The sequence below is a fragment of the Momordica charantia genome (assembly GCF_013281855.1).
Source record: "Momordica charantia cultivar OHB3-1 chromosome 9 unlocalized genomic scaffold, Mcharantia_2.0 BLBB01000009.1, whole genome shotgun sequence".
Taxonomy (NCBI): domain Eukaryota; kingdom Viridiplantae; phylum Streptophyta; class Magnoliopsida; order Cucurbitales; family Cucurbitaceae; genus Momordica; species Momordica charantia.
The window spans coordinates 11,283,705-11,427,883 of record NW_028275167.1 but is presented as its reverse complement, the minus strand read 5'-3'; the positions used below and the strand labels follow the sequence as shown (position 1 = coordinate 11,427,883).

Sequence of the window (144,179 nt, the reverse complement as noted above, 5' to 3'; positions counted from 1 at the left end):
CTGTTTCCCCGTCTTGTTCGTTTCGCTACTGCATTTATTTGCCCCAGCATCTGTTAATATAATATTTCTCTCTTGGAATTTCTTTTTGTGTTTTATAGTATTTTACTTAGTTTAATTATACAAACATAGATTATATTTTATTTGTATTTTTTTGGTATTCTTAAGTGCATGCTTAAAGTAAGATCCTTAGTCCATATGGATTTCAATGTTGTTTATACTACAATCAGCAAGAATATAGTGTACACTTGGACTTGCATTCACCTAGGTTGTGGGAACACAACAACCGTATCGCTGAATCTTGCAAACTGTCATCGTACGACTCTAATCTTAACATCATGTGCTAGATATGGAGAAAAATAGCGACCATCTCCTCGACATCCACATATTGAGTCGCTGTCAACTCCCTCGTTGTCCTAAGCAAGGTACATAGTATAGCGAAACATCTCCTTTCCATCCTCGTACTTTCTCGACATGATAAATCGTCCTCATGAATAAGTCGGAAGAAATTCAGTTGTCTAATTTGATGTCTAAAGTGTGGTGACCTATTCTTTATCCTCTTTTGGCTTTTAGTATGGTATCTATGACTACAAGGAACTGACGTTGTGTAGTGCATATGGCAGTTAATATTGTAATCAACTCATGGGGTTCTATGTCCATGTCCATGTCCATTACTAATCATTTTCGTTAAGGTCCTTAAACAAAAGGATTTGATTCATGAGCCTCACAAATGTCTAGTTAAACTACTTCCTACATACACTACAAGTACTCCAAGTATAAACCCTATTCTAACAATACCATAACATAAAATCTTCCTTTATATCCTCTTACGTGGTGAGTAATTCTTGTGGGTTGGGCGATAAAACCATGATTAGTAGGTCCTAAGTCAATCAATTGGTCAACTATGACTGCATTGTAGGCATACTCAGCTTCTTCTAGTGTCAAATATGACTTGTACACTGCCTCAGTGAGGCCACTAACTTGTCTATTACACTCATACCATGTCCTGTAAGTTCCAGGTCTACGACCGACAAATACAACATAGAACTTCATTTTTCTCATATCCTTAATATATAGAATAAAATAGTTTACATCTACCGATCTAAAAAAACTGTAATCTTATCATTGCTTCCCGTAACATTCTCAAAATAAGTTGTCATTCATTATTTAATCATGGTTACCATGGTCACTGATTAATTAGAATCATATTTTTGGTAAGCATTTTACGACCATTTTAAAATTGATTGCTACTTATTATTTCAAAACGTTATCAAAATTATGAATAGAATTGTCCATATTTATGACACCACTTTTCCAATCATAGGTAATCTTACTTTAGAAAATAAAAAATGCAACCATTTTAAAATAATTTGGATTCATTATTTTAAAATATTATTATGGTTATAAATTATAATATAAAATATTATCTACTTTTCAATTATTATATTAGGATCAAATATTCTGAATCATATTAAGCAAAACAAAAAACAAAAAAACAAAAAAACAAAAATTGTCAACTTAGAGGCATATTTTAGTAAAAGTATTTTACAACCATTTTTAGTGCAACCATTGCAACTTAAGACATATTTTAGTAAAACCATTTCGCAACCATTTCGAAATAATCTGATTTTTAAAAAATATTATCATGGTTATAAATTAGTATTATAATATATTATATAACTTTCGTTGATTATATTGGGGTGACATATTCTAAAACTTATTAATCGAGAAAAAAAAATTGCATACTTAGACATATTTTAGTAAAAGCATTTTATAACCATTTTAAAATCAATTGTCACTTATTATTTATAAACATTATCAAAATTATGAATATAATAATCTAACTTTATAAAACTATTGTACAAAATAATTGTCATTGATTGAGTTCAAATGTTCTAGAACATATACCTAGCAATCTAATCTTAACAAAAACACTGTACATCCATTTACAAATATTATTATCATTAATTATTGGAAAATATTATCAATGTTATACGTATGAGAATATAATTTAATGAACCACTAGTTTTAGCATAAGCTATTCACAACCATTCTTTAAAAAGAAAAAAGAAAAAGAAAAAACAATCTTAGCATTCATTACATGTCGGGAATACTTGGTGTTGGTATCTCATTCATTTCATTTTAAAAGGAAATCTGAATTTAAGACCAAGCGATTACAAATATATATTTCTCTTATTTTTGGGAAAGATATGTAAATAAGACAATAAAATTGGCATAATAAATTAAAATATAGTAATGTCCAATGCAAATGTGAGCTAAAGTTGAACCATAATACAATAAGTTAAAAACAAACGTTTCAATTTACAATCGTAATCATAAATGAGTAATGAGTTCGAACAACATATAAAACTAATAACCATAAAATACGACATGTACACATAGCAAAACACTAACGAATGAGCCAATACTTAAATGTAGATTGGGAAATCTAACATTACGTAAATGCGAAGATTTGAGGCCAAGATGTGTAGAGATAGCGTAGTGAATGGTCTCATGAACTGCAAGGAACATGAACAATATATAGTAGGTGAGTGGGGGCATGAAAAAATATATAAAAAGAGAGGAAAGTACCGTAGGAAGGTATGAACAGTGTGAAATGAATGCTACTAAATCGGAAATGGTTGTAATAAGAAAGTAATAAGAACAAGAATAAGGGAAAAAAAAATAAAGTGAGAATAAATAAGTTAGTTCATGCAATAATAAAAGTAAAATATCAAAAATAGAAGCAAAATTTTGAAGTTTGGCCTCAATTTCGAACCGTTGCTCATACATTTAAATAAAAACTAGTATGAGATCCAATATCAAGTACTCAGACAATGTAATATTCCAAATCAAAAAGATACATTATAGTTCACCATAAACAAGGATAAGGACTGACATACCACAAAGCAAAGATACATCGCAATAACAACATAGATTACAAAGAATCGTAGGGGTTGTTCGTTTAGGAGATAAATTCATTTTACAAAGCATCACCAAGTAAGGAAAAAAATAAATAAGTTAGGTATTTTTTTTCATAATAAACTAAGAAAAAAAATACAATAACAATGACTAAATTAGAGCATGTGTTGAGAATAAAACAATTATGTATAAGAAGAATAAATTTTAAAGTTCAGCCTCAGTTTCGAACTATTGCTCATACACAGTAAATCAAACAATTAGTACGATATAAAAAATTTGAAATACAAAAGATACATATTACAAGTTACCATAAACAAAGGTAGAACGGGGTAGCAAATAGAAATTACAAAGAAGAGTTGAGTGTTGGGGGTGAAAAAAAGGGTAAATATTTGTAGTATCAGTATAAGTTAATAACATCCCAGCCATTATTACACGAAGATAAAGAAAAGTAAATTGCAATTTAAAAAAAAAAGTAAGTGCATAAGTGAATTATATTTTAGATTTTCAAACAAATAAAAAACTAAAAAAATCAAATAGTATTTGAAACGATTAATTATGTTTTTTGAGGTATTATTTTTTTTTATAGAAGTTATTAAATATCTCAACCACTATTACATAAGGATGAAGAAGAATAAATTGCAACTCACCGTAGAAGTAAATGGATGTGAGGGCTCTTTAGTGCAATTGATTGTGGGAATAAATAAAGTATAGTTTATATTTTCAAACGAAAAAAAATCAAACAATATTGAATAGCAGAAAGCACAGACATGGAACAACAAAGAACACAACAGAACATGAAAATATGGAACAACAAAGACTCATCACAACCAAACCCCAATACAAAAACGAAAATAATGGTTAACAACAAGAAAGTCATTTCCGCTTCAAACCAAGCTTGAATGTCACACCCGGATGAAATGAAGAGAGAGCAAACAAAGAAGTTCCACTCAATTACCCTATACCAGATCCATCTCAAACCAAAGGCAACAAGAATATAACAATACCCACGTTGTGAATCACAGACATCTATTCATCTATGTACTCAGAGAATTAGAAGTAATCATAACAAAAGAAACAGAGGACATCAATCACAAACCTAGTTCCAAATTAGTCTTGGAAGGAAGTTGAAAATTAAATTTCAAACTACAACCACAGAAATTTCCAGATTCAGTCTTAAAAGAGATTAATAATTGACATCCATCAGAAAAAAAAAGAGAGGCAAGCAATTAGAGGAAGGAAGCATAAAAGTTATACATGATTCGATAACATACAAAAATTTCAGAAAAGGTTCCTCAGCATCGGTCGTAAAGGATAGAAAACAAACCTGTTTGAAGACCCTCCGCTACCAAGCTCCAATAACCCCATCAATCGTCTTACCAAGCCTCCATCTGAGGAGAATTATGTTATGTTCTTGGGGTAATTGGAGGCGCCAAGAGATGAAATGTTGGGGTAATTGGAGCGGCAAGGGATTGAGGTTGGGATTAGGGTTTCTACGGGGTGGGTATCAAAAACGATGGTGCAAGAAAGGGAAATAGATGAAGAGATTGAGAACACGAAGGCAGTAGATCTGAAGGAAAACGAAACCAAACTCATAAATCTAAATAAATAGAAAACTGAAATAATTGATCTGAAGAAATACAACACCAAAATTGTACTTAGAGTTAGGGGAGAGGAGGAAGAAAATTGAAATCATGCAGCGTAAATAGTCAGAATGAAGAGGCGGTCAGAGAGTTCGATTAGGGTTTCTGAGCAACGATTTTGCATGAGGAAGAATGCGGGAAATTCGTAATAAAATTTAGAAGAAATTGATACGAGGAAGGTGAGAGATAAAAGAGCAAAGCCCAAAACCTTAATCCATATGAAGAAGGCGAGAATATAGATGAAGAATGTGAGAAAGCAGACGAAGAAGGCGGTGAAGAAAGGAAGACGAAACATACGAAAATGTTGCAAACCAATAGAAAGTGGTAGCACAGTGTCTGGGGTATATTATCGTTCTACCTCAGGCTTCTAAAATTCATTCCTTGGCTTCTCTGCCCATTAAGCCAAATGTGGGGTTGGCTTAAGATGCCAAACCCAGCCCAAGCCATCCCCGGGCCAAATACCCCCTATGAGAGAGAACGAAATCAACATAGCAGTCGAGACCTAGACGAATTAGTTTGTGGAAGAGGTTTACTAAAGTTGTGCAGTGGAGATTTACTATGGACCCGAAGACTCGTTACATCTGAATCTCGAGATCCGAAATGAGAGTGAGCCAAATCAAGATGTGGGCAAAGACGAACCAAGTTATGAGTGGTGACATTTACCGATCAACACTAGGAGATAGATGAAGGAGAGAGAGAAAAAACTAGATCGACGTTGGGAGAGAGATAGAGGAGGAAGAGATGAAAGAAAGGTGAGGGAGCTCGAGAGTGAGAAAACGATGGGTGCTGGCGGGGGAGACAAGAGAGAGAAAATATTAATTCTTTGTTTTTTTTTCTTTGAATTATTTTATTGTCATATCAATAACAAAAAAAAAATACAATTGTTTCACTTTCACATAAATAAAACAAAATGTTTACTGTTTCAATCCAACCAAATTCTACATAAATAAAAATAATTTGGCTTATGACTCAAATTAAATAACAAATAACAAAAAAGAAAAAGCAATAAAATTTACTTAAACAAGTCTTTCAAAACAAAGAGCATCAATTCCATTGAGACAATAATGTAATTTATCCTCAATAAAAATAAAGAAAATAACTAGGCTAGCCCTTTGAATGTTCTTTTCATGATTAGTAAAAATAATTCTTCCATGGTAAATTGGGCTTTCAGCTTGAATAACGATAATCGGAGTGAAAAGCCTTAAAGAGAAAGCTTTAGCAACGGTAGGAGTTACTACTTACGCCAGCACCTGACGAGCTGACCAGAACCTTCTCCCGCAATAAGGATCTGAACTTGACGTCCCAAGGAGTCTCTGTTCATCTTCATTCAAGGCATGACACATTTTACCCCAATGTTACAGTGGCTCTAGCTAAGGCTGCCAGCAGTCTGATAAGACGTTGCGCAGGGCTCTCAATTGAGATAAGCTATGACTCTCTAACAAGGACTACCTACAAGGGCAGCAACAACAACCCAGCCCGAAAGATAAAGTCCATGGCCAGAACTCAGAAGGCGATGGAAGATTGTTCGAAAGCGAGTAGCTAAGACCCCGATTCAGGGAAAGCATACAAAGAACAAGGTGGAAAGAAAGACGGGATGGCGTTGAAATTTTATAAGCCAAGCGAAAGAACGGCGACAACGAAGATGGCAGGCAGCCATTAAGAAGAAGATGCCCAGTATACTGAAAGACAGACTGAAGTAAGGAACGCAAGCCCTAGGACCAGGAAAGTCTAGGTGGAGGAAAGCTAAAAAAAGAGAATGAGTGCACGGAGCCCGAGGGTTTTGTATGTACCCCACTGGGTAGAAGAAAGGGTCATAGTTAAGCCTACAAAGAAAATGGATAGTTGCCTTCGAACGGGTAGAGGGTCAACCCGGCTAGCATGCTAATTATAACATTCAACCACCAAGATCCAGGAAAAAAAAGGGTTAAAGGCTCGAGCGAAGAAAGGTGGCGAATGAAACCTATAATTAAAATGTGGGTATCCAGACTCGAGAAAGCAGGAAAAGTCATTCCAAGATGATCGATAACAGAAGACCGAATAACATTGAAGTATGAGCGCAGGCTTTTAGATTGCTGCGAAAGCAAGCCAACAGTTGGAGGATCTGAAAGGTAGGCCGGTCGAATGAGGGAAAACCAAACCAGAGTCTCAATAAGAAGACTACGTCTTAAAAAGGATAGAAGGGTGGGGGATATTGTGTGACCATTAAAATCGTTGTCATTCCAGTACATAGAAAAACAATGGAAGTCATTCCATAGATTCGTTTCTTTCTCCCATTATTTCAATGCCCGATTAGAACAGCTAAGCCTGCCTCGATTCTATTCGTATATATTATCAAGTCTGCACGTCACCTTTACCGTTTGCCATTTAAGGAGGAGGGAGTCTTGGAGCTATGAGTCGATGAGAAGAAACTATTCCCTCTGTGTCCCAATACCTTATTCCCTCCGAAATAAAATGCTAACGCCAACTATACTTTTTAGCACTAATGTAGCTAAATAAGAAAGCCTCTCTCTTAGGGCTCGCCCGGGATCTAAGCGGATTGAAGTTAAGAAACGACTCCCTACAGGCCAACGAAAGTTGTTAGTTGTGGACATGACTACTATTTAGCTAGGGGGAACTAACTGTCTAAGATACTGGCTGTCCAAAAGAGGGAATAAAGAGATACGAATAGGAAAGGTCCGGAGATGATTTCCTATATGTACTCTCTGATTCTCATTTCCTTCATCATCTTTTTGCACTTTCTTTGTGGTACCTTTTCGTTGTCTTTCATTTTGAGTCATCATTCCGCTTTTCTTTCTTATTACTTTTCTTGACTTGTCTTGGTGAATCAACCAGAACCCAATGAATAATGTGAGTCTTTGTTCAACTATTTCACGAGACTTTTAGGTAAGATGAAAAGCAGCAAGTCCATAGCATAGGAAGTTGTAGCTTAGTCTATCTTTCTACCCATAATGAATGCCCAACGGAACCTACTCCACTGAATCGAGATACTTTCTCATTTTTGGCATAAAGCCCAACAATTGCTTAACAAATGTATCTAAGGTTATCAGATATACCAATTTGCTTCAATGAAAAATTAGGCTGAAAAGTCTTCAGCTTGAAGCTGAAGGAACTTATTGTACCCTATTTGAAAACTGTAAGATAGCAGACCCATATGAGTCCAACGATTTTCACTGAACCGTCAAAGCCAGGCCAAAAATAGGAGTAAATAAGATAAGGAGTAAGGATTTTTTTAGATGTACAAACAAAGACAGTTGCAGCTTCTGATTTATCTTATTCCCAAGAAAGCCTGAGGGCACTTTCCTAGTAGCTCTTGCACATGATCTTTTGACTTCGCTTCCTTCCTTATTTCACTTTTGCTTTAGGGGCAACCTATTTCATGGGTTTCTCACCCTCGAGTACATAGCTCTTTCCTTTCGGATCTTGCTTTCACCTCCTAACATTGAAGACTTACATTCGTAGTCTACTTTGCTTGAAGTGCTCGTTTTTAGCCTAGTATGTAGACGGAATCGCTTTCCAATTAAGAGGAGTTGGTCTGTCATTAGCTAGCCCTCAGAGTACCTTTGTTTTGTCTAGCCCAGGTTTCTAAGATGATTTCCTCTAGGATGACGGAAAGAGATCGAAGCTCTTTCTTCTGACGATGGTTGGAGTTGACGTCAGTCAAAGTCACTTGCTAAATAAGAAATGTTCAGACCTTCGCTTGATAAAGCCTATCGGAAAAGACAAAACGAGGATGATCGTCTGATTGTACCCGATCCTTTCTTATCTGGCTATTTGAAATCAGAATCTCTTGAAACTGGCCAACTAGCCACTCGCTAAAGTGTCAAATGGTTTTTTGGAGTGCATTTAATCAATCGATCCTTGGTTTGCATGTGTAGGATGACTCCCCTCTCGTGAAGTGAAGGGATCATTTTCAAAAGCCGAAGGCAAAATGCCAGTCAAAGAAAACGGACTAGCCAAAGGGCCGAAAATAGTGAAGAAAAAATGGGGAAGTCGTTGGATTGTTCGCTTTTAGAGAATGCCTTTTTTATCCTTATGTGGTACTCGACCGGCTATACTTTGATTACTTTTTTTTCCGTCTTTCTTTTCTTATTAGTCTTTTTCTTTGTTTGGTGAAGAGAGCTTGAAGAAATTTTTGTTTGATTTGCTTTTTTAAGTGGATCCACTTACCCGAGTGCTTGTCTAAGCCCTTTGCATCTGTTTCCAGCTTGATTGATATGGACCTGGGCCTGAGATTGTCATACTACTCATAGGCAGGACCGTCGAAGGAAAGGGGAAATTGTCTTAATGGCAAAGACCCATTTTGTGGTAGTGTCCCGGCAAGCGGTAATAAAATGAGATAAGTGTCTTTTAGGGCAACCTCTCCCATCAAACACTGAAAATGGTGGGATTTGGTATCCTGGTGGATAAGGAACGGTTTCAAGATATGGAGGATATGGACTGTGATAAGGCTGGATTGTTCCTGCATTCTTTGGGTTTTTTAAGCGGAGTTTGTCAAAAAATTCTTCCTTAGTTTAGTGACAAACTGTGTGGAAGTAGATGAACTTGCCTTAGCTGACGGAGGTGTTGTTGCTTCTGCAGCTGGAATGTTAGGCGGAAAAGCGGGAGCTGCAGAAGTGAAAGGAATGGAGGTAGCTATCAGTGCTTCCAGAGCAGCCAACTCAGTTCTTTTTATACCACAATTTCTTCCAATTTTGGGGGCCGATAGACTACATTTAATTGGGTTTTAGGGGCTGCAATCTCGACGACGTCCCTTTGTGCGAGAATCTCATTTTGTTGGGCCAAGGCTGCCCTAATTTCCGTCAGTTGTTCTTCTACTGTCTGTATGATGGAAGAGACATCGAGATGAATTAGTCATAGTCATTGTGGGTGATACTCCTAGCCCATGTTGTGAAGGGAATAAGCTAACTGAAGCTTCAGACAATTCTGACGAAGACCTCGGTTAAGAGACTAAGTCCTCTTCTGACGGGGCCGGACTCCGACTCCTTTCTTTGGGGAGAATTTGTGATATGGATCAATCAAGGCTCGTAGCTTGGAATTCTTGAAGGATGCAGGATCACTTCCTTCGTTGCTGGGGTGGATTTTGGTTGAAAGAATTTTATTTTCGGTGGCAAAGGCATTTGAGTCGGAGCTTGTCTCTGGGAACGAGTGACCCGCGAAGGCAAATTCTCAGTGACTTGGGCTGATGAAATTGGATCATGGGAAGATTGTGTAGATTAAGGAGAAGGCTTTCCCCTTTAGGATTTTTTTATAGCAGCTCGTAATATGGGGAACCTAACAGACAAAACAAGGAAATGAAAAAAGGGAAGCCCTTTAAAGAAGCTTTGTTGAGTGAATAGGCTAGCTATTAGCCAAAGGTTATCGGCAACTCTATTTCCGACTACACAACGTTAACCCTTGCTTGGTCAGTTTTGAGATGCATATGAATAAAAAAAAAGTGGCATGCTATGTTTTAAAAGGAGGATGGCAATTGGCTTCAAAGTCTAAAGGGATAAACTTTCGATGGAAGCATTAGGCAAAGCTGTAACAGAACATAGGTTGAGTAGCAGATCCAAAAAAAGTAATATACAATAAATAGTATCAAAAAGGGGGGGTACTTTTTTTCTAAAGCTCCAAAGATATGCCAAAAATGATCGTTATAATGACTTAATATATCCACAAATTGATTCGAAATCCTACCGTTAACCAAAGCAAACCGGCCCTAAAAAGCAATATGGTAATACTGAATCCTCAGTAAGAGTACTTAGAGAATAAGATAAATCAAGTTCTTTACTTAAAAAAGAAAACCTATCTAAGGTAGAAGGTGTAAAGACGTAATCTTGGTATATGAAATCCTCTGGATTTTGAAAGCAAAAACCAAAACTCATTGTCATGTTATGCGACTGGAATTAGGGATCAAATAATACGCCAGCTACACAAATAATGTGTACAACTGCGTATAAAACGATAAATGCTACTACAATAACTAGTAGACGATACTCGACTCGTTGAGCTACCATCAGTATTGTCCACTAATGTTTCTCGTCCAAGTTCTTAAATAAGATTTTGACCCAATTGATCATGGATAAAGAAAAAGTCTGTTTAAATCGTATGCGTTGCTTGCATTCCTTCATAGAATATTGATATTGTGTGACTATCTCTTTTTAAACTATACTCAGCCATGAGCGGTCCTCGGTTTCGTTTAACCAGGATCTCTCATAGCAGGAGCTATAGTTTAAAATTTAATTATGTGTCCAGGGTAGTGACAACTGAATACTTTCAGGGAAAATCAAGGCCTCTCGGATTGCCCATTCATGAAATAAGGTGCAGAAGTTCTTTGCATCCGTAGATGAGGCTCATCCATGATTGGGAATCGGAATGTGGGTACTTGACTAGATGTCCCTCCATTGATCTTGGCTTGCTTCATTGCATCCATGAATTCTTTGTTTGATTACTCGGGCTTCTTCCGATTCACTTGACATCATTTCCCTCTACTCAAAGTATTTCGAAGTATGTTCCTCCTTTCGTGGTTCTTCAGGTGCATTATTAACCAAGCTCGAGGGCAATGCGTCTTTCCCATTGATCACCATGACTTATCCTATCGCTTCGGAGATTTTTATCTCATACCCTCTTAGTTTTGAGTAGGGGACCATTCTGAAAGGTTCTTCTTCTTTTACTTTTCCCCATTTTACTAATCATAATGAAGGGGCAGGCAATCGGTACAGGTATCCCGAGGTCGGAGTTCCAACAAATACTAAAATAATCCATTCTTAACACAAAGAAACTGCCGGAGTGAGGGATTGTCCTCCTCACTAATCATAATGAAGGGGCAGACAATCAGTCTAGCATTTCCATTTCGCGATTCAGATTCAGAGCGCGAATCTGTACATTTCTAAGAAGAAGAAGAGGAGATCTCTCTCGATCTCGAATTGAGACTCGCCTCCCTTAAGGGAGGCTCGAAGGAACCTGTCCCCCGATCTCTTTCGGAAAACAAGGTAGCTCATCTCGCTCAATCGTTTACTGCTCGAGAGCGCGAGAGTGCTTCTTGCTCGAATTCTTAGGCTAAGGCCTGTCTACAACGGTATTACACCAACTACCACTTCTGGTTCTGGGTTCGCAATCAGAAATTTGCGCAAACTGGATCTGGCTTTACAAAGAGTATACATCAAAAGATGCAAACGAAATTCTTCAAATAGCAGAGAAAACCATTTCTCTAAAAAAAATTCTAAATTTTTAAGAATCCAAAATTTACTCATTTCTCTTTTTCGTTAGTTAAGAGAAATGGAGATGAATAAACCATTTCATCTCTCACTCATTTCTTATCTGACTTTGAAAAAAGAAATAAAAAAGATAGCAAGTTCTATGCACAAGTTTTTTTAGTGCTTTCTAATTCACAAGAATAGAAGTCTTTCTTTTTTGCATATTTCTGCAACAGGATAAAGGAAACCGAGTGAGAAACTTGCATGGGACTGACTATTCACTCACTTTTTTTCTGCTAATGTGTAGCAGCGAGGAGCCCACTGGTTGTTGGACTAACCTATGGTGTTTCCGACGAAGCGCCAAGTTGTTGGTAAGGAGCATGAGCGGGCGGAGGGCTCACACAAGTAAGTGAAGGACCCCTGTAGGGCCTTTCAGAAGTGTGGCCCACACACGGCCAAGGAGGAAAGAAAAGGGAGAGGGGATAAGGAGAGCCTTAGCCCTAAGAATCGAATTCTAAACCGGCGTGACTGTTGGATGCTTCTGATCAATAAAACAAGAAGAGAAACCAAAAGGAAAGACCACCAAAAGTCACGACCACCAAGATACGTATAGTGATTCGATCTTTTGATCACCCATTTTTTGAAAACCATTTTTGGGGGCTTCCGCCTTACATACGGAAGATTGGATTGCCTAAATCACGAGTCAACTATATTGTGTTACGATCACCTGATATTGATAAAAAGTTCAGAGAACAATTTGAAATGGAAATCAAGAAACAATTTCTGGTCATAAAAACAGAAAGGCATGAATTGCACAAGAAGTTCTTTCGATTAAAACGTCGTGCGACTCGGAGGACATAAGACTGATTGGGCAAACCAAAAAGATTCTCGACAGAATGCTCCTACCCCACCATGTCTGCCCATTTACCTTACCTTAAGAAGAAATAGGGGGTATGAAGCATAGAAAACAATGCAAGAATTGTATGATACAACAAGTAACCTTAAGGAGTAGCGGCAAAGCTCTTGATTGATCAACGCGAGTGAACTGTGCTTAGACGCTTCGTAAAACCGCACCGATCTGAGAGGAGCTGATGGATGAGTAGGCTTCCCCTTTCGATTCACGGAATGTGATTTAGGACACGATGAGAGTTTGCGTGCCGCGGTAGGAAAGAGATCACCGGAGTATAGCACAAGATCGTCTTTTGTTGCTGTCATGGGGTCGACCTGTAAACAAGGTAAACCCAATAGGAACCAAAAAACGGGAGGGTACCGCATTGGGCAGAAGATGATCCAAAAAGCGAAGGCTCACCCTTATTATTAATACTCACCCTAAAAGAAAGAAAGAGCTTTGGAAGCTTACCTTCTTATTAGAGAAAAGGGCAACCTATCTTATTAATAAGAAAAAATGGGGTGAGATAGGCGGCAGGTAGTTTGCTTCCAAGCCGGCTCGGCTGCGAAGAAGAAAGAGATATTTGCCGGTGTTGACTTGGATCTCGGGTGACCGAATAAGGTGTCTAGAAGCGACGAGCAGTCACGGTCGAAGCTTGGCTAAAGCGAAGCGCTTACCAAGCGCAAAGGAAAGGGCCTTTGCCACTTGAGTCGTATGCGAGGGAACTCACACGTGCGGTTCTTACGGGGGGAGAGCTAGTAGGAGTCATCCTATCCCAATAGCGTATATTTGGAGCTCAATATGAAATCCTATTTTCGTGCAAGACCCGTTCGGATAAGGGAAAACTCCAGAGATTGCTTCGAAGTAAGATCCTTGTGTTGACCCTTTCCTGAACCAGAACCGAGGTGAGAGGAAAAGGGGATCAAAATGTCCCATCAATAAAGTGAGGGCTTTCCGGACCTTCCCCACCCCCCGTTCCATTCTTACTTCCCCTCTCATTCCCCTTTTGTCAATAAAGAAGCGCCGCTCCCTAAAGTAAGTAAAGGGCCTCTCTCTGATAAGGGAGGAAACGAAATAATCTCAATTTGACGACAAATCCGGTCTGATGGTTGTTCTCCACTAACCACAAGGATATAGGGACTCTATATTTTATCTTTGGTGCCATTGCTGGAGTGATGGGCACATGTTTCTCAGTGCTGATTCGTATGGAATTAGCACGACCTGACGATCAAATTCTTGGTGGGAATCATCAACTTTATAATGTTTTACTAATGGCTCACGCTTTTTTAATGATCTTTTTATAGTTATGCCGGCGATGATAGGTGGATCTGGTAATTGGTCTGTTCTGATTCTGATAGGTGCACCTGACATGGCATTTCCACGATTAAATAATATTTCATTCTGGTTGTTGCCACCAAGTCTCTTGCTCCTATTAAGCTCAGCCTTAATAGAAGTGGGTAGCAGAACTGGGTGGACAGTCTATCCGCCCTTAAGTGGTATTACCAGCAATTCTGGAGGAGCAGTTGATTCAGCAATTTCCAGTCTTCATCTATTTGGTATTTCATCCATTTTAGGTTCTATCAATTTTATAACAACTATCTCCAACATGCGTGCACCTGAAATGACTATGCATAGATCACCCCTCTTTGTGTGGTCCATTCTAGTGATAGCATTCCCACTTTTATTATCACTTCTGGTACTAGCAGGGGCTATTACCATGTTATTAACCGATCGAAACTTTAATACAACCTTTTCTGATCCCGCTGGAGGAGGAGACCCCATATTATACCAGCATCTCTTTCGGTTTTTCGGTCATCCAGAGGTGTATATTCCCATTATGCCTGGATTCGGTATCATAAGTCATATTGTTTCGACTTTTTCGGGAAAACCGGTTTAGGCATAGTTTATGTCGTGATCAGTATAGGTGTTTTTGGATTTCTTGCTTGGGCTCATCATATGTTTACTGTGGGCTCATTGATACCCGTGCCTACTTCACTGCTTCTACCATAATCATAGCAGTCCCCACTGGAATCAAAATCTTTAGTTGGATCGCTACCATGTGGGGCGGGGGGGGGGGGGGGGGGGGGGGGGTTCGATACAATACAAAACACCCATGTTATTTGCTGTAGGGTCCATCTTTTTGTTCACCATAGGAGGACTCACTAGAATAGTCCCGGCAAATTCAGGGATAGACATTGCTTTATGTGATACTTATTATGTGGTTGCACATTTCCATTATGTACTTCCTATGTGAGCCGTTTTTGCTTTATTTGCAGGATGTAGAAACTAATCACTATTGGGTGGGTAAAATCTTTGGTCGGACATACCCTGAAACTTTAGGTCAAATCCAGTTTTGGATCACTTTTTTCGGGGTTAATCCGACCCTCTTTCCCATGCATTTCTTAGGGCTTTCGGGTATGCCACGTCGCATTCCTGATTATCCATATGCTTACGCTAGATGGAATGCCCTTAACAGTTTTGGCTATTATATATCCATAGTTGGGATTCGTCGTTTCTTCGTGGTCGTAACAATAACTTCAAGCAGTGGAAATAACAAAAGATGTGCTCCAAGTCCTTGGGCTGTTGAACAAAATTCAACCACACTGGAATGGATGGTACAAAGTCCTCCAGCTTTTCATACTTTTGGAGAACTTCTAGCTATCAAGGAGATGAAAAGCTATGTGAAGTAAAAGAATAAAAAGTCACCGACTGCTACTGAAAACCTAACAGAACTTTTCGAAATGTGGGTTCCAAAACCACTTGTGTAGGTCGGGGTTTAGAATTGGGGGGCCAATGAGGCTGGGGCCCTATTTTCCAGCAATGACCGGTCAAGGTCAATCAAAATGGGGATTCATAGATGATTCTTAGCATAGAAAAGATCTTAACAAGTCTGATCACCATCTCTAGAAGGATTGAGCGTCGGATTGATCATTGACTCAATATATATTATCTTGCCACTTGACATTACAACATATCTCCTGAAAGGTCAACAAAGAGTGCCTCCCTCCACACTAAACTGAAAAACCGGACCCCTTGAGCTGAACCAACAAAGCACTCCATTGAATGAAGCCCACTTCCCTCCATGAAAGCCACTTTCGGGGGGAACTCTTGCTTACAGGCTCCTGAAACCAAGAGAAGAAACAGAAGATGCATAAGATGTAGAGGATACTATGGCTGAAGAGTGAGCCTCTCTCGTATTTCTAGGAGTAGAGAAGAGAGCTCCTTCAACCGACAAAGCATTTATTTCCTGCTTTTCCTACTTGGCCAAGATGTGTTAAACGGAACCTTCTTAAAAAATGTCTCTAAAGGTGGATAATGGGACTACTGGTCTGCTGCTTTGACTTTTTCTTTTTCCAACTACTGTGACGAAAGAAAACAAAGAAACTCAGCTTCTTGCAAGTCCCAATAAACGGGTAACTAAGGTCTACTCGTCTTGGAAAGCCTCACTTTTTCAGCGAAGACCAGAATCGATTCAATCAATTGAAATCAATGCGACTTCGTCCTACCAGGGAGGAATATTCTGAGGCGGGCAAGAAAGAAAGAGGCGGGATATGTCTAGAGTGTAGAAAGAGAATCTTCTCATTCTGAAAATGCCCTCTTATGCGCGAGACGATCTCGATGAAGCCAATGGGTTAGCAATAATCCTCTCAATTGACTAGTTCAGTTTCGTGACTTCTCCTGAAGAATGACCAATGGAATCGACCGTATCAAAGCAGTGATCTCTTGGCATAGCCTCGATGTCAGAAAGCACGTTCTTCGCGTAGAAGCCCGAACTCTTGGACGAAGGTCAAATTCAGCAAACGGAAGGGTAGATTAGCTTTCCCACTCTCCTTGCTTTCTCTAAAAAATGGAATCCTCTAATGAACCATTGATTGCTTGGTGGAGTTCTCCCACATAGCGTCAAGGAATTGAAGCAATCCCAAGATCGTATGGCATAGCGCAAAGTCGACATCTTCGTGATTCTCGGTCTAAAAATGCCTCTTTATCCCACTCTCTTTTTACATAGCCAACTAATTGGTGTACTCTTCCTCGACGCTAACCCGATAGAAGTCAAGCCCTTTGTCTAAAAAAGAATGGTCTCGATCTTCTTCTTTCTTAGCATTATTGTAAACCATTTGATCCTAGTCGTCTTGCATGGAAGGAGCCAGATGACAGAGATTTCGCTTTTCTCACCCCTAAATATATACTACTATTAGATTGCGTCTGACCATCCGATCGATGAAGACTCAAACCTAACCACCCCGCTTTTGGAGATGACGGAGACTTTACTCGATGTCTTGACCCATCCATAGTCTGCTAATCTAATCCCAACGTCTTTAACCCAAACAAGCTTGTCCGTAAGAGATCTCTGTCTTTTGTTTGTTACACAACACTAAATGTACAGTTCCTTTGTTCTTCTCGCTATGGTTCTTTCGATTCTTCTTTCTTACTTTTTTATTTATGGTCTGGCCTTTTTCAACCTCTGATACTCTACCTGTATCTGAATACGAGCCTTGTTCAACTGTGCCCACCGACCCATAAGCCCTCGCTCGAGGCAAGGCAAAAAGGAAGAGATGCTCTGGCTTTCTTTGGTCTTGAACTCGCTCCCCGCTCGAGAATGAATGTTGGAAACTCTCCGATGACATGTTCCTTTAAGTGCACAACTATTCTGTAGCAGTGGCTGTTTGGTACCGAGCTCTTTGAAGGCCTTTCTTTATCCATTAGTTTTTTTTTTCATTAGTTTTCATTAGTTTTTTTTTTCTAAAGGAAATAGTTTTAATTAGTTAATTGCAGAAATATGCAATTAATTTTAGGGCCATCTTGGTGCAACGATTTTGTTGTTTTTAGTATGAAAAATTAAAAAAATTATGTAAGCGGCAAATTAATTCTTTACACAACTAATTAGGTTAAATATATAAATCATTACCAATTTACTTATTATTTTCATTATTATGATACTAAACAGACAACTATTAAAATTCCACATGAAATATATAAATACAAAACATATGTAGAATCAAACTCTCTAAATCCAATTTTATACTAGGTGAAAGAAGTTGTAGAAAACAAATTGTAGACAAAAGAGGGACTCTAAACGAGGATAATGCAATTGAGGAATGAGAAAGATAAAATCGATAGTGAGGTCAAGAAAAGTCTCTCTCTTTCTCAATTTGTTCGCATAGAAATAGCATACCCTCCCCTCGTAAAAAATCCTCTTCATTTTCTTGATTAAGAAGATCGCAACAAAAAATGATAATGAATATCAGTGCGGCGGCAACCGACAACACCAAATGGATAGCAATAGTGAGCATTCAACAACAAGCAGCATTGTAACGGTGACAAGTATAAAGTTTGAACCAACTTTTGCAAGAGTTTCCTGATGTCTTGCAATTCGTGTGACAAAATATTCCATTAAGATTTCAGTACTCAGACCAAAAAATGTATTATTCTCATTATGCTCGAAGGAGAGAAAAATAGTTGTAAAATTACAGTACAACATACGTTAAAAGAGAGTAATTAAAGAGAGAGAGAAAAATATTTTTATATGTGGCCTAAATGTATCTATATATGAGTTTGCTGCATGGAGAGAGAATTATGGTACAAATATATCCATATATGAGCTTGTTAGTGATTGAGATGGTGCTGAAGAAAGAAATAAGAGGTCTCTTTTATTCCTGGAAAATTGAAGGAATTAGTACATTGATGGTCTATTTAGAAATCATAATTACATAAAAAGATTAAAATCTATAGAATTTACATTTTTGTCATGAAACAACACTAATTAAGATGGTATCCATCACACAAATTACTATATATCCTTTTGTAATATTAAATAATTTTTAAAATCACAAATTGGTAATTGGGAGGTTACAATTTAAATCCCTCAAAATTTGCTTAATTGTACTTTTCAAAATTAAAAAAATATATATACCAAAACCACAAAAAAAAAATATCAAATCCATTTTCGAAAATTTTGAAATCCCTTCATCCGGGACTCTTCTGCTTCCTTTGGTTTTCGTCTCCGATCGATCGTCTCTGCTTCTTCTAGTTTCCCTCTCTGGTTGATCGTCTCTATTTTCTATCTCTGGCCTACAGATACTCTGCATTCCTTCGCCTCCACCGCTGTCTGGGTGCCTTCTTCTTATCCCACCACCGTGGAAACTCGTTGTTTCCGTCTGCACCTTCGTCTCCGGTTGCCGTTACTTCGTCTTCGGTCCTCCACCATTGCCGAGTAGTTCGTCTCCGTTTATCCCGATCTAAAGGTTTGCATTCAAATATATCATAATAGTTTTCTCTTTCACATTCAAATATATCCTAATAGTTTTCTCTTTCAGATTTGTACAATGTTGAAAACCTTTTTTTTTGTACTGTTAAACTCTTTCAATGTTCCTTCCATGCAGAAGTAGTCTCCAACGATTGTTTTCGATTTCTGATTTCGTGTGAACTATTGAATATATGGAATGTAGTTTATATCCGGATATATCTGAGGGTTGTAGTTGGAGAGTGAGTTGCTAATAGTGATTTTAGAAAGTTTATATGAAATTTAGTTTATATCCAAATATATCCGAGAGTTGTAGTTGGAAAGTGAGTTGCTGAGGGTTGTAGTTGGAGAGTGGGTTGCCAACAGTGATTTTAGGAAGTTTATATGGAATTTAGTTTATATCGAGATATATCTGACGGTTGTAGTTGGAAAGTGAGTTGCCAACAATGATTTTAGGAAGTTTATATGGAATTTAGTTTATATCTGGATATATCCGAGGGTTGTAGTTGGAGAGTGGGTTGCTAACAGTGATTTTAGGATGTTTATATGAAAAAACTCACATAATATAACATAACAATAGCAAAAAGCCCAATTTCCAGTAACAACATTATACAAAAGCAAGACATCACAACAAACAAGATAGACATACTTTCGCAGTAATCCATATTTAGTGAGGATACGAAGAAGCGAAGGTTAGTGATGTATCTGTTGAATAATTCTCCATCGCAATAGCAGAATGGAGGATTCGTAGCAGAATGGAGGATTCGAAGCTCACCACTGAGAAGATGTTGGGCCATTAAGACTTGAATATTTTTGTAATTAATAATATTGGTAAATAAAGAAAATTAATCTTTTTGAAGGAGTAAATTAAGGTTTTGAATGAGTGAATTAAGGGATTTGTGTTGAAAATTTGAATGGGGTCCACAATAATTAAAGGATTATGATAATAATTTAAATCTTTTATATTTAAAAATAAATAAATAACTATAATAAATGTAAATACAATAAATAAGGACAAAATCGGAATTAAAATAAAATCTTATAAGCAGAAATCTAAAAATGTAAACTTAGAAAATTTTAGACATTTATGTAAATAAGTTTCTAAAACAGTCCTCCGAAAACATTATCTCAAAATTGAATGGGTAGTGAATCTAAACGATATCGAGCCTCGTTTCCTAAAATATTTGGCCTCGTTTCCCAAAATATTGGGCATAAGAAGTTTTTCGAGTCATTCTTGAAACTCTGGACATCTTGAAGGTTTCCGTCTAGCCTTTGCTCACCAAGAATTGTCAATCATAGAAAAGATAGGGAATTCTCTACAATGATATATGTCATGACACGACATATTTTATAATAACATAATTAATGTGGTAGCTTTGAAAATATTAAATATAAAAATCTCTTTCCTATCGACTCACTCCGACTCTGATGTACAAACCTTGCCACATGTGACTTAGACAACTCTCGAAAGAACAAGCACTTCGTACAAACTAACCTTTTGGTGGTCAAGACTTTGGATAGGGAAAATGTTCTCAGTCCAAAGGAAAAACTCTCTCCACAAGCTTGAAGGTTTTCTAGTATGTGCAAGATCTAAAGTAGAGGATGCATAAAGACACACTCACAGTTTGGAGCAAGAAACAAGCACAAAAGCTAAACTTCTTCATCCATCGTCTCGCTCTCAAATGTACAAAGGAAGACATTAAATAGCCTTAGAAAAATAAGCCAAGTAAAGATAAAAGACAAACCTTAAACTAACCTAACTAGAATATTATTTAAAATAGGGGCTAACAACAGGAACGTGGAAAAAAGGCACTTTAAAAGATGGCTAAAAATATTATATATGGGGATAATGGCCAATTGGCAATCATTGTAGAATCTCCAATTTTATTTTAGATAAATCTACCAATCAAACAAAACACATGGAGCAAAATTGTAGAAATGGATTATACAAAATCAAAATTAAATATAAATAGCTTATAGATTATATATTGCCTAGATATTTTCAAATAAATCGAAGAAAAAAACGTCGGAATGAAAGGGTTAAAATCCTTATAAGGGTTGAAGTCATGCATACCATATAAAATCACGCGTAAAAGCATGTTTTCTCATTGATAAGAGCGTTACATTTATTCTATCTTTATTCCTTCTATCTTCAGGCAATAATCCTAGATGCACTTCTCTTTACTCTACTGAAGGGTCGTTGCGGAGTCTGGAAAAGCAATCTTCATTGGTAAAGGATAGAAATATCTTCACAACCGATAACCTGTGGGTTTTCATTAGGTATATACTTACATTTACAAATTGATGCATGTGACATAAACTTTGTGAAGAATACAAACTAAGCTCTCTGCAAAAATATGTCTCAATCGATACATCTTGAGTAAAAGACATATGCACAGCTTCTTGACATTTATAAAAATGGATTTAAAACAAACCTTTTAAATAATAAAACAATTTTTTTGAAATCCCGAACCTCTCTCCGTTCTTTTTGGGAATTTCATTAGAGATGTTGGGATAATGAAGCCAAAACAGATGATCTGTGTCCTACAAGGAGAATGATTTTAAACACTACTACGAATTTCTACGATAGGTAGGAAATTGTTTTCTTATAAGAATTATAATATTGTATTCTTATAAGGATCAGGATATTTAGTTTCCAATAAACAAAACCCTTTTATTAAGGTTTTTATTCACACATAATCCAAATAAAAGATATTTAGTTTCCAATAAACAGAACCCTTTTATTAAGGTTTTTATTCACACATAATCCAAATAAAAGAGACTTGAGTAGTTGTGAGCAGCGTGTGAAAAAGAATCTATATCTCGTGGGTTTAGTGAGAGTGTTTTTCAATTGTGTAATCTTCGGTAGCAATTGTTAGGATGCTTAGAAGCAAGATAGTCATTGTATAGTAATATCTTAAATGGGATCTCCATTGTAATATATTCTCAACTATAGTAGAACCTGCTTTTGCAGAAGACTGAACATAGTTCGGAGATTGGGATGAACCAGTATAATCCCTGTAGTGTTAAGCTTTTCTATCTCTATCTCTTGTTTCTTTGTTAGAAATACTTACTTATCTACTTTTAGCCTATGGAAGTTGAAAATTAAATAGTTTCTGTTTGAAGAACTTACAGGAGGATCGATTGATATATATTTTTTCCCATCAAATACAACATGTATGACCCATAACATCAAACTATCACAATTTAACTTTGTATTTTAAATACACTGTGTTTATATTGACAAATAAGTATGTTAGAGCTAACGTAGTGTATATAATTGAATACAAATGTAACAATGTCATGAAAAGCCTTACAGAGTGATCTAACTAAATATGTTTAATTTAGTTAGTTAGTTAGATAGCTATTATATTGAATTCTTTTTTAGTTAGGTTCGTAGGCCAACGACTAGTTTATTGGTAATTTCTTAATGTCATGGTCTGTTGTCTACAAAAGGATTCTATTGGCGTGAGGAGTTTGGGTTGTAAACTGTTGCAATCTGTGCTTCACCTTGAATTCCTGCCTATAAGACTCCTAAATAAGTTTTTCGATGTTCTCTATGATTTTCTCGCAAATTTTTGGAACCTATTCTTCCTCTCCTTCCCCTTTTCTTCGTGTAACCTCCCTCTCTTTCTCCTATTTTTCTTTATTTTTTCTTCTCTTTTCTCTCTCTCCCTTATCTTCTTTTCTCTTTCTTCCCCAACCCTCCACGTTTTTTTTTCTATTTTTTTTTTTAAAAAAAAAACCTTTTAAAACTTTCCAACATCTTTATCCTTTCTATTTTTTTTTTAATTTCTAGTTGGCCTCATTTTTAATTAAATAAGTTTTTCAAACAAAAGAAGGGTATTATACAGAGTTAGTGAGCAGCAGCTTCAACGTGCGTGTTTTCGAAGGAATCTCTTGAATAGACTTGAGATATGTCTTTGTTGGCTCGATCACCTTCTAAGTCGGCTTTGGTAGAATTACAAACAAAAACAGTTAGAAACTACCAAGCTACAAATGAAGCTGAGCTAAAAAGATAAACTTTACCTAAGTTGCCGAAGCTAGTCGATACAATGTGGATAGGTTCCGTGCTCCTATCCGTGATGAGCCAATCCCCGTATACATAGAACCATTGGCCCTTCCAGTCCTTGATTGAGGAAGGATCCTTAATGACTAATCTTGTCCCCCTCCAAGTACAAATGTAGTATCTAAACTCAATTTTCGATATAATCATAATGGTGTGGGTGTCGTGTAACTGATCTACGGTTAATAGCTCGGTATGACCCTCACCATTACTGTAACGCCCGAGTCCCTCAGGTTAGTTAGTCTCGAATCAGGAGATTTTTCATTTAATTTTAAATTGATTGTTAATTAAATTTATTGATTGTTAATTAAATTTATCTATATTATCGGGCTCTAACCTCCAATTTAAATTAATATTTACCGGACTCCGTGTGGTGGGTCTTGTTTAAGAGGGGATGGATTTCTTATCTTTTGGGCTTGGACTTGTTGGGCCACCATTGGGTTAATTTGGTTTTAAAACAAAAAAAAGGGATTTCATCTCCTTCTCCTCCTTATTCCTTTTGCCCTAGCCGTCACACCCACCCCCCTTCGAAACTTCTTCTCCGGCGAAGCAGAACCGGCACGCCCCCCCCCCCCGACGACTGCGGCGATTTGTCCACGGTGGTAGCAGCCCAGATCCAGTGAGATCTCACGGTTGTGGCGTTCCCCGGCGACGGCGCGACCACAAATCGACGTGAAGCGACTTCCGACAGCGACCCGGCGTACAGCTCTTCCGACAACGTCGTCTTCAGATCCGACGACATCCAGCGGGCCGCGCGACTCGTCCTCCCGCGTTTCTGCGTGCAAGGCCGTGGTGGTCCTCCGTGAACGGCAGGTCCGACGAGAGGCGCGCGGGTTCTACAGCAAATCTGACGATCTGCAGCAGCGGCGGCGCGTTCCCCAGCAGTCTGCAACGAACCAGCACCGCTCCTCCTCGCGGCGGCACACGACGACCGGTCAGATCCGTGGCGGTGCACAGCAAACGGGTTGTTACAGCGGCGAACCAGCGGGATCTGTGCGTTACAGCAGTGTTAAGGACGTTTGGCGGTGACCCACATCCGTTCGAAGCTCGATTTAGGCTACCCACACCTTGGCGAGCTAGATCTAGGTGACCCACATCTATACGAAGTCGGTTTTGGTGGTAATGCGTCATTCGAACCCTTTTAGAGTTGATTTCTAAGGCTAAATAGCATACGTAACGTGCTGTATTTTCTGTTTTTGTGTGCTTAGGTGTGAGGTCGACGCAAAACTTAAGGGCGCGGTTGTGAGTAAGTAGACAAGGGGCGTGTGCGTGCGTTAATGTATGCTAAATGGTCTCTAACGTGCTGATTTTGTACCATTTTAAGCAAATTCTATTACGTCATTGTGCTAAATAATTCTCGTTGTGTTAATCGATATACTTGGAGTTGTATTGGATGTTTGTCGATGAAAATGGTGATATTTCTGCTTTGCTAAACTGTTGAGTATTGTTGTGGTAATGTTGGTTGCCTGGATATGCATGAATTGTTCGGCGTGTTTTGTGAGTTATTATACTTAGTAATGCTTGTTAAATAATGATGTTGGATATTAAGCATGATTGGGTTATTATCTCACTATTAGAAAGTTGTCTATGTTGTGGAAGCATGCTGAATTGTATTTGTGAGTTGAAAGATGCAGGGGTAGTGGCTTAAGAAAGTGTACAATAAGACTCTAGTGAGAGTTGGATTCTTGGAGGAAATGAATGTGTGAGTGTCAGGGCCTCGGATATAAATGGTCGGGGGCTGATACGTCACTAATGGAGTATCGAGGCCTCGGGTATAAATGGTCGAGGGTCGATACGAGGAGTCCTTTGGAAGGAAGACTATTGGGGCCTTGGGTATAAATGGTCAAGGGCCAATAGACGGTGAAGTCATCGGGGCCTCGGGTATAAATGGTCAAGGGCCGATGCAGAAGTGTCGGGGCTCTGGGTATAAATGGTCAGGGGCCGACTCTATTCGAAGGAGATAACTGTGGAAGGTTAGGATAGCTAAGATAGGTGTGGAGGTACTTGTGGTGTTAGGGAGACTAGTGGTTGGTTGTTAACGTGTTTACTGGTTGTGGTTGTCACTAAATTTTATGGAATGCGTTTAGGTTTGAATGCATAATGTGTTGAATGGCATGACTACGATTGTTTCATGATATAGTTGAGCATGATGTGTGTGTGGTGAGGGCTACTTATGGAGTATATTGTATATACTCACCCCCTCTCTACATGATTGTTTCAGGTGAAGGACTCGGGGGCGACCATGGTGATGGGACGGAGGAGATATGACGAGCGAGGACCATAGCCTGCTTAGTCACTCCTGTTTAATTTTAGTCATTGGTTAAGGTCTTATGTTATGGCCAATAAACTATTTATTCGTATTTGAATGATTGGGAGGTTCCCACTTGTTATTGATTTTATTTCAGGATAGGTGTCTATCTTAGTTCTCTACCATTCATTGAGTTTGCCTAGTTTGAACAATAAAATTGCCCCGTGAGGCTGTCCACGGATGTTGTTGATTGATATTCTATGAATTTGATTTATTGTTGAATTGACGAGAAGTGGAACTTGATGTTATATAATTGTTGCATAGGAAGATGGCATGACGTGTTTGGGGTTAAGTTTAATCAGTTGGGTAGTTAACGTGACTTAGAAGTGTGGGGGAAATTCTGGGTCGTTACAATTGCACTCTCTCCTCACACACTCTCTCTAGTAGAGGTCGTAGCACCCGTACAAAGCCCCCACCCATTGGGGGCGAGCTGTGTAGGTGCTATGTTCTGCACGTTCAAGAATTCCTTAGTGAAGGTAGGAAGGGGAAGATGTTGGGTTTGGTGACCTTAGCTCATGTATTTGTAATTAATGAACGAATTATTTATTCAATAAAGAGTTATTTTAGTTATTTCTTTGCAATACTCGTATTCCAATAAACTAAGATTCAAGGTTATTTAATATAACTAAAACATTATATAACTGATATGTGGTATATATTTAATATACAATGTATATATTTGATATACAATATATATTTGATATACAAGTGGATAATGTTTCAGTAATAACCTAAATGATCTATAGTACATGGATAAGGTTGGGTACCTTATCCTGGTAACACTGTGGATACGGCCCGCTTTGTAATAGTCATAAACAACTCTATCCAGGTCGTTCATGTGGAAACATGCAAGTGGGTGTATCATATACAATGAGTTTGTATAAGACCGGACCGTGAAATAATTAATCTTGAGTTATAACACCGTAAACTAACTAGATTAATATTTCATAGGATGACCAGGTAACTGGATATTAATCTTGAACGAGTTATGGACTCCTACCTATAAGGGATCCTCCTTTGATTTGTATCAGTGAGAGTGGCCCGGGTTGCTTACTTAATAATCCTACCATGACGAGACCGAGTGGGGAGCTGGGAACATAACTACTCAAGATGGAATTCACTTCTTCCCGACCTTACGGTAAGTAGATGGGTGTTCCCATAAATGCTGACCTAGGACTTGAACAAGGGGTCTCACCCTCTCACTAGCCTGAGAGGAATTTCTATTTAATGGTCGGACCATAAACAGGTTGTTCATTAGAGGAACAGTGGTACTTAAGGTGCAAGATGTAACTCGGAGGTAAAGTGATAATTTGACCCAACTGAAGTTACGAACACTCGTGAAGGATTGACTTGTTTGGTCAATTTCCATGGACAAGAAATATTCTACAATGAGAAGAGTGCAGATGTGGGTCTTTAGTGAAGTAATCGCAGTTAACGAATGTTGATTAATATGGTTAATGAGTTTAATCAATTAATATCATATCGTTGGAGCTCCTGTTCTGTAGGTCCATTAGGTACCATTTCTAGCTCACAACGGGTAAAACGAGGATAAAAATTTTATGAAAGAATTTGAAATGGTCAAATTATATAAATAAGGGAATTTATATAATGTATATAGTGCATACATTAAATACATAGTTTATTTTGAATAAAGATTCAAAATTAAACTATTTATTATGAGAGAATTATTTGAATAGGATTCAAATAATAATTAATAAGAATTTGATTCATATTAAAGCTATTGGTTAAATTAATGTGCATAATATGTACATTAAAACTATATGTTATACAAGAGAGATACATTTGAATATGATTCAAATATATAGTTTTTAATTAAATATGTGATATTTAATTAAATATTAAATAATTAATTATTTATTATTTATTTAATTAATATTTAGATTTAACTAATAAATTATTAATTAGATTAACAATTAAATTAATTAATTATTATTTTAAATAATAATTAATTTTGATTATTAATTAAATTTAACTCCTCTGCATAATTGTAGGGAATGGGCAATCGGGTGATGTGGGGTAACTCCCCCACATCATTTTGGGTTAAATTGTACAAGAGTTTTGCACTTCTCTTCTTCTTCCCTGCATTACAAAACAAACCAATTCTCTCAAATTCTCTCAAGCTCTCAATCCCTTTCAGTTATCACAAATCGGATTCCTAGTTGAAGACATAGCAAGCAAGATCCTTGTAGGTGTCACTTGGGTTTTAGGTGGAGAAAGCGTTCTTCAAAGGTAAAAACTCATTCCTTCTGATTTTTTAATTTTTTGTGTTTTTTAATTTCAAAAGGGTAATCCAAGAACACGTGTTACCGCTTCCACTCGGGATTCACAATCATCAGAAGATGCACGCATAACTCAAACATCTTTAAATAGAAGTCGACATGTCCATCGGACGGTTCCTCCAACTTCTTGTCCTTCTCAGGGTACCTCATACCTATACAAGAGGGCACCTCGTACTTCCCCCTAATATGTTTATGTACTCTCTATCGAGCTTAGATGGACAATCCTCACTCCTAAGAGTCTCTTCCCGACTTTCGAGAAGAAGAACTGAATCTGAACTAGAATAGCTCAACGGCGAGCTACCACTAGATCTATCACTACTCGAGCTACCTACCATTATCACTTATACAGTTTTATGAAAGCGACTAAAAGAAAGGAAAAGCTAAAGGAAAAAGATCGACCTCTAAGGAGAAGCACCTAGTAGCTCAACTCAGCTTTGGGAGCAAAACTTTTTTAAAGCATGAGAAATGAAACCAAATAGGGTGCCTTATATATAGGACCTAAGATTCAATCTCAGTCGTCTACATATCACCCAATGAACGGCTCATATTACACCTCAGATCAACGATTCGCTACTCAAGTACGCCTTGTCAAAGCGACGCTCCAACTTCTGTCAAAATGGTCAAATTTACAGCTCAGCTTGGTATGACGTAGCTTAACTAGATTAGAATTCCACTTTATTTGTATTCTCTGTCAGATCAAAGCTAAAACATGCCAGAGAAGAGGCCAATGTTGGAGGAAAAAATACAGAATGACACGTGAACCAATCAACTCAACTCGGTGTCATTAGATCTATCCAACTAAGCTAACGAAGAAGACCGACGTACACTTTGGACTGAGCTGAAGACCAGAATTCAAACAAAAAATCACCCAAGTTTTCTTCAATCGACCTCGGGGCCTAACAACCACAAACATCGATCGGAGCAATTCTATAATGGCCTTGTCCCCCCCCCCCCAATTGTCTATAAAAGGGACACTCCCCACTCCGCTCAGATACACAATTCTACTTCGAGAACGACTTACCGTAGCTCACATCTATTTTATCTTGAACGTCAAAGTATTTATTCCTTTTGCACGTGCTTCTTACTTAAGGTCGCACCTCGCCAGCCCGTCCAAGTTATCACATGGTCAACCTTCGGTAGATCGATAGAATCCTGCATCAACAATCTCAATGAGGGAACCTTTGTGGTTCGTGGTCCTTTCAACCTATAAGATCTAGGGTTTGCCTATTAGTTCTCTGAAGAACTTGGGATTCAGGGTAAAGTTGATAAGAAGATCAAATATTTTTGCAACCCAGTGGGAACTATTTGAGTGGATTGAGATTGTGTAGATGTTATCTCAATCATATTCAAATATTTTGACCTTTGATCCTTTTGTCTACTTTTACAGGGAAGCGCTTGCAATCAACGGAGATGGAAAGTTGGTTTTGGGGGGGGGGGGGGGGGGGGGCGAAAGTTAGGAGGCGGGATGGGAGATAGGGAGAGCGGAGGGAAAAAGCTTTTTTTTTTCTTTTCGAAGGCAACTGCTCTTGGGATTTGAAGCCTACTACACTCATAATTTATATCAAATAGGCATACGTTCATCCTAGTGATTTTATCTACATTTTCTTTAATGATCTTATAAGAAACTACATGACACATCGTGGTCTATTTATGCAATCTCAATACATATATAATACCTTAGCTCACATGTCACTACATGAATCATCAGAATAGGGTTTATTTGTAATATTTATAAAGTTAACTTTATCAACAGTGTTACCATGATAAGGTCTCAAACTCTTATCCATATAATATGTATTATTCAAGCTACGACCCTTATATTGGATCGTCTCATGTATCTTTTATATACCCAGCTTAAAAAGATATCTAACGGATTATGAGCAATTAAACATTGGGTGTCATATATAAGAGATAAGATGCACATGAATACATTAAGTTCATTTTATTTATATTTAAATTGTTTACATGACATTACAAGCTTTAAGGCATACATCCCAACATGTTTCCCTAATGAGACTTCATCCTCACTCTCAAATTCATACCTTAGTTGGTAGCAAGTTTTATGCGGCTTGAATGTCCCAAACATCAAGTCCCAAACAAGATAAAAATTTTCACTTTGGTAGGCTTTCCACACGGTTAGGTCAAGGTTGGTGTCATTGCCTCTTATACTTTAAGCAGTACAAGATGATCCTGCATAATATTTAGGGATATAAAATTCCACGAAATATCTATGGCCCATCCTTCTCAACAATTTTAAGATCTTCACTATCATTTTATTTAATAAAAAAAATCTATATTGAAGCACATCATGTTTTTCCACTCAAATTTTAAATGTTTATAATGATTGCTTGGTCATTTGCCGAAGAGAATTTATTTTGTACATAAACAAGTACAAAATATTGTGATTTTCTTTGTAAAATTATATGGACAGCTAGAAAATTTTGCTAGTTTTAAACTCTATTGGTTTATTATGCAATTTTATGACAAATGATGAAGCATTATATTTTTTGCAAATGTATGAGGGTTAATTTCATTAATAATGTAATTAATATATATATATATATATATATAAAATATAGTAGCTTTCAAAGTAATTATAAAAAAAAAGTTAAATTAAATAAGAAATTTCAGACCTAGAGTAAAAATTCAAACAATTGATAAAAATAGGGTAGTTTTTGTTCAAAGTAAAAAATCTTGACATCCTATATGATTTATGGATGTCATGTGTCACAATCACAACTTCAACAAATCCCACAAAGCGATTGTGTGTCACTTGCTCCCACTTGAAGTTAGCCAACTGAAAGTGTCACTAACGATGACACAACAGGTCTATCTAGCAACCTTTCGACCACGTTTTAATAAAAATGATTCTATTAAAATGTGGATGGAGAAAGCATTTAAAAAAAAACATTAGAAAGTGTTTGGAACGCATGTTATATGAATTCAAAGCAAAGAGGAAAATAACAGTTTTAAGGAAGCATACAACTTGAGTTTTGAAGGTAGCTAGGTTACCCCTATAGTACATTATAAAACATTTTGCCCTCTGACAGATGTGAACATAAAAAGTGATGAGAAGTCACTCGCCACCAAAATTACAAATAATAAATAATAATAATAATAATAATAATAAATAAGTAAAGCTTAAAGAAAACATGAAACTAGTGAAAAGAGATTATCAGGGACATGCAGCCATGGGTAACAGGTCCTAGACGAGCAGAATCATGACACCATGCATGATTCTACTTATGCGATTTTATAGAACTTGTTGCAGCAAACATACATGATTTACGACATGATTTGATGTGTGGAAAGTAGATATTCCTCCATCGTGGTTCACAAATTTCTGCACCAGCACAACGCGTCCAATTTCTTCGATTCGTGTCGATGAACACCAGAGACATTTTGTGAGATCTTGCACTTCCTTCAGACCTTGATGACTTTGCAATCACACGAAATTTCACCTTCAAATCTCTAATCGTTTATTATAATTTACTCTCCTCACCTTCAATTAGTTAAGAACCACCTGTTTTAGTACCTTTATATTAATGTCATTCTTTCAAACTTTCACCTCCTTTCACCATATTCAGCATTGAGACTTTGTTGATGAGTTTCAAGATTAGCTCCAACAATTTCATGAAGGCAACGTCTGGATTCTTCAACATGAAACTCCATCAGATTCTTCATCCAAGCCTCGTCATAGAGCTTGTGGCTGTTGTCGTGGAATTTTGCATAGTAAATTAAAGATGACCGAATGACATTGCTCTCTTTGTTTGGGGGGAAAGCATAGCCAATTCAAAGGCACTCCGAAGAAGAAGTCATGGCTCGTGCACTAAGAGGCACTAACACGGACATGTGGCCGATACGACACGACATGGACACGGTGATATGTCTATTAGATCGGTATGACAACCCTGGGGGATGGATAGGGTTTAATTCAATTTATACACTTTTTAACACAGTGGGCCCAATTTAAATAAATAAGTAAGCTTTTTATGAAATATTAACCATAAACATGAATAACAAATTTAAACAATAATTTCATGCAATTTGAAATAAAGAAAATTAATTGCAAAAATTAAATAGAGAAGGGTTAGAGAAAATGACATCGGAAATTTTAGAGTGGTTCCGCAACATCGGCCTACTCCACTTCCCAAGCTCCTCTTGGATGTTCAACTAATAAACTTGACTCTTTCCACGGTATGAGTCAAACCGGTACAAAACCTTCTTTTTCCGAGAGCAAGAGAAACTTGATCATTTCACGATCCATGATCAAACCGTTACAACGCTATTTTACGGGCTCAAGAGCAACCCTTATAAGATTTGAAAAGTTAAGAACAAACTTACAAACTCTCTACAAAAAAAGTAGGTATACAAATTTTTTGCTCACAATTTTGTAAGAAAAATTCTTACAAATAAAAGCCTTAAAATAGCTAAGAAAAAATAAAATTAGAAGCACCAAATATCCCTCAAAATATAATCTCTCTCAAGAAATTAGAAAAAAAATTAAAGTTTTGAAAATAGATTAACAATGTAGAAATTGAAGAAAAAAATTGGGAGAGAGTTAGTTGATTTGGGGGAGAAAGTTGTTTAAATAGAAGGGAAAAGAGATAGAAATTGATTTGAAATCAAAATCAATTTGGACCATTGGATTTCAAATGGTTAAAGATGAATGGTTGGGATTTAATTGAAAATAATCTATAATCTATAATCTATAGTATATAAAAAAGAGGCTATACGGAGAAACTTTTTCTCCCTATTTTACCCTTTTAATTTCAACATTCACATAGATATTTTGAGGACAATTTTGTCCTTTAAATATAAATTTTTTTCTCTCCCTCCCCCTTTCTCTCCCTCCCACACCACTTTCCCTTTTTTTTTCATTTCTCTTAAAATATTTAATCTTCATCATTACAAATTTTACTTTTCTCAAATTAATTTTCTCTTTCTAATAAACTCTTCCTCTTAAAGGTTTGAATATAAAGAGTCAGAATATGGAGAGTTTTGTCTCCTTATTTCTATGTTAAAAAGTTATAATTTATTTCGAATTATAATTAATAAGGAATTTCAAAAGTTTCGTAACTTTTTATTTTCTACAACCATATAAAGAGTTTTTTCTTACTCTTTCTCTTAATTTTTTCTTCATCAAAACTTGAGTTTCTTTTCTCTTTCGGTATGTTAATTTTCTCCTTTAGTCAATGTCTTGTTTTTTATTATATTTAGTTAGATTGTTTGATCGAATATTTAACTTTTTTAGTTATTTTTTTTCCAAACGGCTCAATTAATTGGAAAATGGAAAGGGAAAATGAGTGATAATATCGAATCACCTTGGACGGATCCGCTTTGGGATGACACTTGATAACCGCGAGGACTCTCTCAATGACCTCCTACTTCGTAAGGTGATCATCGACATGGCTGCGGTTGGCATTCCCGACGACCTAGGGCAAGGAATTGGACTAGAACTCGAACATAGCAAAGAACGGATGTCCTGAACGCATCTCTATCTCTTACTATTTTTTTTGTCATTTTATTTTTCAATGACTCAAATAAGAAATTGAAACAAAGTTTTATTTAATTTTATATATTGTTATGTTTAGGGAAAAAAAAGATGAAAAATCCATGAATATGTGTCTTTTTTAGAAAAAAAAAATTAAGTAATTGAAGTATAATACTTTTAGTCACACTAACCGCATCAGTGGGTAATGAGAATTATAGAGACGTTGTTTTATGAGATAAACATTGAAAATACGAAAAAACTTGGTGAGGTAAACATTTAGAGATATAAAACCAAATTAGATTATAAATTTTAACTATTTAATTAAATTTTATATTTTTAAACATTGAAATAAAAACTATGAAATTTCACGTGCACCGCACGTGTTTCTTACTAGTATATTAAAATGCTACAATATGGGAAAAAAAACATTTTTTACCATTATGTCCCTTTATCAATTTTCAAATTTACTAAACATGTCATTTCTTTTTATTTTTAATAACTTTTATTACTAATTTTTAATAACTTTTATTAATAATCATGTGAAAGTTGTGAATATGAAAAGTTTGAATATGAAAATTTTAACTTATTTATATCAAATAATTTATGATTTTATATTTAATTGGCATAAATAATGGAATGTTGGAATCTCAAAAGTTTCAACTTATATATATCCTACATGTATATGGGGTTCATCTCTAACTTTTTCCACAACAATTTAGCTCTCTTTTTAGTCTATTTCTTTTACAGATTTAGTAATGTCATATTGCACACTCTCCTAAATGGTCGATGTGCAGACTTACTAGAAGAGATGGAAATTAGAGTGACAGATGTTTTGGCTCGCTTGCATTGAAGAACGAAGATAATTGCATTTTGCTAGCTAGAGAATATTTCTTTCTTTGTGCAAAAGGATTTTGTTCTTCTTTCTTTTGTTTATGCTTAAAAGTAGTGTCATATTGTACGCATTGAGTATTCCGATACATAAAAGTGATAAAGTAGTGTTGTTCTGTAATTACACTTAATTGAATCCTACAAAGTGCTGTGATATCAAATATTGGTGAACAATATTATATACTATTTTGAAATGAAGGTGTCCACCTCTGCTATAAATCTTTATAAATTGTTTCATAACTAATATTCTTATTATTTTTATTTTAAAAGTCCATGCATAAATTATAATTTTGAAATTTAATTTTTACTAGAGTTCTCTCTTTTTTTTCTTTCTTTGATAATTCATCAGTGTAATATGATTCTTAATCAATTTTCTCTCCTACTAACATCTAACATTATCTTTATTTTTTTGAGTTTTTTAATTCAATATGACATATTTTAGTAAGTACTAAATAAAAAATTAGATAGAAAATAATCTCTAATTTTTATAGAAATATTTTCTTTAAAATAAACTAAATTTTTTTAAGTTAATTAATCTCGAAAAAACATCTTTTCACCATTATGTTCCTTTGTCAATTTTTTAATTTACTAACATGTCATTTTTTTGGTTTTAAGAAGTTTTATTAATAATGATGTGGAAGTTATGAATATGAAAAGCTTGAATAGGAAAGGTTTGGCCTATTTATATCTAATAATTTATAATTTTATATTTAATTAGAATAAATAATGGAATGTTGGAATCTCAAAAGTTTCAACTAATTTATCTCCTACATGTATATAATGTACTATAATTATCAATTAAATACACAAATGAATATAATATGGACTCAAATAAGTACATTAACTTTTAAATGAGAAATATTATGAGTATTTATTTTCTAAAAGAATTTAAAAAGTTCATAATGCAATTAGACAACAAATTCAATAATTTTTTTATTAAGTAAAATATAATTTTTTAAAATTTAACTTTGAATAAATAAAAATTTAAATATGTCATATGAAGTTTATTAATTTATATGGTACTAAAAATAAAGGTTTATTAATATATAGATTTTTCAAAAAGTTTGAATGGAAAATTTATTCTATTTCACTTTTAAATATTTTATCTTTAATTATAGAGTTTTAATCGAGAAACTTCAAAAGTGTTACAACTTTTACGCTTTCTAAAACTATAAAGTGAAGTTTTCTTCCACCATTATTTCACCATGGAACTTCAAGTTACGTTAATATTCTATTAATTTATAGTTTACGCCATTTCTTTTTTCAATAAATAGTATTTTTTTAATCTTTTACTATATTAATATAATACAATATTGAATGGAAAAATCTTACGTGCATAGCACGTGGTAATATACTAGTATTATAAAAAAATAAAAATAAAAAAAAACAATCCAATGGCTACTTGTTGGTTTCTTTTTCATTTTTTTACCTCTCAACATCTCTGATGACTTTTGTACTTTTTTTTTTACAACTATAAGAAAACTTTTGATATTATTATTTTTTAAATCTTTTCCTTTTCTTTTCTTTTTCTTTCCCCCATTTTTTTAAGCAAATACATCTCGCCACGTGTCACTATTTTACTGGTCAACTTAGTTTCTTCGTAAGATATTTCTATTTAATAGGGTGGAAATAACTTATGTCTGCCTGCCATACCTATGTGTTATTTATTTTTTAGAATAAATAAAGAACAAAATAAAATATTATATAATATAATATAAATATTAATAAATATTGGATCGGACCTTTAGACCGGCCTAATGGGTCAATCAAAATATGGCCCAAACAGGCGGCCCATGGGTCAGTCCAATTTGGAAAACAAAGATCCATATCCAATCCAATTTATGGATGGGCTGGGTTGGGTCAGGCCGGTCAAACGTTGACCTTAGGCCGGGCTTGGATTGGGCCAGGGCTTGGGCTTGGGCCGATCTTTGGGCTTTGAGCCCAATGATGAGGCTGACCATCAGCCTCATTATCGGGCTGGGCCGGTCCAGCCTAGCCCAAAGAAGTAATAACCCAAGCTTAGCCCAAGCCCAAGTCCTACGGGCCTCAAGTATTGTTTGGGCCAAGCTTAGACCAGCTCAAACACTCAAACTTAGGCTCATAGGCCTAACTCGGTGAGCCAAAAGTTGGATCGACCCCTTGGATCAGACTTAGATCGACCAATATATTAATATATTTTTAATTATTAACATTTAAAATTTAAATAATTTCTAAACTAAGTTTTTTTTTTAATTCTAGAATGTGTGTTTTTATATAATTGTTGATACAATTTTTGTTATTTTTATAATCTTACTAATAAATTTTGTTATGTCATATTCAAGTCGCTTTATTTTAAAAAAATTATATTTTTTATTTTAAAAATTAAATTTATATCTTTTTACTTTATTAATATAAACATACCTAAACAAAATTACAAAAACCGGAAAATATCATACTATTGTGGAGATACCAATCGAGATAATTGTCCGCTCCTATATATCTAGGATCATTCCCTTCCCTAGCCAACGTGGGACTTTGTTTTCAATCACCTTACAAACCCAACATGCGTGTTGTTACAAGTTTATTATATGAGAAAATTTACTGAGTGTTTAGTGGCCCAGATTATACGAAATTTAAATGAAAAGGTTTATTATTTTGAAGTTTGTTTTTCGGAGCTTTGAAACTTCAGTTGTTTATGGAAAGAAGTTTTACAATATTGTTTTTGTATTAACTTACCACTCATTCAACTTTCCAGCTCACTCTTTACCCTTTATTTTTCCCCCAGGTTGTATCTGAATTTCAAAGAGATAGTGGACCAGCTTCTGTCGCCCAAAGTCGTTGAGAAATTGCATATCATTTGTAGGTACATCCTGAAATGTGTATTTAGAAAGAATTTAAGAATAGATGTAATGTAAAAGTTAGTTTAAAAGTCTAGAAGAATTTCGACTATAGACTCCGCACCTAGTGGGATCCATGGTTGGCGCAGTCTGTTCTTGAACTAGTAGGTGTTATGGGACAGGTTGTGTCATGATTGTTCCTGATGGTTGGGCTTGTTGACTTATATTACTTGTGAGGTTTTTTTAATTACATTTATAAAATTACAACCTTTGCTATGAAGCTTGGAGTAAGAAAGTTTTGTTCCTATGAATTATGTTGCTGCAATTTTGGCATCAATTTATATGCCTTAGGGTTAATAACATGTTTTTAATGTTAAAATATAACGTTTTAAATTCTTTTAAGTTTTCCTATTGTTACTTTTTGATAATGTGTTAGTGTGTTCAAAACATGTGAGACAAGTTTATTTTGAAATGCTCTCAAACCCTAATGTGTCAGGCCCATAGGAGTTTATTTGAAAAAAAGATAATAAATAAACAAATAAAAATAAGAAGTTTCAGTTTCAACTTTTCAAATTCTCAATTTCTTTTTATTTTTGGTTTTGCTAAGGGTTGGAGGTACAAACAAAATAAATGAGGATTTGGCAGTGTGTTCAATTTGGATTATTTTTAATAATTTAAAAGGTTGGACACAATCAATGTAAATTGTAAAGTGATATCTTGAAGATTTCATTGAAAAATGAGCACATCTTTTTTAGGTCGCGATCCGAAAAGGAAAGAGAATGCAAGAGAGGATTGAAACTCACCTGATAGTAGTTTTTTAACTTCATATTTCAGTCTTTCTTCTTTGTCTTATTCAATAGTTGAAAAATCTACTCATACTATATCTATCCATGGCATTAATGTTTTATAGTCGGGACTCCACGCAATCTTCTTTGTTATGACCCCGACGAGGGCTCGATTTGTGGGAATCAATGGGAATGTAAAATACACAGATTAATTGAGAGAGAGATCCTCTTTTTGCAGGTGATGCCTGTTTGGGATTTTGGATTTAAAATAAATGAGAGCGCAAGTGTACACCCGTCACAAGTAGTAAAAACGAAACGAGTATTCTGAGTATCGATCCTCAGGGACAAATGAAGTCTTTTTATAGGAAATGTTAATGATCGGAGGCTTTGTAATTGAATTTGGGGTAACAAATAATAAGGATAATGTTGGTTTTGATATTTAAAAACTCAATGCAATAAACCCAGCCCAATTACTTCAAATTAGCTAAAAATACACAAACTTTTTCCAACTAGGCGCCAGACGCCTCTCATAAATTTTCTTCTGTTTTACTTCGCCATCTTCTTATGTCCAAGTGATTTTGAAGGTTTAAGTTCATTCCTAATATGTCTATTAGAAAAAAGAACTTAATTTAGTAAAAACCAACCGTAACCTTAGGTCAAGGTCCTATGTCTAGGCTACCCGAGCGAAATCTTTATGTCTAAAGTATTCCTCTCTAAAGTTAAACCAGTAAAGTTGTGAAAACGTATCAACCCTTTCAGTATTGATGCTTGGTTAAAACATTAATTGGCCAAATCAAGTTTCAACTTATAGAAACAACTTTAAGTGATAAAAGAGGAGAAAAACGCCTTTTGCCTTGTCGGATTTTAAAAACTTTAACTAACTATCCATAACCGGGCTTGGGAAAAATAAATTTAGCTCATGATGATAAAGGAAAGACAGAATTTAATGTTGATGGAAGTAGACGACATAATTAAAAGATGAGTATAATTAAACCAAGATAGAAATTGTGGAGTTGCAACCCGAATGACCCTAACCCGTTCTCTTTCAAGATTGGGGAGCAGTAGTCTGTCGATTCCTCAAGGTTGAGTGATTACAACTTCGTAATGAGAAAGAGAGAGATAAGAGTAACAAAGAACTTTCTGGAATTTTAATTAAACAATATTAAAACTTAAAATTGAAGAATAATAAGCTAGAAAATAAAGGAAGAAATTGAAATTAGTAAGGTTTAACACAATAACAACTCAAAGACTAAAAGAGAAAACGTAAATAAGCTGAGAAGGAATGTCTAAAGCTAAAATGATCACTCCGCGATGATGAATGAAGAGAATGAGTTGCTGAATTTATAGGGACTTCAAGGTGGTTAGGAGGTTGAGAGCTTTGTGGAGATCCATTCATTTCAAACACCTTTTGGTTGGGTAGTTGTTGAATTGACAACCTTTAATGCATGGACGACACGTGGCAGAGCTTGGGAAGGCTTAAAATCACACCAAAACATGCGTTTTACATTAAGGGCAATCTCGGGATTGGGGAAGGCGCCAGGCGCCTAGCTCGAAATTTTTCTGCACAAAAGTGTAATTTCCATTAGAAATCAACTCTAAATGATGTAAAAACGTCATATGTGCATGTATAACCTAAGATAACTTAAAATGAAAGGTTTTGGATACTATAATAAGCTTAAAATACGGTTTCCGAGTTTAAAACGTTATAAAACAGCACCCATTTAGCTTCTTTTACCCTTATGAACAAGGGAAATCAATGCGTCAGCCAAAAAAAAAAACTGAAATGCAGAACCATTTTAGGGTTCTTTAAACAACCAATACTCCCTACATCATTTAACTATCCACTCCCCTACAATTATGTAGGGGACTTTAATTAATAATTAATAATTAATTAATATAATTATTAATAATTAATCTAATTAATAATTAATTAGATAAATAAATAATTAACAATTAATTATTTAACCTTTAGCAAATAATTATCACATAATTAATTAAAAACTACATCTATCTGATATAATTTATAGTTTTAATGTACATCTTATGCACATTAACTTTAACCTTTAGTTTTAATATGAATCCAATTCACATTAATTATTATTTGAATCGTATTCAAATATTTATCTCATAATATATGGTATTAATTTTGAATCTTTATCCAAAATTAATATATATTTATATAATGTATCAAAATATACATTATATATACATTCCCTTATATGTAATTTGAACATTTCAAATTATTTCATAATTCTTGTCCTTGTTTTACCCATTGTGAGCTAGCAATGAGACTTAATGGAACTACATATCAAAAACTCTAACGGTACGAGATTAATTTATTAAACTCATTAACCATATTAATCAACATTTGTTAACTGTGAGTTACTCTACTAAAGACCCACAACTGCACTATTCTCACCGTAGAATATTTTGTGTCCACGTAAATTGACCATTGACAGCAAGTCAATCATTCATGAGTGTTCGCTGCTTCAGTTGGGTCAAATTACCGTTTTACCCCTGAGTTACCCTTTCACTTTAAGTACCATTACTCCTCTAATGAACAACTTGTTTATGGTCCGACCATTAAACAGAAGTCCTTCTCGGTCTAATGAGAGGGTGAGACTCCTTGTTCAAGTCCAAGAGTCAACATTTAAGGGAATACTCATCTACTTACCATAAAGTCAGGAATAAGTAAATTCCATCTTTCGTAGTTATATTCCTAGCTCCCCACTCAATTTCGTCCCCAAAATGGTAGGATTATGAATTGACAACCCGGGTCACTCTCACCCATATAAATCAAAGGACGATCCATTATAAGTAGGAGTCCATAACTCGTTCCGGATTAAGATCGAGTTATCTGGCCATCCCTATGAAATATTAATGTAGTTAGTTTACGGTGTTATAACTAAAGATTAATTATTTCGTGGTCCGGTCTTATACAAACTCATTGTATAGGATACCCCCACTTGTATGTCTCCACATGAACGACCTGGATAAAGTCGGTTGTAACTATTACAAAGCGGGTCGTATTCATAGTGTTACCAGGATAAGGTATCCAACCTTATCCATGTATTATAGACCATTTAGGTTATTACTGAAACATTATCCACTTGTATATCGAATATATATTGTATATTTATTATATAATGTATAACAAATATATACATTGTATATTAAATATACACCATATGTTAGTTATATACAGTTCCAATTACATTAAATAACCTTGGATCTTAGTTTATTGGAATATGAGTAATGCAAAGAAATAATAAAATAACTCTTTATTGAATAAATAATTTGTTCATTAATTACGAATACACGAGCTAAGGGCACAAAACCCAACAATATATATATGTTAATTGCTTGCTCAATTTCTCTGATATCTGGATTTTGTCCTTTGAAAATGGCTTTATTCCTTGCTTCCCAAATTTACCAAGCTAATAGCAAACCTTTACCTTTGTCTTCCTCTAAAGTCTTCTCCAAAATCCACTTCAGCATTCCTTGGTCAACCAATTTGTCCTGTCCATATGAAAGTAATTAGCATTAGGAGAAATGTAGTTACTCCAAAGGCCTTTCGTTACCTTATATTCTCAGAAAACATGTCGTATGGACTCTTCCTTTTGCCTACAAAAAATACACAGCAAATTAGTAGTGATTCCCTTTATTTGAAAGTTTAACCTTAGTTGGTAGGATATCATGATAACTCTTCCAACAACAAATTTTAATTTTAGGTCACACATTAATCTTCCAAACCTTTTTCCACCCTAACTTCTGCCTATCTAAAGAAGATGAGGAACACTCTTTGTTACTCTTTAAGACCAATCCCAAATAATATACGCTTTTAACTGAGAAATGACCCCTTGTGTCGTAATTCCATATTACTTCATCCATTTGACTCTTTCGAGGAAGGAGAATTCTTAGTATCATTTCAGCTTCCTCCTCACATAAGGTTCCATGCACTACGTTAACATTCCATATTCCCTCTCCTTATAAAAGGCAAGCCACATAATTATGTTGCATTCCTTCTTTCACAAAATCTGGCTTAATTTTTCATCTCTTGAAATCCAAGGATCACTTCCAATAGTAATCGTTGCCTCATTCCCTACTCGCCATCGACAATCCTTAAGGAAATATCTTTCCCCACATTAAGCTTCGTCACACATAGGATGGGTGTTTCCCCAATTGAGCTCTGATGAAGTTCCTATGTATAAAATATTTACCCTTCATTATTGTGGCCAACAAATCATCTGGATTCTTAAGTAATCTCCAACTCTGCTTGGCCAACATGGCTTGATTGAAGATGCTCACATCTTTGAAAGTCATTCTGCCTTGCTCCTTACTCATGCACATCCTCTTCCAGCTCATCTAATGAGTTTTTGTTGCCTTATTTGATCCCCACTAAAATTTGCACAAAGAGAGTTAATCTCTTTGCATAAACTCATAGGTAGCGCAAAACAATTTAATGTAGAGTTAGATATTACTTGAGTGACAACCTTAATCAACAATTCTTTTGTCAGATTTTATTAAAGTGTGAAAGAAAGTAAAATTTAAAGAAATTTATTCACATATACATTGTGAATATTTCTTTATTGGTTTTATTAATTTTTGTGTTAAAGTTATACTTTTGTAACTTTATTTGTTGAAGTTACATGTGTTAAAATCACATATATGTTAAACTTAAGTTATTTCTTAAATGAGAAGTTTTTATATTTATGTATTAAAGTTACATATGTAAAAAGGTTACATATGTGTTTAATTTTGAGTAAGAGGTTAATTGTTTAGACAACTATATATAGTTCTGGATTTCTTCATTTTGAGATATCCAAGCATACTACAATTGGGTATTATCCTCCTCTCACAAGAATTTTCTCTTCTTTTTGAGTTGTTGTTCTTGTTTGTTTTGAGAGCAAGTATCTAAGAGTTCAGTCATATCCAAGTAGTTCGAGGTTGCAGTTATACTAGAGTTAGTCGTTGTATTTTGTTGAGACAATGGTTGTAGTCTGCTAGCAACTTGTGCAGAACAAATAATTGTCTTCAGGTTAGTGTTATTAAAGCGTGCCTCAACTATTTTTTTTTTATCAAGTTTTGGTGTTCATCAAGTTGTTCGAATTTGTATCGTTTGTAGTCAGTTACGTTGTAATCTGTTTGTCCGTATTACACAGTTCAAATATACAGCGTATATTTACCCAACAATCTAAAGACAATTAACATGGCTGCAAACACTTCCACTAATGCTCCTACGATGATGGGATCGACCATTATCAAATATCATACTGAAAAACTAGAGAAGTTCGAGGGAAAGAACTTCAAAATATGGCAACATAAGATGATCTTCTACCTCACCACCTTGAATCTTGCTCACATCCTAGAGAAGGTATGCCCAACTACTCCTTTAGAAGCAATCGCTCCAGAAACTGAAGCTGCCAAGCAGGCGTGGTTGCATTCAGACTTTCTATATCACAACTACATTCTAAATTGCCTTGATGGCACCTTGAATAACGTCTACTGCAATGCCTTTGATACTTCAAGGCAATTGTGGGATGAATTAGACAAGAAGTATAAGCTGGAGGATACTGGTACTAAAAAATTCCTTGTTGGAAAATTCTTGGATTATAAAATGGTTAATACCAAGTTGGTAGTCAACCAGTTAGAAGAATTGCAAATTATCACTAGTGATTTGCAAAGTGAAGGATTGGTCATTAATGAACTATTCCAAGTTGCTGCTGTGATTGAGATATTGCCTCATGTTTGGAGAGAATTCAAATGTTATCTCAAACACAAGCGTAAAAAGTTGTCCATGGAGAATCTTACTGTGAAACTCCGCATTGAAGAAGACTATAGAAAGGGGGATAAAGAGCCATAGACATTTGAAGCTAAAGCACATATTGCTGAAGCTTCAAGGCGTCATCCAAAGAAGAATCAATCCAAGACAAAGAATGTGAATCTTAGGTCAAGGAATGACATTAACAAGCGCATTCGTGGAATCTGTTGGGTTTGTGGTAAGAGTGGCCATATAATTGCAAATTGTAAACTCAAGAGAGGACAAAGCTCCAACAACCAGACCAATGTTGTAGAAGATGACAATCTAGTTGCTATCATCTATGAGGTAAATATGGTCTCTGATATCAAAGGCTGGTGGATTGATATTGGTGTTACTAGACACGTTTTTGGGGGACAAATCATTCTTCACCACTTATGAAAAGTTAGATGGCAGTGATAAACTGTACATGAGAAATGCTTCAACAGCTTCTGTGGAAGGCAGATGAAAAATCCTGCTGAAATGGACTTTTGGAAAGATACTAACCCTCACTGATGTATGACATGTGATAGAGATTTGAAAGAATCTTGTGTCAGGGACCTACTTAACAAAAATAGGTTCAAGTTTATATTTGAATCATATAAGTTTGTTATGACCAAGGGGGGTATGTATGTGGGAAAAGGTTATCTAAATGATGACATGTTCAAATTAAATGTACTGGCACAAACGCCCAAGAAGAATAATAATAATAATAACAACTCTTATGCTTATATTGTTGAGTTGTGTGATGTATGACATTCTAGGTTTGAGCATATCAATTATTAGTCTTAACAAATAATGGTAAGTTCAGGACTATTGCCTAATTTTAACATTGATAATAGACACAAATGCGAAGTTTGTGTTGAATCAAAGTTTTCTAGAAAGTCATTTCCATCTGTGGAAAGAAATGATGAATTACTTGATTTAATCCACAGTGATGTATCTGACTTGAAAAGTACTCCAACAAGAGGTGGTAAGAGATACTTTGTCACATTTGTTGATGATTGTAGTAAATATTGCTATGTATATCTATTACATAATAAAGATGAGACCTTAGATGTTTTCAAAACATATAAGGCAGAAGTTGAAAATCAACTTGAGAGGAAAATAAAAGTGCTTAGATCAGATAGATGTGGTGAATATGAATTATCATCACTTTCTGAATTTTGTGAAGTTAATGGTATAATTCATCAAACTACGGCACCTTATACACCACAACAAAATGGTGTAGCTAAAAGAAAAAACCAAATTTTAAAGAACATGGTCAATTACATGTTAAATAGTTCAGTTGGGGGGGGGGGGTTTGCTTACAACAAATTTTATCTTAAATAAAATTCCACATAAGAAGACTAATAAGTCACTTTATGAAGTGTGGAAAAAGAAGTTACTCTCATATAAAATACTGAAAGTGTGAGGGTGTTTGGCAAAGGTACAGGTTCCTTTACCTGAAAGAACAAAATTTGGACCTAAGACAGTTGATTGTGTCTTTATAAGCTATATTATGCATAGTGCTGCTTATAGATTCTTTATTAATAACAATACTATTGTGGAATCTATTGAAGTTGAATTCTTTGAGGATATATTTCCTTTTAAAGAAGAAAGACCAGAAGGTAATGGTGCCTAAAGAAATCATGAGGCTAGCTCTTCGAAATGTCAAATCGATCGGTAAACTGATATCGAACCTAGAAGAAGCAAAAGATCTAAGAAAGCTACTTCCTTTGGACCTAATTTCATAACTTATATGACAGAAGGAGAGCCTCAAAATTTTCAAGAAGTTGTGTCATCTCCGAATGCACCTTATTGGAGAGAAACTATCAATAGCAAGAAAGAATCAATTTTGCAATACAATACCTAAGTATTGGTTGATTTACCTTATGGAACTAAACCAATTGGAAGTAAATGGATTTTCAAAAGAAAGCTAAAAGCTTATGGCACTATTGATAAATATAAAGTCTATTTAGTAGCTAAAGGCTATCATCAGAAAGGACTAGATTTCTTTTATACATATTCTCCAGTGATGAGGACTACATCTATAAGGATGTTAATTGCTATAGCAGCTTTACAAAATTTGGAAATACATCACATGGATGTAAAAAGTACATTTTTAAATGGAGATTTAGATGAATAGATCTATATGGAACAACCTGAAGGGTTTGTTGTAAAATAACTTGAAAATAAAGTTGGTAAACTTGTCAAGTCTCTTTATAGGTTGAAACAAATACCAAAACAATGACATGAGAAGTTTGATCACACTATGTTATCTAATGGATTTAAGATAAATGAGTGTGATAAATGTGTCTATGTTAAAACCATAGATCAAAATTGCGTCATTGTTTGTTTATATGTGAATGATATGTTGATAATGAGCACAAGTAGAAGTGTCATTGATTCCACTAAAAGGATGTTAAATTCCAACTTTGATATGAAAGATTTTGGTCTTGCTGATGTTATCATTGTAATTAAAATAATGAGAAATCCAAGTAGATATATACTTTCTCAATCTCATTACATAGAGAAAGTGTTGAGAAAATTTGCTCATTTTGAGAGTAAGCCGGTAGTTACTCATTTTGATCCAAATTGTAAGTTGAAAAAGAATAATGATGAAGGTGTATATTCTCTGGAATACTCTAGAGTTGTGAGTAGTTTAATATATATAATGAATTGTACAAGACTTGATCGCCTACTTGGTAGGAAGATTGCAAGATACACTAGCAATCTTGGACATGATCATTGGGCATGCATTAGTTAGAGTTTTAAAGTATTTGAAGTACACTTTAGACTATAAATTACATTATACGAAATATTCATCTGTACTGGAAGGATTTAGTAATGCTAATTGGATCTCTGATAGCATGGAAAATAAGTCAACCAGTGGGTATTACCTTAGGTGGAGCAACTGTGTCATGTAAATCTTCAAAACGGACATGTATAGCACGGTCTACTATGAAATATGAGTTTATAGCTCTTGATAAGGTTGGAGAAGAAGCAGAATATGACTTCGAAACTTTCTTGAAGATATTCCATTGTGGCCGAAGCTTGTAAGTTTCATATGTATTTATTGTGACAACTTAGCATCAACGAGGGCTAAGAACAATGTCTACAATGGGAAATCACGACACATACGACGCAGACATAATTCTATTAAACAATTGCTCTCTGATAGAAAAATTTCTATTAATTATATAAAATCAAAAGAAAATATTGTAGATCCTTTAACGAAAGGATTGTCGTGAGAGCAAGTTGCATATACATCGAGGGAAATGAGGCTAAAGCCTATGAAATGATGTATTTGGTGGTAACCTAACCTAGGTGACTGAAGATCCCATGATCTAGGTTCAATAGGCAAACTAGTTTGATAATTCATAGTTGACATACTAAGAAACTAATAGTTTCTTTTCATTTCTATGATGTTATATGTGTAATCTGTGGATGTTAAGGTCATATTGATATCTTGATTACAAGAGGGGTAGTGATAGAATACTCTTAATCAATATCACCTATATGAGAGTATAATTGGATCGATTTTATGAGAACTTTTCAAACGACTTATGTTCTCTAAAGCTCTCATGAATTTAGGATCTTGTCCATGACCAAAATTGGTACAACCGTATAGAACTCAAAGATACAAGATAAGTTATGTGTGATATTTTTTTGTCTCAATTTATCATGAGAAGGATAGTTTCAGAGCTAGTTCTCACTATTTCTTCGGTAAATTCGATAGATATTCACTAAGGAAGGTTCAAGTCCAAAAGACACCTCTCCTTATGCATAACTTATTTGTTTGCTCTTAACGTCTTGGTCATGTTTTGTCTATCTCACCTTCTTTCAAGTGGGGGATTGTTGGATTTTATTAAGGTGTGAAAGAAAGTGAAATTTAAAGAAATTTATTCACATATACATTGTGAATATTTCTTTATTGGTTTTATTAATTTTTGTGTAAAGTTACACATTTGTAAATTTATTTGTTGAAGTTACATATGTATTAAAATCACATATATATTAAACTTAAATTATTTCTTAAATGAGAAGTTTTTATATTTATGTGTTAAAGTTACATATGTATAAAGGTTACATATGTGTTTACTTTTGAGTGAGAGGTTACGTGTTTGGACAACTATATATAATTGTGGATTTCTTCATTTTGAGATATCTAAGCATACTACAATTGAGTACTCTCCTCCTCTCACAAGAATTCTCTCTTCTTTTTGAGTTGTTGTTCTTGTTTGTTTTGAGAGCAAGTATCTAAGAGTTCTGCCAAATCCAAGTAGTTCGAGGTTGCAGTTCTACTGGAGTTAGTCGTTGTATCCTGCTGAGACGATCACTGTAATTTGCTAGCAACTTGTGCAGAACGAATAATTGTCTTCAGGTCAGCGCTATTGAAGCGTGCCTCGACTATTTTTTTTATCAAGTTTTGGTATTCCTTAAGTTGTTCGAATTTGTATCATTTGTAGTAAGTTATGTTGTAATCTGTTTGTTAGTATTATACAGTTCATATATATCGTGTATATTTGCCCAACATCTTTTCCTCCAATAGAGAAAAAAATTCTCCTTCGAGACATTCCAAATTCTCTCTTTGAGAGAGTTAAAAACTTGACACTTGTTTATGAAAATTTTGAGACGAAAAATGCAAATAAGAGGTAGTATAAGGAATATGAAGCTCATCTATAATGTGGGTAACCATATCCAAACTAGTATTATTGCTTAACGTAAAAGTGAACTTCTCAAAATTAATTAATTGGCTAGAGGCCCTATCGTAGGTGTGAAGAATGTCCTTTATAGTTATGTCGTCCTTTTTGGTTGCCTCGAAGAAGATAAAACTATCATATGCGAAAAATAAATGAGTTATAAAATGACAATATTTATTTTTGCGTAAACCTAAATAGTGTCAAGAAAACTCATCTTTAGTAAGGAGAGCAGAAAGACCTTTTGTACAAAATAGAAATAAATAGGATATAACGAACCTCGTTGCTGCAATCCTCTTTTTGGTTTAAAAGTCTATCTCAGCATACCATTAAGAAGGATCGAAAAACTAATTGATTCAATCCAACTCATGATAAAATCAATCCATATATCGCATAACCTCATCTTGTTCATAACATCCCCCGAAAAGTTCCACTCCACCTGATCGTAAGTTTTACTCATGTCTAACTTCATAACCACCTCCCCTACCCCCTACTACATCGAGTTGACTAATATTTAAACTTATTTTGAAAATAGTGCTAATTTATAACTTGTTAAGAAAATAATGCTTTTTCGCCGCTAGATCGCAACGAAATATGCCAAATGCCAAATTTAAATTATATTGCAACTTTGGAGTGGCGATACTCGCGTCCTCTGGTCCAGAGGTATCCCCAATATATCAGCTAGAAAAAAGCAACACGGGGCAGAGCGTAAAAAGGGCATTTTCGTCCAAAATATTAATAAGCTTTAATCTGCACATGGTGTGTGCGAAAATACGCATAGCCGCCGCAATCAAACTGCATATGCTGTGCGCTCAAATCTGGAAGGCGCAGCTTCTCATTTCCTTTCACAGCCGCTGTAAAGCAGTTTCATCCTCCACTCGCTTCCTCTCTACAACTTCCCTCCGCCTCCGGAGCACAGAAGCTGCTACAATGGCGGCGAAACACCCCAAAGACGAGGCGTACCTCAATGCCACCATTCCCAAACGCATTCAACTTTTTCAGTCAATACAAGCACAGCTGCTCGCCGACCGTCGTTCTCTTCCCTCTGCCCCGATCAAGTTAGTATAGTGTTCGTTCGGCCTACACCAGGTTGGATTTATGATATCCGAATCTTATTTGATTCTTTGCTTTTTAGGATCACCTTGCCGGATGGGACGGTGAAGGAGGGTCAGAAATGGCAAACAGCACCAATTGATGTAGCAAAAGAAATCTCCAAAAGTTTGGCTGCAAACGCTTTGATTGCTCAAGTTGATGGAGTTCTGTGGGACATGAGCAGGCCGCTAGAGAAGGATTGTGAGCTTAAGCTGTTCACATTCGACAGCGACGAAGGGCGCGACACCTTTTGGCATTCTAGCGCTCATATACTTGGACAGGTTGACAGTCCCATGTATTCTCGTGCGTTGAATCTGAGCTCATTAATAACAATCGTAACACCCTTTTAATTGTTCTTTTTTTTCTTCCTTGGCTTAGTCGCTTGAGATGGAGTATGGTTGCAAGCTGTGCATTGGACCCTGTACCACTCGAGGAGAGGTATATATACATATTTTCTTTCGCGATGATTGACGTTTCATTAGCCAGTGAATTAAACAATAGAAATGGAGGACCCGATTTAGTGAACCAACCGAAACAAGCAACCACACATTTACTTGCAGTAACTATATACCACAAACTTTTAGTTTCTAAAGGATAACAATACAGCCACCTAGAAACTAAGTCTAAGGCCGAATTCCTCAATCAGATATCGCCAATACAAAGATCATCATTTTATCCTACTTCACCATATGGTTTTCTGCCCCTGCACCCTGCCCCCTCCCGTAAAATTTGTCTACGAAATTTATCAACACAAGCAGCTAGCTTTGCAGCAACTCAAGAGATGAGAAGACATGGATGGGGAGTGTTTGGAAGAGCAGATTCTAAAAGGGCAAGTATCACACCATTAAGTTGCTTCCATCAATTTTTGAAGTTCACCTGGAAGCTTTTCTACTACTAGTTTTGAGAAATCACCTGCCTTTAGGTTTTCTCAAGGCAACCAATGAGCTTTAGAATTAGAGGAAATCTGTACATTATTCTGCATTACCTCTTCACAAGAAGTTAGTTACATTATTGTAATTTGAAGGGATGATTTTGGCAGTTAGGATAAACTTCTTGCACTGTCCATGTTGATTGTTATAGGGGTGATAAAGTTTTATAGCCGTATGCGATTGCCTTAGTTATTATGCTTGTAGTTTGGTTTCCTTATATATAAATTGGATTTTCATGACAGGGATTCTATTATGATGCTTTTTATGATGATTTAGGCTTGAATGATGATCACTTCAAGCAAATTGAGTCTGGTGCACTGAAGGCTGTATCGGTATTGTTCTTTCTCTGTTCTCTTGACTAGGAATTTACACCACTTATTTTATATAATTAAACCCTGGTTCTTCTATACGTTTTTATCTGGAAGAAGGATGTTAACAGTTACATAAACGATGACCATTTTTTTTAATTTCTTATTGGGAGGAAGTGGATTGGTGTTTCTTGTAATCTCATTGTCTTTCAAGTATGCAAGGCCTAACAGTTCGGGTTTTGGGACCAATTTTTTATGCTGTAATGCTAATGCTATACTGGAGAGTCTACATCCTGATCCCGGCTCACTTTAACTTTATATATATGAAGAATGTAAAGATTTATTCTAACGTGCCCTAAAGAATGTAAAGATTTATTGCGAGTAAACTAACCTTCTAATTGTTCAAGTTTTTGAAACTATAAGTGAATTAATAATTCGACATGAAGATGTATCGTAAGTTGGAAACTCATAGAGCATATTTGTTGCTTCCTCATCTTCGGCAGTGCTTGCTTTTGTCACCTTTTTATTGCCTGTATCAGCGGCCTTTTTGACTAGAATATAAGATTCTGGAATACTTTTCCCGATAAAGTATTCAAAAATCTGGTTTCATGCATGAAATCTCATCATTTCAGAGGATACTTATTATTGGAGGAATAATTCAATCTATTTCTTTCAAATTTTCAGGAGAAACAGCCTTTTGAGCGCATTGAAGTTACAAGGCAACAAGCTCTTGAAATGTTTTCTGACAATAAATTCAAGGCAATTGAATATCGCTGAAATAATTTGCATTTCATATGATAATTGAGGACTGGAGTTCTTATGTTCTCATTTTCAAATGATGTTAATCAGGTTGAAATCATCAATGACTTGCCAGAAGACAAGACTATCACTGTTTATAGATGTGGTCCCTTGGTTGACTTATGTCGTGGCCCCCATATACCAAATACATCATTTGTGAAAGCAATTGCATGTCTAAAGGTAATCTTTAAACCTCATCTGAGATATACAGTTGAATATAAATTTGCCTATATTCTTAAAAACAGATTTATTCAAATATGTAGTGGTCCTGATTATACAACATGTTTGGAATATCTTGGTGTATGCATGACGATTTAATCATGGCATTCTGGATATCTTTTCCATATTTTTGTAGCTTTTGGAAGGTTGTACGATACACCCTCCTCTTGGGCAAAACTAGGGGTGCACATTGAAACCAACCGGAAAAAATAAAAAACCGAACCGGATTTTTGGTCTTTATGGTTTTCAGTTTGGTCGGTATATCAAGCTTATAAAACCAAAATATGCGAGGAGTTAAAAAATTAAACCCCAACCTGAACTGATCCAAACTATTATTTCTTTATTTTTTTTAATTATTTAACAATAACATCCCATCTTTGACTAGGGGTGATCATCGGTCGGTTGGAGTTGGTTTTGGACTTAGACTGGCGTTGACCACCGACAAGTTTGGTTTCCGTCAGCTTGTCGGTTTTAGAAGGCTCCACGATTCCGACCGACCAACTACATCGACGATCTGTCGGTTTTGGTTAGTTTAGTGAAGAGGAAAGGGAGAAGAAGAACAAAGAGAACGAAAGGAAGAAAGGTACCTCCTTTCCCTTCCATTATCTCATGGAAGTGCTCAATGTCCATAGAATTCTCAAAACTCTTTGGACTGAGGCTGGAAAAGGAAATCCATTTGAATCTTGAATTCAACTTGCTATTGCCAACGATTCTGACTTTAAGAGCTCCCAACTTTGCATTGCTGATTTCTATAGAGGTTGGCAAGAACCCACAACAATTTTGTTTAACTTGAATAAATGCTTCCGTGCAGTCAATGAGATTTAGGTTTTGGCTGATATGCTTACCAAACCTTCAAAATGGCTGCTTAAAGCCTCAAAAGTTTCTCTTCTCGAAAACATAAGAGGTAAATCAAGAATTTTAAATCCAAACATCCCATCTTTACTGTTGTGCTTCTCAGACTACCACAAGTTTAGTTTTGCATGAAACTTTCCTATCTTTCCTACTCAACAATTTCCTTCTTTGAATCTTATTAATCATTTGTCAGCCATGGAAGGATTAATCCTGCACTTCAGTGAAAAGTGATTTTGAATTGCTAGGGAGATTTCTTTCCAATCATCATGAGCACAACTTCTTGTGATTACCATGGTTGAATTCCGACATACTTTCAGAACTTCTCTTTCCTTCCTGATCCACTGAATTCCCAAAGCTTTCACCTTGAAAGCTGCTGACTCCTTAAACCCTTTATGCAAACTCTCTTCTCTCGGTGAAATACCAGAGCCACCTTTGCATGGGTTTGTAAATTCCTCTACCTTTCTGTGTTGATTATTTGAGGCTTCAACCTCTCTTCTTGCTTTCCCCTATTGAGGTTTCTCATGTTCAGTTTTACAAACGGCTGCTTGCTCCTAACAAATGTAGTGGATTGACCCCTCCTTTTTCTCTTGGATCCCATCATCCTTAGGTTTCATAATCTTCAGTACCTTATCTTCTGTAATTCTCATCGAAAATTTCTTCAACATAAGCCAAAAATTCTTCCAGCCCATCATAGCAGGAACAACTGGTATTAGAACATTCTTTCTTCCTTCTTTGGTTGGCCACACCACCCACTCCAAGCACCAGAATTGGTTAAGTTTGAATTTTTGCATACGGCACGTACCAAAAGCATCACGAATCTGATAATAAAATTGAGTATGTGCAGGTTTTTGAGTTAATCCAACCATGTGATTTTCAAACCACAGGAGTCAAGAAGGGTGTAGAGGCACTAGAACTTTCCTATCAACATTGTCCAACATGAATAATCCATTCTCAACCAAAATGCAGAAAACATTTCCGTCAAGACAGTAGCTACTAACTTCCATTTTTCAAAAATCAACAGAAGTGCACGAAATAATCACTAAAAACACACTAAAATCAGAGATGTCCCTGAAGAATCAATTCAAGAACAATCCTTCACCTAACGGAATTAGACTTGCTTCACCTAGGAGGAAAAGAGGGAGGAGGAAAGAGAGGAGAGAGAGGAGAGAGAATGGTGCATACTTTTTGACATTGCAAAGAACTTTCTCTGAAGTGCAGCCCTTTACCCATAGGCAAAACTACATAAGAAAATTTCCCCTTTTCCTTTTAGTATTATCAATATGGATTGGGGTTGTTTTATAGACCTCTCTTTTGAGTGCTTGGGAGATCTTATCTTCTTCCCTTTTTTTTTTGTGTGTATTTCCCTGTTTGATAATGAATGTTGGTTGTTGAGAGACTCTTATATATGTGTATATATCACGGTGCTAGTTCTATCATACTTAACAATTTGAAATTCTAGGCATCATCAGCCTACTGGAGGGGAAATAAAGATCGTGAAAGCTTACAAAGAGTTTATGGGATATCTTATCCTGATCAAAAGCGTTTGAAGGTGCTTTTTTTTAATTTCTTTCTGTCATTTGTTCTTGTGAACATTTTTGCTGATTCAATGAGGATATGTTGAACAATTGGGTTATGAATGAAAATTAGTATGATGATTTGATCACTTTTTTTTGCCACTTGTGATCAAATCATCATGTCTATCTAAACCCCTACCTTAATTGGTGAAGTTAAGTTTCAAATGCGCCTTGTTCCTTTTTTTAATTGGCATTATCTTCTTTTGATGTCTATCTGTTTGTGTAGGAATACATTAATATGCTTGAAGAGGCAAAGAAGTATGACCACAGATTATTGGGTACAAAACAGGAGCTTTTCTTTTGTCATCCACTCAGGTAAGTACTTGAAATCACAAGGTACAGCCCTCATGTCATAACTGTTCATGAAATTCACTTTCGATATCAACTGTAGCCCAGGAAGCTGGTTCTTCCTTCCTCATGGGGCTCGGATCTACAATAAACTAATGGAGTTCATGCGAGCTCAATATAAGGATCGAGGCTATGAAGAGGTGGGCATCCAATGTTTGGTCCTTATGAAATTGCAATATATATAACTTAGTACGTAACATGTTTAGTTCTTCTGCAGGTTTTGTCACCAAATATGTACAATATGCAACTATGGGAAACTTCTGGTCATGCTGCAAATTACAAGGAGAATATGTTTGTATTTGAGGTTCGGTCTTGAAATAATATCTAGTCATTGGAGTTATGCACACCACACACACACCCACACACACACCCACACATAATTTTTTTTTTTTTTTGAAAAAAGAACCAGTATATTATATCAAAAGAGATAGTTGAAAATGGAGGGAGAGAACTTTCCAACTAGCTAGAGGAGCTATAGAAGACTCTCCAATGACGTGCACATCAAAAGAAACATAACTACAAAAGTTCCTGGAGGGACTATACCATCTAGAAAAGAAAAAAATGACTATCTGAGGGGAGTTGAGAAAATATAATCAAAAGTGTGTTGATTATTTTCCCGTGAAATTGTACAAAGAGATTCACCCATCCTCTTAGAGGTCTTCCTCCTATAAAGAATTGCTTGCCAAAGTCCAAAAAAACTTCTAGTGATGAAGTCCCAACTGCACTACATCTACAATAAACATTTGCTACTTGGAAGCTAAGGAAGCAAAGAACAAGAGATTACATGATATTTGTACGAATTGGGAGGTTTTTGTCTCCCCCTTTTTCTAGGCCTTGAACTCTTGGATGCTTTCTTTTATTTTTAAGTTTATGTACGTTTGCTTTTCTTCTTTCATTATATCAATGGAATCCTTTGTTTCCTTTCAAAAAAAAAAAGAAGAAAAAGAAGAAAAATCAAAATTTCTTCATCTTTTTGTCAAAGGTTATTTACTAAGGAAAGGGGAAGGCAAAAGTTGGATTCTTTCACTAGGCCAAACATCCTCCATCTTCAAGGGGGTAGAGGCCAATGGAGTGGTAGCTACTCTGTATCTTTAGGTGTAGAGTGGAAGCTTTGCCTTTTCTTACCTCGGTGGTTTTCCCCTTGTCAGTAACCATTGCTCTTGCCGTTTTGGGACCTAATGGTAGGGGTGTTTATGGGTTGGGTTATGGGAGTTTTTTTGGACTAACCCAAAATTTCGGGTTGGTCAGATTAGAGAATCGGCAGAACCGAACATGACGGCCAGCCCAACACTTATATTTTCAGGTTGGGTCGGGTTGGGTCACTGGGTTGAGACAAAAGAGGGAGGGGAAGGGAGTCGAACAAAAGATGACACGAAATCATAAACACCATTGCTGCTATTAATGACGGCCATGAACTGGAGCTGCTCTCCGATTAGAGGTACTTCTCTACTTCTAGGAGGACAGCCAGAAGCCGTCACGTCGTAGCGGCCATCCGTGGAGGATGGAAAAGGGTGAGGGGGACGAAGGATGGAAGGAGATGAGGGACCGGGGGGAGACTAGAGAGGGAGATGAGGGGAGGGGGAGTTGGGGGGGAGAGCGGAGAGGGGAGGGGGAGGGGGGGGGGACTAAAGAGGGTTTTGCAAAAAGTCTTCAAAATATTTTGTTCTAATTGAAAAAGAAAAAAAACAAAGACCCAAAAGCTTTCCCCAACAAATTGAATTAAAGATTCAACATTAAAGAAAAGAAAACAAAGACAATATGAAATAAAACTTACTGTTTTTCTTAAATAAATTACCAAAATTTTTCCTTCTTTTCTTTTTTTTTTTCCTCTGGAGAGAAAATTAGGTCTAGCCGTCTAAGAAAAGTATTAATCTAAAACCTAGGGTATAAAGGCTTTTAAAGAAAAACAAAAAGATAAAGATTTATCTTTTAGCAAATCCCTTTACTTTCTGAAAACTAGAAACAAATTATCTTTTAAAAATTATCAAAATAAAAAATGTTTCTAAAACAAAAAGGTTTATCTTTAAGAAAAATAAAACAACACATAAACAAAAAATCTAAACATATATATATATATATATATATTTCGGTTGTTACATCATTTAGAATGGAGGAGTTAGAAGTCATTTGTCCCTACGTGGAATTTTTTATCCAATATTTCCGGCAAACATTATTACATTTTGATGCAAATCTATTTGAGGAATACCTTGTAATTGCTTTGGTTTTTATGGTTGATGCTTTATCATCCATTGTTGTACTTTATTGCGTTTAGCTGAAATCTTATTTATCTTTCTAGTATTAGTTTTGTGTGGAAGAAAGCAGATTTATCTGTTACATGGTTGCTTGTGTTTTTTTTAAATTCAACTCAAACCACTTAAAATTATTTTGTAATTACGGTCCTCTCATGATTATTAACAATTGAAAGACCCTTATTAAGTAGTTGCTTGGGCAAAGGTGTCCTCTACCCCTGGCTCTTGGGTTGTTCTCTGCCTCTTCCTTTTTGAATGCATTTGTTTGGTTCTTCTAAAAAAATCAACTCAAAGGCTCTGCAAATTGTGTACAAGGCATGTGTGAGATTTTTTTTGCATTAATGTCTTCACCTCCTTTTGTAGAGGCAGTTATTTATTTTTCTTTCCATGTATGGTCATGAGATACTCGGTTTCAGCTTATTTATAAATTATTGGACAGATTGAAAAGCAGGAATTTGGACTGAAACCAATGAATTGTCCTGGCCACTGTTTGATGTTCCAGCATAGAGTTCGTTCATATAGGGGTAAGTTCATGTACATTCTTGCAAATATGTAAAGTGGTTACTAGTGTAATATATTTTTTAAACTCCCCTAGCCAGTGTCTAACGGACAGTTACACCAACACTTACTTCAAATCTGTCTAGTCTTTTTATGTTTAATGAATTTAATCTTTTATCCGTTTATTCTTGGAAACTCCCTGTTGCTCAAGTTATCTTTTTAATGTTTTTGTTGGTCTGCAGAACTTCCTCTTCGATTGGCTGATTTTGGGGTTTTGCATCGTAATGAGGCAAGTGGGGCATTGACTGGATTGACTCGTGTGAGAAGATTTCAACAGGTATTTCTAGATTTTGGTGTTTATGGGAAACTATGCTGAAATATAATACTGCGAGCATCTTATTATATAGGTTTCATACAGTTCTACCTTGGTCCTTTAAGTATGTGATTTTTTGTCAGTATTTGTATGTGTACATCATCTACTTATAAACTTCACTCTAAATTTTCTGCAGGACGATGCTCACATTTTTTGCAGGGAGTCCCAGGTTAATATTATTATCTAATTGTTATGCAGACGAGTATTGCTTTTGAGACTATTAAGATTGGTTTCTCTCTTTTGTTGTTGTTTTGTGTTCATTTCATAGATAAAAGATGAAGTAAAGGGTGTCTTAGAGTTCATCCAATATGCTTATAACATTTTTGGGTTCACATTTGAGCTGAAGCTATCGACGGTATGTTATTGTTTCGTATTTTTTGTTTAAAGATTATCGTGGGGATGATTTTTCTATTTTCTTAGGGAATTGATGACAATACATTTTTTTAATAAATGAAAGAATTTTAAGAATATTTCTTTATTTTTACTCACTTAATTTGAATTCTAGCAGTGTCACTTGTTGCATTTTTTTTGTTAGGTAGGAGGATGCTGCCTACTTTTCCTTAAATCATTTCTCTTCTGATGAAATTTCTGTCTCTTGTAAAAAATTATGTAGTTTTTTTTTTCTCAGAAAATTCAGAGTAAATATTTTAGAAATGTTGCTTGTTTATCACAAATCAATTTTCAATCTAGGTTTCTTATTTGAAATAGTACTGTCTTTATACCCATGTTAATTTTTTGGTTATTGCTAAAACACCAAATCCTTTAGTACTTTTGTTGATTTTCTGTATAAATTCTTTGGTGTTGTTGCTTTGCCCTCTTTCCTACATGTGCTTCTTGCACCTTGGTAGAGCCGTGGGTCTTAGTTTACTTCTATTACTTCAATACTTTAATTTTTGAAAGCAAAACATTAAGTTGTAGCGATACAACTCCAGAGCTCCCCTTATGCTCTCCTTACCAAAAACTAATTAACCAAAAAGATCCCACCACACCTCACTTTCCCCTCCTACATCCTCAACAATTTGGAACAAAAGAGGTGGTAAGGTTTCTGTGTTGCCTTGGCTGGTGTACAACCTTCATATTAGATTAGCACCTCTGATTGTAAAAGCACAGTTGGTGAATCTATGGGTTCTGCTGCACGTAATTGGGACACATGAAGAACAACATGTATGTTGCACTCTCAAGCAAATCAAGCCTGTAGGCTGCCGGGGTGCAGCTTAAGATACACCCATCATCAACCTTAAATTTAACATCCCATTCAGTGAACATTAGCCAATTTCTTCATTTGTTGTTCTGCCTGTAATAATCCCATCTAACCCTGGGCCTATCACTCTCCTAGTATGCATGTGTCTTAATGATAGCGATGTTCATTATATCTTACGGTTGCCCAGGAACCCTTTTGACATCAGTATTCTTCTTTCTGCCTAACGCTCAATCTATATCCTGTTTTATTATTTACTTGTAGTATTGTAGAAGTGTGTGATTTGGTATAACATCTCTCCATTTATCTTATTAGTATTTATTATTATGCTACAGAGGCCAGAGAAATACCTTGGAGATTTGGAAACATGGGAGAAAGCTGAAGCTGCACTTACAGAAGCACTAAATGAATTTGGGAAGCCCTGGCAGGTACTTGGTTGAACCTGCATTAAGTTCATCTTGGATGCATTTTAATGCAAGTATAATGATGTGACTTAGGATCTTTAGTTCACTTTATAATGCAATTTAACTTTTTTCTTCGTTCCAATTATATAAATCTCTTGCACTCTTGATTGGATTTGGCCAATTTGGAATTTTCTCTTTGTTTGACCTAGCCAGTCCATGAACAAGCTTGGAATATTTTTGTTTTTCTTATTCTATCTTTAAATATTTGCAAATTTGTGCCATTACTTTTTGTTTCTAAAGGTTCTGAAATTCAGTTTGGTTCTCCCTGACTTGGCTCATATATATTTTCTTTTGATCCACACAAGAAGACACTGAAGTGCAGTGGTAGAGAGAACCCCCTCCCCAAAGAAAGACTACCACAAAAAGGATGGAGAAGCTTATGAGAGATTTCTTATGGGAAGGGTCGATGAGGGGAAGGGGTCTCATCTTTTTCAGTTGTACTGTATTATCCTTCATGGTAGAGTTAATGCTATGGATCGATTTTGGAGGTCGTATAGGGTGGTTGGGCCCCAATGTTGTATCCTTTGTAGGGGTAACTGTGGATCTCGATCATCAATTGTGGGGATGTGAATTCGCTTGGTCGATTTGGAGCTATTTTTTTTTAGTCATTTGGCCTTAGTTTGGCTTGGCTGAGAGGGTGCAGATCTATGGTGGAAGAGTTTCTTCTTCACTGACCCTTTTGTGATAAGGGTCACTTTTTGTGGCTTGATGGATTTTGTGCTATCTTTTGGTGTCTTTGGGTTGAAAGGAACGATAGAATTTTTAGAGAGGTTGAGAGTCATTAGGAGGAGGTTTGGCCCCTTGTCAGGTTTCATGTATTCCTTTGGGCTTTGGTGTCAAGTATTTTTGTAATTACTCTTTAAGCTTTGTTTTGTTTGATTGGAGTCCTTTTTTGTTTTAGTTCGACTCCTTGTTGGGGGTTGATTTTTTGTATTCCCCTTATATTCTTTTATTCTGTTCTCAGTGTAAGCTTGGTTTCTCACTAGAAAATGTGGGAACTGGTGGCCAAACCTTTGGATCTTGGAGTCTAGGCATGGGTAATTTCCGGGTGCAAAATGAGCCTTTGTTGACCAAGTGGTTGTGGCACTTTTTTCGGGAGTCAACAGCTTATGACATAAGGTCATTGTGAGCAAATACGATCCTCATCCTTTTGAGTGGATCTTGGATGGGGTATGAGAGGCACTCTTAGAAATCCGTGGAAAGCCATATCTGACAAGCTTCCCTTTTTTTCTCCGTTTTGTTTAGTGTTCTGTTGGGTATGGGCCAGATACTTATTTTTGGGAGGATAAGTGGTTGGGGAATAGCCGATCTGCTTTTTGTTTCCTCACTTATACCATCTCTCTTATAAAGAGAGGAAGCACTCGTTTGCTTCTATTTTCCCTTCTTTTGGGAGCTCTTCCGCTATCGATCTTGGGTTCTGTCGTCCTTTGTTCAATAGGGCAACGATAGATATAGTGGTTCTTAGAAGTTTTCTGTTATTTCATGGAGAAGGGATTTTTGTTGTTTGGAGTCCTGAAAGGTTCTTTTGTCGTTGAATCAATTTTGGGTTAAAAAAGATTATGATGTTATGGAATTAGATTGGGACAACACTATGGTTATTACAAAATCATGTGCTCATGACGAATGGTAAGAAGTCTTTCTGGTCCTCAGAGAAAAATTTTCCTAGAATTGCTTGATTAATCCGTTTATGGCTGATAAATCACTGTTGAAATTTGATGATGGAAGGTTGCTTAATTAGCAAATGTTAAAAGGAAATTGGCAAAAACTAGGAAAATTTTATTTGAAATTTGAGTCATGGAACTTTGTCAAACACAGTCGAAAGGAGGTCATCATTGGTTATGGAGGTTGGATAGAAATCTGACTTATCTTTGAAGTTCTGGAATCGTGACTGATTGAAGTGTTAGGAAGTCACTTTGGAGGATTATCAAATATCTCTTTTAAAACCCTAAACCTCGTTGATTGTTCTGAAGCTCTGGTTCAAGTGGAATCCTACTGTTGTGGGTTCTTGCCAGCATTTGTTGAAATCAGCATCCATCAGTTTGGAAAATTTGTCATTCGAGTCTGATGTCAGAGATCCTGAGTTGATAAAGCTTAATAGTTCTTTGAGGTTTCCGTGTACTAATAATCCGGACTTAAAGAAACCTTTCAAATTCCTTGGATGTTCAAAGGCTTCAACAAATTTTGGTAGATGAAAAGTCTTTGAATCACAACCCTTTGGTTTTTATGAATAAAGACTATTATTTACAGGTGCAAACATTTAACAAAGAAGATGTCATCCCATGAGTATACATGACCCCACTACCTGTATAAAGCGTGCATCTCTGCTCAGGGGAGGAACTAATTTTCGAGATACAGTCATTAATGAGTCCTAGGATTTTGTTCTCCCTACGGCCTTAATAATTATCCTCCAGTTTTAAGCCATGTGGATCATTTGGATGGAAGTCCAAAAGTCTCTTCCGGTAGTTCTTTAAGAGGTTCTCCTATAAAACTCCCTCCAAATGGTTTGCCTTCAAAGAAATTTATTGAACCCCTGTCATTCTCTTATCCCAGGCTTAAATTTAATCCGTTGGTTTGGAAGGGTCTCATTCCTTTAAACATGGATGATAATCGGAAACTGAATATATTAAATGCCTTCAATGAAGAAAGAGAAAGAGGAACCTTATCCAAATAAAAAATGCTTTCTGAGGAAGATGGTTTTCAAAACATCAGACAGGAATAGACTTTTGCATACTCTTTCCAGTGCAGTAATCAAGTCAGCAAATGAGGGCTCGAACCAATGCATTGAGGATATGGTTTTTCGAGGGTGATGATGATGAAGACATTAATGTTCGTATAAGCAGCCTAGATTCACCTCCAAAGGCCTTAGAAATTCCACTTGAAGATTTCAGTGAGCATTCCTATTGTGCCTCTTTTGTAATCCCTCCTATAGGCCACTCTTGTAATTTCATACATCAATGAAATTGTTTCTTTTTACAAAAAATAGTGAGCATTCGTATTGGGAAGATTTTCAGATTCTTTTTAATGAGAATTGGACCACTGAAAAGATAGTACCTTCAGAGAAACCACATTCTTCCAATATTTGAAGAAGTGGGCATTTCCCTTGTACCATTTAATGGGGTACTTTAAATTCAAGGGGGTTGGGAGATCTTAGTTAAAGAGCAGCCATATAAGAAGTTTCTTCAGCAAAATTCGTCGGCATTTTTTCCTTTGAATAGATGATGCCCGGATGTCAATGGTTGCTGGTACAAAACCATACTTGTTTTCCTTAACCCTAATTGTGGCTTCAATCAGGTCAGGGTGGGATGTGGTCTTTTTAGCAATCTCACATAGACCCCCACAGTGATCACCAATCAGTTTGAAAGTTTCAAAATTCCATCAGTCAATGGGGAGGTTCCTAATTTTAATCCAACCACCATATGAAGGAACCTTAGGGTTTTTCAAGTATGCTTCTGTACTCCATGGGCTGAATTTCACGAAAAATTGTCCTACCTTATACCATCCACGGATAGCACCAAGGGTTTTGGCCTGTTCTGCATCTTCACAACGAAGCAATATTCTATCTGTCTGAATGGGGTTCAAAAAGCAGAAATAACTGACATTTTCAGAGTGGGCTCTCATAATCTTGAACCAATCATCATGAAAACATCTTCGGGTAACAATAATAGATGTGGAGAAGTCAGTGTGGGCGAAGATGGTGGATTGTGGTGGCTCAGTAGGAAGGATGGGTGGAGGAGCCTGATTAGTAAGCACATCTCTATAAGAGTTGGTAGGTGGGGTAGAAGGTGCAGTAGTTAATGGTGTCTTTGATTGCTTGGTTGCAATAAATGAGGAGGGTGGTTGTTGAAAGTTTTGACCTGAAGAGAGTAAGGTATAAAAAGAACATCAACCTTTTCTATCAGTACCAATAGGCACAATGATTTTGTTAAGGCCTCCATTGTTGTCAAGTTTGATGATTTCAGCGATGGTTCCTCGTTTGTTGCTGGTTTTTTTCCACCCTCGTGGATACAGTATTCTCGCAGGAACTTATGGTTGGTGGGAGCGTCAAGAAGGGTGGAAAAGACCGAGGTAATCCATGAGAGGGAGTTCCAATGTATGGAGATGAAGAAGGCACGGTCTTTGGTGGTTTCTATGAGCCTGATACGAGATCCCCTATACCTAGGATCAATTTCAATGGAGTATCTTTTTCTTTCTATGGTAGTAGAGTGGGGTTGGTTAAGTGGTGCCATAGGTTATAGAGACAGTTAAGAGAGGATTCATAGTTGGTGGTGACGGCGGAGGTGGGAGGAGGGAGCCAGGGCTGGAGGGAGAGGGAGAGAGCAGGAATCCATCCTTTTCCTAAATCAGTTTATGTCAAATCTCTGCATCAGTTTAAAAAAAGAAAAATTTCTTTAATAATATGAATGATTTTTTAAGGAAAGAGAAGATGAAAAGGTTTCTTAAGACCATTCGTTCGACTGTTCTTTCAAATTCCACTTTTAATATTAGTCCTCACCGCTGGTTTGTATGCTTTGCTATCACATATCACATATTGTAGAAAAGAGTTAAAGAGCCAGTGCATAGTGTATGTTGGTCTTTTGGATAGTGAGGAGTTTTTATTTCGAATTGAAGAAACATTTGCTGGAAAGTGTTGTATTAATTTATGGAGAATTTGAGGAAGTTTCTCATTTTGGGCAGATTCTTTATTGTTTGGAAAGCAAGGCGTGGCTTTTAATTCTCACTATGAAGTGTGGGTGAGCAGAAGTTTCAATTTTGTCTGGTTGGCTGTTTGTTTTTTGAAGAGTTTTTGCATTAAATTCATCTTGGAAGCAGCATGTTCTCTTTTCAAGTAGTTTATTTCTATTAATTTTTTTTCCTCGAAAATCAACCAACAAAACAGCCACGTGCAATCATCCTCAAAGCAGCCCACCTTGAGTTCGACTCGACAGCCTGTGAGCGTCACCCCCGCTCGATGGAAGGGCTCGGGTCTCCGTCCAATCCGGCTGGAAGCCGTTGGGGTGTGCTTGGCATCAACAATTGGCATCGCACGATTCCGACGTCCATCTTGCAAGCGCTCTACCAATTGGCCATCCCACCTTGATTTTAAGAGTTTAGTGACCACTCACTTCCAAGGTTAATCTCTCAATTTGTGGAGAATCTGAAGAGGCTTCTTTTAGGAATTCAAAAGGTTTTACGAGTTTAGTGACCACTTTGTTTGGGTCTTTTAAGACATGGATAGTTTTTTGGATAAGGGACATGGATAGTTATAACCTTGGAATTGTTAAAGGTTCAAGAAGTTGAAAGGGTTTTTAGTTTCCCGAAAGTTTTCTTTGGCTACTTATACTTCAATAGGTTATGGTCTCCCTCTTTGAAGATTGTGTTCAGAGCTTCTCCTTCGTCTTAGTCTTCGTTTCCAATTGGTCTATGGCTTCCTTCTAAATTGTTCAAAGGATGATGTCGTTACATCTCTCCTGTTAATTTCTAGTATGCCTCCATCTCGATTGGATGACTATAATATCACCTCTCTAAATGAAGAGTTAGCCAGCATTGGTAAAGATATGATACATCTTTATCTCTCTTGTATTGAGAAGGAATTTACCTGCCTATCCCAACCGGGGAGAACAAGCCATTGGACAGGGAGATTCAAATCCTTCCAGGAAGATTTTTAGATTTTATTTAATAAGCAAAAAGAAGATTAGAAGTCAGATTTTCCAAAGCAAACAACCATTACCCCTTTTTTTCAAGAAATGGAGATTACTCTTGACCCGTGTGATAGTTGTTCTCTAATTTTTAAGATATTTTGAGTAGTGTTTTCTGAGTTTTGTGTTGTTTGGAAAGCTGAAAGGTTCTCTCTTACGCCTTTTGCAGTTTTTGAAGCTCTGCAGTTTTAGTTTTGTTGGTTGGTTGGTAGGTGAGGATTTCAAAGATTCTTTTCAGCTTGTGGGTTGGCTAAGAAGCACGGACACGGATACGGGACACGGACACGAACACGATAGGACACGACGATACGTCAATTCCTAAAAAATTAGGACACGGACACGTTGGGATACGTTTTTTTTTTAATTTTTTTTAGGATATATGTAAATTTAACACAAAAAATATTTAAAAAGTCCTTGTAAAAGTTTTTTAATATTTTTTTACAGAGACCAAGTCCTTGTAAAAAAAAAAAAGAAAGGGACAGAAACAAAATGCAGGTACTAAGAAAAATAAAGTTTAAATTTAGTGAAATAAAATGGTCAAAATTCAAAACGCAGTTTAAAAAATGAGAATTGTTTTTAGTATATGAAAATGAAAGAAAAACAGAGGGTTGAAAAATAAAAAAGTTAGGTTATTAGTGTTTACCTAAGAAGCAAAAAAGAAAAACAGAGGGCAGGGTTGCGTCGTCGGCAGCGGCAAGGGCAAGCGGGCGTCGGCGTCAGTGGCAGCGACGTCGGCTTCGTGGAGTGGGTGGTGTGTTTCATTTTCGTGGGTGGATATTAGTTTATTTATCATTTATTTGTTTTTTTTTTTAATTACTAATGGGCATTGGACCTTCTTATTTGGGCTCAGAAAACCCACAAAACTGTCATCCCGTGTCCATCCCGTGTCCATACCGTGTCCAGCCGTGTCCGATTTAAAAAAAAAAAAAAATCAGACACGCCAAAATGCGTGTCTGATACATGTCTGGCACGTGTCTGGGCGTATCCGTGTCGGCACGTGTCCGGGCGTATCCGTGTCGGCACGTGTCCGACACAGATACTTCGCCCAAAAATGTGTGTCCGTGTTTCCTAGTGGGTTGGTATATGGTGGCTTATTATTGGAGGTTATTCTGAAGATAGCATTGAGGCTTCGTTTTTGGTGATTACTCCTTGATAGACTTTGTGGAAATGGCCTTTTCTCGTTTCGCTTTTAGTATTTCAGCTGGTCATGGTTTAGTTCCTGTGTCCTAGCTTCTACTTGGTTCTTTTTGGAGTTTGGCTTTGGCTTCTGGTTCTAAGGAAGGTTTTATCCCTCAAGGCTCAAGCTATTGTTGCTCTGAAGTTCGTTTGGTTTTCCAAGCTTTGTAGCAAGCAGTTTTATGAGTTTTGGTCTAGAATTTTTTTTATCTTCTCTCTGAGCTTGTATTGCTCTTGTTGTGCTAATTCTCTGTTATTTTTATCTTATTCTCTCTCTTCTTTTTTCACCACTTTGGGGATGTGTATCTTGAACATTTTTTCTCTTTATAGATCAATGAAAAGTTGTTTCTTGTTCAACCAAAAATTAAATAAATAAAGATTAGGGCTTAGAATATTTTAAAAAATAGTCTTTTAGTAATATTTTTAAAAAATCCAAAAGTTCATGGACAAAAGTTATAATTTAATCTATTTTTTAATTCCTAACAATATGAGGAATCTCTTCTAATTAGTTTAGTTTAGTTTAGTTTAGTTTTTTTTGCTTGGTTGTTTAGGCCATTCTTCTTTTGCAGTTCCATTCTTTTTTACTTATATTTGTCTCAATAAAGGTTGATTTTTTATTACAAAAAATAAAAATAAATCTGTGAAGAAAAGTTGGCATAAAGTAGCAAATTTCTGCTTAGTCAGCTTTTAGTCATGCTCTAGGTCATAATAAATCATGTGGTTATTTCATATTTTGGATTTATATTTTTTATATTCATTATTTCTTCCTTGATTAATTTTGTATCTCATCAGATTTTCTTCTTTTTTTATTTTTAATCTTAGATCTGTCTATGTGCACTCCATATCAGCCTTCTATGTTTATTAATTATTCCTGAACAATTGAGGTTTCTGTCTACTTACTAATGCATCATTTGATACAGATCGATGAAGGAGATGGTGCATTTTATGGACCAAAGATAGATATTAGTGTATCTGATGCCTTGAAAAGAAAATTCCAGTGTGCAACCCTTCAGGTATCATATACTAATTTTTCATAATTTGTTGCCCTCATTGTTGCTTCGGCTTTAATACAGCGGAAATATTATACAATGTGGGCATATGTTTTGCAGTTGGACTTCCAGCTTCCTTCTCGTTTTGAGTTGTATTACTCAGCAGAGGACGAGGCGAAGAGGGAACGTCCAGTTATGATTCACAGAGCTATCTTGGGGTCTGTGGAGCGAATGTTTGCTATTTTGTTGGAGCACTACAAAGGGAAGTGGCCCTTTTGGCTTAGTCCACGTCAAGCAATTGTTTGCCCTGTATCAGAGAAATCCCAGTCCTACGCGCTGAAGGTAGTTATCATTGGACTCCTTTTTGTCACATCACACAAATCTGATATTAAAAAATTTGGGCCTAACATGTTACTCGACTGCTTACTAATACAAGTTCCTTATCATTTGATATTATGTAGAGAACCTCTATCATGAATGTATTTTGTAATACAATACATATGAAATTCAGTACTCGACCTGTCTTGCCGTCGTTACTATGTTATAGAACATGATATTTACAAACCATGGTACTATCATGCTATTTTATTTTGTAGGTGCGTGATATAATTCATCATGCTGGTTATTATGTTGACGTGGATGTAACAGACAGAAAGATTCAGAAGAAGGCGAGTCCAATCTATCTTTTTCCTTATTGTTTCTGTTCATGCTTTTGTGTTTTGAGTTTGTGCCTAGTTGAAATGAATAAGTATTCCTTTCCCAGCCCTTCGACCTACATAAATTTGTCAGTCACTGTAATAGATTATTACTATGGTGTTTACTCAAAACAGTGAGTGGGTTCTTGATTTAATAGTTGGTTAATAGATTATCTTGGTTTCTTGCAGGTGCGAGAAGCACAGTTAGCACAGTATAACTACATATTGGTAGTTGGTGAAGAGGAGGCCAACACTGGACAGGTTCTTCTACCCATTCTTTCTATTTTCCGAGCACAATATATGTTGCCTATGCTTGTTTCTGTATGTTTAGGGTTGAAAATTTTATTCGTCGAAAAACGACCTTGAATCAATCGGGGTGTAAATGTAGTTTATTGTGGCAGGTGAGTGTAAGGGTGAGAGATAAGGGTGATCATTCAGTGATGAGTACTGAGAACCTGCTCAAACACTTGAAGGAAGAACTTGCAGCTTTCCATTAGAGTAGAGGAGGGAGCTAATTTCTTCACATTAAAGAAATTTAAATGTTAAGAGTTAGAACTCCTCCCCCTGCCATTGGACCCAATCACTAAAAGTATATTGGGTTTCTTCCCACATCCCCAATTTTGTGGTCAACAGATGTTTCTTATTGAAAACTTGGCAAGGTGAGTTAATTTTTACCCTAAATTTTCAATTTCATCAAATCTCACGTACTTGGATATTATTGTAATTTTAACTCTTATTAGATTTTTGTTTGTTGCATCTACCATTACATCTAACAAATAATGGAAAATTTTCTGAACCTACTAATTTTAACTATAGTCTAAGTCCTAAAACAAATGCACAAAAATTAAGTCAGTAACAAATTTTTGCATAAAGTCATGGTGGAAGTTATAAGTTTCAAATTAATGTTTGTAATTCATTGAACGTCTCCTGGAGGTATTTTCGAAGTGCATCCAGGTGAGCGCCTAAATTGAGGGGTGATGCGAATTCGCTTGGGCGCGCCTTGAATGGTGCCAAGGTGACTGTCTTCATGCAGGTGCTTGCCTGGGCGTGCCTTCACTTTATGGTGAGGGGAGCATTTGGTTGAAGGCAGGTGCATCGTATTTTTTTTTTTATAAAAATAAAGTTTAAATCATTTTAACTTAATAAAAACCCACCTCAATTAAAAGAAGTAAAAAGAGAATGAAGAATTCAAAAAAGAAGAAGATGAAGAGAAGAGAAAAGTAGTAAAAAGAGAATGAAAAGTTCAAAAAAGAAGAAGATGAAGAGAAGAGAAAAGTAGAACTATAGGAGTTGAGAATGGAGAGATGGTAGAGTTGAAGGAATGGAGAGATGGTGGAGTTGAAGGAAGGAAAAAAGAAGTTAGACATGAAGAAATATGAGAAGAAGAACAACCTTTTTTGAGAAATGAGATGTTTTGTATATTTCAAGGTTTGAAATGTCGATGTCTATGGAAATGTCAAGCTCTTGATTTTATGAACGTGTCGATATTGACAGATATTTTAGGAAAAAATCACGAAAATTGTGAAAATTGATGTAAATTTTTTGAATTAGTAAATAAGATTTTAATTAACTTAATTAGTTCATAATTGATCACTTTTGATCATCATATTTAAATATATAAAGTAATATGTTTATGTAAATGTCGTAGCGAAAATATGGGAACAAAACCATGTATAAAGGATGGAATATCAACATATATGTAAAACACAGATGATGACATAATTGTAGAAAATTTAAAAAATAAAATATATTATGTATAAATGTGGTGATATAGCTTAATTAATAACAAAAAGATAATTTTTTCTTTTAATTCAAATAAACCTACTTAATCTCACAAATTCCAAATTTGAATGGTCAAACATAATTGTTTTAGATAAGATTTGATTCTTTGTTCAATTATTTTAGGAGGTTTGCCGTCCTAGTATTTTCTATAATAGATGAACAAATCAAAATATTTTTACATTCAAGAAAAAATGAATAAATATATAAAATTATTTGAAGGAAAATAAAAAATGAAAAATAAATGTAAAAGTCTACCTAATTAATTAATTGAAGTGGAAACAAACATTGGTAAAAAAAAAAAAAAAAGTGGGTTTCAAATTATTTAGAAGAAAAATCAAATAGACAATATCTTTTCAAATTATTATATCCTGTTGGCATATCTTTTCAAATTATTTAATCAAAATATCCGAAATAATCGTGGGCATATCTTTTCAAATTATTTAATCGAAATATCTGAAATAATCGTGGACATATCATTTCAAATTTAAATAAAATATTGATTAGAAGTTACACGACGATAAAATTTCTAGTCCCTGGGAGAATTTTCATACTATTCCCATCTAATGTATGCCATATGTAAAGTATCTATTATTATATAAATAAAAAAAAACATATTTTATAAGTGGGATTCACATATTTAAAAATAAAAATAATTTACAGATTTCTCTCTCTCCCCCCATTTTAATGGTAAATTCTCTCTTATTAATCACGTGTGACTATTAAACTTTCTTATTTGTTTTTTATTATTTATTTATTATTATTTAAATTTTATTCACATATCTTACTTATATCTTCCTCAACTTTTTTTTTTCGTTTCTTTAAACCAAATTTATTCATTTTTTTTCTTTTTTCTTTTAAATTTTTTATTAAGTTTTAATTAAATAACTAGTCTTATCTACGAGTGAGATATACACTAACTTTTAACTATTTTAATCATGTTAATTTTGAATTAAAAAACATCCTCAAATTGTTGAATTAGATATTCATCAAGCAAATCTTTAAAAAACAATGTAAATATCTCAAACCTTCATCCTTCATCGTAATAAAGCAGCAAAATCAAACCTATCATTTGCTCTTGATTTTACTTTATAAAATTTTTTATGAAGTAAAATCAATTTTTTAGATCTTGATTTTATGCTAAGTTTATAAATAAAAAATAATAATGATGAATTTTCTTATCTGGCATAAAAATGTAACCATAAAATATACAAAATTTTAAAAATAAATTACATGTTAGATAATGTTAAAAAAAATTAATTAAGTAAAAGACTTCAAATTTAAAAAAATTAAAATAAAATATTTTAAACATTAATTAATAAACAAAAACAAAAATATTAAAGAGTAGCTATTTAACCAAATTTTAAATTTAGGCAACCTCTTGTTTTAGTTAATTTTTTTTTAGTTAACTTAGGCAACATCTTGCAACTAAGTTCTAACTAACAAGATAAATAGTCATATTTAGTCATTAGTAAGAGAAAAAAATGTACCATTAAAAAAAATATAAGTAGAATATGGTAGCCAATTTTTACTTTCAAATATGTGACAATTTTTACTTTCAAATAGGTGGATCCGAATTTTAAAATGTATTTTTTGTATAATAATAGAAAAAATTAAATAACAAGGAAAAATGAAGAATGAAATAAGCAAGTGAATATTTCTAAAAAAAACAATTAATAAAGAAAAATGAAAAAAAAGGATAGTTAGATCACATTTAATAATTAATAAGAGAGAATTTACCACTCAAAAGAGGAGAAAATGTAGCGGGTAATTAACGAAAGAGAGAAATTACAATAAAAATGGAGGGAGGCACAAAGCTATAGATTATTTTTATTTTTAAACATGTGGATCCCACTTACAAAAGTATATTATTATTTTTTATTTATATAATCATAGTTACTTTATACATGGTATACATTAAATGGGAATAGTATGAAAGTTATCGGGATGACTAGAAATTTTCTCAGAGTGCATCATCCACGTGGCTTTAGAAATTTTATGTGTCATGTGGCAAACTCTGCCACTTCTACCTATAACTGCAACACTATCGAAATCAAATACGTTTAGAAAAACAAGGGTGAAGAAATCTCTGTGTTTTGATAATTGAAACAATGACGGCGACAATGTCCTTAATGAAAGATGTCATCTTCAGCCTTTGCAAATGCAAGCCTTTTGCCAATGTTTCTCCATCTCTGAGAAAAAAATTGAAAGAAAAAAATGAAAAAAAAAGTGATCAATATTTGGTTGACTTTTCGTCGACTCGTCGAAATATCAACGACATGCTGATATGTCTATTACATGGGGGGAAAACGGCTTTCCCCCTTCTGTCGATGTTGTGACCCTCAATACGTCAACATGTCGCTTGACATGTCAATGTGTCGAGCGATGTTGATGCAGAAATTTGATCCTTCAAGATTCACCAAATTCGCACCAATTTTCAAGAATAAGAAGGGATCGATATCAACCTGGAATACCCAACCTAAGTCAGAATCAGAATAGTAGAATAGAAAGAATCGAGTGTATTTTGTGTACTTTTAGGGTTCAACCTACTGCTATATTGAGAAAAAGCCCTAATGCCCTTAGGAAACGTATCCTTATGGACTTTAGTTGTGGGTTAAATGTCGGATTCAAAGGTCGTTGCCTCGCAGTAGGTTCTTACCAGGTTGGAGTAGGTTTGGATCATCAAACATGCATCATCGGGTGTTCTCAGCCGGTCGATCGAGAACTAGTCGACGCCAACCGATCCGGGTCATTTTCTATCGACTCCTGTTCTCCTTGTTGATTTCCACCCGGGCCCAATTTAGACTTATGTGTGGCATCTCGGGCCCAATTCAAGCTTATCGGTAGTTTATTGGGCTTTGATGTAGATATCCTATAACAAGCCATATTTAGATATGTGATTTTTATATGTGTGAAAATGTAGATGTCTGGTGTTTATAAATAGGAAAATATTTGGATATTCATATTTGTTTTGTTGGATTTATGAGTGGGAGTATCTTAAATTATATATTAGTCTTCCAATAACGTCTTTACCAAAATTTCAAATAATGTATATATTAATTTAATATAATTTGAATTTATGTAACTCTTTTTGATTCTATTAATTTAATATTTTATTTTATTTCTATCAATTTAGTTTATATTACTTTTGAATGTATAATTAATATTAGTTTTAAGAGAATTTATAAACCAAACAACTAAAAAAAAGTAGATTTATTCTTTTTACTTACTGTAACATGATTATTGATTAATTTTCTCATTTTATAATATGAAAAAAAAAAACACTAGCATATCATTTTATTTTATTTTTTGCTATTATATAATATTTTTTTATAAATATAAAATAGAAAGTAATTTAACTAACAAACAAATCTAAAAAAGTAATTTGTTTGAAATAAATATTTGGAAGTAATATTTATCTTTTTTAATTGTCAGATTAAGAAATGAGTTGCAGTAGGTACTTGAAAACAAAAGATGAATAATATCCTAAAAATGAATGTAATTTGAAATTTATGTTTTGACATTATCATTATCATTGAAAAAAAAATAGTAAAAAATAAAAGTAAAGCTATATTTTCGCTCGTTTGTTTTGTTTTTGTTTTTTGTTTTTTTAATTTTTACTATAATTCTTTATTAATAAGAAAATTGTCTTTATTTTGTACTTTAAAATTATACTAATTTTAACAAATAACAAAACAAGTATGTTTTCTAAACTATGAAAAGACTATTTAAAAAAAAAGAAAGAAAAAATCAATTATAAATTAAAATAAGTATTGGTAGTGTATATATATATAGGCACGTTTTGAGAAGCAAATTAAAATCTGTTTAGAAGTAGGGGTAGAATAAATGATTTTGAAACAAAACATTTAAATATAATTGGTTTTTCAAAATGTAATATTTTAAAAATCAATTTAAATTGATTTTAAAATAACTCTCAAATGTTAAAATAAAACCTAATAAAATACTGAAAATGTCAAAAAAAAAAGAAAAAAGAAAAAAGAAAAAAGAAAAACCTAATACTAAAAAGCCTAAACTGCCCTTCCTCTTTCTCACCAATCATCCCCCGAGCCCAAGCTTCTTCTTCTTCTTCACGTTGCAGCAGCTTGGTTCTCTCTTGACCTACAGCGCCGGCGCCACCCTTGTCCGAGCTCACTGCAGAATCCATGGTGAAGTCCTACCTCCGGTATGAGCCTGCGGCTACTTTCGGAGTCATTGTATCCCTCGATTCCAACATTGCCTACGATAGCTCAGGAAAGCACCTCATAGTTCCAGCTCTTGAAAATGTCGGAGTCTGGCATGTTCGTCAAGGTGTATGCACCAAGAATTTATCACCTACTCAGACCTCACGAGGCCCTTCTCTTGCTGTTACGTCCCTCGCCTCCGCTCCGTCTTCTCTGGTAATGTTCTTCACGTCCTTTCCTCTTGGCATTCCAAAACATTTTTATTTAGAGTACTATAGTTTCAGATTGCTTCTGAAGAATGTGGAGCCAAGGGGGTTGTAATGCTATGAATTGTCATTGTTCAAATGATTTCATAAAAGTATTTCAAAATTGATGTTCTTAAAGAAATTGAGACTGTGGCTCTTTATTCGAAAGTTCAATCAATGCATTTGTTCACGGATACTGTCATTTATGTTCATGAAATAATTATAAGATTTCATCCTAAGTTGAAGTTGTGTATAGATGCATGTTTATATAGAAAACACACATTAAAACTGGCTAGAATTTTGCTGCCTTCTAAAAACAAATAAGTATTTTGGCTGGGAAAGTTAAAGTGCCATTCAGTATTTATTTATTTTTTATTATTACAGATCGCGAGTGGATATGCTGATGGTAGTATAAGAATTTGGGATGCTGAAAAAGGAAACTGTGAGACTACTTTACATGGACATAAAGGGGCTGTTACCGCCCTTAGGTACAATAAGCTTGGTTCCTTGCTTGCATCTGGAAGCAAAGATAACGATGTTATACTATGGGATGCTGTTGGTGAGACCGGCCTTTTTCGCCTCCGTGGCCATCGTGATCAGGTTCACAGCAACTGCATTTTGATTAGAGTTCTTTTCTTTCTCTCTTTAATCCTCTGATAAAAAGAATAACTTCCATTGTCTAGATGAACTCGATACATTGAAGGAAGAGCTTGAGGCTTACAGTACTTTCCCTTTCTATCTAGTGGAGTTTTCTACAAACAAAATGACAAATACATTGAAAACCTCTTATTTGATTTATTGTGCTCACATTACTCAACAACTCGCTGTGCCATGCACTTATCCAACAATTTCTTATGGTTAAACTTCTAAGCTACTCAACTACTGATACTTGGCCTCTTTCATTCATCCAATTTAAGCTTGATTCAGTGATTAGCAAATGTAACCACATAGGAGCCCTGTTGGAGGATTGTTTCACCCATCTTTTTAGGCTCAATTCAGTTGATTACTTCTCACATATGTAAATCACATAGGAGGAGGCCTGTCATTTCCGTAGCTACTTTTTTGTTGATTAATGTATTATCCTTATTCTTTGTGCAGGTAACTGATTTGGCATTTCTAGATTCAAGCAAAAAACTCGTGAGTTCTTCCAAAGACAAGTTTTTGAGGGTGTGGAATCTTGAAACACAGCATTGTATGCAAATAGTTGGTGGGCATCATAGTGAAATTTGGTCCATGGACATTGATCCAGATGAGCGGTTTTTAGTTACTGGATCTGCTGATCAAGAACTTCGATTTTTCACAACTGAACATGATTTGGTGGCTGGTAAATCTGTGGATGAATCAAATACAAACGGAACCGAGAAGGATAAAGATCAACCCACTCAAAGTAAATGGGAAGTTCTAAAACAGTTTGGTGAAATCTTGAGACAAAGTAAGGATAGAGTTGCAACTGTAAGATTTAACAAGTCAGGAAATTTGGTGGCCTGTCAAGTGGCAGGAAAGACTGTTGAGTTATTCCAAGTTTTGGATGAAACAGAAGCTAAGCGTAAAGCAAAACGCCGCCTTAACCGGAAGAAAGGAAAGAAAGCTGGAAAGGGAGAACAGGATGTAATAGAGAATGGAAACATAGATCGTGTTACTGGAGAAGAAGGAAGTGGGAACATGATTACTGCTCCTGATGTCTTTAAGCCACTCCACACAATTCGGGCTAGCAAGAAAATATGTTCCATTTCTTTCTGCCCATCAGTTCCGAAAAATTCGCTGTCCACATTAGCATTATCTTTGAATAATAATTTATTAGAGTTTTATTCAGTTGAAAGCAGTGCAGTTACGAAACTGCATTCTATTGAACTCCAAGGGCATCGTTCTGATGTCAGAAGTGTGACACTTAGTTCTGATAATTCACTTTTGATGTCCACTAGTCACAATGCAGTAAAAATTTGGAATCCAAGTACTGGATCTTGTCTTCGTACCATTGATTCTGGATATGGGCTTTGTGGTCTAATCATTCCTCAAAACAAGTATGCACTTGTTGGAAATAAAAGTGGGGCTATAGAAATTATGGATATCGCAAGTGGCAGTTGCATAGAAGTTGTAGAAGCTCATGGTGGCGACATACGATCAATTGTTGCTGTACCAAATGAAAATGGATTTGTCACTGCTAGTGCTGACCATGACATTAAGTTTTGGGAGTACCAAATTGAGAAAAAATCGAATCAAGTTTGTTCACATACTTTTTCCCTTTTTGACTTCAACAAAGTTTTTACAATTACTATTTTTATTTTATTTTTTGTGCAATTAAGATGGGTTTTGTCCTTGAAGTATGTTGCCAGCATTGGCAACTCTGAGATGTCACCTTCCAGGAAGGTTGTATTTAATGAAGAATCCAATTTTATCTTGGCATTTTTCGAATTTTGGATTGACTTAATATCTTTTCAACTCGGAGAAATTTTTCTGCATGAATCATCATCAGATTATGGCTTCCTGGGGCAGATGGTTTTGAATGGAGAATACATGAAGTAGACTAATGGCAGATATTTTAATTTTCTTTAAGATCACATATTAGCTATGCCCTTAAGTCGACCTGTGCCAATGTTTTTGGCTGCTCTAACCTTGGGTTTAGTAGAACTCAGACTTTTAGTTTAACTATTTTTTGTGGACGGAATTATTTAAAGCATTGAGGAAGTAATCATTTATAAATGTGATTGTCTTTTTTCAATTTCTTCTTGCTCATTTACAATATATGTTTTGTTTCAATTTTTAGTGGGGCCTTTGGGCATTGATATTTGGAATCTAGGTATTTTTTTAAGGGCTGTGATGTTCTAGTGATGTCTGATTAACAGGATCCTAAAACCCTGACTATATCCTCTGTGAGGAGTATGAAGATGAATGATGATGTCCTTGTAGCTGCTGTCAGTCCCGATGCCAAATATCTTGCTGCAGCACTGTTAGATTCCACAGTGAAGGTGAAGTTTTTCTTGTCATTTATTTTGTATTTATCTTGGCTTCCTGATAAGGCTGTCTTTGCCCTTTTGGCTGGGATATTGTGGTAGGTTACCTGAGGGCTGAGAAGCTCCACTATTCGAGCTTGAGTTTATATCTAAGTTTTCAAAAATTTTGTGTCTTTTGATTTGTATTAAGAGATAAGTCATATTCTTATGCCTCCACTTTCACTTGAATAGATCCTTTATTTTTGTCTAGTATTTCTGTCACTCTTATAAAATAAGACAAAAGGTACTTCTACTTTGTTGCTTCAAGTCTGTTGATAATCTTTCTGATGGTGCTTGTGTTCTCCCCATTCTAGGTCTTCTTTATGGATACCTTCAAAGTTTTCCGGACTTTATATGGTCATAAGCTACCGGTGCTATGTATGGATATTTCATCAGATGGAGATTTGTTAGTGACTGGTTCTGCTGACAAAAATTTGAAGATTTGGGGTCTGGATTTTGGTGACTGCCATAAGTCTATTTTTGCTCATTCTGATAGGTGATGCATTCAATGTAATGTCTTGATATTTTAAAATATTGCCGAATGATTATTGATTGCAATTTTCTGCTTACAGTGTCATGGCCGTACAATTTGTAAAGAAAACTCACTACGTATTCAGTGTTGGAAAGGATCGGCTTGTAAAATACTGGGATGCTGACAAATTTGAGTTACTTTTAACACTTGAGGGGCATCATGCTGGTGTTTGGTGTCTTGCAATCAGCAACCGTGGTGATTTCATAGTCACAGGATCTCATGACCGATCTATGCGTCGCTGGGATCGAACTGAAGAACCATTTTTCATAGAGGTGCAGTCAGTTGTTTCTGTTCCAAGTATAAAATGATATTCCATAATGATAATGTTATTATTTTAGTATGCTCCTATAATAACAAGAGTCAACAATAGACAATTCTTTATGGTAAATTTTCCTTTAAATTTCAGGAAGAGAAAGAAAAAAAACTAGAAGAAATGTTTGAGTCCGACCTTGACAATGCATTTGAGAACAGGTATGTGCCCAACGAAGAAATTCCAGAGGAGGGTGTCGTTGCTTTGGCTGGAAAAAAAACTCAAGAGACTATTTCAGCTACAGACTTAATTATTGATGCTCTAGACATGGCAGAGGCAGAACTTAAGCGGATAGCTGAAAATGAGGTATGTAAACTTTTAAAAAGTTTCTTAATTTTAGTTTCCTCAACTTTTATGATGTAATGCTCTGTATTCAGGAGGAGAAAAGAAATGGGAGGGCTTCTCATTTTGAGCCAAATGTTATTATGCTTGGCCTCTCACCATCTGATTATCTTCTCCGTGCCCTTTCAAATGTTCACACAAATGATTTGGAGCAGACGTTACTGGTATGATATCGAGTGTGCTTAGTTTCATTGATGCAAATTTCAAGGTCTGGCAGATCAATGCTAGCACTTGTTAGACAGAAGAGCATTGCCATTTTTCTTAAAATATCCATACTTGTCTCGTCTTCTGGAGATTTATATTCATACTAAAACTTATAATTTATGCAATATAAATCCTCTTATGCACATGTTCTTGCTATGCTTGACTATGTATGTGTAGTTACAGATTAATGTTTCCGCGCTTGCACCTTATATTTAGTCTTCAAGTGGTTGCAATTCCTAGTTTCAACTTTCAATTCTGGTATTCAATACTGAAAGCCTTGCCGCCATTGTGTTTCTCTGCAGGCTTTACCATTCTCAGATTCTCTGAAGCTTCTGTCTTACCTAAAAGATTGGACTTCCAAACCCGACAAGGTTGTCCAAGCTGTTAAAATTATAATTTTATCAGCCTTGTTGGTACTATTGTACAAATGATCTTGATATTAATTAATGATTGCTTGTTATGTGATATCTTCAGGTTGAGCTCATTTGCAGGGTATCTACAGTTTTGTTGCAGACACACCATAATCAGCTTGTTACTACCCCAGCTGCAAGACCTGCGTTGACTATTCTAAGAGACATTCTTTACGCTAGAATCAAGGTACTTTTTCTATTCTTATGCTTTTTTATCCATATGTTATTTTCCCTCTATTTTTTGTCATTTTTATGGCTTCATTGGCATTTACAGGGTAATGTCTGGTTTATGTTCTAGTATGGTTTTACATTTAAGAGGTGGTACCTTGTCAGGAAAGAATACCTAGCTTGTTTTTTGATTTGAGAGATCAAAATTTGAATTATACCGACTAGTGATTAATAATTTCCTCAGTTCCTTCAGCAAGGTTAAATCGGCTTTCAGCAACTAGGATGAAAATACCAAAAAAAAAAAGGGCCGCACAGAAACAAAGGACTATAAAGAAACAAGATTAAAATTACTGAAAAGAGCTAATCATGAGAATAGATGAATGGAAGAATTACAAAAGGAAGTTTAGAGGAGTTGAATTGCTATTACTAATAATATGATCCCCAGGTTTCTTTAGTATTTAATTGGCATACAATTTTGTGAGTTTTTGTACAATAGAGTTGAACTTTTCTCATGTCTCAGGAATGCAAAGACACCATTGGTTTCAACTTAGCTGCAATGGATCATCTTAAGGTTTGTGTTTCAGTTTCGGATCCTCTCATGATTGGTTGCCCTGGTTATTAGAGTCTTTTATCATTTTTATCATAATTTTGAATAATTTCCTTTGGCCATTTCAGCAACTGATGGCTATGAGATCTGATGCCCTATTTCAAGATGCTAAATTGAAGTTGCAAGAAATTCGTTCCCAAAATTCAAAGCGTTTGGAGATGAGGACAGAGACCAGAGAAGGAAAGAGAAAGAAAAAGAACAAGTAAATTCACTGACCCGCCCACTTGCGGCGAACATGTGTAGAATGGTGCAGTTCTGGCGATTGTAAGATGGTAGCTCGCCATGATCCTCACAATGTATTTGAAATCTGCCAATGAATAGCGTCTTATATTGCGAAACGAGAGGCAGAATCTGCAAGAAGTGTCCGAAATGGCCATTCGCATACCCATAATCAACACAAAGGAGGCATCTGGGGAAGTTTGTAAGATATCCTCCACAATTTTGATCTTACTATTACTAGAGAAGCAGTTCTTTGCTTTTTAGTTATACTGGCATTATATTTACCTAGAAATGCAGTTAGAAGTTAGTGTTGTTGAATTATATCTCTACCTTTAGTTTCACTTTCATTTCTTGTGAGCATGTGGAAGATGTTTCCTAGACAGGCTCTCTGAGTTACAGTAGCAAGTACTTTACAAGGAACTACTCTAAATTTTTAAGTTCCAAATTCATCTTTTGTTATAGGTTTATAGAGATAACAGATGCTTTTGCCAATTATCTCACAAATGCCTCAATTTTCTAATGGAAGTTGCAAAAAGCCAATTCATTTGTTCTACAAGTGCTTCATTATTGTGTTTCTGATTTTGTTTGGTACTCTTTGTTCTGCAAAAAACTCCAATTTTTCACAAAGCGATTGAACTCGAGGGTTCCATCGAATTCACTTAATTAGCGTTTTGCTTGTCTCTCGGTCTCAGATTTTTCAGGACAAGCTCACTGTTGTTTGAGATTATTTCTAACAGTAGTGTTTGGAGCCAGCACGAGTTAAAAGAAACATTATCAAATCTGACCCTCTATTTGCTAAGCAGTTGTATGGTGCATTGTTCACTTTTGGCTAAATATCAGTTTAATACCTCCCATAGTTCTACAAAATACATAATTATCATAATTCATTTCGAAAAATAAATTTCCATGGGTGAGGATTTACTGGTTAAAAACAAATTATATTTACTCTAGATTAGAGACCCAAATCTAGGATTTAGTTACAAGGACAAAACAGACTTTTGACTCTACTATAACATGTCAATACACAGAAAATTTCGTTTTTTCCACTATATCAACGGAAATTTGTTTTGGTTGTTTCCAAAATTTCTTCTATGGGATTGGATCCGGCTAAGGAAATGGGCCTCTACAGACCAAAGAGGCCCAAACCCAACGACAGGACGAGCGAGTTGGGGCTCGGTCCCGACCTCGGCTCAGCGCCGACCAGGGCTCGACCCGTTGGCCGAGCCCACTTTCTCTCATCTCCCATTGTTTGAGGTGCCCCGGTTCACAAATCTCTGTGATCTAGTGACGAATAGATGAGTTCAATGAGAAGGTTCTAGAAGGCAAGACTCCCATGAATGGAACTACTGGCTGAACCCTAGAGGTAAGCAAACCACATTTGGTGAGAACCAAGAAGGCCAAATTTCTAGCATGAACAATTGGCGCCGTTTGTGGGGACGATACAAACCATACGACCGAGCAACATGAATCCGGAGGAAAGTGTACGACGCTCTGATGAGAATTGCCTTACGAAGAGGAAGCTGAACCTGAATGACCCCCTGCTAGGAGGATTTGAAGACGAGACGAGCCGACAGATTGTCGAACAAACTTCTATAGAGAATGATCGACAAGTTCTAGAATGTATAGAGGGACCGGTCAAGATGATTGACGACGAATGACCGAGAATTGCTCAGATCTGAGGAGATCTCAAGATAAAGCAAGTCAACAAGTTCTGTGGTGAGACCCAGAACAAACGAAGCGACAAGTTCTAGGACAGATCCTGGAGGAGATAAGCCGACCCATCCGAAGAAAAGGATGAACCGAAAACGAGTCTTACCCGAGGAAATTTCAAATGAGACGAAACCATAAGTCTTAGGGCAAAAAGATGTCGGCTTGAGTAACGCAAACATTGGTGAGAATCCAATGCCCAGAACAACATGCCCAGATCCCTAATTAGATCGTCCAGAGTCAACGATAAGACATTGGTGGTGAAGTGAGAAGTCACACGCGACATCTCCGGTGGACGACCACTTAACTGCCAAAGGGATGATAACGTCTCATACTGTGAGATTAGATCATGCAACTAGTGTTGTGCTCCCAGCAGATAACAACTCAATCAATAACGATGAAAAGACCGACCCGAGCCTCGGTCATGGATGGATCACTCACCTCAGATAGAGGAAAGCTTGCTGAAGAATTAGAATCGATCTCTTTAATGTCTGAAGAGCGACAAATCAATATTAGAACCAAGTTGGGGGCTGAGGAAAGAGCTAATCTCACTAATTTTCTCAGAAGCAACGCCGATGTATTCGCATGATCATATGAAGATATGCCAGGAATCGACCGAAAAATCATGGTGCACCGACTCAACGCGGCTAAGAATGAAATCGTGGCCGAGCAAGTTGAAGAGTTATTAAAAGCTAGTTACGACAAAAGATATCAACTATGGAGGATATTCCATTGGTTGGCCTATGAACAACAAAATATTCAAAAATCAAACAAGTACTTTCAATATAGAAGTCTAGCATTTTACCTATGCTTATTATCTTATATTTTGAGAGCAGGAGGCTACTAAGGGAATATAAAATTAGGCCTAACTGACAAACTACATAACTAGTCATGACCAGACTCAGGGCATGACCAGGTCCAAGGCATGTTGGTCATGACCTGATCTTCTGCCGACCAGGTCTCTTTTGCCAATCAGATCTGATAATTGCACGACATTAGAAGTCAGCAGTGCATAATAGTAGAAGCTACCTGGAAAGCTGACCAGGTCTCAAAAAATCTTGCTCGACAATGATATAGCCGATGGAAAAGCAAATCAACAAGTTTTGGGGCAAGACCCATAACGAACGAACCAATAAATTCGAGGACAGATCCTAGGTAAGATAAGTCAACCCATCAGAAGAAGAAGAACTACTCAGACCTGATAAAGTTTAGAGCAAGCAAATCAACAAGTTCCAGGACAGATCCTAGATGAGGTAAATCGATGGATTCCAAAATAGGTTCTGGGAGAAACGATCAACAAATTCCAGAATGGAGAAAGCAACTTGATGAAGTTCTAAGGCATCCAAAAGACAAACAGGCTGCTACGAAAAGTCAAGGGAATGTATCAAGAACACAACCCCAATTTTTGAAAAACTCGAACAACAAAAAGAAAAGGCAACCTACGCTCGTCCGAGGTCCACGGAAGGACAAAACTACTGCAAAGACCTGACAAACGAACTGCATAACTGGTCATGACCCAATTCAAGGCATGACCAGACTTTGGGGCATGACAGGAACCAAGGCATGACCAAGTCAAGGGCATGAGCAGGTTTCGGCCGAGCAAGTGTCTGCCGACCAGTTCTCTACTGTCGACCAAGTCTCTTCCGCCGACTAGGGTTATTCTACCGACCAGGCCTATTTTGCCGACCAGGGCTATTCGGCCGACCAGGCCTATTCTGCCGCCTTGGCATCTTCTGCCGACTAGGTCTCTTCCACTGACCAGATCGGATAACTGCACGATAGCAAAAGTCAGCAGCACGTAGCAGTAGGAGTTACCTGGAAAAGCCGACCTGGTCTCTAGAAATTGTGCTTGGCAAGGAGAAGTCACTTAGTCGACACGAGCAGATAGAAGAAAGCGACATAAAAGAAAACGACAAGGCTTGAAGTGTTTGAGAAAATTTTCGTTTGATACCTTAAACAAACCTCCTCAAGTGGGGGCTAGGTGAGTAACAATGATCAATAAACTCGAATTGGGATAGTCCTATAAGCAAACCGATAAGCTAGAAGCCAGTCAGTGAAACCATGGAAAAGAATCCCAAAGGTGCTGAAAATGGCATGCGTACGGGCCCATCAAGGTTGAAGCAGAAAGCAAGCAAGCCAAAACAATAAAAGAAACATAGGGTATAAAACCATTTGGCAAAAGCCAAAATAGGTTAGAAACCCAAGGGTGTTGATTAAGCTTAGGGTAAAAAACTGGCAGAAACCGAACAGGTTAGAAACCCAAGAGTTCCTACTAAACTCAAGGTATAAAACCATTGGTGAAAGCCAAATAGGTTAGAAACCCAAGAGTAAACCCTGAGGTATAAAACAATGGGCAAAAGCCAAACAAGTTAGAAACCTACGGGTGGTACCGCTGGCCCAACAAAAAGTTAGATCCTAAGGTTAAAATCTAATGGTTAAAACTAACCGTATAGCAGAGCCCAAGAAACTTGACTACAGCCAACTACGACAATAGTATGGAGGCGTAAAACACGACTTCCCCGGGCAAAGATTCAGTCAATAAGGGCCTAGCATGGTCAAAACATAAAGCAAGAGCCCATGGTATAAGATCATTTGGCAAAGCCAAACAGGTTAGAAACCCAGAGTATCGTCGTTGGCTTAGCTAAAAGTTAGATCCCAAAGTCAAAATCTAACTTATAGACAAGTTCAAGAGACTCGACCATAACCAGACATCTTAAGAATATGGAAGCTGAAAAGACCTCTGGTTCATAAGACAACAGCCAACAGTGACAAAACAAAGTTGGTAAACTCAAGGTAAAAACCAGTAACAAATGCCGGATAGGTAAAAATCCAAAACTGGATATAAACCTTTGGTGGAAGCTCAATGGGTTGGAAACCTTAAATGATACAACCAGGCAAAAAGAACTCTCAAAATAGAAGTCTCGATATTGTCACTCACCATCCATCTTGAGAGTAGGGGCAACTGTTATGAGATAGAAATCGATCAAAGAAATGGACCTCTTCAGACCAGAGAGGCCCAACCAAGCAACGACGAAGGTAAGACCGAGCCGACCGGGTCGGCTCCGACCTCTGCTCGACGTCGAGCTGGGCTCGACCCATTGGTCGGGCCCACTTTCTCTCCTCTCCCGATGGTTGAGGTGCTCCGGTCCATGTATCCCTGTGATCCATCAGCGATGGATTAGATGGACTCAACAAGAAGGTAGCATTGGCCTTTTCCAACACCTGCAATGGTAGTTTTGGCAAAAGCCGATCCCATATATTCCAATACCTGCTGATGTACTCTCGAAATGATGAGATCAGACGATCGGAAAAGCATCATCTCGAGAGTGGGGGCAACTGTTATAGGATTGGATCCGGCCAAGGAAATGGGCCTCTATAGACCAGAGAGGCCCAAACCCACGACAGAGTGACCGAGTCGGGGCTCGGTCCTAACCCTAGCTCGGCGTCGACCAGGGCCGAGCCCACTTTCTCTCCTCTCTCGTTGGTTGAGGTGCCTCGATCCATGAATCCCTGTGATCCAGTGATGACATATAGATGGGTTCAACGTGAAGGTTTTAGAAGGCAAGACTCCTATAAATGGAACCACTGGCTGAACTCTAGAGGTAAGCAAATAAACCCTAAGTACTTCACTTAGTAATTCTCCCATAGCTAACTTAAGCATCGGAGCCAATGTGACTGAAGTCACATCGGGTTAGGGTTGTTCGACTTTGCAGGTATCCGGTCCCGTGATTATCGAGCTTGGTGCACATTTTGCGAGAACCAAAGAGGCCAAATTTCCAGCATTAACAATTTCTATCCAATTATGAGAATGTTCCAAAAAAAAAAGGAGAAATAAAAAACAAAATTAGTTGCAAAATGCATAAAATTTTTAAGAAAATTGTAAACGAGAAACAAGAAATAGGAATGTTACCAAATGAGCCCTTACTGCTTTTCACGCTCCTCTCCTTCCTTGAGATGTAAAATCTTCTCTTTCCTCCTCCCTTCCCTTGACATTTAATTACAATATTTCAATTATATATCTTTCATGTATTTTTTATTTTTTTTATTTCAATATTATTTGATTCTATGTATAATTTCATAATTTTTAAATTTGAAACCAAAGGAACATTTTGATAATTTTATTTATATTTGCATATATATATATATATAATTTTGTTTATAATTGTTTAATATTATTTAAATTAAGAAAAGAGTTTTCAATATTTTTATTGATATTTACATTTTTTTCATATATATTTTTTTTTCGAAATATCCAATTATATGTTAATATTACTATAACTTTAGAATATAGCTATAAAAGAAGCGTTGATTATAGCCTAATTATACCACAATTAATGTCTTATTTATTTCAAACAAATTATATTAGTTTTCATTAATTTTCACGATTCTATTCAAAATTTTTATGGACATCAATATAAGTATATAAACATTAGTTATATTTTATAGACATGATAATTAAAATTGGTCAATTATAGCCTATTTAAGTTATAATTTGTTTTTGCAACAAAAGTGATCGGTTTCAGCTGACTAGATTAAGATGAATCGAAGGAGCGAGCTGAGATGAACTAGGGCGAGTAGAAAGATCCCTTGGCGAGAAGGACCTGTATAAAGAAGCAAATACTTCGATGCTCAAGACAGTAAGGAGATCGACCTTGATATTAAGATCAAGATAGAATGAGATACACGACTGTGGAGTGAGGCCCTCTATGATAGGTTTGGGTGTCTGACAGTGCTTTCAACTAGCGATTGAGCATTTTGGGTTGCACCTATTCCTGTTGAAGATGCTTGTGTTGAGTTTGATACCTCAGCTCCCAAATTTTAGCTAAGTATAGCTGGTCGTTCCTTGTATGGAACAAATATCTAAGACTAACCCGATGGTCCTTCACTTGTGCTCTCGGTTCGACTCTCTCGAATCGTTGGGAGATTACTAGTTTTTTTTCTTCCACTTCGCAGTATTATTTTATACCTACAATATTGGTCGTGAGAGAGACTTTCGGTTATTGGTCGAACCATAATCAGATTATTCATTAGAGGAGCACTAGTATTTAAAGAGCAAGATGTAACTCAGAGGTAAAACGGTAATTTGAGCCAGCTAGAGTTACGAGCACTAGTGAAGGATTGACTTGCCGTTAATGGTCGTACATCCGTGGACACAAAAATATTATGTAGTAAGAAGATTGCAGCTACGAGTATTTAGTGGGGTGACCTGCAGTTAGCTAATGTTGATTAACTCGGTTAATGAGTTTGACTGATTAATCTCGCATCGTCAGAGCTTCTGATCTATATGTCCATTAGATCCCCTTGCCAGCTCACAACAGGTAAAACGAGGATCGAGAATTATGAAATAATTTGAAATGTTCAAATTTTATAAGGGAATGTATATAACGTATATTGATACAATATATAAATATATGTTAATTTTAGATAAAGATTCAAAATTAATACCATGTTTAGGAATTCAAAAGGAGAACATATCCTGATACTTGGAATTTTCTCTAGATTCAGGAGAAAGTATCCTATATCCAAAATGATAAGATATCTTGATAGTCTTAGGATTTTTCCTCTATAAATATAACAGTAAGTTGAACTCTAAAGGTATGCTAATGATCCCTCAACTCTCTTACTCTCTCAATCCTTTGAAACTGGATCCCACAATCCGGATTTTCGATTGAGAGACTTAGCGAAGATTAAGTAGTGTTGTCTCATTGAGTTTACACAAAGAAGAGTTTTCAAATGCAAAATGCAAAATCTAAAATTCTTCCATGTTTTATATTTTTATGTGTTTTAAATTTTCAAAAGAAATTCAAGAACTCGTTCTACTGCTTTCACTCCCGGATTCACTCTCTTTCAGGTTAAACCCAATTTCTGTCCAAGTTGATTATCTTTCTTGCTGATTCCATTCCATAGTAGTGTCCAACTCTCATATGATGCTCCAACATCATGGCGGGCTTGACCTTTTTTTTAACTTGCAATTATTTTTTCACTTTTCGCGCTAGAGACACCGAAGAAACAAAAGCTAAACTTAAGCTATATGACACTAAAAAGGAATAAATAACAAAATAAAAGGAAAACCAAAAAAACAAAGCAGGGATAAATAAATTTGATATGAAAATTCATACCATCCCCTTTTATTATATCGTCCAAAAACGTCAAGCATCAATTATGTTGTGAGATTCATGATCTCTCACCACATCACCTCCCTATAGTAATGCTTTAAACTTTTCCCATTAATCGTGAATTTTCTTCCTAAGCCATCCTCTCTGACCTTAATTGCTCCATGAGAGTGGACTTGCACAATTGTGAATGGTCCAAACCATCTAGACTTCAATTTTCCTGGGAATAACTTTAACCTCGAATTGAATAACAGGGCTCTTTGTCATCCTTCAAAAAGTCTAGGCCGATTCTTCTATCATATCATACTTTAATTTTTTCTAATACCACTTGGCATTCTCATAAGCACTTTGTCGGAACTCCTCTAACTTTAGTAATCGGAGATTCCTCGCATCTCCCCTAACTACATAATCCCAATTTATTTTCTTTAAGGCCTAAAATGTCTTATGCTCCTTCTCTAATGGAAGGTGGGAAGCATTTTCAAACACCAGACGGTATGTAGATGTCTTAATGAGGTTTTATTGGATGTTCAATAGGCTCAGAGAGCGTCATCTAACTTTAACATCCAATCCTTGCGGCTCGTGTTAACCACTTTCGAAAGGATTCCCTTTATCTCTCTATTTTAAATTTCTACTTGCCCATTTGTGTGAGAACGATAAAGTGTAGACCTGATGCTTCACATTGTATTTTTCCAGCAGATGTGCCAGTGCTTGGTTGACAAAATTTTAAAGCCAGTTCACCTTCCAATCCTTAATGGGAGAGGGGCCCTTAACCTGCTTCCCCACATCACGCCTGGTAAGATAAAATTTACTAAGGTGTTTGGGTAAGGACTTTACAGTAATTGATAAAAATTGGTCGGGAGTTAAATACTCCGAACCATTTGTATATACACCTACACTCAAATATAACATCTAGCAACAAAGTAATATCCTCCGACCATTAGGAGCTAACTAAGCTGGTGTTAGATTCACCTTTGCTGAAAACCGTTGGATGAATGGGTGGAAGGGGAGACAGACCTAAACTAAAAAATTTTGATGTAAAAGGTTGTGTGCCCTTTAGAAGGATTCTCTTGTCTCGCCGTCAACTGGGAACTCCCTATGTAATTTGGTACCTTATACTCATTCCTAATAAAGGCTAAGGACCCATCAGTGAGCTTGGAAAGACTTGAGGCAGAAGGTTATGGCTTGTTGACGAGATTAGGAACTTTGTTATGGGAGGGCATATTTTATCCTTGAGGCACATCAAGAGAGAGACCAATTTGGTGGCCATGGTATTGCAAGAAAGTCTATGGAAGATGATTTAGTGGCTGAGTGGTATCCTGCTTTTCCCACATGGTTGGTTATTTTTGTCGAGTTAGATCTTGGTTAGATGTTTTGTTGTATTGCTTTCCTAAAAAAAAGTATTTATTTAATAATTTTATTTATTAAATCGAAGAACGGAATGCTTTGTACATTATTTATAATTTAGTATAATTTGAACATTCAATTATTAAAGTGGGGGTGTAGCTCATATGGTAGAGCGCTCGCTTCGCAGCCGCGGGGTTCAATTCCCTGCACCTCCAAGTTTTGTTTTTTATTATTCCTACAATGTTGATGTTTCTTTATTAAGGAGGAACAGATTGAGTTACATCTCTTATTAAAGTATTGGAAATAGTATGCACTGAGAGTGGAGTGGGGGAAATTGATGGAGTGGAAATGGAAAACATCATTACTTAATATTCTAAAAAGACTCTTCACTATTAATGGCCGTTAGAATCTTGAGATATTAACAACCTTTCTTCGAGGAGTGGTTCCATTAGTGAACGAAGAAATCAATTTTGTTGATGCGTGGTGAGATCAATAGAACTAAGTGGTCTAAATTTGATCCGCTAGGTCGTGAATAGGAGAAAGACAGAATCTTGACTAGTACGACTTATTGAAGATGATCTGCACAAAGAAAGGGTGAGTTAAAACCGACGAGGTGCTGACATGCACTCCCATGCTTAAGTCAGTATAATAACTCATCGAGAATAAAGAAATCAACTTGCACGACCCTTTCGAAGAAGTGTGACCTTGTTGGCCGCACTTGAAGTGGGAGTTGCCCAACACAATTATTTTCATCAAAAGCTGTACATAGAGGAGGATCTTGTTGCCTATTTTATAGCCAATTGGATCTTCTAAAGTTCCTCGAGAGGATGGTTTCACAGCGGATTTTGAAGAAAATTTGGAAGTTTATTTCAAATAATGTAATGGCTTTTTGTGATAGGTCAAGTAGTTAAGATATTTATTTTTTCAAAATGTCAAAGTTTAAAGCTCCACTTCATAAATTGTTGATTAAAAAAATAAAAGTGTTTTGCGTATTTCATTTTTAATCATTTTTCATGTGCTTAAACTTTTTTTTTCAATCGTAATTAAAAAAAGCCCTTTTTGGAATTTTAAATTTTAATCACCTTATCATTTCTTTTGTTTTTAAGTTAATAATGTTCTTACTTAATCAATAATATCGAGTAAATTATCTTTTTGACTACGTCATCCATAGTTATCAAAATTGTACACTTTTATCCCCACTACTTAATTAGAAAAGACTTCAATTTAGTTTATAGTGTTAGGTTTTCCATTAGCAAAGTTAACCAAAAAAAAAAAAAAAAAGGGAAAAATTGAACAGCTACAATAAACATAGCTGATGTGACAATTTAAACATATTAAAAATAATTACAAAAAAACCTTCGCTTCTCCCCCTCCATCCACCCTCACCCCTTCTTCTACTCCTACTGCTCGACCCCATGACCTGTCTCTCCATACATCCATATGGAATGAACTTTTCTTGTTCGTTCCAAATCTAAAATAAAGGAGGAATTTTTACATGTTCGTTTCAAATTTGGAATTAATAAAGAAAGTTCCTGATTCATCATAGGATAGATGAAAAAGCAGGGGCAATGGCAGGTGGCTAAAACAAGACCTAACATCAAAGAGTAAATTGAAGTATTTTCTAAACTACGGGTGCAAAAGTATATGATTTTGAAACTTAGGGATGAAATCGACTTGTTGCACAAATTTCAGGGACAAAAAAGTATTTCAGTATAAACATTAAACATCATAACAAGACAAAATTTATAAAATATTATAATTTAACCAATAAAATAAATCTTTTAAAAATTTAGGTGTCCTTTGTTTTTGGTTTTTCTATTTTAGTTTTTTTTTTTTAAAACAAAACCATATATGTTTTATAATTGTTTTTGTTTTTTAATTTTAGAAAAGAAAAAACCAAACATGTTTGATAAATATTTTTTGTTTTTTTGTTTATAAAAAATTAGAAAGTTGAAAATATATATGTTATAGAAAGAAATCTTTGTCGTAGTATAACTTACTTTCATTAGTATAAAAAGTCTATCTATGCTCTAGCTCCTTAGGTAAAAATTTAAAGGATAAAGTTACAAAATCTTCGACAATGGTGCAAAAAATTTGTTGCCCTCTAGCAACCTCACGCTAAAGGACGTGCAAGTGTACACTAAAAGAAGATGGTATCAAGCGAACAAGGTCGTATCTGTAGGAATTGTTATAGACACTCTAAATTACCACTCAAGAGTATAATAACAACACTGATTATAAGATAAAGCTTTTAAACTAAGCTCAGAGGGAAAAATAATAAGGCTATTAACTTAGATAAAGATGATTAAAAGAAACACGTGGGAATACTATGCGAAACACAAATATACAACACAATTAAGAAACATAGGAGGTCAATTTTTAATTCGCTTCAATTCTACCACATGATGCTCTAGCATCGACTTCGTGTTGTAGCAAAATAGACGTGACTTTCTTATGAAATACCCACATATTGATACCCAAAGCTTCCACGGCTTAATTAGTCAAGAAACCTAGTTTCTAGGTAATGTTATGTACATCATCCTTGAGCATTTACTCGCTACGTGGAAATATAGAGCTAACATCAATTGGAGTTAAGAACGCCACTTTAACGTTATTCCAAACATTACGAGAATTGATAATCCAGGAATGGGGATCAAGCATTCAAGAAATTCAGAAAATAAATACAAGCTCTATTTTACAACTCTATAATCAAAGCTAAAGTACCGAATGTTCACAAAAAAAGTCTCAACCTACCCAAAAATGGATTTAGCTTATAAGTATTGTGGAACAACTAAAAAATGAAATGGAAATACAACCCATATGAGAATAAACGAGAAGATACAGACGCTGATTTTTCCTCTAAATTTGTGCGTCACTCTTAGATGGTACGTTCTCCTCCTTTGTCATATTTTTTCTCAGGATTTCTTCCTTGGAAGCACTAGTTAGGACCATCTTTCTTTTTGCTTTTAAATTCGTTCGTCACTCTTACATCGTGTGCCGCTTTGGTATTCCAAATGCTATTGTGACTGACAATGGCAAGCAGTTCGACAATGCAAAATTCAAAGAATTTTGTGCGAAGCTCGACATCAGCCATTTGAGTTCGTCCCCGACCCACCCTAAAGCAAACAGACAAGTTGAAGCAGTCAACAAAATCATCAAGCGTGGCCTCAAACTGAGATTGGACGTAAGGAAAGGACAATGGGCAGAGGAGCTTCCCGAAGTCCTCTGGTCCTATCAACAACTTCACGAGAGTCAACTGGAGAAACTCCCTTCTCCTTAGCTTTCAATTCTGAGGTCGTGGTGTCAATCGAGATCGGAATGCCAACAGAGAGGATTGACTATTATGACCAAGTCAAGAATGCGGAAGAGCTGCAACTCAACCTGGACCTTTTGGATCAACAAAGGGAAATGTCGCAACTACAATTGGCGGATCGAATTCGACCTAGGAGTTTCCAAGTCAGACATCTGGTCCTTCGGAAGGTTCAGAAGTATGTTGATGCTATGGAACCAACTTGGGAAGGGTCATTTGAAGTCAAACGCATCGTGGGCCAAGGCATGTACATGTTGCCCATCCTGGAAGGGAACCTACTCCCACATCCATGGAATGCAGACCACTTAAAATGTTATTATTCCTGAATTGTAAAATTCTTCAAATTGTTTGACTTGTGTAAATATTCTGGATATAATTGTAATGAAAGTATTATTTTATTTGATTCTAAGTCTTATTTTTTTAACAAGTTTGACCTAAAATCAAATGGATGCTACATGCTATAGATCTCGAGGTGCGATGTGAAAAGTTTTTAATTTAAAACTTAAACTATTTTACAATAAAGTACAAGGCACGAGCTGCCGTACAAAGGAAAGCTAAGATAAAATTGGACAAATTGAAGAAAGTCTTTTTCATTCACTTCAAAAGAAAGGACCGACCAAGGTATATTTGCCTTTGAGTTTCTAAAATTTCTACACCAAAAAAGTAAGGCAAAGTAGCGAGAGCAGAAGAAAGAGCTGGGGATCGCTCAGGTCCTTCCGACGTGTGATCCAAGCTCCCTCTAAGAAGCCAGCAAATCAAGCTCTTGTGAGTCCCAAAGGCCAGCCTCCTGAGACAATGGAGCTGCATGAGCAGAAGGAATCACCCCATCCTCACCCTACATGGTGTGAACAACATCGCTTTCCTGGGTTAGATCCTCTTCCTCTTCATCATCATCCTCGACCTTGAAGTTGAGGTCCCACACGTACCTGTCTACAAAACTTTGGGGGCGAGTGTTGCATCCACACAACTATGTTGACAACACGTGTAAGTATACATGAATCGTCGGTTGTAGTACGTAACGAAGTCGTATCCACAGAGATTTTTGGTTTATATTTTAATGATAAAAGTAGATACAACAAATAAAAATATACAAAGCTTGGATATGGATATTATCTAGAAAAAGAAATAAAATAAAGTAATAACAACACGACATAACTTGCAAAGGACGATGGTATTGAAGCTGTCAACACAAGAAAGCAATAGCACAGAAAGCGATAATGGGGGAATAATAGATATGAAGACGGCGAGGGAGATTCCTTTCTCTTCTCTTCTTAGCTCTTCTTTAAAAACCTGTGCAAATGAACCACAAATACGAGAGTTTATGCTGTTTTTGACAAAAGTTCTCAAGACTAAGGATATTTAGCTACGAATTTGCAATTAAACACTATTCATGATAGTTATGACCTAAAACCGACACACTTTGATATTTTAGTGCACATTTTAACCCTAATCACTAGAATAACTCTCTTTTGGAGAGTTATCACACCCCCAAACTTAAAATCTTGCTTGTCCCCAAGCAAAAACATGCATTTTAGCTCAGAAAACAAAAGAAGGCATCAGAAATCTACACTTCAAGCCATTTAATCTTCTGCCTCAATCTTTCCTTCTTATAAAAAATTCATAGAACTTACATACTCTGCTAAGTACTTCAACTGGAGCAAAGAAATGCAGGGAACTTAAGTTTGTTTAAACTTTGGAAGACGCTAATTTCTGCCCAACCTTAACTTCCTTCTACTTCCCAACCTCAAGTTTAACTTCTTTTAGGGATTCCTTTCTCAAGCCCCTTTTCCTAGTTCAAACCTTTAAACCTTGAACTACCAACTTAGACTTCTTAACCATGGGCTACTAGCCCTTCCCAATCCTACAGCCTCTTTATGCTCTGGATTTGGGCTACTAGCCCTTCCTTTATTGTGAACTTTTTTTTAAGGGCTGAATTACAAGATTAGAAAGATTCATGGTTCTGTACATTGCTAATAAAGATGTAAGAACAAAATGTTCACTCCCCCAAACTTAAAAGGATGCATTGTCCTCAATGCGACTAAGGACTTCTAGAATGAAAAGCTCTAGCATACCCCCAAACTTAAAGGGAACATACAATGAAATACAAGGTTGTTCGCTATCACTGTATACAGATGCGTGCGTAGGGTTAATGCTATCATCTAATGAGGGTCTAAAAGAAGAAGTCCAGGCTAGCTATACAAAGATAAGGGCCGACTTTGGATAGAGAGCCTGTGAAATTCCTACCTATAGAAGCGCTACCTGGGGCCAGTACTACGAGAGGGAAGCTAGGGCATGAGCAGGTAAACATGAACCAGAGGATGAACAAAAGAAAGCAAACTACACTAAAATGCTCCAGCATCAACAGTGACATTGCGCACTTAGCAGGCTCTAGCATACAATCTTTGCACCAAAGGTGAGGCAAAGGACAAAAGATGAAAACACAAAAATTTCCAGAACTTCTAACTTTCATTTAGTTATAGGGTGGGGGGGGTCACAATCTTATTGACAAAATAAAATAAAGACAACTAGAATTCAAATTAAACTATTAAACAATAAAATCAAAGACGGAAATTTAAATGCAAAAATTGAAAATGCAGAAATTAAAACCTAATTAAAAATTTGGAAATAACATGGGGGGACAATGTTTTGGTCAAGTCAAAAGGAGTGGGACTTCCTTTTGTTGGTCAAGCAGAACTCTCTTCTTCACTCTCTTCTTCCTCTGAAGAGTCGCCCATAGGCCGATCTTCCTCTTCAGAGTTGCCGGATTGCTCTAGCAATTGTTTCAGATGGGCCGGCACAGCGGATAGGGAGGGGGCTGCTGCTTTAAAATGCTCCAGCGCTGCTAGGATAGTCACATCTCTTTTCTTAGCCTTCTTAGCGAATGCAAACTACACTTCCTCCATTCGTGAGAGCTGCTTTTGCATTTTGGCGAGTTGGACCATTATTTCATTGATGGCGACATTCTGCATAGCTCCACGGCTAGTGGGGTCCTGGTTCATCAGCCTTTCCACCGTATTCCTATCTTTCACCAACTTGTCCTTGAGGGGCTCTTCGTCATCTAAGATGGGCACATCTCTACGAAGGCAGAGTTTGGTGATAAGGCTGGGGAAAAACAGACGGCCTGTTTTCTTCGTTGCGCACTGAGCGATCTTCCGGTGGATGAGCTGTCTGACGTCTATGGAGTGACCTTGCAAAATGTAGGCCAACAGAAGGATTCTGTCCTTCGTAATAGACGAATCATGCGTGGTAGGCACGACCCGACTCTTAATTAAGTAGAGCCAAACGTTGGCTTCCCTCGTAAGTTGGCCAGATTTCAACGAGCGGGCACCCTTGTTCGTCACTTGCCACACAACACCCTCAATGCCTACCAGATATAGGGCACTGTCAAGCTCCTGCATCGAGGGCTGCTGGATCATCACGTTGAACTCAACCTCTGGATTGTTGGGCAGCTTAAGCAGCTTGTTGATCCTCTCTGGCGTCTAGTCGACTTCTACCTCCCGCATTGTGGTGTGTCCCACTCTGTAAGGGTCAAAATTGGTGTAGAATTCCCTCACGAGCTCCGGTAAAACAGGCATAGGGGGAGAACAGAAATGCTCCCACTTTAACCGCGCGGCTCCCTCCTTCACAAACTGAGGCATCTCCGCCTCCAAAAACCCTTTCTCTAGGTACAAGTCCCTTACATTGATCGCTCGATAGCTTGCCCTCACCTCTGGATCAATGAACTTCTGCAATGCCGCCTGGCCCGCAGGGACCACCGTAATACGCTTGGAGGAGCTCGGTGTTGGAGGAAGCTGGGGAACAACGACCATTCGAGTGCGACGCTTCCCTTCAGACACAGAAGCAGATTTTGTGGCTTTAGCTTTTGCAGGGGGTGGTGGAGGCACTTTTGGTGTTTTCCTCTTTTTTGCCGGGCTAGGGCTTGGGATAGATTGGGCTGGCAGCTTGGTCTTTCGCATTCACGAGGCCGGTCCATCAGTGGGTACAGATTTGGAAGGGACATGCAGATAGATTTCTTCGATGAGGATGGGTGGAGGGATATTGGTAGTTGAAGGAGGGGTGGTCTTAGGTTGTGGAGTTTGTGGAAGGGTGGTCGGAGGGGGTGGATTGTTAGTGACGACGGGAGGGTTTTCAGTGGGAGGAGGCGGAGCGGTGAGTTTTTTTAGGACTTCGCCAGCGGGCAAGGGATTATCAGGCTGGGCTTGAGACGGGGAGGCAACAGGGTTAGCGGCGAGTACCTGAGGGCTGGCGATAGGAGGAGGTGGCGACAGAATCTCAGCTTCGGCCAGTGTGTGCTCCGAGCTGGAGGGACTTTGCTGGGCGGGGTTCGCTCCTCCGATGCCTCCGACGGGATAGCTTCAGCGGCCTCCTTGGAGTCCCCGCTCGACCCAGAGCTTGTTGAAAACTCGAGCTTCAGCGCTTTCTTCCTATTTGCTCTGTGTTTGATTCTCGACATTTTGAGTTAGGGTTTTAGGAAAAGAGGAGGTTTGTGGGGAACTTAAAAGGAGAAGGGGAAGTACGGTTATGGTGCAGAGTGGGGAGAGAAGAATGAGGGAGACGTGGGTCTTAAAGAAAAAAAAAACGGAAGGTTGCTATGGCCCATCAAAGAAAATACCTGCCACGAATTTCTTTCAATTAATGGAAATAAAATTTCCCCCCAAAACGAAAAATAAAATCCCCCAAAATCTCTAGCAATTATGATTTATTCCCCAAAAATTTGAAAGTTTTACTTACCTCTTTCATTGGGAGCCGAAATTTGCTATAAATACCTTTCTGCATGTCTGCTACGCCCTAACGCTCTCACCTGCCCTGTCCTTTTATGTCAGTGACGTCACGTCGTCATCACTGAATGCCATTTTTTGAAGGTTATCCATTCAACTTGATTTTTAATTACTTCCCCCCTAAAAACCAAAATGAAAGCAGATTAAAATTCAAAAACGTAGATAAAACAATTAAACATCTAAATTCCTAATTCAAAACTGGGGAGCAATAAAACAATTAATCATTAAATCGTACTCCCTTTATTCCGTTGTTGGTTTCTCAGTCTGTGGTGAAGTGGTGAGCTCCAGCATCTCTCACCACGCTTCCGCCAAAAAAATGCTTCAGCCTCTGACCGTTCACGCGAAATTCTCTTCCTGAATCCATCTCGGGGAAATACATGCGAGACCAAAAATGGGCATGACCAGCTCGATTTGAGCTTCCCTGGGAAAAGTTTGAGTCTTGAATTGAAAAGCAACACTTGTTGCCCTTTTTCAAACTTTCTAGGATTGAATCTCGCATCGTACGTACCAGCCTTCGTCTTTTCTCTGTATAATTTAGCATTCTCATATGCGTCTCTACGAAATTCCTCGAGCTTTAGGAATTGTAAGCGGCGAACATTGCCTGATGCAGCATAATCCAGATTTAACTTCTTCACAGCCGAAAAGGCCTTATGCTCCAACTCCAATGGGAGATGGCAAGGTATCCTAAAAACTAATTTGTATCGAGATGTGCCCAGAGGCGTCTTGAATGCTGTGTAATAATCCCACAATACATCGTCCAACTTCATCGCTCAATCTCTTCTATTTGTGCTAACCACTTTTTCCAATATGCTCTTGATCTCTCTATTAGATATCTCAACTTGCCCATTTGACTGGGGGTGATAAGCTGTGGATACTTTGTGTCTGATGTTATATTTAGCAAGGAGAGATGCTATAGCTTTGTTGATGAAGTGGGAGCCTTCGTCACTGCTCTGGGTACCAAATCTCGTTAATATTTGCTTGTGGAGAAACTTTGCTACCACTTTGGCATTACTGTTGGCGCATGCCACTACCTCGACCCATTTTGATACATAATCGACTGCCAATAAAATGAAGAGTTTTCCATTGGATGGAGGGAATCGTCCCATGAAGTCCATGCCCCATACATCAAAAAGCTCCACCTCTAAGATGTATGTGAGAGTCATCTCTGACCTCTTGGAAATATTTCCAACTCTTTGACATTCATTGCAATGCTGGACTAGCTCATATGCATCCTTGAAAATGGTGGGCCAAAAGTATCCGCTTTGGAAAACTTTTGCTGCTGTGCGCTGCCCTCCAAAGTGACCACCATATGGTGCCGAATGACAGTTAGCTAGCGCCTGTCGTTCTTTAGCATTGGCGATGCATCTTCTGATCACTTTATCTTGGCCAATCCTATAGAGATATGGGTCATTCCACAAATAAAACTTACTCTCATACAAAAACCTTTTCAGCTGTTGCTTGTTCATGTCCGTTGGCAGAATTCCACTAGCAATATAGTTGGCTAGATCTGCAAACCATAGTTCTTCATCTTCATTCAAAACTCCAATAGCCAACACTTGCTCATCTGTGAAGGTTCCTCTCTGTCTCATTCTCGGAGCATTCGAGAGTAGGCAACCTGGACAAGTGATCAGCAAACAAATTTTCTATTCCTTTCTTATCCTTGATCTCTATATGGAATCCTTGCAGTAGTAAAATCCAGTGGATGAGCCTTGGTTTAGCATCCTTCTTTGTCAGTAGATATTTCAGAGCAGCATGGTCCATGTAAACAATCACCTTTGACCCTACCAGATACACTCTGAATTTCTCAAATGCGAACACCACTGCTAAAAGCTCTTTCTCTGTTGTGGTATAATTAATCTGCGCCTTAATAAAAGTTTTGCTGGCGTAATAAATCGGATGCAATAGCTTCCCTCTGCATTGAGCAAGAACTGCTCTGACAACATAGTCGCTGGCATCGCACATTAGTTCGAAAGGCTGATTCCAGTATGGAGCTGTTATTATTGGAGCATGTGTGAGGGCATACTTCAGCGTATTGAAAGCCTGCAAACATTCAGATGTAAAGTTAAATTCTTTATCAATCTCAAGCAAAGAACATAGAGGTTGAGAGATTTTTGAGAAATCTTTAATAAATCTAAGATAAAAACCAGGATGCCCTAGAAAACTGCGAATGCCCTTGATATTCACAGGTGGGGGCAATTTCTCTATTGCCTCTATCTTCGCCTTGTCTACTTCTATGCCCTTTCTGGAGACTCTGTGCCCCAGCACAATTCCTTGCACCATAAATTGACACTTCTTCAATTCAGGACTAAGTTTGTTTCTTCACATCTTTGCAACACCTTCTTCAGGTTGCCTAAACATTCTGCAAATGACTTTCCAAACACCGAAAAGTCATCCATAAACACCTCTACCACTGATTCTACCAAGTCAGAAAAGATAGCCATCATGCACCTCTAGAACGTTGCTGGAGCATTACAAAGCCTGAATGGCATTCGCTTGAAAGCGGACGTTCTGTAGGGACAAGTAAAAGTCATATTCTGCTGGTCTTAAGGAGCAATTGTAATCTGATTAAAAAACAGTAATACTCTTGACCTGCCAGCCTGTCCAGCATTTGATCAATAAAGAAAAGAGGAAAGTGGTCATTATTTGTGGCTTTGTTCAGCTTGCGGTAATCTATACATATACGCCATCTAGATTCTGTCCTCATGGGTATCAACTCATTCTTTGCGTTCTCCACTACAGTCATGCCTCCTTTCTTAGGCACACACTGTACTGGACTTATGCACTCGCTATCTAAAATTGGATATATGATTCCTGCATCCAACCACTTAATAATTTCTTTCTTTACAACCTCCTTCATAGCCGGATTAAGTCTACGCTGAGGCTCTATAGAGTTCTTGCAATTTTCCTCCAGCACTATCTTATGCATACAAAAGCTGGGGCTTATCCCCTTGATATCAGCAATAGTCCATCCAATTGCTCTCTGATGTGCCTTGAGTACATTCAACAACATCTGTTCCTTTTCCAAGGGCAAGTCCGCTGCTATGATAATTGGCAATGTCTCTGATGAACCCAGGTAAGCATATTTCAAATGCTGCGGCAATGCTTTAAGCTCTAGCACTGGCGGCTCTTCAATAGATGACTTCTGTAATCGAAGTTCCGGGTTTGTGAGGTCTAAGGACTCCTACATTATTTTCACAAAGCCTGCATTGGCAATCATGCAGTCAGATTGGGCATCTTCTAGTTCCTCTTCAGATGCGTCGGCAAGACTTTCAGCATCAACTGCTTCTAGATGCTCCAGCATGGCTTCTGTTTTCAACTCCTCCATTAGTGCTTCATCCAATATCTTTAATACTGAGCACTCTTCTAATCAGCAGGAAATTTCATAGAGTCATGCACCAAGAATTTCACTTCTTGATCCTGCACACGCATTGTCAGCTCTCCTTTGTGGACATCTACCAAAGCTCTCCCAGTTGCAAGGAATGGTCTTCCAAGAATAATAGGAACCTCCTTATCTGCATCATAATCCAAAATGATAAAGTCAGCAGGAAAAATAAATTTATCTACTTGTACCAAAACGTCTTCAATTTTTCCCTCTAGATGCATAATGGATCGATCCGCCAACTGTAAGGTCACTGTTGTAGGCCTTGCTTTTCCAATGCCCAACTTGTTGTAAATTGATAATGGCAAGAGATTGATGCTGGCGCCCGGATCACATAAGGCAAGTCCTATATGTTGTCCTTCAATTGAAACTAGTATGGTAAAACTTCTAGGGTCTTTCATCTTTGCAGGAATTTTGCTCGTGAGTATGATGCTGCAAGAATTAGTCAATGCTACTGTTTCATACTTTCCCAACGTTCTCTTCTTTGTGAGTATCTCTTTCAGGAACCTCACATAATTTGGCATTTGCTCTAGAGCTTCCACCAATGGTATGTTCACGTGCAGTTGCTTCAAGACGTCTAAGAACTTCTTAAATTGAACATTCTACTCTTTCTTCTAGAACTGTTTAGGATATGGTGGCGCTGTACTCTGCTGGAGCATTTTCATGCTTTGCCTACTTTCTTTCTCAGGTATTCTGTTTTGTGAAGACCCTATCTCAGGTACTCTAGCAATTACTGGATTAACTGATTGTTTGGATGTGTCCTGACCCTCCTTTGGTTGTTCAGCTATCTGCTCTGGTGGAGTAGGTACAACTACTTCTGCTGGCTCACTATCCTGTACTTATTGAGGTTCTCCTTGGTCAACTTGAGCAGGCTCTTTGATCAATGCTGGAGCGTTCGGATGTGCCGGAGGTAATGCTTTCCCACTTCGCAGAGCTAGGGTCTTGCATTGTTCCTTACTGTCTCTCTTTGGCACTTCTGTATCACTGGGCAATGCTCCAACCGGTCTGCTCTTCAAATCCGTAGCTAACTGGCCTACTTGCAACTCTAGGTTCCTCAATGATGCAATCTGACTTTGCACAGTGGCGTCATTATTGGCCATGTATTGCTTCATCATTTTTTTCAATGATGCAAATGACCTTCTGATTGCTTCCGTGCTACCATCTGTCATTGATTCGCAAAACTAGAAGGATAACGTAATTTCTGTTGAAAAGCTGGAGCATTGGATGTTCCAGCGTTATGTCCTCCTTGATTGCCACTCTAACTAAAATTGGGGCGATTCATCTAGCTAGGATTGTACATATTTGAATACGGATTGTTTCTATTATTCTGCAGGTTCCCTAAATAATAAACTGACTCCGGATTTCTAGGGCAGTTGTTGTAATTGTGATCTCCCTCGTAGAAAGAACATGAAATCCCTTGAATTTGATTGACATTAGCCTTACCAGCTGATACTCCAGCTAAACTTTATTGCGTCATACTCCTCATTACCAAGTTCGTCAGATTCTCAATCTTTGAATTCAATGCAGTGTATGATTCATACTCAACTAGCCCCTTACTTGATTTTCCTTGAACAGCTCTAGGATCAGACCATGAGTGATTGTTTGATGATATTCTTTCTAAAATATTGAATGCTTCAGCATAGGGTTTTGCTAGTAAAGCCCAATTTGCGGATGCATCAATTACTAAGCGTGTGTCGTCATCCAGACATTTGTAATATGTCTCTATCTGTATGCATCTTGGAATCCCATGGTGAGGACACCTCTGCAATAATCGCTTGAAACGCTCCAAGGATTCACTGACTGATTTCCCAACAAATTGCTGAAAATTGTTGATCTCACTACGATACTTAGCATTTTTGCTGGGTGGGAAATACTTCATTAAAAACTTCTCAGCAAATCATCCCAGCTTGTAATAGATTCTGAAGGAAGGGACTCCAACCATGTTCTAGCTTCATCTCTAAGTGAATACGGAAATAGCTTAAGCCTCAGCACTTCTTTGCTCAATCCTTCATCCTTGAATGAATTGCAAACTCCCATAAAGAATTTCAGATGCTGATGTGGGCCCTCTGTAACATGTCCATGAAACTGACCCACTGTTTGGAGCATCTGAAACATCACTGGTTTCAGTTGAAATTTAGAAGCTTCAATTTCTGGCTCCGTGATAACTAGGTTGAAATTGTAGTATGCCAGAGCTGCATATGCTCTGATTTCCTTGTCGATGTCGTATGCTAATGGTACAACGTTGAGAGGGGCACTGCTACATTAGGATTTGCAGCGACAGGAATCCCATATACTATTTCCTCTATACTACAATTCGGTCTTATAGGTGCATTAAGCTGAACTGGCTGGTTCAGTTTGTCCATATTGGCTGCCGCTTGTTGTCGCCTCTACTCTCGTATATTTCTACGGAAGGTACGCTCTATTTCGCGATCAATAATATATTCTAATCCTTCGTAATCATTCATGCACCTCGCAAAAACACACAGCAAAATACAAATGTGAAAATGAGAAAAATTACTTTAGCACCGTATGTACAAACATTAAAGTTAAAATAAAATAGCAAAAATCCCCGACAACGGTGCCAAAAACTTATCGCGTCCACACAACTATGTTGACAACACGTACAAGTATACACAAATCGCAGGTTGTAAAACGTAACGAGGTCGTATCCACATGAATTTTTGGTTTATATTATAACGATAAAAGTAGATACCAACAAATAAAAATATACAAAGCTTGGATATGAACATTATCTAGAAAAAGAAATAAAATAAAGTAATAACAACAGGAAAGAACTTGCAAAGACGATGGTATTGAAGCTGTCAACACAAGAAAGCAGTAGCACAGAAAGCGATAACGGGGGAATAACAGATATGAAGAAGGCGAGGGAGATTTTGCATGCTTTCACAAGTTATCAACCTACCCTCTAGTGTAGCTAACATTTATTAGTGCCCAGTTTGACTCGGTTCCCTTCCGAGATACCTTGCACATGAGTAATTACAACTCCCGTTCCTTGTTACCCAAGCAGTAAACCCAAACTATAGGCAAGATTAGGGGACCCCATTTCTGAGTATGCTTATAGCTATAGAAAAGCGCTAACCACAAGCAAAACAAATCAGCACCTACAAGCCCTCCCAGGTAAATACAGAAGCGAGCAACATGAAACAGCGGCCAACAATAGCGTGAAGATTAAGAAATAAACTCAGAATTGCTTAAAAATAAATGTAGCAGCTAGAGGTTCGGTCTCAAGTCGGTTATTACATGTAAATCCCCCTGAAATGGGTAAAGAAAACAAAATGGAAGAAGAAGAAATACAACCCATAGCAGAAAAATAGCTAAATGACAGAGAAGAAGAAGCAGCTAACTCGTTCCAGCAGGCGAACTTCCCCTTTCTGGCGTTAGCTCTCCTCCCGAAAATGGGTATATTCCGTTCCTTAGTCTTTTCAGCTCTCAATTTTTGTCTTCCTTGGGATCTGCGTGCCTGTTGGCTAGGGCAACATTCTCTTTAAATATCGGGTCCCGTTTTTAGGGCACCCGACTGGGGATTGTACGAACATAAGTGAATCCCGTATTTTTGAATTAATTGTACGGACACTCATGCTCTGGCATCGTTATGCTCTAGCTTTTATATGCTTTGACTTGAAATGCTTTGACTTTTCTTCTCTGGTTCAGTACTTCCTTCTCTTCTTCGCTCTTCTTTAAAAACATGTGCAAATGAACCACAAATACGAGAGTTTATGCTATTTTTGGCCAAAGTTCTCAAGACTATGGATATTTAGCTACGAATTTGCAATAAAACACTATTCATGCTAGTTATGACCTAAAACGGACACATTTTGATATTTTAATGCACATTTTCACCCAAATAATCATCAGAATAACTCTCTTTTAGAGAGTTATCAGTGAGGAGTTCTGTTCAAGCGTACCTTCGCTTCGTGGGTTCGAGGTTGAGATCAAGGGCACCCCCAATATGCCCTTCATTAGAAACTTGAAGCCGGCGTCGCTGAAGTCTTTCGCGAACCCATTAAAGTCAGGGTGGGTACAGAAGGCTTCTCCAAGAAGCATACCATTGCTGAGTTTTGCCTTGTGTAGCTCCACTTCAACTTCAACCTTCAAGTCTTTCACCTGGAACTGGTGAGTCTCGACATTGTGAATGAGATGATCGTTGCGGCTCATCAGTCGAACTTCTCCTTCTCCAACCCCTTGACAACAACATATGTGAACCTCAACAGCTCTTGCTGGTGCTCCACCTCCTTTTCGGCACTCTTGCGTTCAGCCTCCAACTTGAATTTGAGGACCTCGTTCTCAGCTCTCGTCTCCTTTAGCTCCCATTCAAGAACAACAGCAGACTCTAAGGCTGCAGAGGAGGCCTCACGTTCCAATAAACTGAAAACGTGATTTCTAAGCAAACCGTAATTTTTAGAAAAACACAAACTTAATCAGTCTTCATCGCCAACAAATATATTCCATCAAGATCTATCGAATATTGCAAACAATCTTAGCTTTCTCCTCCTATTCCTCCATATTGTCCTCCACACCACTGCAAACTCACCAAAATAACTCACCGTCCAAATCACAAATTAACTATGTTCAATTCGGAAACAATTGATTTTCTCAAAAGAAACAATCTCAATTATCGCATAATCCACGAAAACTATAGAATCACAAGCCACGAAAACTACAGAACCACAATCCAATAAACTACCACAATTCAATCTTTTCTTATAAAATTGTCAACCATATTTCAAATCACGAATTATTGCCATGCAAATTCAAAACCATGCAAAAACCAAGCAAATCCAACCCGCCACAATACTAATATTGCAAATTGAACAAAAGATTAATCTACGAATATCCAACCAGCAGTTGCAAATCCAATGCAATTCAACATTGTAACATGACGGTCTCAAACAACATCTACAACACTGCTAAATAATAGGAAAATCAGTTCAAAATCAAAATTCAGAGACTTCAAACACGTAAATTTCCACGGCAAAACCAAAGGTCTTCACGTAAATTTCCACTCTTAAACCAACGATTAATGCGTCAAATAAACCAATGATTTTAACAAAACAAACAAATTACGAGAATAAAAGTTCTGATACCATGTTAATTTTAGGGGGAGAGAAAATAGAGAAAATAATAATTAGAATTCATTGAATTGAATTATTTCATACAAACCTAATAACCTATTTATACCATTATAATTCTTAATCTAGGAATGAGAAATCTAATAAAAAAATATTTAATTCGAATCTAATTATCATTCAAATAAAATTATCTAACGAAGATTAACATAGACAAAGCTGCGATGGCGGACATTACCTATTGAAGCTGATTCACTTCATGCAATCCAAATCATTGAAGGGAAGAGGTAGGATATGTTGTTGACGAGATTAGAAGCTTTGTTGTGGGAATGCATATTTCATCGTTGAGGCACATCAAGAGAGGGACCAATTTGGTGGCCCATGATATTGCAAGAATGGCTATGGAAGATGGCTTAGTGGCTGACTGGTATTTGGTTTCCCCAATTTGTTGGTTATTTTAGTCTAGTTAGATCTGGTTAGTTGTTTGATTGTATCGATTTCCTAAATAAAATGTATATTTATTTACGAACTCTAAGAATGGAATTAAAAGAAGAAAAAGAAAAAATGGAATGCTTTGTACATAATTATATAATCCATTACAACTTGAAATTTTTATTAATAAATTAGGGGGTGTAGCTCATATGGTAGAGCGCTCGCTTTGCATGCGAGAGGCACAGGGTTCGATTCCCTGCACCTCCATTCTTTTTTCATCCTTCCTAGAATCTCAGTGTTTAAGGCACACATGGTTGGTTTGATAATGATTCGACTCCTATATATGAGTCTTATAAGTTATTTAGGTTAGGATTTTATTGTTCTAATAGGTAAGTATTTCCTTATCCTAATAAGCAAGAATTTCTTTTTAGTTTCTTCTTTGTGACTACTATTTATATAGCCTTGTATCAATCATTTGGAGTAATCAAGGAAGAATTATTTTCTTTTCTTATTATTAACATGGTATCAGAGCTCTAGGTTTCTTCAAAATTTTTTTTTTTAACTTAGTTTTTTGTGCCCATTAGGGTTTTGTGCCCATTAGGGTTAATTTCTTTTTAGTTTCTTCTTTGTGACTGCTATTTATATAGCCTTGTATCAATCATTTGGAGTAATCAAGGAAGAATTATTTTCTTTTCTTATTATTAACATGGTATCAGAGCTCTAGGTTTCTTCAAAATTTTTTTTTTAACTTAGTTTTTTGTGCCCATTAGGGTTTTGTGCCCATTAGGGTTTTGTTCCTTAGGGTTTTTGTTCATTGCTATCCAACACTTACCACCGCCCACTGCCACCGCCGATCACCGCCGCCGACCACCGCCGCCGCCGCCGTTTGCTAATTCGCCAGCGCTGCTGTTTTTCGAGTGTTGTTCGTGGGTTTCGCCATCCTTCGTCACTGACAACGGTCACCATCACCACTGTTGTTCGTTGCCGCCACCGTTGCAGCTGTCGTCCTTTGCTGTTATGTCCGGTCTAGTCAACCCGGTTTGTCCAGTTTGGTTCAGATAGTCTGGTTCAACTGGTTCGGTTCACTTGATTCGGTCCAGCCAGTTCGGCTCCTTTAGGCTCGGTTCAAATCGTTGTTGGACTGGTTCAGCGTTTTTCAGTCCGGTTCAGTTCATTATCGATCATTTCGACCGGTTTCAGTTCGTTTCAGTCAGATTTGGTTCAGTTTGGAATATTTTGGTTCGATTCAACTGTTTCTGATTCGGTTCAGCCCTCTTTCGGTTCGGTACAGTATTGATTTTTCAGTTTTGGATCTCCATTTTTGAGTTGCAGTTTAGTATTGGTATCAATGTCACAGTCGTCCAAAATTACAAAAAACTTGGACATAAATGAGATCAAACAATTAAGGAGCTTCTTAAAAACTTTGGATAATGCTCCTAGTTAAGGTACAGGTTCGGTAACTTTGACGAGTACAACTTCCCAGCCTAAACTTTGTACCTGGATTATTGATTCTGGTGCAACAGACCATATGACGAATAGTAGCTGTCATTTTATCTTTTATAGTATTTGTCCGAGCAATAAGAAAATTTCTACAGCAGGTGGTACCTTGGTAACAGTAGCCGGTCAAGGAGACATCAAGATAAATTCAAAGATTACTTTAAAGGATGTGCTTCATATACCACGTTTAACTGTTAATTTGATATCGGTAAAGAATTTGATCAAAGATTTAGGTTGCAGAGTAACTTTTTCTGATTCTTCTTGTATTTTACAGGACCAGGGCAATGGGAAGATTATTGGACTTGCTAATGAAAAAGATGGACTTTATTATCTTAATGAACTTGTCGGTCAGACTAGTGTTCCAGTATCCTTCACCTCATAAACTCATCATCCTTCAAGTAAGCTTTTGTTGAATCATTATAGACTAGGACATCCTTCATTTCAAACTCTTAAAATATTGTTCCCCGATTTATTCCAAAACCTTAATCCTGAGTCAATTCACTGTGAAGTTTGTGAATTCGCTAAACACAAATGTGTACCCTTCCCTAGTAATAATAAACGAATATCAGTTCCCTTCCCTCTCATTCATATAGATGTGTGGGGTCCCTCCAATGTTCCAAATGTTTCCAAATTTCGTTGGTTTATTGTGTTCATTGATGACTGTACTCGCGTCTTATGGGTTTATCTTTTAAAACAAAAATCTGATGTTGGTTCTACCATTCAAACATTCTTTCATATGATAGAAAACCAATTCGGAAACAAACCCAAACGATTCCGTTCTGACAATGCTCGAGATTACTTCAATCAAAATTTAACATCCTTCTTTCAAAAACATGGAGTCATCCATGAGTCGTCTTGTGTGGACACTCCTCAACAGAATGGAGTGGCCGAAAGAAAAATTGGTCACATCCTTTCTGTGACACGTGCCATTCTTTTTCAAAGAAATGTTCCTAAATCCTTTTGGGGGGAAGCTGTGTTAACATCCACTTATTTAATCAATCAGTTACCATCTGCTACTCTAGACCATAGAACTCCTATGAATATCCTATCAAAATATTATCCTGAGTTTCGAACAACAAATAACTTGACTCCTTGAGTATTTGGTTGTGTAGCCTTTGTTCATGTTCACAGTCATCAGCGAGGTAAACTTGATACACGAGCACTCAGGTGTATTTTTGTCGGATACTCGAACACTCAAAAGGGATATAAATGCTATCATCCTCCTTCAAAAAGGTTCTTCATCTGTGCTGATGTTACCTTTTATGAAGACATTAGCTTCTTTACCTCACCTTATCTTCAGGGGGAGGAACTATTATTGGAAGATAAGGATTTGCCCATTCCCAACCTCACATTTCCTATATCAAATCCTTTACCACCACCCTTAGACACCTTACCTGGACCATCTAACCCTTCTACTACTACACCATTACAGGTTTATTCAAGAAGGAACACTGAAAAAGATAAGCACGTCCAAGAGTCTGAACATATACCTGTAACTGAAATTGACGAGAAAATAATCAATGATGAATCAGACATTACAATATCTGCTAATGATGAGTCAGACCTGGATTTGCCGATTGCTTTAAGAAAGGGAAAACGAACTTGTACTCAGTATCCATTGTCTCACTTTTTATCATATGACAAACTCTCGAGCCAGTACAGAAGTTTTATGGTTAACCTTACTCAGATAAATATTCCAAAAACATATATGGAGGCAATACAACATGAAGAATGGAGGCAAGCAATGAATCTTGAAATGCAAGCTTTAGAAAAAAATAAAACATGGGAGTTGGTTACTATGCCTAAAGATAAGAAAGTTGTAGGATGTCGATGGATATATACTATAAAGTATAAAGCAGATGGAACACTCGAGAGGTACAAAGCACGGTTGGTTGCTAAGGGATATACTCAAACATATGGAGTTGATTACCTTGAAACCTTTGCGCCTGTTGCCAAGATGAACACAGTACGAATACTTCTATCTCTTGCGGTAAATCATGGATGGGACATGTTACAATATGATGTAAAAAATGCTTTTCTACATGGTGATCTTGAAGAAGAAATTTATATGGAGATTCCACCTGGATATCAACAAGTAGGAAATAAAGTTTGTAAATTAAAAAAGGCGTTGTATGGATTAAAGCAATCTCCTAGGGCATGGTTTGGTAGATTTTCTCAAGTCATGAGGAAGATGGACTATAAACAAAGTCAAGGAGATCATACATTGTTTATAAAACATTCTGCTACAGGGGGAGTAACAACATTGATTGTTTATGTGGATGATATTATCGTCATTGGCAATGATAATAATGAGCAAGACAAACTGAGAAATTGTTTAATCCAAGAGTTTGAAGTTAAAGAATTGGGAAGACTGAAATATTTTCTTGGGATAGAAGTAGCCTATTCTAAACAAGGCATATTCTTATCACAACAGAAATATGTGATCGACTTACTTTCTGAAACAGGAAAGCTTGGCAGCAGACCAATAGGAACGCCGATTGATCAAAACCATAGATTATGTGCATCTGAAGAGAGTCCTCCAGTAAATAAGGAAACTTACCATAGGTTAATTGGAAAATTAATATATCTTTCTCATACGAGACCAGATATTGCGTATGCTGTAGGAGTGGTAAGCCAATTTATGCATAGTCCAAAAGAAATTCATCTTCAAGCTGTGTACCGAATACTCCACTATTTAAAGAACTCCATTGGGAGAGGATTGTTGTTTAAGAAAGGCGAGAAACTCAATCTAAAAGTTTATACAGATGCAGATTATGCAGGATCGATAGACGATAGAAAATCCACTTCTGGCTATTGTACTTTCTTTGGTGGGAACTTAGTGACATGGAGAAGTAAAAAACAAAATGTAGTTGCAAGATCAAGTTCAGAAGCAGAATTTAGAGCAATGGCATTGGGCATCTGCAAATTACTGTGGATAAAAATTATTTTAGAAGATTTGAAGATTCCATGGGAAGGGCCTATGAAACTTTATTGTGATAACAAGTCTGCCATCAGTATTGCACATAATCCAGTTCAACATGACAGAACCAAACATGTTGAAGTTGATAGACACTTCATAAAAGAGAAGTTAGATAGCGGCCTCATATGTACTCCATTTGTACCAACAAACAATCAAATAGTAGATATTCTTACAAAAGGATTGAACAACAACAACTTTGAGCATTTGGTTAACAAGCTGGGAATGGAAAATATTCATTCACCAGCTTGAGGGGGAGTGTTAAATTATAGTTTATTTTATTTTAAATGTTTCCTATTTTATTTAGGTTAGGGTTTTATTGTTCTAATAGGTAAGTATTTCCTTATCCTAATAGGCAAGAATTTCTTTTTAGTCTCTTCTTTGTGACTGCTATTTATATAGCCTTGTATCAATCATTTGGAGTAATCAAGGAAGAATTATTTTCTTTTCTTATTATTAACAGTTTTGATTTAGAAACACTTAAAACAGAAATCCAATCCTCTTACTTCAAATTAACTGAAAATACCATTAGGAATAATAGCATGCATTAGGCGCCAGACGTCCCTCCAAGTTATTGGACGATTATACTTTTTAACCTACTTATATCTAAGAGATCTCGAAGTTCTAAGCCCCTTATGAAGATTTCTATTAATAAAAAGTCTTAGTTTGATAAATCAATCGCAATTACCAAGGGTGTTAATTAATGTCCTATGTCTCACCACAAGAATTTCAGGTTTTGAAGATGACACAATTCGTCGCAAAAAGCTGAAATTTTATCGCCACAGGCTTTCGGCGACAACATTTTTTCGTCGTCCAAGTCGTTGCTGTTGTGCCGTCACCACAAGGTTTCGGCAACAAAATTTTGCGTTCGTCGCTGAAAATATCTACGACTACGACTTGACGATGAAACCCATTTTCGTCACCAGGTCAACCTTCAAAGACGAAACTTGATTTTGTCGCCGTCATTCCCTTTAGCGACGATAGCTTGGTTTCGTCGTTGAAGGTGGACCTCGCAACAAAAATGGATTTCATCGTTGAAGGTACGTTCGGTGACGAAAACGAGTTTCATCGCCAAGTCCATCTTCGTGACGAAACCAAGCTTTTGTTGCTGATGGTGTGATTTCATCCCCTCACATTTTTTTTTCTTTTTCTTGTATTTATTACTTTCTCAAGAACGAACTGAATTTCATTTAAAAAGTCATAATATTACAAATATTTGTTTTACAAAAATATAAAAATAATACAAATTAAATTTAGCAACCTACTCTAAAAAGTCCCAAACTTAAACGACTTGAACATATTCTAAATAATCCCTCATTAAGTTTGTTTATGAAATTTGATCAAGTTTCCACGAACCTGAAAAAACAAATAACAAATAAACTTAAAATCATCAAAATATCTAACTCACTCCACATGCATGTCTTGAACTCAAACTAGATATTAAAAGTTAACTCACCACATCCATTAAAAGTTAATAAACTTTCATTCTAACTCACTCTACATGTCATGAACTCAAACTAAGCATTCAAACTTCCTATGTCATGAACTCAAAATAAGCATTTCACAAACTTAAATTAAACTATAAGACCATCCCCTCCTCCAAACACTTTCATTCAAAGTCAATAAATTAAATCTTATATCGCGCAAACTAAAAGAAAAAAAATATGAGAACATCTCCCTCCCCAACACTTTCATTCAAAGTATGTATAACACCTCCTCCCTCCCTCCAATATTTCATTCTAAGTATGTATAAAACCCTCCCCACCCCCAACACTTCAAATTTTTAAAAATTGCCCTTACTACGTAAAACATGCTAACTCACCAATCAACTTTACAAATTTAACAAAATCATCCAACAACACTTAAACATAAACATTACTGATTCATTCGTAACATACGTTTTAAATGGCTACCATAACTGTAGAATCATCCAATAACACTTAAACATAAACATAACTGATTCATTCGTAACATACGTTTTAAATGGCTACCATAACTGCAGGATAACCACATTTACAACTATTGAATTCTAACAACACTGTAGTGGACGTACCTATTTTGACGAGCTGGCTCTACCAGAACGACTCATAAGTTCTAGCATCATGGATTTCAAATATGACATTTCACCGTGTAGACTTGTAATCTCCGAATCTTTGTGCGAGACATTCCTTTAACTCCTCAAACTCTTTGTCTTTCTATGTGAGGCGCTCCTTAAACTCATTGTTTTTTCGTGTGAGATGGTCCTCAGATTCTTCTCTTTGGGTACTTATTTCTTGAGACAGCTCTTGTTCCCACTGTGAAGAAGTTACACTTGAAGCAAAACCTCTGCGAGATTTAGGTTTTAGGCCGCAACCAGCACTTTTCATCTAGCCTGATCGATGCCCGAGAACTGTTTCCAGTACTTCTGTATCTGCATCGGTTCGCTGTCGTCCTACATAGATTCTTCTCTAACACGCATCATGTCTAGCTGGATACATATTTAAAAAAGAACAAAATGTTTACACATACAATTTGAAGTGTAATTTGAAGTTAATTGTTATAAGATTTGTAAACTTACGTAAGCTGTCTCCGCGCCTTCGACCCAACCTTTAGTATCGGAGTATCTCGTCTCTTTGAACAGATCGATATCACTAAAATTGTCACCTCCCTCTTCCTCTTTCTACAATTGATAACACATAATTATTAATAATCGATCCTAAGTAATATAAGTATATGACTAAAAACATATTATTGCTTTGTACCTTCTCCTTCGCAATAATAGCAAACGCCTTCGACTCCGCACGATGGTTGAATGACATCTTCGCCCTGTTGCGTTTGTTGGTCTCAGATTTTTGCTAACAAAAGAAAACTTGCATGATTATATATATTGAATATAAATTCTAAAAAAAAATTATAAGTTATATTCGTAAATTACATTCCACTCCTCTATCTCCCATCTATCGCATAACATGTTCCAATGGTCTGGTCTTGCCAACAATCGCTCCGACAGAGTGGTGCGAGCAATCTTAGGTGTGGGATGACCTAGGTAGTATTGGCGCAATTTTGTCCTATTGTTATGTCCACACAACTGTGTTGACAATACGTGCAAGTATACATGAATCGCCGGTTGTAGTATGTAACGAAGTCATATCCACAGGGATTTTTGGTATATATATTTTAACGATAAAAGTAGATACCAACAAATAAAAAATGTACAGAGTTTGAGTATGTATATTATCTAGGAGAAATAAAATAAAATAATAACAGGACGACAGAAACTTGCGAGGGACGCTAGTATTGAAGCTGTCAACAAAAGAAAGTAGTAGCACAGAAAACGATAATTGGGGAATAATAGATATGGAAAAGGCAGGGGAGATTTAGCATGCTTTCACAAGTTATCAACCTACCCTCTAGCGTAGCTAACATTTATTAGTGTCCAGCTCGACTCGGTTCTCTTCCGAGACACCCCAAACATGAGTAAGTACAACTCCCATTGCTAAATACCCAAGCAATAAACCCAAGCTATAGGCATGATTAGGAGACCCCATTCCTGAGTGTCCCTATAGCTATAGAAAAGCGTTAATCACAAGCAGAACAAATCAGCACCCACAAGCCCTTCCGGGTCAATACAGAAGCTAGCATACACGAAACAACGGCCAATAGTAACGCGAAGATTGAGAAATGAAATCAGATTTGCTTAAAAATAAATATAGCAGCTAGAGGTTCGGTCTCAAGTTAGTTACAGCATGTAAATCCCCCCCCCCCCCCCCCCCCACCAAAATGGGGTTTAGCTCATAATGGTAAAGAAAACAAAATGGAAGAAGAAGAAATACAACCCATAGCAGAAAAATAGCTAAATGATAGAGAAGAAGAAGCAGTCAGCTCATTCCAGCAGGCGAACTTTCCCTTTCTAGCATCAATTCTCCTCCAGAAAATGGTTATATTTCATTCCTTTGTCTTTTCAGCTCTCAATTTTTGTCTCTCTTGGGATCTGCATGTCTGTCGGCTAGGGCAACATATCCTTTAAATACCAGATCCCATTTTTAGGGCACCCGGCTGGGGAATGTACGAACATAAGTGAATCCCGTGTTTTTGAATTAACTGTACGGACACTCATGCTCTGGCATCGCTTTGCTCCAGCTTTTATATGCTTTGTCTTGAAAATGCTTTGGCTTCTCTGGTCTGGTTTAGCAGTTCCTTATCTTCTTATCTCTTCTTTAAAAATCTGTGCAAATGAACCACAAATACGAGAGTTTATGCTATTTTTGGCCAAAATTCTCAAGACTAAGGATATTTAGCTAAGAATTTGCAATTGAACACTATTCATGCTAATTATGACCTAAAACCGACATACTTTGACATTTTAATGCACATTTTCACCAAAATAATCACTAGAATAACTCTCTTTTGGAGAGTTATCACCTATACGCCTTATGTGTCGATTTCATCTCATGCTCGATGAATTTCATCATAACTGAGTCTGATTCGTTGAAATCGAAATGACCTTACAACAAAAAAACACTGAACAAAGTGAAGTGTTATTACTATTGCATCATAAAAAATAATAAAACATATTAAGTAATTAATCTCAAACCTTGAGTTGAGTTATAATTGCCCTCTTCTGACTTTCTTCGACCTCACTCCACTTGCTAACATTTACGTCCACTTGTTCGTGTTGGGTGTGTTGCCTAAACTCGTAGTTTGTATTTATGTGAAAACAAATGTATATTCAATAAATTTGTTGATGAATTCATAGCATTGCATTATCCAAAATCCAATAAACTAAACATCCAAGGTTATTATCATGTAATCGAGACAGTATATATACTGGGTATATATTTGATATACTAGGTATATATTTGATATACCTTTGATATACGAGTGGATAATGTCCCGTGAATAACCTGAAGGGTCATAGTATATGGATAAGGCTGGGTACCTTATCCTGGCAACACTATGGATACGACCCATTTTGTAAATGTTACAGACAACTCGATCTAGGTCGTTCGTGTGGAGACATACGAGTGGGGGTATCTTATACAATGAGTTTGTATAAGACTAGATCGTGAAATAGTCAATCTTTAGATGTAACACCGTTAACTAACATATTGCTATTTCTTATGATGACCAGGCAACTCATTCTCAACCCTGAGTGAGTTATGGACTCCTGCCCGTGAGGGCTCGTCCTTTGATCTCTATGGGTGAGAGTGGCCCGAGTCGCCGACTCAACATTCCTACCATTTTGGGGACGAAACCGAGTGGGGAGTAGATGAGTGTTCTTTTAAATGCTGACTCCGAGACTTGAATAAGGTGTCTCACCCTCTCATTGGCTCGATAAGGACTTCCAGTTATTGGTCGGACCATAACCGGATTGTTCATTAGAGGAGCAGTGGTATTTAAGGAGCAAGATATAACTCAGGGGTAAACGGTAATTTGACCAAACTTGAGTTACGAGCACTCGTGAATGATTGACTTGCCATTAATGGTTGTATATCCGTGGACACGAAAATATTATGCAGTGAGAAGAGTGCAGCTGCGAGTCTTTAGTGGAGTGACCCGTAGTTAACGAATGTTGATTAACTCAGTCAATGAGTTTGACCGATTAATCTCATATCGTTGGAGCTTCTGATCTGTAGGTCCATTAGGTCCCCTTGCTAGCTCATAACGGGTAAAACGAGGATCAAGTTTTTGGAAGAATTTGAACTGTTCAAATTGCTCAAGGAAATATATGCATATTCATACATTATAATATATAGTTAATTCAACATTAAAACTATATATTATGAGAGAAATTATTTGAATGAGATTCAAAATAAAATTAATATGAATAAGATTCATATTAAAACTATAGGTTAAAAATAATGTGCATAAGATGTACATTACAACTATATAACAGATTATATGAGAGAAATGCTTTAGAACATGATTCTATTTTGATAATAAATAATTAAGGAATATATATATATTCCTATAGGTTAACATAATTAATTAATTATTTATTTGGTTAATATATATATAGTTAATTAATTATTAATTAAATTGATAATTAATTAATAAGATTAATTAATTAAATATATATATATATTAATTATTCTTAATTAATAATATTATTTTATTTAATAATATTATTAATAATAAATCACTCCCGTGCAAAAATGCAGGGGATGGGAAGTTGCTTATGACGTGGGGAGTTACCCCACGTCATATTTTTTCTCTGTTTTTGCAGTTAGTTCTGCAATACAGAAAGGCAACACCCGACATTCCTCTTGTAACTCTCTCAAGCTCTCTCTTCAATTTCTCCCTCATGTTCGAAACCAATTGTTCCCACAAGCCCGATCTTGGTACCTAGAGGATAACACAGAAGGTTTATTGGTGGTGTTCGTTGGTTTAATCCATTGAAGAAGTGTTCTTCAAAGGTAAAAGAAAAATTCTTTCCCCTATATTTTCATCTTTGAACCTTTGTTTTGTTTCTCAAACTTGATGAACAAAGATCCGGCTTCCGCTCCGGGATTCACATCCCATCAGTTCGCGTGTATGTACCTTGATCGCGATAGAGAATGTGGTTGCCATAGAACATATTGGTTTGTTCACTATGCAGTCACATTCGATATGTACCTTTGCGTTTGTTGCACAAACTTGATTTTCTAGTTCTTTCAATCAGGTATATCCTCGCATGTCTGTTCTATCTGTATGTTGTCAAACAGTAAACCAATTATTACTTAAATATTACTTATTTAGTTTACATACATTTAAATTGACGTACTCAGAGGAAAAGCCGAATCAGGATGGTCTGTTGGTGGATGATCACGACCTTGTACGTGTGTCTGTAACTGACCTGCTTGGTCTAGTCTCATTTTTCTAAGAACTTAGGCAAACGACCAAAAGTATTATATATTGACAAAACATCAGCTGGATGTCGTAAGACACCCTCTGTCTCCACTCGTTTTTCTTTATGCCACCTCATTTCAGAAGCAAAATGTTTTGAAGAAAAGAGCCGTTTCAATCTTGGTATCAACAGAAAATATCGTAACACTTTTTGTGGACTTGTGAAGCTTTCCCATTACTGTTTTTATAACGAGACTCACCACATACTGGACAACTTTGACATTCAGAATATTCTTTCCTGAATAATATGCAGTCATACTTACACACGCATATATGGACTTATATGAAAGTTCTAAATCACGCAGTCTCCTTCTAGCCTTGTATGATGTACTCGGTATAGATGTAGCTATCGAAAATGCTACCTTTAACAACTCGAGTAACGTATCAAACCATTTATTTTTCCAGTTGTTAATCACCTTGATATGCATAAGCTTTACTAAAAAATTCAATGATAAAAATTTTGTACAACCTAGGTACAATTGACTACGTGCTTCATTGAAAAACTGCTCAAAATTGTTAGACGTGTCTCTTTCATGTTTGTTTGGGGCGTCTCATAATAAAATTGTTCCCCTTCTATGTTTTCTTTTATAATGGGGCATTGTAAATCATTGAGAAGTTTAGACATCTCACCATCCTCATTATTCATAACATTTGGTTATCTATTTAATTCATTATGCGAAAGAGTTTCACGCCTTGTATAACTACTAGAAGGGGTTGGTTCTTCTCCATGGTATATCCATTGAGTATATGAATGTGATATTCCATTTATAAATAAGTATATTTCTATTCCATCAATTGAATGAAAAACTTAACCTAAAGCTAATGAAAAAGAATCTTTAAGAGCTGGACAAAGTAACTTCAAGTTTTCTGGACTAAAAGAAGCTAAACTAAGCTAAATTTTTTTTTTTGAAATGAGAGGAAAAGGTTAGTACAAGTTGTTGGAGAGATTGAGAAGATTAATGTCTTCCATTAGTTTTTAACCCATTTGACTGACCAATTCTCAACCAAATACTATCCTCCCTTACTTAGACGACACGTGACACATAAAGAATGTGTGTAAACACATTTTCAAATTTCATTAAGGGGCATGATTGGAAGTTAGTGTTGGATTAGTATGACAACCTTGAGGGTGAATAGGGTTTAATCACAATTTATAAACTTTTTAATATGACGGGCCGAATTTAAACAACTATAAATTTTTTACAAATAAATAATTTTAACACAAATTATTCAAAAAATTAGAAATACAAACACCCTAATTAATTTGACCACCCAAATAATTCAAATGTAAATATTGAACATAAACATGAACAATAAATTATAGCAATTAATTTCATGCAAATTATGATAAAGAAAATTATTGTAACAATTAAATAGTAGAGAGTTAGACAAAGTGACACCAGAAATTTATAGTGGTTTGGCAAACCGCCTACTCTACTCCCAAAGACCTCTTGGGTATTTGATTAAGAAATTTGACTCTTTCTACGGTAGAAGTTAAACATGTACAACGACTTCTTTTTGGGGAGCAAGAAGAAACCCAATCATTTCCATGGTTCAGGATCAAACCGTTACAACGTTTCTTTTTGGGCTCAAAAGCAATCCTTACAAATAATTAGAAATTTGAAAGAACAAGATTACAACTCTAAAAAGAGTTGATGACTAAGAAAAATTCTTACAAATAAAGCCCTCAAATGACTAAGAAAAATAAAATTAGATAGTTCAAAGATCTGTATCAAAATATATCTCTCTCAAGAAATTTAAAGAAACAGTTGATTCAGAAATTTGGCCTCCTGGGATTCCGCTAAATTCGTACCAATCTTCTAGAATAAAAGGAATCAATGAGATCTACAAAATAGAATAGCATTAAGACCGGTGTGGCTCTAGCCACACGGGCTCTAATGCTTAAGTTAGAACCGGGGTAGTTGAGTATAAAGTGTAAGGTGTTGTGAGCATACCTTTAGGGTTTAGCTTACTTCTCTATTTATAGAGGTCGAATCCTAATCCCTTCAGGATTTACATCAGTTCAATCCTATTCCCTTTAGAATTTACATAAGTTAAATTCTAATGCACTCAGAAGATCTAGACAGAGTGGGCCTCATGCTTGCTTCGGGTCTGTTCGTTTCAATGTGGGCTTAAGGTTGAATTGAGAGTTAGTTTATTCGATTTGGGTTAATACAATTGTAAGAGAAACATCAACAACAATTTTATTGAATAAATATTTGTTTTATATTTACAAACCACGAGTTTAGGGCATAAAACCCAACATACAGCCCATGACCACACATGGTTAAGTTCCGCGCAAGTTGATTCTCTTTCTTGCCGATTCCACTAAATAGTAACGTCTAACTCTCATCCGATTCTCCAACGTCATGGCAGGCTTGGCCCTTTTTTTAACCCGCAGTTATTTTTTCACTTTTTTCGCTAGAGACACCAAAGAAATAATTGCTAAACTTAAGGTATAGGACACGAGAAGGAATAAATAATAAAAAAAAGAAAACTAAATAAACAAAGTAGGGGATAAGTAAAATTGATGTGAAAATTCATCCCATCCCCTTTTATTATATCGTCCAAAAATGTCAAGCATCAATTACGTTGTGAGATTCATGATCTCTCACCACGTCACCTCCCTGGTAACGTTTTAAGCTTTGCCCATTAACTGTGAATTCCCTTCCTGAGCCATCCTCTATGACCTTAATTGCTCCATGAGAGTGGACTTGCACACTTGTGAACGATCCAAACCATCTAGTCTTCAATTTTTCTAAGAACAACTTTAACCTTGAATTGAATAACAAGGCTCTTTATCATTCTTCAAAAAGTCTAGGCTGATTCTTCTATCATGTCATATACTTTAGTATTTTCCTTATACAACTTAGCATTCTCATAAGCACTTTGTTGAAACTCCTCTAGCTCTATCAATTGTAGATTCTTGGCATCTCCCCCGGCTGCATAATACCATTTTATTTTCTTTAAGGCCCAAAATGTCTTGTGCTCCTCTCTAATGGAAGGTGGGAAGCTTTTCCAAATACAAGATGATATGGAGATGTCTTAATGGGGTTTTATTGGTTGTTTAATAGGCTCATAAAGCGTTATCTAACTTTAGCGTCCAATCCTTGCGGCTTGTGTTAACCACTTTCGAAAGGATTCCCTTTATATCTCTATTTTATATTTCTACCTCCCCATTTGTATGAGAATGATAAGGTGTAGACCTTATGCTTCACATTATATTCTAGTAGATGTGCCAATGTCTGGTTGACAAGACTTTAAAGCTAGTCCACCTTCCAATCTTTAATGGAAGAGGGCCCTTAACCTGCTTCCCCACATCACACCTAGTAAGATAAAATCTACTAAGGTGTTTGTGTAAGGACTTTATAGTATAAATTGATAAAAATTGGTCGAGAGTTAAATACTCTGAACCATCTATATCTACACCTACACTCAACTACAACATCTAGCAACCAAGCAATATCCTCAAAGGAGCTAACTAAGCTGGTGTTAGATTGACCTTTGCTAAATACCGTTGGACGAATGGGTGGAGGGGAAAATGGACCCGAACTTAAATAGTTTAAGGTAAAAGGTTGTGTGCCCTTTAAAGAGATTCTCTTGTCTCACCCCTATTTGGGAACCTCATCCCTATACGTAATTTGGTACCTTATACCTATCCCTAATAAAGGCTAAGGACCCATCAGTGAGCTGGGACAGACTATCATCGTCTCGTTCCAAGGTAGAAAGTTATGGCTTGTTGATGAGATTGGGAGCTCCATTGTGGGAGAGCAGATTGTATCATTGAGGCATATCAAAAGAGAGACCAATTTGTTGGCCCATGGTATTGCACGAAAGGCTATGGAAGATGGTTTAGTGGCTTAGCGGTATTTTGATTTTCCCATTTGGTTTGTTATTTTTGTCGAGTTAGATGGTGGTTAGATTTTTGGTTGTATTTCTTTCTAAAACTTTGTATATTTATTTAATAAGTTTATTTATTAAATCGAAGAATGGAATGTTTTGTACATAATTTTATAAGCTATTATAATTTGAATATTTTGTTATTAAGATAGGTGGTGTAGCTTCTTATATGGTAGAATGTTTGCTTCGCATGTGAGAGGCACGGGGTTCGATTCCTTGCACCTCCAAATTTTGTTTCTTATTATTCTTAAAATCTTCATGTTTCCTTATTAAGGAGAGGCACATTGAGTTACATCCCTGTTTAATGAATTTACATATATTTTTTTACAAAGTTGTGTCTTTGATAAAACATAAACATTCTCTCGAGGAATCATATTTCTTAATATTTATTAACTCCAAGAATAGAATGACCAACATTAGCTTAGCTCATCGTTTAAAGCATTTTGAACCATGACCTACTGTAACTTAAACCAGACTTGAACTTCAAGGTGTTTGTTCCCTCTATGCATGTTACTTCTTGTGTAGCTAGCTCCTTCTTAGCTCCCTCCAATTCGAGGCAAGACGATCTACCTAGCTCGACCAAATTCAACATCAATATAAGAAAATAAACATCTGGAGACCCTTATGGGAGAGGAAGAGATTTATTAGAAATAGTATGCACTGAGTTGATTGGCTAAAATGGGGCGGCATAAATTCTAGTTGGTTTCACAAACGAGCTCCACAGTACAGGTGGACAAACTATTTAAAGGTGACTCAAGATGAGAATGGAATGTGGGAAACTGACGGAGAGGAAATAGAATAGATCATTACTTGATATTCTAAAAAACTATTCACTATTAATGGCGATTAGAAATCTATAGATATTAACAACCTTTCTTCGAAGAGTGGTTCCATTAGTAAATGAAGAAACCAATTTGTTAATGCGTAAAATGGTGAGGTCAATAGAATTGAGTGGTCTAATTTTGACACGGTAGGTTGTGAATAGGGGAAAGACGGAATCTTGACTGGTACGACTTTATCGAAGATGATCTGCACAAAGAAAGGGTGAGCTAATACCAATGAGGTGCTGACATGCACTCCGATTCTTAAATCAGTATATAAACTAATCAAGAATAGAGAAATCAACTTGCCTAGCCCTTTGGAAGAGGTGTGACTCTATTGGCTGCACTTGAAGTGGGAGTTACCCCAACACAATTATTTTCTTCAAAAGCTGTATATAGGGGAGGATTTTGTTACCTCTTTTACAGCAAATATGATCTTCTAAAATTTCTATCCTCTCAGTGGATTTTAAAGAAATTTTGCTAAGTTTATTTCAAAAACTGTAATGGCTTTTTGTCATATCATTCGTTGACATATTAGTCAGACATATTTTTTTCTCAAAAGGTCACAAGTTAAAATATCCACCTCATAAGTTGTTGAATTAAAAAATTTTTTTTGCGTATTTCATTTTGCATGGGCTTAAACTTTTTTTTTTCAATCGTACTTCTAAAAAAAAAACCCTTTTTCCAATTTGAAATTATAATCACCTTATCATTTCTTTTGTTTTTAAGTCAATAATGCTCCTACGTAATCCATAGTCGTAATCCATACTCTAGACTAGCTGTCACCGACGTCCAATACCCCTACTGCCGCCCCCACCTCGACCCTCTCTCTCCATCAATTCATATGGAATGAACTTTTCTTGTTCGTTCCAAATCTAAATAAAGGAGGGACTTTTCCATGTTCGTTTCAAATCTGGAATTAATATGGAAGGTTCCTGGTTCATTATGGAATAGAGGAAAAAGCATGGGAGCAATGGTAGGTGGCATCGAGTGAGGAAAATTACTCACCAAGAATATTATTCTCTTCTACAAATTTTCAATGAAAAATAAGTTAATCACACGATAAGAGAAATATAGGGAAAGCGTAGTAAATGTGGTTTACCCTAATTAAGTATGGGTTACGTACAGTTTTCCACGACAACGGTACTGTGATTTTGGGATAATATAATGGACAAATACAGTAATCTCTTAAATCTAGAGGGCTCGACAAAAGTCAATAATTTTTAGGAACCACAACAGTAAAATCCTAGGAAACTAGAATAAAAACCTCACAAAATACTCACGGGAATAAGTTGCCAATGATGCTCTACACGTCGCGATCTCATCTCTTAAACTCTACCAAATACCATTGTCACTGCTCTCTGAAAATTTGTACACCTACACGTTCAGCGGTCTCTTTAATGTGCAACAACAAATAAACAAAACGTAAACAAAAGGGCTCTGTATAAGAGGCAAAATATCCTAATCCTTATAGGAAAATTATATTATAATCCTTATAAGAAAACAATATCCATGTAGTAGTATTAGAAAATCCTTTTCTTTATAGGACATGAGTTTCTTGTTTTGGCTCCATTATCCCAATACGTCGAACGGCAACAACGCTACCTCTAGCGCAAGGGTAATGGAGACGGAGAGAAGAATGTTGTATTTTTTTTTTTCCTTTTTTTGGGTTATTTTCTTTAGTTTTAACAGTGCGACACTAGCTATTTTTTGTTATTAAATACTCAACATTTGGCTAAAAGAAGACCTAACCTCAAAGAGTAAATTCAAGTATTTTCTAAACCGTGGGTGCAAAAGTGTATGATTTTGAAACCTAGGGATGAAATTGACCTGTTGCCCAAATTTGATAGACAAAAAAAAAATAATTTTTTACCATAAAACGTTAAATATGATAATAGGACAAAATTTATACGTTATTAAAATTTAACAGATTAAAATAATTTTTTTTAAAATTTAGGTGCTGTTTAATAATGTTTTCTATTTTTGGTTTTTGTTTTTTCTACTTTCTATTTTTAAAAAAGAAAACATATATGTTCCATAATTGTTTTTTGTTTTCTAGTTTTAGAAAACAAAAAACCAAACATGATTGTTAGTAAGTTGAAAATATATGTTAGAGAGAGAAAAATCTTTGTAGTATTATAACTTGCACTTTAATTAGTATATAAAGTCTATCTATGCTCTAGCTCCTCATGTAAAAATTTAAAGTGTAAAGTCTCACGCTAAAACATGTGCAAGTGTATATTAAAAGAATGTGGTATCAAGTGAACAAGGTCGTATATCTATAGGAATTGTTACTGTAGACACTCTAAATTACCATCCAAGAGTATAATAACCAATACCAATCATAAGATAAATCGTTTAAACAAAGTTCAAAAGGAAATATAATAAGAAGGCTATTAACTTAGACAAAGATGATTAAAAGAAACACGTGGGAATAATATGCGAAATACAAATACACAACACAATTAAGGAACAAATAAAGTCAATTTTTATTTCACTTCACTTCTACCACCTGATGCTTTAGCATCGACTTCCTGTTGCAGCCCAAATAGACATGATTTTCTTATGAAATACCCAGATATTGATACCATGGGTTTAGCTAATAAATATCGTGGAAAATCTAAAAATAGAAATACAAATACAACCCATATGAGAATAAGCAGGAAAAAACTATAAGATCTTTCCTAAGACCACTTGTTTTTCCTCTGGATTTGTGCGTTACTCTTAGATGGTACATTCTCATCCTGTTTTGTCTTCTTTCTCAAGTTTTCTTCATTCGAATCACTACTTAAGACCATATTTCTTTTTGCTTTTAAATTAGTTCGTCACTCTTACATCCGGTGCCACTTTGGTATTCCAAACGTCATTGTGACTGACAAAGACAAGCAGTTCGATAATGTAAAGTTCAAAGAATTTTGTCCATCTGAATTCGTCCCTTGCCCACCCTTAAGCAAACGAACAAGTTGAAACAGTCAACAAAATCCTCAAACTAAGATTGGACGCAAGGAAAGGAAGATGAGCCGAGGAGCTTCTCGAAGTCAATTGGTTTTATCAACAACTCCACGAGAGTCAACTAAAGAAACCCTCTTCTCCTTGGCTTTCGATTCCGAGGCGTGGTGCCAGTCGAGATCGAAATGCCAGTAGAGAGGATTGACTATTACGATCAAGTCAGGAATGAGGAAGAGCTGCTCCTCAACATGGACCTTTTGGATGAAAAAGGGAAATGTCGCAACTACGGTTGACGGAATACCAGAATCAGATGACAAGACACTACAATGCACAAGTCCGACCTAGGAGTTTCCAAGTTAGACATCTGGTCTTACAGAATGTTCAGAAGCATGTTGATGCTCTGGAACTAACCTGGGAAGGGTCATTTGAAGTCAAAGCCATCGTGCGCGCCAGCATATACATGCTGGCCGACCAGGAAGGGAACCTACTCCCACATCAGTGGAATGCAGAGCACTTAAAACGTTATTATTCCTGAATTGTAAAATAGTTCAAATTGTTGGACTTGTGTAAATATTCTCGATATAATTGTAATGAAAGTGTACTATTTTTTAACGAGTTCGATATGAAATCAAATGGAGGGTACATGCTAAAGATCTCGAGGTGCGATGTGAAAAGTTTTTAGTTTAAAACTTAAAACTATTTTACAATAAAGTACAAGGCACGAGGTGCCGCACAAAGGAAAGCTAAGATAAAATTGGACAAATTGAAGAAAGTCTTTTTCATTCATTTCAAAAGAAAGGACCAAGGTTTATATGCCTTTGAGTTTCTAAAATTTTTACACCAAAAAAGTAAGAGAAAGCAACGAAAGCAGAAGAAAGAGTTGGGAGCCGTTGAGAAGCTAGAAATTCCTGCTCTTGTGAGTCACCAAGGCTAGCCTCATTAGACAATGGAGCAGCAGGAGTAGAAGGAATCACCCCATCCTCACCCTGCGTGGTGCGAACAACATTGTTTTCCTAGGTTAGGTCCTCTTCCTCATCATCATCGTCCTCGACCTTGGAGTTGAGGTTCCTCACGTACCTGTCTACAAAACTCTAGGGAGCCAGGAGTTATGGTCGGACCAGAAGCCCACTTCTCAACGTACCTTCGCTTGATAGGTTCGAGGTCGAGATTAGGGGCAGCCTCCATGATTCCCTTCACTAGGAACTTAAAGTTGGTGTCGCTGAAGTCTTTCGTGAATCCATCAAAGTCAGGGTTGGCTCGGAAGACTTCTTCAAGAAGCACACCATTACTGAGTTTTGCCTTGTGTAGCTCCACTTCAGCCTTCAAGTCTTTCACTTCATACCAGTGAGTCTTGACATCATGAATGAGATGATCATTGCGCCTCATCAGCTCGAACTTCTCCTTCTCCAACCCTTTTGACGTACGGCATGTGTGAACCTCAGTAGCTCCTACTGGTGCTCCGCCTTCTTTTCGGCACTCTTGCACTCAGCCTCCAACTTGGACTTGAGGACCTCGTTCTCGGCCCTCGCCTCCTTTAGCTCCCCTTTAAGAACAACATGTTTCAAAGGCTGCAGAGGAGTTCTCACGTTCCAATAAACTGAAATCGTGATTTTCAAGCAAACCGTAATTTTTAGAAAAACACAAACTTAATTTCTCTTCATCGCCATCAAATATAATCCATCAAGATCCAGAGAATATTGCAAACAATTGTACCTCCCTCTTCCTATTCCTCCATATTGTCGTCCACACCACTGCAAACTCACCAAAACAACTCACAATCCAAATCACAAATCAACTATGTTCAATTTGGAAACAATTGATTTTCTCAAAAGCCACGAAAACTATAGAATCACAAGCCACGAAAACTATAAAACCACAATCCAAGAAACTACTACAATTCAATCTTTTCCTATAAAATTGTCAACCATATTGCAAATCACGAATTATTACCATGCAAATTCCATGCAAAAACCAAGCAAATCCACCCCGCCACAATACTAATATTGCAAATTGAACAAAAGATTGATCTACGAATATCCAATCAGTAGTTGCAAATCCAATGAGATTCAACATTGTAATATGACGGTCTCAAACAACATCTACAACATTGTTAAATAATAAGAATATCAGTTCAAAATCAAAATTCAGAGACCTCAAACACGTAAATTTCCACTGAAAAACCTAAGGTCTTGAATACGTAAATTTCCACTGCTAAACCAACGATTAATGCATCAAATAAACCAATGATTTTAACAAAACAAACAAATTACAAGAATAAATGTTCTTATACGATGTTAATTTTAGGGGAGGAGAGAAAATCGAGAAAATAACAATTAGAATTCATTGAATTGAATTATTTCATACAAACCTAATAACCTATTTATGCCACTATAATTACTATAATTCCTATCCTAGGAATGAGAAATCTAATTCAAAAAATATTTGATTCGAATCTAATTATCATTCAAATAACATTATCTAACACAAGATAATTCTTGGAAGAGGAATACAGACAAAGCTGCGATGGCGGACATTACCTATTCATATTGAAGCTCATTCGCTTCATGCAATCCGAATCGTTGAAGGGAAGATGTAGAATATGTTGTTGACCAGATTAGAAGCTTTGTTGTGGGATGGCAGATTGCATGGTTGAGGCACATCTAGAGAGAGACCAATTTGGTGGCCCATGATATTGTAAGAATGGCTATGGAAAATGGCTTAGTGGCTGATTGGTATTTGGTTTCCGAACTTTGTTGGTTATTTTAGTCCAGTTAGATCTTGGTTACTTGTTTGATTGTATTGATTTCCTAAATAAAATGTATATTTATTTACGAACTCTAAGAATGAAATTAAAAGAAGAAAAAGAAAAAATGGAATGCTTTGTACACAATTATATAATCCATTACAACTTGAAATTTTTATTAATAAATTTAGGGGGTGTAGCTCATATGGTAGAGCGCTCGCTTTGCATGCGAGAGGTACAGGGTTCGATTCCCTGCACCTCCATTTCTTTTATTATTCCTAGAATCTTCATGTTTTGTGATTACGGGAAATTTTGTTTAGTTCCCGGAAGCTCCAAAGTTTATTTTGATTATTCCCTTGTAAAATAATATATAATTTCTTGATTTAGAAACACTTAAGAACGAAAATCTAATCCTTTTACTTCAAATTAATCGAAAATAGCACAGGAATACCAATAGGCGCTAGACGTCCCTCCATGTTATCGAACGATTATGCGTCTTAACCTAGTTATGTTCAAGAGATCTCCAAGTTCTAAGCCCCTTATTAAGATTTCTATTAATAAAAAGTCTTAGTTTGATAAATCAATCGCAACCATGGGATAAGGTCCTATGTCTAGGGTACTTAAGGGGAACTTTAACATCTAAAGTCTTCCTTTCCTTTGGTTTAATCACATATGTTATAAAAAAGATTGGAATCGGATAGAGTAAGACGCAGCTAAAATGGATTTGAGAAGAAGTAAAAAGAAAGAAGAAAATGACACAATGATTTTACGTGGAAAACCCCTAAACAAATTAGGGCAAAAACCACTGGCAAGGAAGAAAAAATCCACTCAATTAGGAGTTACAAACTTTCTTTCTTATGGAGAACAAAATCTCTCATAAGAAGAAACATTCTATCTTTATCTCACCAAACCTCACATTCACTTTAGTTCACTTGGAATTGGGGATTTTTTTGGGATGGTTTGCCAAGCATGGGTGCCCTCCTATTTATAGCCCATCCGTACTTGCTCATCTAACAAAATTCTATGGTTATAATTATGCCACATATTAACCTTGGGTACATGAAGATCTAGTGGCCATAATTTTGCCACATATTGCACTCTAGTAGCTTATAATTTCTTCAATTTTCCAATGAAGTTTCTTGAGCAAGCTTACTTAACCCAGTAGTTTCTAGAGACTTCTTGAGCATACTTGGGAAATATTATTTAACAAATTGCAAATACAATATTCAACCCTTTCAATATTGAATAAATATGCTAACTCCTTAATTGGCCAAATCAATTTGTTATCTTTAACAAAAATAATTTAGTTGATGAAAATACGGTGGCCTTTAGTCTTATGTTGTCCTCTTTTCGATAGAAATTTAATCCTCCATAAAAGGGCTATAAGAGATAAATGTAGTTCATGATTAAATTACTAAAGCTGGAGGGAATAGATACATAACTAAAAGACATCTTTGAATAATTAGCTGGCTTGCCTGTCCATATCTGCATCGGTGTCTTCAACTCAATTGCGGTTGATGAAGCACGATTCACTACATAACAGGCGGTATTAACTGCTTCTACTCAGAAAGCTTTGTCTAAGCCTGCAGCTGCTAACATTGCTCTTGTTCTCTCCAACAATGTTCTATTCATCCTCTGCTACTCCATTTTGCTGAGGAGTGTAAGCCGTAATGAACTGCCTCTGGATGCCTTCCTGATTGCAGAAATCCGCAAACTCATTGCTTGTATATTCCCCTCCATTATCTGTCCGCAAACACTTCATCTTCTTGCCAGATTGAAGTTCTACTTGTGGCTTGAACACTTTGAAGACTGAACACATATCTGCCTTCCTCTTGATAGGATACACCAAATATCTTACGGAGTAGTCATCTATAAAGGACACGAAGTACCCTACTCCTCCTAGAGATGTAATCAGTACTTGCCATACATCAGAGTGAACCAATTCTAGAATCTCTTTACTTCTAGAATTTGATGTGTTGAACTTTAACCTGTGCTGCTTACTTGTAACACAATGCTCACAAAAGGGTAGAGATACCTTGGTGAGCCTTGGGAATAGATTCTCCTCTGCAAGAACTTTCATTCCTTGTTCGGACATGTGTCCATGTTTCTGATGCCAGATCATCGATAGCTTTTCACTTGGACTTTTTGTGGCAACTGATGCTTCTCCTTCTTGCAAAGTCTTTCCCTCCAACATGTACAAGTTTGTAGCCACCCTTTTCCCTTCATAAGTGTAAGCGCACCTCACATCACCTTCATGATAGCTTTCTCCACGATCACCTTGCAATCAAGGTCATCTAGTTGACCTACCAAGAGCAAGTTCCTTGTCAGGCCTTCTACATGTCGCACTTGTTGAATTGTGCGAACTGTATTGTCATGGAACTTCAACTTGATAGTTCCAATACCGACAATCTTCAAGGCATGATCATCATAGCTGAACACAGATCCTCCAGAGATAGGTTTATAATGATCGAACCATTCTCGTCAAGAGATCATGTGATAAGTGGCTCTTGAGTCGATGAACCACACGTCAGTTAAACTCTTTATACCTTCAACAGTTGTCGCTGCTTCACAACACAAGACATCACCTTCATTTGAGGTGCTTGCTACGTTTCCCTGAGGATTGAAATCTTTCTTATTTAACTCCAACAATACTGCTTCAGATGACCCTTCTTGCCATAGTGGTAGCACTTCATGTTCTTCTTACTTCTTGATTTTGCCCTTCCTTGATTTTGGCTCACACCTGAGCCATATTCCATTGATCTACCTCTTGTCACCACCATAGCCTCTGCTTGTTGTGAACTCGCCAACTTATCTACTTTGTTCTTGCGTCGATTTTCCTTTTCTAAGATAGCAGCTGCAATATCTTCAAAGTTTAGATAGTTGGTGAGAATACTATTTGTCAGGTCGATGACAAGTTGATCAAGACTTTGAAGTAGAAGTTCAACACGTTCATTTGACATATTTTACAACCCAATGATATGAGTTGAGAAAATAACATATTCAACATGTTGATGTGCTCTGTTATTTGAGTAGATTTTGACATCCGAAGAGTATACAATCTTCTCTTAAGGAAAATCTTGTTCTGAAGTGACCTGGCCTCGTACAACATTTCGAGATGATCCCAAATCTCCTTCGCAGTTTTCTTCTCCTCTATGCTTGACAACACTTTATCTGCTAGAGCCAGATGAATATTTGCAACAACATTCCCGTTTATCTCATTCCACTTATCATCTGTGACATCTACCAGCCTCACACTGATGGCTGCAAAGCAATTATCTTTTCTCAAGATAGCCTTCATCTTCATCTTCCACAACGAGGAATTAGTCCCATTGAATTTCTCAATATCGTACTTTACCGTCATTACTTCTATCACGAACTGTAGACAATCCTCCACGCCTTTCAATTAAGTTGAAAGATATCTAACTTATTTTATGATGTGGAGGATCCACTTTTAGTGGCAACCACAAATCATATGATAAGTAGATATATTAACACCCAAAACCAGGTTCTGTACCACTTGTCGTAAAAAGGATTGGAATCGGATAGAGTAAGACGTAGCTAAAATGCATTTGAGAAGAAGAAAATGACACAATGATTTTACGTGGAAAACCCCTAAACGAATTAGAGCAAAAACCACGGGCATGGAAGAAGAAATCCACTCAATGAAGTAGGAGTTACAAACTTTCTTTCTTATGGAGAACGAAATCTCTCCTAAGAAGAAACATTCTATCTTTATCTCACCAAGCCTCACATTAACTTTAGTTCACTTGGAATTGGGGATTTTTTTTATGGTTTACCAAGCATGGGTGCCCTCCTATTTATAGCTCATCTAACAAAATTCTATGGTTATAATTATGCCACATATTAACCTTGGGTACATGAAGATCTAGTGGCCATAATTTTGCCACATATTGCACTGTAGTAGCTTATAGTTTCTTCAATTTTCCAATGAAGCTTCTTGAGCAAGCTTACTTAACCTAGTGGTTTCTAGAGACTTCTTGAGCATACTTGGGAAATATTATCTAACAAATTGCAAATACAATATTCAACCCTTTCAATACTGAATAAATATGCCAACTCCTTAATTGGCCAAATCAATTTGTTATCTTTAACAAAAATAATTTCGTTGATGAAAATATGGTGGCCTTTAGTCTTATGTTGTCTTTTTTTCGAAAGAAAATTAATCCTCCATAAAAGGGCCATAAGAGATAAATGTAGTTAATAATTAAATTACTAAAGCGGGAGGGAATAAATACATAACTAAAGGACATCTTTAAAAGAATTGAAAGAAGAAAAAAATGCTAGAAGTTTAGAAAATTGCAACCTAAATGAACGTTACCTTCTCTTTCGAGCTAGGGGAGTAGAACTTGTTTGATTACAAGACCCTTTCTAAATAAAGAACTCACGAGATGAAGAGAAATAAAGAATGTTGGAAATTTCAATTGCAAATGGTAGTTAAAAGGAATAACTCAAAACATCTTGAAAAATAAATGAAAAACTTAACCAAAAACTAACGGAAAAGAATATTTAAGAGCTCGACAAAGTAACTACAAGTTTGCTGGACTAAAAGAAGCTAAACTAAGCTAATTTTTTTTATTAGATGAGAGGAAAAGGCTACTGCATCGTTGGAGAGGTAAGAAGATTAATTCATTTAGTTTTTAACCCATTTGACTGACCAATTCTGAACGCAATCCTAACCTCCCTTACTCAGACTGGCACATAAAGAATGTGGCAAAACATATTTTCAAATTTCATTAAAGGGCGTTATTGGAAGTTAGCAGGCGCTTGTTCTGTTTTTATGCCCAAAACCGTGTACTTTGTTATATTTTCACTTATAATTCTTGCAAAAGCTAATGTATACTCTAGTGAGATGATTATGCATGAATTAGACATAAAACCAAACTTTTAACAACCATTTCTAAGTAGAAATAAAGCTAAAAAGAACACAAATGAACTCCTTTTTACCCTTGTTGTAAACAATGGAAATCACACCCCAAACATGATTTTTTTTCTGGTCCTCAAGCAAACTTTAATCATTTTATACTCCCCAATCCACGTGCAAAACATAAGAATATCATCATAATACAAGGATAGACAATTCTTTCTCTCATATGTTTTATAAGGAAAGATATCAAAACTCTACCTTCTCCTATTCTCGTAAACCAAGTCAAAACAAGTTACAAACGATCAAAAGTTTCTAAAATTCCTTTCCTTTTTTAACTCAAAAACTTTTTAACAACACTAGAGAATTTGTACACTTTCGTTTTAGCCAAGACTTTTACATTAGGAAGACTGGCTACTAGCTACTAAGGTTTCCGGCAGACTTTCTCGACTTTTCACTATAACCACTTATAAAGGCCGCTTAAATAGTAACTGGTCATAACACATATACAATTAGTTGCACGAAAAGTTACTACAATCAAGGTTACTTATGGTCTGACCTTTGTTCCACCTCGAAAGTCTTTGTTTTGTGCTGTTCTTGCCCACCAATGACTTCATTGCCCTATTAAGGACCTCAATGATAGTATGAGTCAATTTCTGGCCTAATTTGAAGGCCAAGGTTGTGTCAATCAGACTTGATGGAAAAAATATGACAGTGCTGAATCGTTAGAGTAGTGTGAAACTTTGAGCTGCTCCTCTTAAAATCTAGTCACGTATTCTTTCAAGTTCTCGCTTCCCCTTTGGTGGACTGTCACAAGGTGAGATGTTAGATTCTCCATGTAATGACATGAGGAAAATTGGCTAATGAAGATCTTCCTGAACTGATTGTTGGTTGAGATTGACCTTGCAGGCAACTTTTTGTACAAGAGTCGAGCATTTCCATCCTGTGCTGTTTGGAAAGCTTTTCATTTGAGGGCATCAGTTGCCACTTGGAAGTCCATAAGCCCCTCGAAGGCTTCGACATAATCAATCTGATCACTTGACTCATCATAGGCCATCAAGGTCGACGTATAATTTGCTCGGGATAGGGGCATCCAAAACTTTTTATATGAATGGCGACTCGCTGGGTTTGCCATCATCGAGAGTTGGATAAGACGTGCTCTCGTATTTTTGCTTTAGAGCTTTGACTTTGGCGTATAATTTACTCTACATTAGTTTGAACTCTTCCTTGGTGATCAGACTTTGTAGTTCAACTAGACTTAGCTTGGATTGAGCTTTGTTGTTCAAATTGTTCCGAAGGTCTTCCCGTTGGAGAGCCCCACCTTGCATATTAGAGTTTTCACTTCTCGCTTAGTCGTTGAGGCTTTTACGTAGGTCGCCCTCTTTGTGACTTATGTTGTCATCATGTCCTGGGTGGACCCAACAACCTTGATTGCTCCCTTAGCGAGAAATATTGTCCATATCCTTAAGTTGACGAAGGCGATTACCGCCACCGTTAACTTCATCCTTATGAAGATACAGGTCCTCATTGTTTCCAGGTTGCCGACGTTAAAAGCCAGTTGGATCTTACTTGGTAGTGCGAGCATGGTTATTGTATGACTTTTCTATGGCCCACATGCGGCGTGCATCTCGTTCAAATTTACTTGCATGACTACAAGCACCTCTAGGTGTATTGGGTGAGTAGTTTTCCGCCAAATTTTCTTGATAGCTCCTCCTCAGTCTCGATTAGAAAAGGTAGGTTGTTAAGTGAGAATCGGTGGAAGATTGTTGGCAGCAATCTACGTGGTTGGTCTTCCACTAGAGGAATGAGTACCACATCGTTGGCAACTTTGGAGTTCCTCCTTGGCTCCGATCCCATTGCGGGGACTAGGGTTGCTAGAACCGGTCAAAACGGTGCGAGTCATAGCTTGATTCGATAAGACTTATTTAAGTGTCATTTCCCATAGACGGCGCCAATTGCTTATGCAACAAAAGTTGGTCAAGGTCGACCTTGTCAAGGTAGGCTGACTAGGAGAGCTTGGGTGTCCGAAATAATTGGATGTCACTTGGCAAGGAAGGACCTGCACAAGAGAACAAACACTATGATACTCAAGTCAGTTTCAGTTCGACCTTAGTATAGAGACCAAGCTAGAATGCGATACCTGACTGAAAAGTGAAGTGCCTTATTTATAGGTTGGTATCTAATAGGGGATCCAATCGGCAGTTGGACATGTTGAGTTGAAGGTCAGCCAGTCCGGACGTGTATAATATGGGTAGGAGACCATCATCTTGCTTTGGAGTCTTCTTGTCCAATTCTTCGTTAGTATGGAAGGTCGTTCGTGTGGGGAATGATTATTGAAGAGAGACCTTACGATCGGTCCATTCTTTGTCCTCCACGTGGCAAGGTGTTGGTCATCGCCTCCAACAATGTCCATTAGAATCTTGAGATATTAACCACCTTTTTTCATAGAGTGGTTTCATCCGTGAATGAAGAAATCAATTATTTTATTCAAAAGTTGTATATAGATCAGAAGGATCTTGTTGCCTCTTTAAAGCAAGCAAAATCTTCTAAAGTTCCTAGAGTGGATGGCTTCACAGTTGATTTTTAAGAAGAAATTTTGGAAGTTTATTTCAAATAATGTAATGGCTTTTTGTCCTATCACTCGTTGACATATATGTTAACTGTTTAAGACATATTTTTTACCAACCTTATAAACTGTTGAATAAAAAAGTAAAAATAATTTTTTGTTTTTCATTTTTCATCATATGTGCCTCAACTTTTTTTGTTCTTTTTTCAATTGTACTTAAAAAAATCCCCCTTTCCAATTTTAAATTTTAGTCACCTTTATCATTGCTTTTATTTTTAAGATAACAATGTTCTTAAGTAATCAATACTATGGACAATCTAATGTAATATCGAGGAAATTATCTTCTTGATTATGTCATTCATAGCTTTCAAAATTGTACACTTTTATCCCCACTACTTAGAAAATACTTCAATTTAGTTTCTAGTGTTGGGTTTTTCATTAACAAAGTTAACAGGGAAAAAAAATGTAGCTATTCAATAATAAATATAGATGATGTGACAATTTAAAATTATTGAAAATAATTATAAAAAACCTTCACTTCTCCCCGTTCATCCACACCCTCACCCCTTCTTCTCCTCTTTCCTTGCAGAGCTTGCCGCCACAAACGTCCAATGCCCCTATTGCTACCCGACCCGATGACTTCTCTCTCCAACAATTGGTATGAAATGAACTTTCCTCGTTCGTTCAAAATCTATTGAGGAACTTTTCCATGTCTTTCTCAAATATGGAATGAATAAAGAAGATTTATGGTTAGGGTTGGGGATGACAAATGAAAAATGCATATTTACAACAGAAAATAAGTAATAATTTTATTATTTCTTGTATATTAAAGTTTTAATGAAAACATTTTATTTATGTTTTAATTAATCATTTAAACATTGTTGAATTAATTATTTAATGTTGTAATTAATTAATTCATTTTATTTTGTAATATTTTAATTAATCAGTCAAGGCAAAACGTTTTTTTTTTCAATTTTCATTTTTAAACAAAACCAGGTCTTCTTCTTCAAGGGACATCCGATGAAAAAATTTGAACAAAATTCTATGAGCATGGTTTTTCGATTGTACCATGATTAGGCTCGGAACAAATAACTTCCTTGATGGTTTGCACGTCACATGAACAATTTTCTTGGAAATTATTTTTCCAACATCAATAGGTCTTCAAATCGTTCATTGGTCCTCCAGTATGAAGAAGTGCTCCCAATTGTGGCTAGTGATCATGGACTATATGAACTCTAGTAAATTTCCTATCGGAAATCCTTTTTCTTGAAAGACATTCAGGTGTTTGATCTCATTGAATCGTAAGGATGCTACAGCATAGATGAAGCGATTAAATGTGGTCTACTCCTGCAACAACACATTTTTTCTTTTTTTGCTTTTTATGTTGCTTCTCACTTGCTAGTTCCTGCACCGAAATATTAGCCTGTCGTTGTTCCTTAAATGGAACAACAATCTTTCCCTTTCAAGATTTACCCTTGTGAATTGAAGTCGTACTAGCGAACCGCTTGGGTTTGGCTAGAAAGGGAGAATGCAATATTGCAATGTCACTCTCGAGTCCTAAAAGTAAGATGTTCAGCTGTAGGTTCTAGAATAGACGATTGTGGCGGGTTCGCATCAGGCCTGTCCACCGCGGGGGCAACTTCCATCAGAACGTTCTATCTTGCAAAGAAGAATCCTCAGACTGCTTTACCTTTGCTGTGGTCACAGTGGTTGTGGGTCATTGGTTCGGATTTTTGGAGTCTCTCAATTGATGTGGTTTATACTTTCCATTGTGCAATAACACCTAGAAAAATGGTGGTGAAGGGTAGAGCACCAACGAAATCGCCGGAAAATTCATCTTTCCATGGATTCAACAACATGCCCTCTCCCTCATTACTATCGGGGTAGGAATCAGCGACTCAAATTTGTGGCCATTATCCTTAAATCTTTTATCGAGACATTCTGTCAAGGGGTAGGGCACAAATTTATGGGGAGTAGGGGTGGCAAAATTGAGGATCAACAAGATAAATGGTGAACCAATTAATTCTCTCAATTAATGTCCAACAGAAAATTGTTTTCCTTGCTGCCAATACAGCCCATAACTGCCATATGGTTAAACCTCAATTTCTGCCCAAGTTGATTCTATTTCTTGCTGCTTCCATTCCACAGTAGCATCCAACTCTCAGTCCATGCTCCAACATAATGGCGGACCTACAATTATGTTTTCACTTTTCGCCCTAGAGACCCCAAAGAAACAAAAGCTAACCTTAAGGTATATGACACAAGAAGGAATAAATAACAAAAAGGAAAAAGGAAAACCAAATAAACAAACTAGGAGATAAGTAAAATTTATATGAAAATTCATCCCAACCCCTTTTATTATATGGTCCAAAAACGTCAAACATCAATTACGTTGTGAAATTCATGATCTCTCACCACATCACCTCCCTAATAATGCTTTAAGCTGTGCCAATTAATCGTGAATTCCCTTCTTGAGCCATCCTCTGTGACCTTAATTGCTCCATGAGAGTGGACTTGTACAATTGTGAACAGTCCAAACCATCTCGACTTCAATTTTTCTAGGAACAACTTTAACCTCGAATTGAATAATAGGGGTATTTGTCATTCTTCAAAAATTCTAGGCTGATTTTTATATCATGTCATACTTTAATTTTTTCCTTATACAACTTGACAGTCTCATAAGCACTTTGCCGAAACTCCTCTGGCTCTATTAATTGGAGATTCCTTGCATTTCTCCCGACTGCATATAATATCAATTTATTTTCTTTAAGGTCCAAAATGTCTTGTGCTCCATCTTTAATGGAAGGTGGGAAGCTTTTTCAAACACCAAACAGTATGAAGATGTCTTAATGGGGTTTTATTGGATGTTTAATATGCTCATAAAGTGTCATCTAATTTTAGCGTCCAATCTTACGGCTTGTGTTAACCACTTTTGAAAGGATTCTCTTTTATCTGTCTATTTTAAATTTCTACCTCCCCATTTATGTGAGAACAATAAGGTGTAGACCTTATGCTTTACATTGTATTTTTCCATGTGCCAATGACTGGTTGGAAAAATTTAAAGCCAATCCATCTTCCAATCTTTAACGGAAGAGGATCCTTAACCTGCTTTCCCACATCACGCCTAGTATGATAAAATCTACCAAGGTGTTTGGATAAGGACTTTATAGTATAAATTGAACTCTGTTAGGAGCTAACTAAGCAACCAAGTAATATCCTCCAACCATTAGGAGCTAACTAAGTTGGTGTTAGATTGACCTCTGTTGAAAACTGTTGGACGAATGAGTGGAGGGGGCAACGAACCCGAACTCAAACATTTTGGGGTAAAAGATTGTGTACCCTTTAAAGGGATTCTCTTGTCTCTAAAGGGATGGAATCCCACAGTGAAAGCAAGTTATCGCTTTTGTTTGATTTTTCTTTGAAATCGAAAAACACGTAAACAAAATTGAGAAAAAAGGTGTTACCTTTGAAGAATTATTCTTCTCTGTAAAACCAATTGAGTACAGACACCACCACAAGATTACCTGCTAATCTCTGTACCTGTAAAGAATTGTGAGAGAGGTTATCCCACCTCATCACTCCTCCATTCTCCTGAAAAAAGGCATGAGGGTGGTGATGGAGAAAATACATACATGCGCAGCGAAAGTGAGCAATAATCGAAATAACAATCTAGATGCATAATACAACCTAGGATTAAACATGCATGATCATACATTATGATGCTTAGAGATAAGTAGAGAAAAATACAAACCTTTGTAGCTTTTCAAAAATCTTCAAATAGCTCCAATGAAGGACCACCAAGAGATCTTCCTAGCTATTCTCACGGCTTGGAATATAGTGGTGGGACTCTTTTTAGAGAAGGAAAAAATTAGAGAAAAGTGGAGCTAAAAGGAGTTATGTAAGCTTTTTGAAAACACATCAAATGGCCAAAGGTTCCAAGAGATCTTGATGTTTGAACAAAAGCCTTCTTAACTAGGCAAATTACATGCAACTCTTGCATGTCAAAGTTCATCAAAAGCTTACAACACATATTCCACTCATGCATGACATGACTAAGTGTCAAAATGCATGTCTAAGTTCACCAAAAGCTTACAACACACATTCCACTCATGCATGGCATGGCTAAGTGTCAAAAAGTGGATTTTTGAGATTATTTAAATGTTCCACTCAACAAGTTAGTGGAATTTTCCACCAACTTGGTTAAAAACATTATTTTAATCTACTTTAGTCAACCTTTGACTTTCTCTGGTCCAAGTCAACTATTTGATTTTTTCCAAAATCCGATGTTTGATGAAATCCATGCCTCCGATTATGAATCCACATTCATAATTTTAATATTTAAATCCTATTTAAATATTTTGTCCAAATTTCTCAAATTGATATCATATATCAATTACTTAATCATATCTCATATGATTAACCTAATTCGCACGATTTGAATTATTCCTTCAAATTATTCCAAGTTTATGCCTATATGAGCTAGCCAGGGAACCTTATGGACCTACAGATCATGAGCTCCAACGATCCGAGATTAACCGGTTAAACTCTTTAACCTACTTAACCAACAATCGTTAACTACGCGGTCACTCCACTAAAGCCCGTAGCTGTACTCTCCTCACTGTAGATATATTATGTCCATTTGGTATAACCATGATCGGTAAGTCGACCCTTCACAGGTTGTTCGTAATTACAGCTGGGTCAAAATACCGCTTTACCCCTGTAATTACCTCTTGTTCCTTAAGTCCCACTAATCCTCTAATGAACAATGATTTGTAGTCCAACTATCAAATCAAAAAATCCTCTCAAACCTTTTGATAAGGGTGGCGCCAATTGTTCAAGACCTGGATTCAGCCCTTAAGAGAACAACCTCTATACTATCCCAAAATTGGGTAGAAGTGAATTCCTTCTTGCACCCTATGTCCCTAGCTATCTACCGGGTCTTACCCCTGAAATGGGAGGCTTATTGAGCCAGCGCTGTTGAGCTGCTCTCACCCATGCATATCTAAGGATAATCCCGAGTAAACAGAAGTTCATAGTTAGCTCAGGATTAAGATCGAGTTACCTAGGCCATCAAAGTTGAGATAGTCAGTTTCAAACAGTAAACGGTGTTATAAAGTAAAAGTGACTATCTCATGGTTCGGTCTTATGCAAACTCTTTGCACAGGACACCCCCACTCGCATGTCTTCACATGAACGAATTAGGATCACATCGTTTGTACTAGCTACAAAGTGGGCCGCATCCATAATGTCCCCAGAATAAGGCGCCCAACCTTATTCCTATACTATAGACCATTTAGACTGTTAACTCAAACTTGATCCATATTTATGTCTCTTACATAGAGTTTGAGTCTGAGGTAACAGTCTAGGATCCTTTATTTTATTGGATTTAGATATAGTAAGAACATTTTATTGGATCAATAACTACTTATTGATTAAAACCTTCAATAACAACTTTATTGAATGATAAAAATATATCTGTCATTTTCAAACTATGAGTTTTAGGACATAAAACCCAACAGGTGGGATAAATAATTAAACAATTAATTTAATTAGTAATTAATATAATTACTTATTAAAAAATAGTAATTAATTAATAACATATATTTAAATCAAATTCAAATATATTTCTCTCAAAACCTATAGTTTTAATGTGTATCTCATACACATTAATTTTAACTTATAGTTTTAATATGAATCTAATTCATATTAAATTTTATTTGAATCTTATTCAAATAATTCTCTCATAACAATATAGTATAATTTTGAATCCAATTCAAAATTAATTTTATATCATAATTTATCAACATGCATTATATTAATTGCATCTCATACAATTAACTTTAATTCCTTTTAATAAATTTGAACAATTCAAATTCTTTCCAAGACTAAATGTTTTTAACTATCCTTTACGAGCTACTAGGGGACCTAATGGACGTACAGATTGGAAGCTCAAACAATACGAGATTAATTGATTAAACTCATTAATCAACATTTGTTAACTGTGGATCACTCCACTAAAGATGCACACTTACACTCTTCTCATTGTAGAATATTTTGTGTCCATGGATGTTGACTATTAACAACAAGTTAATACTTCACCAGCCTTCGTAACTATAGCTGGGTCAAATTATTGTTTTACCCCTGAGTTACCTCTTTCACCTTAAGTACCACTGATCCTCTAATGAACAAAATGTTTATGGTCCAACCATTAAACAGAAGTCTCTCTCAAGCCAGTGAGAGGGTGAGACCCCTTGTTCAATTCTCGAAGTCAGCAGTTAAGAGAACACACATCTACTCATCCTAAAGTCGGGAATGAGTGAATTCCATCTTGTGCCATTATATTCCCAGCTCACCACTTGGTCTCATCACAAAAATAGTAGGAATATGGAGTTGGCGAATCGGGTCACTCTTATCCATACAAATTAAAGGATGATCCCTTATAAGTAGGAGTCCATAACTCACTCGGGATTATTGAGATTAAGTTACTTGGTCTTCCTATATGAAATAATAATCTTTTAGTTAACGATGTTTCAACTAAAGATTGATTATTTCGCAGTCTGGTCTTATACAAACTCATTACATAGGATACCCTCACTCGCATGCCTCCACATGAACGATTTGGATTAAGTCGTTTGTAACGATTACAAAGTAGGTGGTATCCATAGTGTTACTAGGATAAGATACCCAACATTACTCATATTATAACGCCCCAGGATTTTCAACATTCCAACTAGGACCATTACTAAAAGCCACCTAAAAAGTCTCACTCGTACTAGAGAATTAAACCACTAGAAATACAAACTATGACAAACTCTCACCACGCTTCCGCTGCGCAACTCTGAATAATAACACTTACAAAAACTTGCAATAAACAAACCAAACACCACTAAAGTTCTAACAAAACTCAAATTCTTCACAGTTAATAATTTAATAACAATCTAACCTTATAAAACTTCTCAATGAAATCTTCACTAATCATAAACCATACACTACACGAATCTAACTTTCACAAATTGCAGCGAAGCAAAAGTTAACTCAAGTTCAACTTGAACAAATGTATTATACTGATAAATATCCTCCACAAATTACAACACCACAATGCAAGTAGCTAAACAAAATTAACGTTCTCAAGAATAACGAACTGTCAATCCTAAAACATCCCTTAAATAAGGAACTTAAAAAAACAAGTTATTAATCTAATAACAGACTCAAGCTACAAATAAACAACTATAACTATCCTATTCAAATCAAAACTTAACATCGCAGTGTTAAATCGTATCTCCAGTCAAGTCTCCTCCTCGCCATCACCATTCCAAGAGTTAGCTTGATACCTGCAAAACTGGAAAAAGAGAGGGATGAGTACAACCACGGTACCCAATGAGCAGCTCTTATTTGAAAGGTCACGCACAAACAACATGCTTATCAAGGAAAGAACGTGTCATTCTTTTCAAACAATCAACACATCATGCTTATCATTATTCTCAAACCTTAAATGAAAGAAACAAATTACAATAAACAGTGTAGCATAAGTTTAACTAAACATGTACCATGCATGTTAAACTCATCCTCACATCTTAACTCACTATTTCTCTTTCTTGAATCCTTCAAGACTTACTCCTTCGAGTCGTACCGACCCCTGACCTCGCGTAGCTAAGGCATCGACACTTCTATAGGGTGCTCGGTGTTGGACCTTGACATTAATCCCTAAGGCCTCAACTCCTACTCAACGTATTGGTCATTGGCCTCCAATCAACTTCTAACCAATCACATTATGTTAGTCTCCAAGTCTAACTCCTCGAATCGTATCGGCCCTTGCCATTTATCCCCAAGGCCTTGACTGTGCATTACATTATGTTAGTTCTCCAAGTCTAACTCCTCGAATCGTATCAGCCCTTGCTATTTATCCCAAGGCGTGACACTCATCTACAGAAGCATGGCATTCGACCTTACCATTTATCCCCAAGGCTTTGAACTATGCATCGACCCTTGACATTTATCTCCAAGGTATCGACGACTACTCAACGTATTGGTCCTTGATCGCCACCACATCAAGACCCAATACTAATTCAACAATTAGAATCATCGACCTTTGTACCTGGAGCCTCGACACTAATTTCTACCAAGTTGGGGTATCAATCCCCGACCTTTGTACTTGGAGCCTCGATACCCAACTAGTGACGTGCCAGCCCTCTAGCTCTGTTAGTCTTCCATTCACTTCATAACATCTCGGAACTCTTACCAGAATCCTACATGCCTCTAAGCCATGACCCATGCTTAAATTATCTCACAACAATGCAGCATGCTTTATACACGGACATATGCAACTATCATTCAGGCATGGTCATCAAGCATCACAATAATAAATTTCTCTTAACATTTAGCATGCTTTGAATTCAGAAAAGGAAGCCAACAAATATCTTATCAAACAAGTTCTCAATAGTTCATTTTCAAATACGAGTCTCATAAAAAGTCAGCATGCTCCAAACACAACAAATCATAGAACCAAAACATTTAACACAACTCTCTCATTCAGCCCAACCAGAACATAACATCGAACCACAACTTAACCAAAATATAATCAACAAATACCCAGCATACTTCAAACACAACCGAGTTCTCACAAATATCCAATATGCTTTCAAAACAATAAATTATAATACCAGTATACAATTTTCATCATGCAACCCAATTAGAACGTAACAACAAATCAAACATAGCCATCCAAGGTTACATGATTGGAATTTATTCACACAATCACGTTTTTTTTCCTAGGACATATCAACAGTTATATGAACAATGATGTTTACTAAATGATAACAACGACAATCAATCATGCAAATATCACACATAGACACACTACCAAACAACCATATCATATCAGCACACAACAACCAATCCCTTCAAGTAAGAAACTACTTACACAAAAGCCCTAATGCGTCATTAACACTGTAATAATCGATACCTAAACAAAAGAGACCAAACTTAGGTTAGAAACTAGATAGAAACACTTAAATCCAATTGGAAAGAAGGTTCAAGCGAGTTATTACCTATTAAACCACGCTGAAACAATTTGGGACTTGGTTGGATCGATGTCGAACGGGTTCAACACTGCAAAACTGAGCTTGAAAAGGCTCAAGCGTGCTGGTTCGACGCTGAAAAATGATGGATAACATAAATCGATCTTCGTTAGGGTGTGGGTAAGCGCTGAAAAGATGTCGTCGTGGGTGGGTATCGCAAATTGACTTCGTACAAGGGTGGGTATCATGAATCAGGCTTCGTTTGGGTATGGGTCAACGCCGAAAGTCGCTGGAACAAAGAAACCATCGCGAATCGGGGCTGAGCATCACAGATCCGGGCTCGGGTCACCGAATTAGAGCCAACACCGCGACTGTTGTAGGGGTGACCA

General features: G+C 36.5%; 5 protein-coding genes, 1 long non-coding RNA gene, 2 other non-coding genes and 1 pseudogene across 8 annotated transcripts; 5 read left to right on the top strand and 4 right to left on the bottom strand.

Moving 5' to 3' along the window:
- LOC148208951 (uncharacterized) overlaps nucleotides 1-385 on the bottom strand; it is a 2,406-nt pseudogene extending 2,021 nt beyond the window's left edge.
- A 42,345-nt stretch (nucleotides 386-42,730) lies between these two features.
- LOC111023572 (uncharacterized) lies at nucleotides 42,731-43,384 on the top strand. The gene has a single exon (XM_022301035.1). The coding sequence runs from the start codon at nucleotides 42,731-42,733 to the stop codon at nucleotides 43,382-43,384; it is 654 nt and encodes a 217-aa protein (XP_022156727.1).
- Nucleotides 43,385-48,759: 5,375 nt separating this feature from the next.
- Nucleotides 48,760-68,197, top strand: LOC111023566 (threonine--tRNA ligase, mitochondrial 1). The gene is made up of 20 exons (XM_022301028.2): nucleotides 48,760-49,058; nucleotides 49,136-49,373; nucleotides 49,471-49,530; nucleotides 50,264-50,353; nucleotides 51,014-51,088; nucleotides 51,179-51,307; nucleotides 53,658-53,747; nucleotides 53,999-54,087; nucleotides 54,164-54,260; nucleotides 54,338-54,424; nucleotides 56,809-56,893; nucleotides 57,110-57,204; nucleotides 57,377-57,409; nucleotides 57,509-57,595; nucleotides 58,774-58,866; nucleotides 66,674-66,766; nucleotides 66,863-67,084; nucleotides 67,339-67,410; nucleotides 67,627-67,698; nucleotides 67,839-68,197. Exons 1-20 carry the CDS (start codon nucleotides 48,802-48,804, stop codon nucleotides 67,932-67,934), a joined length of 2,160 nt encoding a protein of 719 aa, XP_022156720.2. The 5' UTR covers nucleotides 48,760-48,801; the 3' UTR covers nucleotides 67,935-68,197.
- Nucleotides 68,198-73,262: 5,065 nt separating this feature from the next.
- On the top strand, nucleotides 73,263-79,980 carry LOC111023565 (transducin family protein / WD-40 repeat family protein). The gene is made up of 12 exons (XM_022301027.2): nucleotides 73,263-73,613; nucleotides 74,027-74,242; nucleotides 74,741-75,862; nucleotides 76,486-76,608; nucleotides 76,947-77,128; nucleotides 77,205-77,436; nucleotides 77,571-77,780; nucleotides 77,852-77,980; nucleotides 78,323-78,391; nucleotides 78,495-78,617; nucleotides 79,119-79,169; nucleotides 79,274-79,980. The coding sequence occupies exons 1-12, from the start codon at nucleotides 73,380-73,382 to the stop codon at nucleotides 79,409-79,411; spliced, it is 2,829 nt and encodes a 942-aa protein (XP_022156719.1). The 5' UTR covers nucleotides 73,263-73,379; the 3' UTR covers nucleotides 79,412-79,980.
- A 16,955-nt stretch (nucleotides 79,981-96,935) lies between these two features.
- Nucleotides 96,936-97,443, bottom strand: LOC148208950 (uncharacterized). Its single transcript, XM_088117383.1, has 2 exons — nucleotides 97,189-97,443; nucleotides 96,936-97,097 (listed from the first exon to the last, which is right to left on the bottom strand). The coding sequence occupies exons 1-2, from the start codon at nucleotides 97,441-97,443 to the stop codon at nucleotides 96,936-96,938; spliced, it is 417 nt and encodes a 138-aa protein (XP_087973509.1).
- Nucleotides 97,444-100,039: 2,596 nt separating this feature from the next.
- LOC111023573 (uncharacterized) lies at nucleotides 100,040-100,579 on the bottom strand. The gene has a single exon (XM_022301036.1). The coding sequence runs from the start codon at nucleotides 100,577-100,579 to the stop codon at nucleotides 100,040-100,042; it is 540 nt and encodes a 179-aa protein (XP_022156728.1).
- A 5,189-nt stretch (nucleotides 100,580-105,768) lies between these two features.
- Nucleotides 105,769-105,841, top strand: TRNAA-UGC (transfer RNA alanine (anticodon UGC)). The gene has a single exon. It is a non-coding gene; the product is annotated as a tRNA-Ala (tRNA).
- A 21,674-nt stretch (nucleotides 105,842-127,515) lies between these two features.
- Nucleotides 127,516-127,588, top strand: TRNAA-UGC (transfer RNA alanine (anticodon UGC)). The gene has a single exon. It is a non-coding gene; the product is annotated as a tRNA-Ala (tRNA).
- A 4,923-nt stretch (nucleotides 127,589-132,511) lies between these two features.
- On the bottom strand, nucleotides 132,512-138,732 carry LOC111023567 (uncharacterized). The gene is made up of 4 exons (XR_002603144.2): nucleotides 138,525-138,732; nucleotides 138,238-138,364; nucleotides 135,842-136,989; nucleotides 132,512-135,486 (listed from the first exon to the last, which is right to left on the bottom strand). It is a non-coding gene; the product is annotated as an uncharacterized LOC111023567 (long non-coding RNA).
- Between the last annotated feature and the right edge of the window lie 5,447 nt (nucleotides 138,733-144,179).

Coding starts and splice junctions, on each gene's coding strand:
- LOC111023572 (XM_022301035.1), top strand. CDS start 42,731: ATGGCTGCAAACACTTCCACTAATGCTCCTACGATGATGGGATCGACC.
- LOC111023566 (XM_022301028.2), top strand. CDS start 48,802: ATGCTGTGCGCTCAAATCTGGAAGGCGCAGCTTCTCATTTCCTTTCAC. Junction 54,088..54,163: donor TTCTTTTGTCATCCACTCAG/GTAAGTACTTGA, acceptor TATCAACTGTAG/CCCAGGAAGCTGGTTCTTCC. Junction 67,085..67,338: donor CCCAGTCCTACGCGCTGAAG/GTAGTTATCATT, acceptor TTTATTTTGTAG/GTGCGTGATATAATTCATCA.
- LOC111023565 (XM_022301027.2), top strand. CDS start 73,380: ATGGTGAAGTCCTACCTCCGGTATGAGCCTGCGGCTACTTTCGGAGTC. Junction 77,981..78,322: donor ATTTGGAGCAGACGTTACTG/GTATGATATCGA, acceptor GTTTCTCTGCAG/GCTTTACCATTCTCAGATTC. Junction 78,392..78,494: donor GGACTTCCAAACCCGACAAG/GTTGTCCAAGCT, acceptor TGATATCTTCAG/GTTGAGCTCATTTGCAGGGT.
- LOC148208950 (XM_088117383.1), bottom strand. CDS start 97,443: ATGAAGTTGGACGATGTATTGTGGGATTATTACACAGCATTCAAGACG. Junction 97,098..97,188: donor TATACAGAGAAAAGACGAAG/GCTGGTACGTAC, acceptor AACTTTTCCCAG/GGAAGCTCAAATCGAGCTGG.
- LOC111023573 (XM_022301036.1), bottom strand. CDS start 100,579: ATGCCAAATTATGTGAGGTTCCTGAAAGAGATACTCACAAAGAAGAGA.